This window comes from Amblyomma mixtum, chromosome 5 (assembly GCF_055824585.1).
Source record: "Amblyomma mixtum isolate Tamu chromosome 5, ASM5582458v1, whole genome shotgun sequence".
Lineage (NCBI taxonomy): Eukaryota > Metazoa > Arthropoda > Arachnida > Ixodida > Ixodidae > Amblyomma > Amblyomma mixtum.
This window is the reverse complement of record NC_143016.1, coordinates 116,539,854-116,675,415: the sequence shown is the minus strand read 5'-3', so window position 1 is coordinate 116,675,415 and position 135,562 is coordinate 116,539,854. Positions and strand designations below refer to the sequence as shown.

The following is a 135,562-nucleotide window of genomic DNA, read 5'->3' as shown; positions in this document are numbered from 1 at the left end:
GTGGTCGTTAGGAGGAGGACGCGGGGGCGCACACACACAAAAGCAATATGGGGACACAACACTTCCTTCCCCCTTAGAAAGTTGCCTGGTATCGTGCAGGGGGTCGGCGCTCACGCGTGGAGGCGCGCTGGCTTTGTGCGCTCGGGGGAGAAACACTTGTAGGCTGGCTGTTGTTCGCTGTGTCTCCTAGGTCTGTCCTGGGCGAAGTCTCTTCTTCCGGGAAGAGGTGCCAGGCTATGTGGGAAGATGGTGCACGTGTTCTCTCCGCTGGCGGACAGCTCTCAGACGGCGTCGTAAATCTGCGCAGCTGGTTGAGATGTCGGCGTGCTACTGTGCCATGTATGTTGACGAGCCAAGAGCGCAGGCCTATGCGTCTGACAATTGTAGCTTCCTCCCAGCGTGGCTTTTTCAGAAACTGTCGGGCGAGGACGCGCTGCCCCTCATTAAGCGTGCCGCAGCGCGGAATTGCTTTTTCTTCCCGGAACGTCTCTGCCTTTGGCTCGGGGAGGATGGCTGTGAGCTGGGTTCGCATTTCACGCTCGAACATCATTTTCGAGGGGGTCTCGCCTGTTGTGCTCTGAACCGTCGTGTGCTGCTTGAAGAGAAAGCGCGCAAGGCGGCGCTGCAGCGAGCCTGTCTGGTCTCTTTCAAGGGCGCGTTTTAGCTCGGCTACGTAGCGCTCGGCTTGTCCGTTTGTCGCTGGGTGGTAGGGGGCCGATGTAACTGATGAGATCCCGTTGTCGCGATAAAACTTGAGAATCTCCGCAGACACAAACGGTGTTCCGTTGTCCGACACTACCTTGCGCGGCAGGCCGAACGTTGCAAATAGTGATCGGAGGTTGTCAATGACTGCTGCCGAAGTCGTCTGTCCCATTTGCCTTATCTCAAGCCACTTTGTGTCGGCATCTACGACCACAAGGAAAGTGCAGCCCTCAATTGGTCCTGCAAAATCAATGTGCAGTGTGTGCCATGGTGTGTCTGGCTTTTCCCATTCTGGGACAGGAGCTTTCGGCGGGGCGCTCCGGCTGCTCTGGCAAGGCTTGCATTCTCGCACCACTGTTTCGATGTCGTTGTCAATGCCAGGCCACCACATGTAGCTTCTGGCACACTTTTTCATTGCAACGATGCCCCGATGTCCGGCGTGGATGAGAGACATAGCTTGTGCGCGTAGTTCTCTCGGCATCACAACTCGGGACCCAAATATGATGCAGCCGCGATGGGTGCTCAACTCTGTAGCTCGCCTGCGGTAAGCGTCGAAGTTGTCCCCTTTGAGTTTATGCACGTTGCCTTGTTGAACAGCTGTGTAAACTAGCCGGAGAGCTGCGCACTTCTGCGTAGATGCTGCAACTGTGCCTGCTGTAAGCGGAGGTTCTGGCAGTGCTTCGAACATCAGAACGTCTCCTGGTGGAAATGGTTCGTCAACAGTTGCGTCTAGTGGCAGACGGCTTAGCGCATCGGCGTTTTGATGTTTACTCCATTTCATCACGCCTAGTGGAGAAAACCAATTTCTCCCTAGAAGGCTTGATCCTGTGCCCTTCACAACAAGCAGAGGTAGCGTATGGGTCTGGCCGTTGTAGTTAACCTGCACGTTGGCAGAGCCCAATAGTGGCAGATTCTGTCCTGACCACGTTCGCAGGTGCGTGTCGTCTTGTTGCAGGGCGGGTGCGTCAGATGGCCATGAAGTTCGGAACGTGTCCTCACTGATCAGAGTACAGGCTGCGCCGGAGTCCACCTCGAACTTAATCAGCTGGTGATGTACGCTTACTTCTGTAAAAATCTTCGGTCGCGTGCCGAGATTCATGGTGTTCAGGTCGTACAACACAGATGGTGTTGCTGATGTTGTTCCATGGAGATCAGATAGCGGCGTATTCTCTGAGGCGTTGACGCTGTGATTAGGCTGGGAAGGTGACTTTATCTTGGCAAGTCTCCGTTTCGTAATGCATGCTCTTTCGATTGCCCTCGCTTGTGGCAAAAATTACACGTGGCTGACTGGAATCGACATCCCTGGGGGTTGTGTTGGTCGTCACACCGCCAGCAGCGTTGTGCCTTTTTGACCGATTTTACAACAATAGAAGGCTTGCGCACCTGGTTTCTTGTCTGGTGTACCGGCTCGGTGTTCCGGCGAATCCCTCTCTGCTGGTGACCGGCGCTCTCCGCTCGAACGGCGATGTCGTAAGCTTTGCTGAATGTGAGGTCCTTCTCAGCGAACAGGCGCTGCTGCAGTGACTCGTCACTCAGTCCGCACACAAATCTGTCGCGTAACATCACGTCCAAGGGAAGCATGGTGGTGTTAGCAGAAGAAGCTGCGTCTCCCTCCTGCCCGGTAGCTGTTGTCGACAGCGTTCCAAAATTGCAGTCGGCAGCGAGCTTCTTGAGCGCGGCTACGTAGGCGCTCACAGTTTCTCCTCCCAGTTGATCTCGTCGTTGGAAGCGAGCCCGGCTGTAGACCTCGGATGGCCTTGGGTCGTAGTGCTTTTGCAGCGCTTTTACGATGTCGTCGTAAGACACTGCCGCTGGTGTGCTTGGCTGAATAAGGGCGCAGACAGTATCGTAGGTCTGCTCCCCGCACAGCGTCAGCAGGTTGGCCCTCTTCAAGGCTGGGTCTGTGATGTTGTTAGCTTCAAAGTAGAACTGAAGGCGTCCAACCCACGATGACCACGATGAGCCGTTGAATTCTGGTATTTGATTGGGAAACCCTCGCGTAGCCATGGCTTGTCAATAGCGTTGCGTAGCGCAGGTCGAATCCACTTTCTCGTCGCCACTGTCGTGTCCGGTCGCTGTGTTGAATGCAGCGAAAGACGCACACGGTACTTTTAGACTTCGTTTATTTAAAGCTGAAGAGGGTGCGACCAGCGTCGACCGAGGCAGGAGCCGAACTGGCCGCCCGAAGAAAGGAGGGAGCTGAGAAGCGTCCACGGGAGGGAGTGGCTTCCCAGAACAGGAGGAGGGTGCGGGGACGCACCGTGGGGGGGCATCTGGTGACAGCGTGCGACGAGGGGCAAGTGTCGTTAGGAGGAGGATTGAGTGGTCGTTAGGAGGAGGATCGAGTGGTCGTTAGGAGGAGGACGCGGGGGCGCACACACACAAAAGCAATATGGGGACACAACAATTTATATCTGGCCTGCTGCTCTGAGCTGAGGAAGGGGAGGAGGAGAAGTAAGATGGTCGTGATGAGTGACGAATATCGTAAGAAGAGGTATGAGAGTATGTGCACGCACATTTGATGGCGTCAAAACCGCGAGCCGAGGCCCGGGTCACTCAAAAGAACGTGAAAACGCCCGCATTGCCGGGGTGCTTGCCAGCTCTGTGGCCAAGTGCCTAGCAGTAAGTCCTCCGAGAGTGGCCTGCTGTCCAAAAGCTTCATTGAAGCCGCCTTGGTAGTCTGGAGTGCATATACCGGACAAACCACAAGCACCACAGTCTCAGCCGGAACAGTCCGGGGTGTCCGTTCGTCCAATTAAATGTAAGTACTTTCGCAACAAACTCTATATATCGAGCATGCATGAGGCAGCGGAATTCCACGCGGTACCCGAAATTTCATACCTGGATCTACTATTTTCAGGCAGATGTGCCGAGTGTCTGGCTGGGCCCAATATCTCGCCTCGCACTCTTCGTAAAGTCTGTGAGAAGGCAAGTGGTGTCCGGTCTAGAGAAAGGCGCAAGGGATGCCATCAATGGCTGAGAGTACTCTTTGCTTCAGCATCGGCCCTCTGATTTCAATCGAGCCCGCAGTGTCCAGGGATCCATTGACATACTATTCGGTGACCTTTTTCTTGAGCAGATGAAAGGAGCTCAGTGATCTCTATTGCCAGAGACCGGTAGGCGGTGTGGCGTAGAAACCGTCCTAAAATTCTTAGTCCAGGTTTGGGGTCCGTGAATATACACCACCTTTAAGTTTGTTCCCCGCAGATGTGCTGAATCACTTCCCTAAGAGCCACAAGCTATGCAGTGCTCAATGTTGAAATATGTCCTAGAACGAATTTGAGAGTTATCTGCCGAGCGGGTATCACCACAGCTGATGTTGATGCCATTGGTGATGGGAGGGGCCCAGATCACAAACAACACAAACTTGTGCGCACAAACACACCACTGCACTTAGGGCCACGCCCCCGTCACATGTGGAGTCTGAGGGAAAGAAGGTTGTCGTCGAGGTAGCGTTGACTGCGGTAGGTGATGGCCTCCGGCCAGTCGAAGGTTTCTGCGGGTCACCGACATCTGCTGATAATCAAAGACACCCGCCGCTCGAGGCCGGAAAGCGAGGTCACGAAAAGGCCGAAAGTGGTTCCCCGTGCCTGGAGACGTTCGCGAGGGTCGGAGATGATGCCCGCCAGCTTGTCGCGGTGCTTGGCACGCCAAAGAGCAACAGAAAACGAGACCCTTTGTTCCCTGGCACGGTCACGGAAAATGGGGAAGATAAGGTTCGTCTCCCCGAGGCGGCGGCGGCGGCGTTCTACACGTGCAGACCTTTCGGAAAGGGGGTCTGGTTTTGGTCCTGTACTCCAACCGGGCAAACTCCGTAATTGAAGTCAGCTGGAACCTGGGTCCTCTCCGTGCGTGCGGTCCATGGCGGCAGGCCCGAAAGCAATCACACTCAAGTTGCTCGCAGCCATACACAGAAGCAGGCGTGCTGGCGGCCACCCGGCGAGACTTGTTGACGTCGATCTTAATAAGCCCTTTTGTTTGGAATACGCTGCTTGTCATTCCATTCCACACAGCTTCATTTATCAGCTTCTTTTGCGCGTGCGTACGTGCGCGTGCGCGTGCGCGCGCATTGTGAAAGAAAGCCCGTATTAACGTGCTAGCAGCATTTCTTTCTATAGTACTCCGGATTGCATAAACGGGTATAAACGATAAAACATTTAAATACGTTTATAAGGCTTCCAGGAAAATGATGTGGCCGTCAGTGTCAGCCGTTATATGCAAAGTTCCCAACGTGACGTGGGGCAAAGCAGATACGTTGACGGAACAAAACTGTCGCAGCGTGATTGGTGGTCGCCCAGGAGAAACAGTTACGTGTTCGATGTTGATGCCACTTTGAATATTCAGTTCAAATACATATTCAGTTTTTATGTTGCCGAGAATGCGCGGAAATTTTGAATTGAAAAGCTTATTCTTGATTGGGAATATTAGTTCTTTTGTTTTCGTTGCGTTTGATTCCAGAACGTTTTCAGTAAGCCGCCCGTGAAGTCCATACTTGCGAGTCTTATTACTGGGTGTTTCCAGACAAGCTAACTGTGAGGCCTGGTGAGAGGACCGCAGTGTGTTGTCCACAGCGTAGGTGATATATTTGGTGTTGAAGTCTACATAAATAATGTCAGTAACATATGTTAATAATACTATAAACACTAAAATGCAGGTGCATGCTCCCCTGTGAAACTCGCAAGAAACGTTAAAATTTGTACATTGATGAAGTAGTTCTAATTCATTCAAGCGCAATGCCACCAAATTTCACAGCTAACTTTTTTCCTTCGGTCAAAATTCATGATAAAAAGAGCGACACCGAATTGTTGGTTGCGTGTTTTTTTCTTTGCAATGGTGCGTAAGATATGAGAGATGACCATGTGGAATTCGCTGGAACCTATAGTAACTAATTTACAAAGTTGAAGTTTTATCATATAGGTTCGATTTCAACAGCCGAACAGTGTCTAAGACGTCAAAGCTAAGTTCAGGTCATGTGAGGCCTAAAACTCGAGCCTTATTTCCCTAAGAGCCAGAACGACGGCAAATGAACAACTGAGGTATCGCAGTTTCTTTCATGTCTCACGTGACCTGAAGTCACCTCTGCACGTCATATATCCACTGTTCGGCCCTTGAAATAAATGGCGGATTTATTAAAAGCATGGGGACGGTGGGCAATGTGAGAAATTTTGCTTACCGAAACCACGCTGAACCCTGTTTTTTTTTTTTCAAAAGAAATAAGTCGAAGATAATAAATTGTTGAAATAAGAGCGCCACTGCCCCCCCCCCCCCCTTCCCTCAAGAGTGACCAATAAATTCTCTCCTGGTTGAACCGTAACTGAAATAGCATGAAAGAAAAAACTGAATATTATGCGAAGCATACTAAAATAGCCCAACCCAGCTCCTCGAGCGCGGCGGTGTCGTTACCATTGACCTTTCGTGACCTCCATGTCATACCACGTGATGCGTGACGTCACAGCAGATGAAAAACGGGGGCCCAGCTCGCGCCGTCGCGCGAGGCGTCGCGACCAAGGAGGACCACGTGATGCGTGACGTAACGACATAGGAGAAACGGGGCCCCAGCTCGCGCCGTCGCGCGAGGCATCGCGACCAATGTGTTTCCTGCTTCTGCCGCTAGGTGCGCTGTAGTGAACACGTGATGCTGGAGCGGCGGTATACAAGGGGGTGAGCCTGCCTCTGCTAGGCGTACACGGGATAGAGATGCCTCCTGGAGACAGGGCTGCTCGTTGGAATGAGAAGCAAAAGTTGCGGCGTGCTACAGAGACTGATGAAGAGCGTGAAGAACGTATAGCCAAGCGGCGTGCTCGATATGCAACTCGGCGACAATATGCTTCGCATCTGACTAGGCTTAACCTAAGCTAAGCCTCAGCCATTTTTTAATATGCTTCTCTGGAGCAGACGAATTCCACGCAGTAGTTTGTCTACTGTCTTGGGCATCATTGCAAAGAATACTCGAGCAAAATTTCCTGTTTGTCATGGAGTTAATACACTGGCCTTACAGAGAAAGCGGCGGCAGCATTACCATACTCAGCCTCTCCAAATTCTTGCTAACCGCGATGGAAGCCATTTTGGTAACGCCTCCTTATCAAACCGTTACTCTCCGGATAGAATACAGGGCGTACAAATCTGGCCGCCGAAATATCCACCGATCACGTGATTGTAACCAGTATCGTATGATGGCTGCTATATGTAGCATGTGTTCAACAGTGCGGAAATTTGAGTTCTTGTTGAAGCCGTATGTCGCTGACTGCGTGGCTTTCTTTGGAAGCATTCCTGGCAACACACCATGACCAGGCATGGAAAGTAGAGCACTGCACGGGCCTCAATCTGAGGCCCAAGCCCGGCCCAGGCCCGCGGCTTCAAGCCCGGGCCCGGCCCAGGCCCGCTAAATTATCGCTCTAGCGAGCCCGGCCCGGCCCGTGAATCCCGGAGTGAAGCCCAGCCCGGGCTCTGCCCGGCCCGTTTCACAGTAACGCTTGAGATATACTGCTCACTCTGAGCAAGTAGACTAGACCGATAAGAAACTGGCCGACAAAGGTTCTGAAACCACAGTTTGGCTTGCAGAAAGTTGGTTCTTTTTAACCCGGAAGGAAGCGATTAAGAGTAGTGCTCGCCAGGCCCGTCTTGTGGACAGTGATCTCGTGTAGGTGCGCAGAGAAAAACTCGGAAGTTCCAAGATCCAAATAAAACCGGCTGCATACGCGCGTAATAGACTACTTTGCATTGCCCCATGATTTTATTCAGTTATATTTTGCCGACCGGAAATATAAACATTACAGCTGCCTAGCAAGCAGTGGGATGACATTTTTTTAGTGAACGTGATCTCACAGGTTGAACTCACAGCCGAACTACTCGCCTTTCAGCAGAAACGAAAAGCTAAAGGGCTTGAGTATTTCACGGTGAGTGTTTTGAAGACTATAAGCGTCCTAAACTAATATGTTCTTCCCGAATGCATTTCTAATAGTGTATACGTATGTTTCGGGATGACGAACGATCAAAGGCCAATTAAGGCCGGTTGAATTTTACTCTTACTGGTGGAGCAGAAGATAACGCGTGAACCACGTGATAACTTACAGGGCAAAACACTTGTCATGACAACCAGGCTGAAGAAGCGAGGAAGGATAGATGTGGTCATGAGATGAGAGTTACAAACTCTCGCGAGCTTTTGTGGAAATTTCATTTACGAGATGTTCCGGTCACCTGATGAAAAAGAAAATCAAACGCGCTTTAGTTTGTGAAGTTTCTAACATGAGAAAAATATAGCTATAAAATAAAGGCTGTGGCTGGAGTTCCGTCCAGAGGGAACTACAATTTGCGCTAGAGTTCCTTCTAGACGGAACTACAATTTGCGCTAAAGTTCCGTCCAGACGGAACTGCATGTAGCGATGGGGTTCCGTCTAGACGGAACTGTATCTAACACCATACAGTTCCGTCCAGCATTATACCTGCCACAAGAGTTATGTCAAGACGGAAATAAAGCTGGCGTTAGGGATTGGGAAACGAGTTTGCTTGCAGACTTTTGCATGTCCATTTAAAAAAGTGGCAATCCTGTTCCGCCTAATGTGTGGCAGGATATTCTGCTTCATCATTTTATTTTCCAAGCAGTCAGTGAGATATGGCAATAGAACGAGTTTTCACTTGGGTTTGTTGGTGCGTTTGCATAATGCTTGTTGACGGTTTGTGCACGTCTTAGTCTTTTTCGCGCTACGTCATCTTGCAGCACAAACAGCGACAGGGCTTCACATCACTTCGCGAAGAGTTTCTGCACTTTGCTTCCAACAGTGTCATTTTCCCCATCCTGCATGCATGCACGGAAGTTATACCTTCGAGGATGTAACTAAACGCAGTACTCGGACAGATATTTTGGTGCCGTATACATGCGCAGAGCGAACATTTGGATTCAGCTTTGTCAACTGGTCATTCCAGAGGAAGAGAAATGCTTTATGTGGGTAGAAACCACCCATTTTGTATAGTATGGACAGTACGGACATTAGACACGCAGTTTTAGTTTTACGTACATAGAACCTTGACCACGGAGGAAGAAAAAACTAGGAGGGAGCATGATGTCACAATCTTGAACCCAAGTCATAAAAAATATAGTGGAAAGCATCATGGGAAAAGGGCCCTCACGTGACAAGGCAGCGGTAGCTCTTAGCCGGATTTCGATTTCGCTCTCTCGCAACTGCGCGACCATCTGCTTGTGTTCACTGACGGCTCCGTGGTAGTGTGCTCACTCCGCGCCGGCGCAATGGGGGAGCGGTGGCCCAGCGAATGTCGACAGGCTTCTGTTTCGCGGCGCCGACACGAGGTGGCGCCACAGCAGACTTCACGGTAGAATTTGCCGTCGCTGTCAGTGCGCCGTGTGTATTTGTGGCATGGAGGAAAAAAAACTAAGGAGGGAGCATGACGTCACGCGGCCAGCGTTCGCAAGCCGAGTGTTTTGGAGTCGTTTTCTCCCTCAGTTTTTCGCTCTCCGAGCCGGTCCTGTCCTGTTGTGTGTGTTGTCTTCGTTTTTTAGCGCCAGTACGCCTTTTGCGTAAACATGTCGGTCCTTTATGTTTTGATTCCGGTATGTTTTAGTGCGCGCGTATGCGCGACCCGCGGCGCGGGCGTCTACAGCAAGGAAGTTGATCTACAGTTAGTCTGCCGCGCTAATCGGCGCATGCGCGCGCGCAGCGGGGCTAGACTTTACCGCACGCTATCACGTGATGCGATCACGGGGGGACACACTCTCTTTTTTTTGCTATATCTTTACTTGATAAGACTAGGCTTCAAGGTTGTCGCCGGACGCTCCCTCCTCAGTTTTTTTTCCTCCATGATTTGTGGGCTCGTTGTTGTACTGTTGTGCGGTTTTGCGCTAGTTTGAGCGCTTGTCGGGGGGTCATTTCACGTTTTTATCCACGTATGGTGCCAGTGCTTGTTCAAGCTTGCCCAGATAAGCGGCCTTCAAATGCAGTGCCCTCTAGATTCAAACTTCGGTGTCTGCGCATGACCACGATGAACACGTAGCTAGAAGTGCCTGTAGACTTGTTTTCTACATAATAGGGTATGTTGCACGGAAGTGTGTACTGAAGACAAATTTCCAAATGTGCATTACCTTGCTTACAATGCAGTCTCCCGATGAAAACTGTTTCCGTGCGAGGCTGACAAAATACGGCGACCACGGAGGACTGCTGTACCCATCGGCGCAGCTTTATGGATTTGTGTTGAAGTTTTAAAACCTCTCCACAGAAAACCTCACAGAACCAACTTCTTTCTGCAGTCTACTTCTAACCACTTCCAACACATCAAGAATGCTTTCGGAATGTAATTCATTGCAGCGCATAAAAACGCGAACGGGCGAAGCACCTTAAACTGAGCCGTTGCTAACGCTGCTCTGAAGTGTTAGAATAACTTGAAGGAAAAGGAGGCGAAGTGGTTTGGTTTACGGGGTTTTAACGTCTCTGAGCGACTCAGGCTATGCGGGATGCTACGTGAAGGGCTCCGGAAATTTCCACCACATGGGTACAAGTCACTGCCTGGGGTTCTTTAACGTGCACTGACATCACACAGCACATGGGCCTCTAGAATTTTGCCTCCATCGAAATTCAGCCGCCGTGGCCGGGTTCGAACCCGTGTCTTTCGGATCAGCAGCCGAGATGCCATAACCAAGCCACCGCTGCCAGAGGTGAAATGAGCGAGAATAAATGCATGCACTGATGACAAATCTGCCTCATTCTTTTTTTTTTTCTAATAACAATGGATGCTGCATGGCTGTCCAAAAAAATGTGAAGTCAATTACTGTTGTGTCGAAATGGTTTCGGTACGCGCGCCTCGTGTTCAGCGCAAAACGCTAATAGTAAATAATGTATATCCCCCCCCCCTCTCCTTGTACTTTGTCTCACTTACGTGCCTCCCTTCTACCTATCGTCTCCCTGCCCCTCTGTTTTCTGTATGCTGCAGCTTGGCTCCCTGCGAATAGAAATAACTTGCCGCAGACACACTCTCCATTCCGCGTTTGTCCCTGGCACGAATAAAATTCCGCCACATATACTATTGACTTTAAGTATTAAAAGAAAAAGCTGTATGACCCCTCGGTATGCAGTGTATTATAACTACAGGGAAACATTGCAGGCACGAGTTACAATACGTGATCATCCCTGCGCGCCAAGCGTATACTGATAAAAGTTGCTCATCTAACCCCTCATGCAATGTCCCTTGTGGATCTTTGAGAAATCAATGAACATGTGCACATGCCAGAAATTAAGTTCCATTCAAGATCTGCCTAGCCATTTCGATGACACTCACGCGAATGTTTCGACAATAATTCAATTTGTCGGCGCGGCTACCAATTAAGGCTACTGCGATGCCAGCCGAATGCGCCACTCGTTTTCACCCGTGAAGGCGCGTGCAGCGCCACCACGCGCCACCGCGCCCTGTCGACACCGGCGGGGTCACCCCGAGCGGGCCTGTGAGCACACTATTCTACTTCACTGTAGCTCCGTGGTGAGCACTTACTGCTCACGGCCTACAGGGCGCCGGGAATCATCCCGCAGCCTCGAAGCGCTCCTGTGGCCGCGCGGCAGTGCGCGCACCCGTGACAGAACAATGGTGAGCCTCTGTGCGTTCATCGAGCAGGCGGGCTTGACTTCCCGCTTGCTCTTCGCCAGGTAGTGCACGCGTGACACGAACGCTCCGTGGGTGCTACCTCCGACGGTATACGCGGCCGGGCGCCCCACCTCGGCCGCTAGTGCAGTGCCGCTCGCGCGATTAGTCTGAGACAGGACGCTGCGCGCGGCTATGTAAATACAGTTTACTTCTTTTTGTAAGTGATTGTGCGCAGTGGCCGGGAGACCGCGCGCAGGGGCAGACGTAAAGCCGCCGGCACTCTCTATCGACAGCGACAGGAACCGCGTATGTGCGCGAGCGTATTCGGCGCGACTTGTGCCTCGAGAATAGCAGGTGGTGGTGAAAAACATTTATAGTGCAATAAATATTTACAGAGAGGTGATTGGGGTAGGCCCTATTGGCCCTTTCCCCTAACAATACTAGGTGGAGCCCCTATTCCGGGGCCCCATTGGCAAGCAACGCCGCCCGCGTCCGGTGAACCTTTTGGGTCTTTAGGTCCTGACAGCCGAGCAGGGCCGCCTCCCAGTCCTCTCTGGTGGGGTTGGGGTTGGGGGGGATAGATGGGTTGGATTGACACGCCCAAACCATGTGGAAGGTGTCAGCCACCTCCCCACAGAACTGGCACGTGCCATCAAAGGATTCGTTGAAAAGTACCGCCGGGCACAGTACAGTGTTAGTAAGAATTTTGATGAGGAGGCGCTCGTCAGCGCGATCCAGTCCCTTACAAGGGGCCGGGTAGCGCCGGTGCTCCTCCTTGTAGTAATAGGTGATGTGTTTGAATGTAAGGGCAGAGAACGGCGGGCCGATGGGCGGGCCGAAGTCCGCCCGCCCGAGAAATAGAATCTTGCGCAACGCGCCGGAGCGCTCGTTAAACACGTCCGTCCGCCGTGAGCGCTCTGGAAGCCACTGCGCCCCTTTTTTAGAGGCTCATTTTCTTCGCCTACTGTCGAGTTCTCCGCTTATAGCATGCGCTGAAATAAACGCTCCGTATGTGTGTATAACGACGAAAGGAATTCCTCTCCATTCTCTTTATGAACCACAGTTGAACAGTGACGAGGTCGCAGCCGCACCATTTGATGAAAAGTTTACCTGCAGTTTTCTACAGTGCACCCAAAAACTCAAGAGTGTAATCAACAGAAGTGTTGAGGCACGGAACCTTCAGACAATCTCGAGCTCGGTACGCATTCCGGCAAAGCTGCAACACAGGCGCTGCGCTTCTGCGCTACATCGGAGCACGGACGTTCACTAAAAAGCACCTCTGGTTGGAAGTCTGGTAACTGTGGAGGGCTTATTTCCCAAGAGTCAGTGCGCAAAAGGGCCCTCGGCAGCGGCGTCAGAGGAGGATGGCTTGCAGAGGCTGAGCGCACTCTCTAGTTTTCTTTCCTCCATGCCCGCGTAGCGGAGGAGTCGGCGGTGGCCCCAGCGCCGCAGCTGAGCGCCGTTTGACGTCACTCCTCCTGGAGAATGCACTGCTGGAGCAGCGACGACGGCATCTCTGAGCCACTCGCTCAGCGGAGGAGTCGGCGGCGGCTCCGCGCTGCTCTGACGTCACTCGCTCCTCGCGCATGCGCAGTTGTGGCTCTCTGGGGCTCCGCGAAATCGCTCACACCTAGCGTAGTGTTGCTTCCGCAACGAAACAATGATTTCACACATTAATTCGTGCTAAGCAATGCAACTCCTCCTCTCTTCCCTAATCCATGGTTCGTAGCGGTGTTGTTGGGTCTGGGGCATCCCACCGCTGCCACCACTGTTGGGTCTTTGGCATCCCACCGCTGCCACCACTGTTGGGACTGGGAGTCCGAGCCAGGAAACGGTCGAGGCGACGGTGAGTAAAAGGACGTTTATGTACAGTATGTACAAGGGCTTTTACATGATACAAGGCTCAAGAGCACCACGGGCAAGCACACAGAAGGGCGGCCCCGGCGGCGAGCGTAGCTCCGGCGTGATGGCTCTTCTGCTGCCCGTCTGCTGCTCGGGTTCAGCGCGGCTCCGTTTTTATAGCCGCTGGTAACGGTTACGGCAGCCAGCCGTTCAAATCCTCCAATGGTCGAGAGGCGACTACCTCCGACGCGTCGGAGGAGCCCGCACCGACGGAGAGGAGGAAGGGTCCGTGTCGGCGCCGGCCTGGCTGGATGAGTCACGCTGCACGTCGCGACATGCCCGAGAGAGTCTGGGCCTGCTTTGAGCGACGGCGGGCGCGCAGCGCTTGGTTCCAGAGAGGCCAGCCAGCGAAATGTGGGCTCTGGCACTACAGTGTGCACTTCGCGACGACCGGTGTTTCCCGCTGGTGCGGACACCACCGCACACCATCGCCGTTTACAGCGCGCAGTTCTTCCGTTTAAGACCAGGTGGCGCCACAGGCGCGCTCTGAACACGGCGCCATTACGATGAAGAAGTCGCCGGCGTGTACGCAGCGACGAAGCAGTGGAAATATCGTGGGTGCACATGCTGCCGAATGTGTTCTGTCGGCGAAGATGTGGAAAGGCAGAGGAAGTACGTGCTGTGTTGTGGATCGCAAGAATTACGACAGACTTTAAGCTAGCTTCACGGAACCGAACTGCACATGGGACCTATAGTTCCTGTTCGCGCCCGTTCGCCATGCACAAGCTTTTCCGAACGGGCAAATGCAACAAACACGTCCGCCAGCGATAGATAGCCAATCTAGAAAGAACGGTTTCTCTTGGAAAGTCTACTAGGGTAGGTGCACAACATATATCCGCATAAACAAGCTGTTCCGCCGCCGAAACTGTGACGGCGTGCTATCAGCTGGTGACAATCTGCATGTGCAGCGAGACCCCATAGCTCATAAGCTATAAGTAAATTGCGTGCCCGAGGCCGAATTAGGTACTCAAAAAGAAGGAATATTTACGCTCCTACATACCGCTACTGTAGATTATGTGCCGTTTACCGCCAGTCCGTGTATTACATGCCGTCTTGGTTCTATACTGTGGAACTTCGCTCCGATCGAGAAGTGCGGTTTTCGTGGACCATATTCGAAATAAAGCATTTGCGTTACGGCTGCTGTGCTGGCTGGTTGTCCCTTTCTCGCGGTTCAAGCGAGACAGTCACTAAAAGTGACCTACCAGGCCAGCGCTCACCTCGAGCACTTTCATGTCCGCATATCGAGCGTGGAGCGTACCTCAATTTTAGGTGTGAGGCTGACATAATTGTGAACTTCGTGTAGCATGAACGCGTTGCATTGCGCGCGTTGTAACAATTATATCGGGGAACAGTTCGAAACGGCTGCACGCCCGCTCGTGAAGGCTGCTTGATGCATGCATGGTACTGCTACAATATGATAGTTAGCATTTGTGCATATATTTACTTTTGTCGCCTTTCTCTCTTTAACAAAGCAGAAGAAAATATTCTAGGCTTGTTGTTGTTGCTGCGACTGACAGAATGAAAAGGAAAGTGCACGGGCCAGCCAACTGGCTCGAGCCGAGCCACCACCGCTGCCACGTGCAGATAGAGGAGAGTTAAAAGATGAGAGGAAAGAGAAAAAGGAAAGAAAAGACGCGCGTCGCAGCGACAACAGCGTCCGCCGAAGCGGACGCTGACTGAAAAAAACAAATAAGCGGCCGTAGCCGCGTTTCTGAAACACCGCTAACAGGTTGTAAACAAATGCGTACGATGCGCATGTAAACTTTTTAGAGCGGTGTCTGCGTGCATATATACACAATGCGACAACGACCTGTGCTGCCGCAGGAGCATTAAACCTCTCCGTTTTAGATAGTATTACTAAAAAAAATTAGCTGTGGCTAATTAGCTCTGGTTAAGCCTGAGTGATTGCGAAAGAGTCCATGAAACTACTCTCGCTCACTGAACTTGTAGAACGCCGCCGGGCTCGCCAGTCTGCGGCATAGGCGCGTTGCTTAGCCAACCGCTCTTGCCTTTCTTCATCTGTCTCCTTGGCACGCCGCCGGCGTTTGCGCGCAGCGTGTCGCTCCAGCGACGCCTTGTACAACTCCTCAGACATGACTAAGTGGAGCGCGCCAGTGGTGCCCCGTTTATCCTCTCCTAGCGAGCGCCCTCACGCGGCGGGCCAAGGAGGCCGTCATGTGGTAGCCGCCGCGCCGAGCGAAGGAACGACTACGGCCGAAGAGACGAGTTGGGGCCCCTGCTCTCCTCTGGTCGTGACGTCACGCTGCCACGTGGTCGTGCGCCGCAGCTGCGCCGGAGCGAAGGAACGACCTCCACAGACGGCAGAAAAAGCCTTCAACGGAAGCAAAGACGCCTTCAGGCGATTCATTCGGTTCGAAGAGTCGGAGAGCTCAGCGGCTCTCCGCGACATGAAGCCCGGTCAGGTTTCCATGCCTCAAGTGAACAGATTAGGGTGCTCACATGTCCTTTGAAGCTTTGGCAGTGTCGTTTTCCCACTCCTTTACAACCGTATCCGCCAAAACACTGACTGTCGGAACCGAACCATTAAGCAGGGAACACATGTCCGGCAACGCGTCCGGCGCGCCGCTCCGGTCGCCGCTTCCGAACTGCCGCACCACAGCAAGCAGGGACACACAAGGAGCGGTGAGCATCGCTGCGCCGCTCAACCCAAGCTCCGCCCACAACCGGCGTCGCACTTCGCCGCCGCGCAGCGGTGCCTGAGCGCTGCTTGGCTTGGTGTACAAATATTGCAAGCAAAGACGGCATCGCCTTGTTATCAGAAAGACTGCATGCTATACTCGAGCGGCGACAAAGCATGCCTGCTTATGTTGCGAGCTTTCGGCAACGGCACCGCTCGCGGGCGCTCCGGGCGACGAGCTCTGCTGCTGCCTGTCTGCCGTGGTCGTCGCTAGGCCTATAGCCTGCTCCGCATCGAAGCGGCAGGGGCCGGCGCTTCGGAAGTCGCCTGCCCTATAATTCAAGGCCTATTCTTCACTCCGCTTCGCTGTCAACAGCATCATCACACAATAAAATAATAGTATGGTCATTTTCCGTGGCGCCTTCAGCAGCGGCTAGCGGGGGCCAGTCGAGCCGGACCCCAGCGTCGGGCCAGCTAGCGGCAGCTGCGAGGCGGTTCTCGCAACTAATTCGCTCGTACCACAGTTGTTACTTTTACCAGCAACTCGGTATTGGCCAATGAACCAGAAAAATGATATAATTTTCTCATTTCCCTATCCCAGGGTTTATTATTTACGTCAAGAACACTCATTAGCTCGTTTTTATGACGCCAGCAGACGCGATCCAGGCTGGTCGACCGGCAGGCTCGGCTTACTTCACGTTCGCACAAGAAAATACAGAACAGCCATGCTACCAGAAAGGATGCTTCCTAGATTCGAGCAACGACAGCATGGGCGTCCGGAGGGGGGGGGGGGGCAAGGGGGGGCGGCTGCACCCCCCTGGAAAATCACTCACTCGAACCGTGAGTGATGGCCGCACGCCAGGGGCGGTGGTGCGCTCAGCCAAAAGGGTAAAAGCAGCCCCGCTTCCACGCTTTGGGTCACATCTGCGAAATGCCGCGTCCGGGCGCGCGTCTTTACGCCGTTTTCAAACCACACCATCGTTAGCTCTGTTGAAGGGCGACCTGTTGCAGACATACAGCCGCACCGGCGAGCATGTGTTTCGAGCCGCCTTGAGATGGGTGTCTGTTTCTTTGATCTCTAGACAGATAGCGACACGGTGGCAGACAGTGCACAGGGCATCTTGTTTTTGCCTTCGTTACGCCGGCCACCGATGACCTCTTCAGGAGGGAAGGACAAATCAGCCGTGTCCACCCCGCTTTGTCGGGCTGCTCAGGGGCAAGCGGGCGATGAGTTGGCGCCGCCGCTCGCTGTCTCCTCCGATCCACGGGAGAGCGCAGTTCGGTAGAAGCGCCGCTTTCAGAATCTTCGGCAAAGGGGATTAGCTGCTTTTGTTCACGGCGACGCAGTCTCTAGAGGCGCCCCCACACCAGCGTTCCTTGCGTCTTCTCCGAAAACCAGCGCCTTTGGTCAACGCAGCCCGATGGCGCCTGCCTGGCTCGCCTGTCACCTCTGGCTGGGTCTCAAATCACAACAGCGCCCATGTACTTTGCGATGTCAGTGCATGGTAAAGAGACCCAGGTGGTCGACATTATCCGGAACTCTGTACTACTCCGTCCCTCATAGCCTGAGTCGTTTTGGGGCTCTGAACCCCATAAAAACACACAAAACAATTTTTCCGACCGGAGTGGAGAGTGTCCCTTCCCCTCGGAAGTCGCGCGGAAGTAAGCCCTTGCACGTGTGCGCGCCGCTGTGTTTGTGCTTCGGTGTTTTTAGTGGCCGGTTGTCAACGAAGCTGAAAACAACCGAGACAGCGGACGAGAAAACGACGAGCGGCGAGCAGTGTGTGTGTGCGGTTGCTCGACTGTGCGGATGCGCGAGCAAGATGGAGCGAGGTGTATGAAGCTGCGAGCGTGCACTTTTCTTGTAAATAAGTTTTCGTTGTATATATAGTCATCTTTTGTTTTCAACGTACGCGTTCAACCGTTTTTCCAATCAATGTGTATGATGAGTGTGCACCGAGAGCGTGTAATGAAGCACAGAAATGAATTTATCACCCGCGTAATCACGCAATTCGCCCAGAAAAATCCGAGGCGCCTACAGTTGCTGTTCAAGGAAGACTGACTGAGTGACTGTAGTTGCGTGTTTGTGACCATATTGTGCTGTGTGCTGGTCATCAATCCGGGTGAGTCGAGAACCCGTATGCAGCAAGACTGAGCACTCTTCTCCACGAAGTGACAGTATCTTTTTGCATTTTTTATTAATTTTGATTGTTTCTTCGTTGATAAACTCCAATGTATCTCTCCTAGCCACGCTTTAATTTTGTAATTTTTCTTTCATGTGTGTATTTAACTTATTTTTTATTTATATATAAATAAATAAATTTACTCCGCAAATAGTGCCTTTTTGCTACGAACATACCCCCCCCCCCCCCCTCCGGCGCCAACAACCAATGGGCCCCCCCCTGCAAAAAATTCCGCGGACGCCCTTGAACGACAGCATGCCTGTGCTAGAGTGGAGCTTTCGGCAACGACATCGCCTGCGGCAACGCCGGGCGACGAACTGCGCGCTAGTCCCCGACTGCCCTAGTCGTCGCTAGGCCTAGTGGTTTCGTATCGACGCCGCAGCCGCGGGCTCTTCGGGACTGGCCAGCGCTCAAAAAAGGTGCTACACTCGGCACCCCTTGTTCGTTCTCCCAAATCCGGGACTGTTTGAACGAAGACATGGTGTTCGGTGAAAACAGCGCTGTCAAACTAACCCGATTTCACAAGCAGTTGCGCTACGCCACCGCCGCCGCGATGCACTCTGGGAGTTGTGGTACTCCGGCCGGCGGCCGCGTCAGCGCGGTGCGTGGCGCACGCGCGAGAAGCAGCCCTGTTTGCGTCGCCACATGGTGTTTCTCTGCGTGAATGCTGTATTTGCGGGACAAGTGCATTCACCTGAGGAGTGTCGTGAGCTCCGACAACTCCCGGATTTTCCGTTTTCTAGAAGAGAAAAAGTTGCCAAGACATTGCGTAGAAGCTGTTCACGAGAGGCAGCTGAAGAAGTGCTGTTCAGTACATTTAGCCGTACTGTCCCTGTTGATCAGTGGACAAACACAAATGGGAAATTTTCAAGTTCTGAACTGTATTAAAGGCAGCCCTTTGAGGCATTCCTTGAGCTTTGAGGCAGTCCCTTAAATTGTTAAAAAGAAGGCAATCGGATTTGCCTTCGTGCTGCGTCGTCAAGCCTTCTTTGCAGCGATTTATGCCCGGTGCAAGGTTGTAAGGGAACAAGTGTGCTAAGATTTATTGTTATATTCAGGAATCCACAATGTTAGCTTGATGCACGTATTCACTCCTGATGTCTCGAGCGATACTAGCGATAATGTTTTCTCTATTTCACGGAATGAGAAAGCGAGGCTATAAAACTGTCGAAATGTGGAATAATTTCCAACGTTTTGTTGCTCACTGGTCGTTGAGTATACATGGTATTCCAGTAACAGCCACATGCCATTTATGCCGGGATATCACCCACATTTTGTCCGTATGTTTGGATAAAAAAGGCCATCTAGTGTTTACCAATCAGTCAACCTGTTCAGACTCGTACTACGAAAATAGCGAAAGTGAGTCGTAAGGGAGACGCCCTGGCAGAAGATTATATTAACCTAAATAAAAAAGCAATTAGTTTATCAATAATCAAAATAAAACTATTCGTCACGAAATTAAAATCCCCTAAACCCTAATTAGGCGTACTCAAAAGCTCCCCGATTGGCTTCTCCTTTTCTCATTTTGTACTGAACACAAGCATTTGTCACATCTCCATTTAGAAAAAGGGCATAGCTCGCTCGAATCGCTCACCTTTTCTGCTGGTGACCCGCCGAGCACGTCGTGAATAAATGTATGTGTTTACGTGAATAAGAAAAAAACAATCGCATGGCCGGTTTTAATCAAGGGATATGATGAAGAAATAAAGGCAACAAACGCTGTGTGACACGTCTATAGCGAATGCCTAGATGAATACAGCGAATACTGAAACAGCAAAATGAGGTGGCAAGGAATGTAAATACTGTCTGAAGACGTTAATTAAATCGCGTGCATCGCTATGCGTTCAAATGTTATGCTGACAAAATTAACGAAAGCGGCGGTCAAGCGCGTTTTTATCGCCACTTGCAGCATTTTCCAAAGCAAGGTTCGAGGAACACACGCAGCGTCGCCACCGCGGCCACTCCACTTCATGCGGCAACTGACCACCCTCTCTGCGCTGCTCCTACCGCAATTAGCATTGCACCCCTCGAAACTCCGCTGTGGAGCCTCTGTTTCCTTTATAGAGCTCAACACAATAAACGAAACGGCGCAAAGCTACTGCGGCCGGGTATAATGCCAGTCAAGGCGCAAAGTAATGTAGGCCTCGTGCAGACGACGCCACGAAGGACTACAGCCAAGATGGCGGCTGGCTACTTCCGGTAAACGCGCGCATGCGCAGTAGGCTTTGTGAAATCGGTCTAACACACCGCTCACCACGGTACCTCTGTCGTGCTCACCTGTGACGTCGCAAACTCGACGTCATCGTGACGTTGACGCTCTGCGCGCTCGCATTGGCTGCCGCTGCCCGCCGGAGCGGCGTGCCGGACATTCGCCGGACGCGGTGCACCGGATATATCTACGCGGTTTGACGCGTCCGGCGGTCGCCGGCTGGCCGGAGCGGCGCCGCCGGACGCGGCGAGCCGGACCGGATTCGGAGCGCCCGCCTGATATGTGTCCCCGCCTTCAGACGCAGCAGCCGTCAAGGCAGGCGCCGTGCAGTCAGAAGGCGTGTAATGGCGGCGTGATCACGTGATCAAAGGCGGCCCCCATGATGCGGCGCTACGTCTCCTCTTTCCCCTCTCTCCGGTTCTCTGAGGTGCGCCCTCTCATTGGCTGTTTCCAGGGAGCGCGCCCGCTTTTCCTCTCGTTCCCCCTTTTTGTCTTCATCTGTAGATTTTGCACCCGCCGCTGTGGCTCACTGGTAACGGCGCCCCGCTACCGAGTTGTAGTAGTCAGCTAGTTCGAATACCGCGGCAGCCACGTTTCTATGGTGTCCACCGAGAATGCCATTTGCTTTCCTCAAAAACCAATTTACCAATTTCACCTGTGAAAATTGGTTTCTGAGGAAGAGAAATGACGCAGTCTGTCTCACATATCTCTGTGGACATGCGAACCTAAGGGAAGCAATAAAGTAGGGAGTGAAAGGAGAAAGGTTGGTTTGGTTTAAGGGGTTCACCATCCAAAAGCGACTCAAGGAGAGGTGCTGAAGTGGAGGGCTCCACGCCTGGAGTCCTCCAGAACAATTTCGACCACCTGGGGATCTTTAACATACACTGAACTGCACAACACACGGGGTGCCTATTGCGTGTGCTGTGTAGTGTTAGAGTACGTCAAGGATCTCCAGGTGGTCGAAATATCAGGAGGGAGCCCTGAGAGAGCCCTCCACTACGGCACAGAGTGAGGCAGTTTCTGCGTCTCTGCTACCCTGGAAACCAATTTGTTTACTTGCCAGAACCTCACGAGCTGAGGTAATTTAAGCGACAGCTATTAAGCCCATTCTGGCGACACAGATGGCAGGCATCCAGGCAGACGAGAGCCAGCCAGAGGAAAATCCTGAGGGCATACCGTGTCATGGTGCCGTTCATGCCGTCTGCAATCTTCCAGAGTGTGGCCGTGAGCAGCTGCGATTAGTATACCGCAATCAGCGCTGGATTAAGGGGGGGTCTAAGGGGGCTGCAGCCCATGGCCTCACCTCCGACAGCAGAAGGGGCCCCTTTATTCTGACTTGCTTAGTATACGGAACCATGGGCAATGGAACTTTGAGCGACATGTATGAAGCGAGAAGACCAGAACGAGGAGATGGGCCCCCACCTTATGTAACTTCGTTTAGCCTAATCAGTTGGGGAGAGCTTGTCGAGCTGCAAAAACAGGAATACCCCGCCACCCCGGAGGGGGCCCCCTTTCTTACGAAGAGATATATGCGTTTGCTTACGAATTATGGAAAGCTTTTCGTGTTTTTCTGTCAATCCCCCCCGTCCAGTGGCTTCTGAAGGTGTAGTGTCAGCATCCTGGCGTCGGCATAACATCCGTTTTTACAGAGCGGTGAGGAGGGACTCCCGCCTCGCCGCCAAGCATTCTTCTGGAACTGCTTTCATAATCCGGTAAAAATCAACGAATTGAATTTTTAAAACCCCACATATATCCGCTAATATGCCGTGCGGTGCTAGATGTAAAAAATAGTTGCTTTGCGCCCTCTGCATGACTAAGGAAATGCAACGCTTAATTGTCACGAATACGGTTGGAGCAGGGTAGACAAAACCAAACCAGAATGTGCAGCGGAATTCGAAGCGCCGTCTACTTTTGCGATTATCATATACAGACTGTTGACAAAATAAACGCGCGCATCAGGATGCTTCTCTCAGCTACGCGGGTGGATTGTTCGAGTTCGAATTTCGCACAGATATGACATTTGGTCGTCAGAATTATTTTACACAACATCGGATTTTCTTCTTTAGGTGTACGAAATTGAAAAAACAAATCCGCCTCTTCTAGCTTCTTGGAAGTCCAACAGTTTCACTTTGTGCTCCGGCGGCCACTAGGAAAGTGAAACACTCGTTTATGGGTTTATGTTTAGTATAATGGGCTTTAACGTCCCAAATCAAGTCTGGCTATGTGGGACGCCGTAGTGGAAGGCTCCGGATAATTTCGACCGCCTCAAGTGCACTGATGTTGCATAGTGCACGGGCCTCTAGCATTTCGCCTCCAGCGAAATGCGACCGCCACGGCCGGGGCAATTCATTTTGTTCGTTCTTTTTTTTTTTTTTTTGGGGGGGGGGGGGGATTGGTTTTGTAGAGCCAGGTGAAATTTAATTTTCGAGGAAAAAAAGGCGCAGTAACTGGCTCACCTCTAGGTGGACACCTTAACAGTGTCTTGAGGGGAGGGAAGAAGGTGTGAATGGAAGGAGAGAAAGAGGCGCCGTTGGTTTATTGGTTTATCGGGGTTTAATGTCCCAAAGCGACTCAGGTTATGAGGGACGCCGTAGTGAGGGGCTCCGGAAATTTTGACCACCTGGGGTTCTTTAATGTGCACTGACATCGCACAGTACACGGGCCTCTAGAAATTCGCCTCCATCGAAATTCAACTGCCGTGCCGGGATCGAACCCACATCATTCGGGTCAGCAGCCGATCACCATAACCCCTGATTCACAGCGGCGGGAAAAAAAAGAGGTGCCGTTGTGGAGGGCTCAGGAATATTGAAGCGAAGGCTCCAATACGGGACCTCGTGCTTCGATCGCCGGGTGCCTAGTTTTCACCTTCAAATGACCTTGAGCTTCGAAAGTAAACGAAAGGTACATAACTGGCCCTTTGGGGCAGTGAACACCTTAGTCGCGATTCAAACTACGAAACCAATGGAGCGGGAGCTTGGAAGCAAAGGAAAAGCGCATAACTGCCCTCTTGGGACACTGGACACTTCAGTCTTGCTTTAAGCTATGTGGCGGTAGAAACAGATATGGGCTGCATGCGTTGGCATTGACTGCGTTGTGCCAGAAACGCGGCACTGAAGCCATAGGCCGTCGGCGTTTATTGTGTTCATTGCCATTGGCGTTTTACGCTCCGATGATTTTAAGGAAAGGAAGTGCGCATAACTGGCTCCCTGGGTCAGTGGACGCCTGAATCGCGATTATAGGTGCGTGGGGTGATCAGAGAGAGATGTGGCCTGCATGCGTTAGCGCTGACAGCATTGTGGCAGACACGTGGCACTGCTGCAATAGGCCGCAGCGTTCATTGGGTGAGCAAACTCTCGCGATCAGCCATCAACTAACTGCCACCTGGCAGGGTGGGTGCGCTGCCTATCCAGTGTCCGAAACATACTCAACGTTACAGACACCAAGCCGCTTATAGTTGCCGGATACGCCATAGCTTTCGCTCTATAACGAGGTTCAGAAGTAGTTGAACCGCAGCTAATTTTTTTTTTTTTGACCACCTGGGGATTTTTAATGTGCTCTGAAATCGCACAGCACACAGGCGCCTCTTTGCATTTCGCCTCCATCAAAACGTAGCCGCTGTGCGGCTGGGTTTGAACCCAGGTACTCGGCTCAGCGCCGAGCACGCTCACCACTGACCAGGACTTAAATTCTTCTATTGAAATGTGTCCCACGAGGGCAGTAGTAAACGTTCATCGTGTAATCAAATTGATATTAATAACTTTTAATAATACCCTCCCTATCGGCACTAATTAACGAGTGTTTCTATTTCCCAGTCGCTGCCGGAGCACCCAGCTCAACTTTAGGAATCTAGCTCAGCCTGCTTGCTTTTCTTTAATGCGTTGGCAATAAGTGCTGCGAGCAAAAACCCGTCTGTCGGCTTGTGTATGGTGTCATTGAAAGAGGAGAGGAGGCGGCGCGCACAGAGCGCTGAAATGCAGTCCTGCATGTTGTCGGTCGACTCAAGTGGCTCTTCCATGGCTTTCGGCGTTTGGCCACGGACGAACACTTGTTGCGCGTTCCAAGAGTCACGTTGTGTTCTGTGCGCTGTAAAACTAATGTTACTGCGTTACTGTTGCATGAATCCCATTGACCGCACTTCGTTCTTTGTAATTAGGTGGAATTTCAATGAAACATGGGATATATTCCAGTAGTGTAGCAGGGGGCGGGGGAGTCAGTGGAGGGAAAGGGGGCCTACATGTGCATGAGCCCAGGGCCCCAATTTTTCTTAATCCGGCCCTGACATTCTCATTACTAGGTTTCACAAAATCGGTATGTAGAGAGATTATCCTGGTGCTGCAGCAATAATCAAGATACTGCATCAGCGCAAAAAGAACGGGGATGTTGCATTTTTCTGCGTTACATGTTACCACTGCAATTCATTTCATCCATGCCAAATCCTTTACAGAGCTTTTGAGGTACACATTATCATTTGTTCACTGGCAGTCTGCTGGTAGGTACCTGGCCGAGAGGCACCAGCATTTAAGGTCAAGTAAGGTCGACCGATGGTGTTGAAAAAACATCAATGTGCTGCCATATGTCCCACGCTGGCCAAGACCAACTTGAACAAGATGAGAGACAACTACAAGCAACATCGCCACGTCTTTATTTTTCCTCTCAAGTATGCTATGTCAATAGACATTTCTCCGGTGCCACGAAAAATAGGCAGTCTCCGTTTCTCTCCGTCACTGTCCAGACCTGCGATGAGTATTTTTAAAAAGACGCCTCGGGTAATGGCGGCGACTGTAGTTCTCAGCTGCACCTCAAGTTCGTGAAGTTAATGTTACTAAAAAAAAAAAAATGTCTCTGGGTAGAATCACACCTTCATATACAAATGAAAACCTTAAAAATATCCTTTTTATACAATATATATATATATATGTATAGATATATACACTCTGTACACCGATAAATTTGCAAGGGACAACAACTTAACAGTTATATTATACCACACAATATGTACACATTTGTTATTTACACACGATTAGCTTGGTCTGTACACAATATGGCGCAGTGATCAATCATTAGCACACGACAAGCTTGCCAGACTGAATTTGCACAATGGGCAAATCGTACCATGTAATAGCAAGGCTGGGAAATGGAACTGCACGATGACCAAACACACAAAAGCTATGAAACTTGCACGCCACAGTTAAAATGGCAAATTGCCCTTTACCTCCAAGTTGTGCGCATCACTAACTAAAATAGGGCAAGAATTAAAAACGTTTTCAAAACACAAAAGCCACAATTCACCGTTGTCTCCCGCGTGACTAACAAAAGGTATTACCACAATTCGTGCCTGGGTTACGACCGACCAGGTGCGACTAGTGCTCCTGCCTGGTCAGACACTATGTTTAGCTTTGTCGACACGTCTGGTAAAACAAATAATTCGTCCCAAAAAAATGTCTCTAAAAAGTCGTGACAAATATTTGAAACTCTGAGCACCAAGCACGCAACAGTAAATCACTCACCCAAGCAGTTTTGCAGCTGTGTTTTGGCAATATAATATTACAACAGTAGCCACAACAAAAATGGCGATAACAAATAAAAAAGAGCCAACAAATGTCAAAAGTAGCGTGTGCTGTGGCAAAAAAAATATGCCGCACATACGAGTGACAAATAAAAACAGTCGCTGATAGCGTACACAATGTACAGTGTGCGTGATTCGAATGAAAGCAGCCTGAAAATCAGTTGATTTTCAAGCGGCAAAAAAACAAACAAACAAAAAGGGATGCGGGGCAGGTAGAGGGGGTGGGGAGGCCAATAGAGCCAGCAGTGTGCGAAACCCCCGTATGTACACGTGACTGCACTGCACTCCTTCCGTGTGGGGTCCCGTATGTACAGCATGCTCGTAAGTAGAAGGCGGAGAAGTGCTTCTGGTTGAGAGCGTTCCGCATGCGAGCAGCCCTTCACGGCGTCGTGTGCCGAACGACACGGCTGCCGCTCCGCATCATCGCTGAACACTTGGGTGTGCGCTTGTGCTTGTGTGTCTGTTACAAACTTGTGCTTGTGTGTCTACTACAGACAGCCAGATCACTCTCAGCTGGGCTTTGACCTCTTTGGCGAAGACAGCAAGTGGCTCTGCAGAGGAAAGAAAAAAGGGGAAGTTGGATGGCTTGCGTAACATGGAAGCTGAAAGATCACCGGAAGACTAAGCTGCACCACGCCAGCTACTAAGCCATGGTGCAATAAACACGCCTTGCTTCGCTACAGCATCACATGTTACTAACAACAGGTTGTGTGACTTGAAATAAACGAAAATGCCCCACTTAACGCATGCCACATCAATTCGGCTCTTGCTGAGTTGTTTCAATAACATGTAACACGAGACCTTATCTCTTTAAAGGTGCACTGAAGAGGAATCTGAACTTGTCTTTTTGCCGCGGGAACTCGATCTACACGTTCCGAGCTTTCTTAGAAACTTTGATTTATTGCCCTGTGTGGCCGATTTCCCTAATTAAATCGAATTAACGTCCGGCTCCCGCCTTTTTTTTTTTTAATTCTCCCTCGTACGGTGGGCGGAGTCGATCAACACGTGGAGCGCCTTTCACCCAGTCCCGTGGCGGCTTGCCGCTCTGCCATCGGCGGAGTAATACGTAGTAGTCCGTAGTAGAGATGTAAAATTTCAAGAAATTTTTAACGGCGTGAAAAAAACCATTTTTTTCGGGTTTTTTTCCTGAAAAATTGGAAATTTTGCAAAACGTATCAAAAACAGATTTATTTGCAACAGCACAACAATCAATAATAATTCTCCGAAGTTCAGTCGAATATGCAGTTATAGATGTCATATTGTGAAACGAACTTCTTGTTCTATTGCACCAAGAAAGGGAACATGAAAACTGATCTACAAGTCACTCCATATCGGACTCAGGGTCAGTGTCACTGGATGCGGCACTACGCGCAGCAGCATGGCCTGAAGTTGTGTCCACAGCTAGGTTCGACTGCACATACACAAGCTTTCGAACGCGTTCCCCTGAAAGCCTGTTGTGAATCCTTGTTGGCACGTTTCCAAAACGTGACCAGTTTCGTTCGCAGCTGGCGGTTGATTGTGGTATCTGCAGCAGTCGGCAAGCCAGACGAGTTAGCGGCTGGTTAGTGCAAAGGCCTTGCCACCAGGTAGATGGGGCCACGTGCATCGCTGAGTCCCAGACCCCTGTCCTGGACCAAATTCCTGCGAATGTCCTCTACTCTGCTACGTTGGAAATCAAGAAGCTAGGCTCGTATTTGGCTAAAACCGCTCACGCGCACAGCAGCCTATGTTATTTATGCCGTGTGTGCCGCGCTGTAGAATTTGAAGCCATTTTGTTCTACTTGAGCCGTGAGTTCGAGTATTAGTGTGTTTTTAAGTCAAGCCTGGATCTTATATGTGACCTGGCCTTCAAACCGCGTTCTCGCAGCACGAACATTTTAAAAGCCCTACCTGGCACCGGCGATGACGACTGCTCTGCAATAGTTCAACTATGCACACTGTAATTGTTTTCAAAGCAAAATCAAAAGCTTAAACTAAAAGCAAGCAATTAAAAACCTTGAAATTGCATTGTGAAATTTTCGATGTTTCTTTCCATTTTTCCTCGTCTGAAAAAAACGAAAAAAACCATTTTTTTTCCAAAATTGCAGTGTTTTTTTCAGGCCTTCACATCTCTAGTCCGTAGTAGCAAATAGTCTGCGCGTATTTTTAGTTCTTCGGGCTTATTTTGTGGCTATATTATCTGCGAATGAAACTATTTATTCCTGGAAACCTAAAAAACAAAATAAAGCAATAGCAAAGCCTCCACGGGACTGGGTGAAAGGCGCTCCACGCGTTGGTCGACTCCGCCCACCGTACGAGGCAGAATTTAAAAAAAAAGGCAGGAGCCGGACGTTAATTCGATTTAATTGGGGAAATCGGCCACACAGGGCAATAAGTCACTGTTTCTAAGAATGCTAGGAACGTGTAGATCGAGTTCCCGCGGCAAAAAGAGAAGTTCAGAATCCTCTTCAGTGCACCTTTAAGTAAGGCTTTTTGACGGGCTAGTTGGTACATATTCATATTTGATAGGCTGTGCTTTTAATGTGCTTGTTTTTTTATTTGTCGCCCTGTACACAGTTTTTATCCCCATCTTTCACTTGTTTCTTTTCTTTGTCATAAATTTCGTCATGTTGTTAGGCACATTTTTATGGTGTTATGCCCTTCTTTTCCAGTGTCTTTCATACAGCTCTGTTTTGTCATGTTGTTATGCATTGTTGTCAGCCGATACGAATGCCCCTTTTTTTACCATACCTTGGTACGTGTTCGATATGTTCACATTCTTGGGTTTGTTATATTCTCACTTGGATATGCCTTTTTGCTCTTCCTTTTGTTTCGTTGTTGGGTTCGCGCTCCGTCAAACAGCTCATCTCTGGTTATCAGCGGATATATAAGTGCGCCTGGCTTCTTTTGCCGTCATTAAAGTTGAAAGTTGCGCTTCTTTCCTGTCGTCTATCCTTTTCCTGAGAACGTCTTTTTAGCGCACAGCCTATCAAATATGTCTTTAAGTGTGTACAGGAGCAGGATTTCAATCCTACTGTTTCAAGCTGGAAAAATCACTACTGGAAACGCAACACCACTCTTCATTATGCACTGAGCACTGTGTGAATCAGTGGGCAGTGGCCGTGAATGGGCTTTGGAATGAAAAAAAAGGGCAGTCCAAAGTGAATCCTCAGGCTGCCTTTTTAAATTTTGTGATCTTTCCTTTTTTTTTGCAGACTGAAGTCCTTTCATTTTTCTCTACACATTAGCAGTATTGTTGCAGCAGTATGATTCAAACAGAGTAACGTTATCATTTATAGATGATTGCCCTCGCATGTGTCTATACCACTTAGCAGCCAGTCATGTCATTATCTGTGGAAAAAAATTACTGATTTACCCAGAACAGGAAGAGTCATAGATTAGAATACCAAACGAACCCTGACAACAAAAAGTTAAAAAAGAATGAACCAAGAGCAGTTAATAAAAAAGATACCAAACGAACCCTGACAACAAACAGTTAAAAAAGAATGAACCAAGAGCAGTTAATAAAAAAAATACCAAACGAACCCTGACAACAAACAGTTAAAAAAGAATGAACCAAGAGCAGTTAATACAAAAAATACCAAACGAACCTTGACAACAAACAGTTAAAGAATGAACCAAGAGCAGTTAATACAAAAAATACCAAACGAACCTTGACAACAAACAGTTAAAAAAGAATGAACCAAGAGCAGTTAATAAAAAAGATACCAAACGAACCCTGACAACAAACAGTTAAAAAAGAATGAACCAAGAGCAGCTAATAAAAAAATACCAAACGAACCCTGACAACAAACAGTTAAAAAAGAATGAATCAAGAGCAGTTAATACAAAAAATACCAAACGAACCCTGACAACAAACAGTTAAAAAAGAATGAACCAAGAGCAGTTAATAAAAAGGATACCAAACGAACCCTGACAACAAACAGTTAAAAAAGAATGAACCAAGAGCAGTTAATAAAAAAATACCAAACGAACCCTGACAACAAACAGTTAAAAAAGAATGAATCAAGAGCAGTTAATAAATAAACGGTCAGCAGAGAAAAGGTAGTGAGATCGGACAAAAAATTCATTGAGCGAGCCAGTACCACTTAAAAGCAAAGCAGCATGAACCGACAGCACTTTGACGGTACGACTAGCATAAGAATACTTCACCGTTGTGACAGCATCATAGGTAGCTAGTGTTCTGTTCTCTGTATTAAGGTGGCACTGACTTTCTAACCATTACTCTGCAATCACTCCTCACCTTATCACAAGGACACAGATTAGTGCATGCAAGTCATTTCAAGCTTTTGATTTGTACACAACAAGCTTCTTTAATAAGGGAAGGCAGCAACCGTTATAAAGCTCAAGCAAAACTCAGGGATTGGTCACACAAACAACTCAAGATTTTTCAAATCATGATAGGTACTCAAGGTTGTGCTGCACTTAAAAGAGCTCACACTGTTGTTCTGGCAAAGAGAAGAAAATCAACTTCATAATGCTTACGAAAGAAGCCAACAGCTACTGAAATCAAGGAGAGCAAAAGGTAAAGGTGCCGATTAGGGTGATTGGGGCATCAAATAGCATGAACAAAGAATAGGTTGGGGCAACCAAAAAGGAAGTAAAAATAATATGCCCCTGCCTGCACCACGTACACAGAACAGGCTTAATAGCGTGAACAGGGTGACGCATATGTATCGCCTCAACAATACAGCGCTGGCACCAACGCGCAGCATAGTTTCTATTACTCGCATGCCACGTACTGCGCCGGACTAGTTGATACACAATCCATCACGCTGGACTGGCCAAATGAACCTTGCATTGCACTTTTCTCACCGCCCTTTTCACGCACGCACCTAGCGGCACCACTCCAATAACCCAATGTACCGTAAAAACCGGAATATAGGTCGGACCGGAATATAGGTCGACCCCCCCAATTAACCAATTCTAAAAATGAAAAAAAAACATCTTTTTCAACAGCAAAAGTACCGAAAGACAACCTATTTTGAAACAAATGCGACTCAACCGGCTGCACTATGGTGACAGTATTTATTTTCATTTAGATGCTGCTCGTATGTACACCCGGCCAGTTCTTTAACACTATTGCGCGACCATCAACCCGTGTGGCACTGAGTGGTGAAGGCGCTGAGTGGCGAAATAAGAGAGATACACCTGTGTACACATGCGCTTAACTCTCGCTTCTTTCGCCACTCCGTGATAAGGTGCTGACAAACACGTGAGGCAATGGTTGTGCGATACTGTTAAAGAATTGGCTGGGTGTGCAGTACACAGAAGGGCACGAAGCGCGCAAGCGTTGCACCGAGTCATCAAAATCGTCCGAACTCGAGTCGGATGACAATTGCTTCTCGCTGCCCACGTCCCATAGAGCATCATCCTCTGTGCCGTCTAGCGCATTGCTTATGCTGCATTTTCTGAAAGACTTGCATACCATCTCTGAAGGGAGAGATTTCCATGTCGACAACACCCAGCCACAAACCAACATAACTTTGTGACAACGGAAACGCAAATTGGCCGTGGCACAACATAAAACATACCGCGCTGCTGCTGATGGCGATGGCGTTGGAGGCTGTTGACTTCAGCTGCCCACTGTTGCAAGACTTCCGTAGTTTTTCCACCAATGACCGGTATAAAAGACGGGGGTCGACATTTTACCATGGTTTTTTGAAAAAAAGTTTGACCTGTATTCCGGTTTTTACGGTACCCAACTTTGGCCACAGCACTTCTGCATGCCAAAAACCTTATCAGTAGGGGTGTGCGAATATTCGAAATTTTCGAATATAATTCGAATATTATATTTTTAGTATTCGTGTTCGATTCGAAATCCAGGTATTCGTGTTGTTTCGAATACTCGACACGACGCAAATATTCGTATCTAGCCGAATATTCTGTTGCGAGCACCAGCGTTCATTTCGGTCCGCAAGTCCTATCGACAGAGACATAACAACATGGCGGCGCCCAGAGAAATGCGTAACGTTGGGCCATGCAGTAGCTGACTGCGATGGTGAACTTCTTTGTGGCTATACCTGCGAAGCTGGTATAGTCAGAGCTGTGCACGAAATACCTCGCAATACGTGTCAGTTCAGTGCCAATTGAGAGGGCATTTTCTTTGGCTGGAGAAGTCGTTTCAGCTAGAAGGGAACTACTTCTGCCTGATCATGTGGAGCAGCCGGTTTTTCCTTCTAGACAACCTTTTATGTTCATCCCAGCAACGCGCTTTTGTGCTTATGGCAAGCTAGCCTTGATCAATGCTGTGTACTAGCCATCTTCTCTGATATTTCCACTATTTTCACTCTTCTAAGAACAATGTTCGAGACTTTGATACTTTTTGTGCAGCCACACACACCTTTCGTGCTCATTTCATCACTGACAGTTGAACTGTGATGTTCTTGGGTGCTGAAATAAATGTTTTGTAGTGGTTAAATGCGTCTGCCCTTGATTATTTGATATTCGATTCGATATTCGGAACCAAGTATTCGTATTCGATTCGTATTCGAAAAATTTGATATTTGCACACCCCTACTTATCAGTAATAGAGTTACATCAAGAGAGAAGCATGACTACGTTCTACTCATGTCGAAGCAACTTAAAGCAGCCAACAGTGACATTGCAACCATGAGTCCATATGAGCTACTGCTGCAAGAGAAGTTAATTGTCAAATAGCAACTGTAGTTTCATTCAGTGCAGAGGTAGCAGCTGCAAAGTGCTGTAAGCAGTTGAACAGCATTTTGGATAATTCGAGAGCCCACTTAATTCGAATATTTTGCGCAGTCCAACAGGCCTTGAATTTACGAGGTTCTACTGTAGTTAGGCCAAGCATGAGAAGCTGGGCAGGTGAGCAGAATCTAGCTCTGCAACAACAAACTTTGCCTCAAGCTCCCAAAGCCACGCCTCCTCATGACTAAGATGTACAACAGGTTGTTCCCCCGCTGACTACTGCTCTGATGCCACCCCTCGAAAGCTTGCTCAGCTTTGCTTTAACAGTGTTGAATGCCACAGGGAGCAAGAAGTTCACTCAGGTTGTGTAGATTTGCTGCCCAGATTTAACAATCCACAGAAAATCACCCCTAGCACTTCACACTTCGAAACTAAGGGGGCTGGGGCATGCGATGTGCAGGTACGGCGAGGCAGAAGGGTTGCACTCAGGAGCCACTCTCCCTTACCTTCTGCCACTTCTCGACCAATCGATTGTACTCCTGCAGGTAGAAGGCAAACACTTCCTCACAGTCCTGCCACGCCTCGTGGTCAGGAGGGTTGTACGTCTGGCAGTTGCGTTTCACCAACATCATGTCCTCGTGGAAGTCCGTTATGTCCCGGTACTGGCCGCTCTGCACACGCGAAGCCACACAGCACAAAGGCTGAAGCATCGGGGCTTGCACACTTGTACTGAACAATGAAATGATAACTCTGAACTAGCCTGACAGGCCAACAAGCAAAATACCTCAGTGCACTAAAAATGACCATGCATTAACCAAATGTTTAGGGGAATCCCCCAAGGTGGAGTAGATTTGTAATAAGGGAGTAATTACTCATTGACGTCCACCCGAGCGCAGCCATACGGCTACAAAGGAAAGCTATACAGCTTTCTCAGAAACTTCGTAGTTAAAGAAAAATTCGTCCTGGTCCGGGGATCGAACCCGGGACCACCGCTTCACCGGAGCAGTCGCTCTACCAATTGAGCTAACCGGGACGGCAAGCTTATGGTAGGGCGAGAGCGAATTGATCAATAACTCGGGTGGACGGATGGCTGCGCTCGGGTGGACGTCAATGAGTAATTACTCCCTTATTACAAATCTACTCCACCTTGGGGGATTCCCCTAAACATTTGGTCAACACTGTTCCCACTTCGAGTTATTGATCAATTCGCTCTCGCCCTACCATAAGCTTGCAGTCCCGGTTAGCTCAATTGGTAGAGCGACTGCTCCGGTGAAGCGGTGGTCCCGGGTTCGATCTCCGGACCAGGATGAATTTTTCTTTAACTACGAAGTTTCTGAGAAAGCTGTATAGCTTTCCTTTGTAGCGGCATGGCTGCGCTCGGGTGGACGTCAATGAGTAATTGCTCCCTTATTACCATGCATTAAAATGCAACGAAAACAAGAACAGCAGCAAGGAAGTAAAACTTCCTTATACTCGGTGACAAGTTTTCCTGGCAATGAAGCAGAAGTTACGGAGTTCCAACAAGCCTTCTATAGGACCCCTATAGTCCCCCTTTATAGTTATTTTTCTCTTAAGGGGGGGGGGGGGGGGGGGGGGGGGGACGGGGTTTTGAGGCCCGAAAATTGTGAAAAAAAAAATTTCAAAATGGTATTTTCGAAAACTATGGCCCATCTTCTACATATCTATGAATTTATTTGTTCCCTGGGTCAGTATTTTCTCTTTAATTCCACTTTGTAAGGCACTAAGGAGCTCATCTCTGTTTGTTTTTCCTTGTTTTCTCAAAACACAAATTTTTGACGGTTTGCTAGTTTACAAGGAGGATATCTTTGCATCTGAAGTAGATAAAGGAATAATTTTTATTACAGCATGCTGCTAAATGATTGAAGTGCGCAATGTTGGGGACTCACTTCTCGATTTGTGCTTGCTAACTTTTTTTCTGCAGTCTATTCTAAACTGCCTGTCAACCAGTCCTCTCTACATTGAACTTCAGTTTAAAAAAAAACAACATTGGCTTAATCAAAAAAGTATTTCCTGCATTCTATTGCTTGTACTGTATACTATCTAGCCACATATTAATAACAGTTTTCTTATTAGTGTTTTTTTTCTTTTGTTTTTGCAAACAAAGGAGTGAAAAATGTCTGATATCTTGCAAACTAATTGGCGTGTCTGAAAAGTGTCACATATTTTAAATCGGCATAAAGAACTTATTGAGACTTCATTTTCATTGCATTAAGTCCTAAAATAAAGAAAAAGTTCCCAGACCCCTGTCCACCCGTTAAAACGTAGTGTACTGTCAATATTCACTATTCGAGGCATATTTCTAATGCAACTGCCAACTTTCAACTTTGAAAGTCAAGGGGAAAAAAAAAAATTAGGCGTGGTTTAGCTCTGGCCAAGCCTGGTCAGTTGCGTTAGCTGCGACGCTTTTCGAGTCATGCAGCGCGTTCTTCTGCTGTCTCCCGAGCGCGTCGTCTCTTTCTAGCTTGCCGTTGCTTCTCTTTAGCGCTCTACATAACGACAAGATTCCACCGAGGCGAAGCGCACGTACGCCCCCGCGAAGCGCCACCTCCTCACCCTCTACCTCGGCGGAGAGCACGCATCTGGCGGGAGCGAGCAACTACGCGCGCGGCAGCGGCGCCGATGACAGCGACGCCACCTGGCGGAGCTCAGCTGAAACGGTCGCTAGGCAACGGCTGTTCAAGGCCATTCGTGCCTACCAGCCACTGGCTACGCAACGAGGCGAAAACCTGGCATAGTGTTGCTAATGCAACAAAACACTCTTCTTGACTACAACAATCTTTCTGTGAACATCTAGTTAGGCTTCCATAATGCCAGCAATGGAGTGAATGTACCGAGGAGGGAGCAATGTGCCTGGTGCCAAGGTGAACCACCTTGCGGCCGAACTATTTGACGGAATGACACTGCGGAATGACGACTGCTTCGGTGCAGCAGTGGTCCCAGGTTCGATCCCCGGAACAGGACGAATTTTTCTTTAACTGCGATCGGACGAGAACCGAGAAAGCTGTATAGCTTTCCTTTGTAGCCGTATGGCTGCGCTTGGGTGGATGTCAATGAGTAATTACTCCCTTATTACAAATCTACTCCACCTTGGGGGATTCCCCTAAACATTAGACCAACGCTGTTCCCACTTCGAGTTATTGATCAATTCGCTCTCGCCCTACCATAAGCTTGGCGTCCCGGTTAGCTCAATTGGTAGAGCGACTGCTCCGGTGAAGCGGTGGTCCCGGGTTCGATCCCCGGACCAGGACGAATTTTTCTTTAACTGCGAAGTTTCTGAGAAAGCTGTATAGCTTTCCTTTGTAGGCGTATGGCTGCGCTTGGGTGGATGTGAATGAGTAATTACTCCCTTAATGACACTGCTACGGATGTTCCGCCCCTGAAGCCTTCTCTTCATTGCCAAGGAAAGCTGTCGCCGAGTGTAGAAAGCTAATGTAAAATTTGGTTTCCACGCAAATTCAAACACCAGCCTCTTGAAAAAAAAAACAAACAAAAAAAAACAATAGCCACATCACACAAATGTGTCCACGCACATGGTTCATGCAGCTCAACAAACAAGATCCATGATTCACCATTGCACAATTTAGGCAATCACCAATGGAAGCATACTGAACAGAACCTCGGCACTCAGCACAGACCATACATATTTCAAAGCTGCTTATGAACACTGTTCAGGCACGGCCCTTATAAGAGGTGTAAAACATCCTTCAGAATCGAGAAATCTGGGAGAACGCACCTACAAAGCGCTACATGCGTTATGCTACACAAATGCCAGTGAAACGTTTATTCTGAGTTCTTCTCAAAAAATTCCTCTTCTCAGTGAACTTATGGCACCAAGCCATTGGAAGCATGCAGAAATAATCTTAAAGATTTCTCTCCTTACTCACGATTACCAGGTTCATTTTCTAACATTCCTGGCAATTTATTTCATGCAGACACATAGCCAATTTTGTATTTCCATTGCACTTCTCAGTGAGCCCTGTCAGGATAAGCACAGAGTCTGCAGTATGTCACAAAATTAGGGGTGTGCGAATATTCGAAATTTTTGAATATGTTTCGAATATTATATTTTTAGTATTCGTATTTGATTCGAAATCCAAGTATTCGTGTTCTTTCGAATATTCGACCCGACGCGAATATTCGTATCTAGCCGAATATTCATTGTGAGCACCGGCGTTCATTTCAATCCGCAAGCCCTATCAACAGAGACATCATAACATGGCGGCGCCCAGAGCAATGCACATGAATGAAGGAAAATTTTTCCTTCCTCCAAGGGCCATGCCGTAGCTGACTGCTCTGGTGAGCTTTTTTGTGGCTATACCTGCGAAGCTACTATAGTCAGAGCAGTACATGAAGTACCTCGCAATACGTGCCATGTCAGCGCCAAGTGACAGGGCATTTTCTGTGGCTGGAGGGGTCGTTTCAGCTAGAAGGGAAATACTTCTGCCTGACCAAGTGGAGCAGCTCGTTTTCCTTCACGACAACATTTTATGTTCATCCCAGCAACGCTCTTTTCTGCTGATGGCAAACTAGCCTTAATCAATGCTGTGTACTAGCCATCCTCTCTGATATTTCCACTCTTCTAAGAATAATGTTCGACACTTTTATACTTTTTGTGCAGCCACACACACCTTTTGTGTTCATTTAATCATCGATAGTTGAACTTAGATGTTCTTGGGTGCTCAAATAAATGTTTTGTAGTGGTTAAATGCGTCTGTCCTTGATCATTCGATATTCGATTCAATATTCAGAATCAAGTATTCGTATTCGATTCGTATTCGAAAAATTTGATATTCGCACACCCCTACTCAAAATAGCAACATGTCGCACAGCGACTCCATTTGTAACAAACTCGGCAGAATTTCTTAGGTTAGGTAGTGCTGTATATTGACATGTAGTGGTGACTGCAGTCCGGCGAACAGGAAAACAACGAGAATCGCTTCTAAATGAAACTCCTTATTTAGGCTGACTTGCGCCCGCAAAGAACTGAATCACTCGGCGGCGGTGTAGCAACAAGCGTGCTCGGCGGTCGTTGAACAGAATGCCCAGCGCTCTCGGCCGTGCTCTTTTTAAAGCTGACAGCGAACTTTCGAGATAAAGCTTGGAAAGTTACTAGAACACTCCGGAACAACGTAGAGTCGGCTCCGCCTAGGTGTGATCAATCGAGATAAATCTAGGCACGTCTTGCATCACAAACAAAGCGATAAAGCGGCGTGCCGGCAGCTTTGAAGAATGAACAAACAATCACTACAAACATTTGCTGCAATATTGCATTGCACAAGATCTGTAGTCAGTACTAACCTCCAACTTTTTCCTAATTGTTGAGAAATCCATCGGCTGCTCGATTACGTCGTAGTACCCAGGGGCATCTTCAGGATCGACTGCAGACATCAGAAACAAGACAGGGGTACCGGAAAACATCCAGCTTCAACACTGCTGCCATACAAGAACAGGAATAAATAGACCCCATCTTTCTACCACCCTTAAAAGTGCTATGAGGCTAAAATATCAAAAAAAAATTCCGATTACACCCTAAGCATGACACAATATGAACTCAAGTTGATTTCTGTAAGTCACCCACCTGCCACAGTTTACACCAAAACCATTCCACAAGGCCACGGCTAGAGTTATTTGTGCGGTTTACAGAGAAAGCTGATTCTGTTCAGGTTAGAACCATGAACTGCAAAGAGGAATTGTGGCAACAGCACAGTGGAAATACATGTCTATTCATACATGGAATAACACACTGAGACAAACTGCAAATTATTAAGCGTATCGAAAGTTAGTGCCATGGTCATTAACCACTTGCCTTGTCTTACACATGATTGTTCAAAAAAGTTGCAACATTTTCTTCAACATTTCTAAAAAAGATCTCGACAAATCTATGCTTGCGTTTTGACAATGGCATTTTTTCGCACTTATCCTCACTTGCAAGAAGGCTGTAAAAATTAACACAAAGTATCCTCGAAATACTGAAAGAGGATCCAATAGCCAGCAAGAGAACAGCACAGCAGAATTAGGCTCTCAAAACTGGAACAGTCAGAACAGTTTCCAAACTTCTTTCAGGCACAAACGCCAGAAATGCGGATCCTTCTACAGTGTCTACATGCAATTTTCAATTCCTAAACGCATCACGACTGCACACTGGAACACAGTAAGAACATTAACACTAACATTAGCACTTCAAGTGGCTACTGTAGCCTCTGCAATAGGCTGCCCTTGTTTTGAACACAGCTGCAGCTGCTGATAGGTTCATTTACCAGTGGTAATGCAATACTTATCCATAGCCTGCCACACATTCTGCCATCTGGGCACACAACAAAGGCTGTATTTTGACTGTGGCAACGGGAAGACCGGCCCTTGGCAACGGGAAGACCGGCGTAGCACTAGAAATGGTTGCAGCAGTCGGCAGCAATGCAAAGCCTCATTAGACCAGTCGTCAAGGCTGATACATGACTGACCTGAAAACTATACTACCAGCTGCATAGCCTCCAAAACTGCAGAAAGAATAGGCGTCAAAATCTCAAAGGCACGCCACTATGGAAAGAACTATCTGTTCACTGAAACACCAACTAAGGCCCCTGGACACCACAGTAACTATGTAAGAGGTTGCCTAAGTGCGCTGACAAATGGCAATAATTCTGTAAACATATCTAATCAAAGGGACATCAACATCATCATCATCATCAGCCTGACTACGCCCACTGCAGGGCAAAGGCCTCTCCCATGTCTCTTCAATTAACCCTGTCCTTCGCCAGTTGCGGCCCCCTATCCCCGCAAACTTCTTAATCTCATCCGCCCACCTAACTTTCTGTCGACCCCTGCTAGGCTTGCCTTCTCTTGGAATCCACTCCGTTACCCTTAAAGACCAGCGGTTACCTTGCCTTTGCATTACATGCCCTGCCCAAGCCTATTTCTTCCTCTTGATTTCAACTATAGGATATCATTAACGCGCGTTTGTTCTCTCACCCACTCCACCCGCTTCCGATCTCTTAACGTTACACCTATCATTTTTCTTTTCATAGCTCGCTGCGTTGTCCTTAACTTAAGCTGAACCCTCTTTGTTAGCCTCCACGTTAACAGGTTTGTTCATAGAAGGTTGAGGCCACGTACTACACCAGGGTGGCCAAATCCTGTTCTGGTGTTCAAAGGAGCCCTGGTGGCAATTGTGTTCTCAATAAAAATTGATTCTACGGCTCTTTCTGGGTTCATTGATGCTTGCCCGGCAAAAAAGATTCATTTATTGCGGAAATAACTACACTTATAAATTTTCCCGCTGGTTGATTCACACTCATGACATCTACATCGAAAAAACTCCACCCTTACCATTTTGATGTGAATGACAGTGCAGCCTAACGTCTGGAATCTATGCCCAAAAAACTGTGTTGATACACCACAGTAACCTCCCAAAATCTGCCGGCGATGACACCTATTTATTCATTTTCTAGTCTTTTCTACTGCGCTTACAGAAGCTCCACTTTTAGTGAAGGTACTGCACCATCGTTAGAATGCGGTATTCTATCAATATGAATCAATTTCAATTTTCTCTCAGCATGCGTTCAACATATCATCTTATTTCACAGTGCGGTATGTCCCAAATTTGAAAAAAAAAAAAGAGAGAAAAGCAACATAAGTTAAACAAGCCGCCAGGCTTTCTGCTGCAAGGGCAAACAACGGAAGCACACAAAGTAAAGCTAGAGGTCGATAGTCTTGTGTAATGAAGTCAGGTAAAAGGCTCCAGGAATTTCTTTTTTTAATGAAACATGGTACCAATCAATGCCTCTTTGAGACAGCAATATCTTATGTAAAAAAAAAAAAAAAGCAGCAAAGCAGAGATGGAGATTTAACAAAAACAAGCTAACAAAACCACATGCAGTGAACCTACGCACTGCAGGCCAGACCCAAGATCTTACCTGGCTCCAGAAACCAGTGCGCCGGCAAAAGCATGCCTTTGGACCTGTTGACACCCCTGAATTTGCACACCCGGTCTAGGAGTCCTGACGCAACACGCGCCCAGCCCGACACATGTCCTGACGCACACAAGGACTCGTCAATCAGGGTGTTGACGCGTCGTTTCCTCTTCAGCAAAAGCTGCGGCCCTGTTGTACCCCTTGACGTGCTGGGCTGGGACAGGGACACGGGGGTCGACGACGCAGACGAGGTCACCGTCCTCTCCACCAGCTCTGTCGCCACCTCAACGGTCACTACATTGCTGGCCACTTCGTCCACTTCTGGACCGGCCGAGCTCAGCACCGAGTCGTCGTCACAGTTCGCGTGAAATCTTGACGTCGATGCAGCTCCGTCCTGAACTCCATTTGCCAGACCACCGTAGCCGTGTGGTGCTGCCGATGAACTGACTGTGCGTGAATTGCTCGGAGCATCTTCCAGAGCCACGTTGCTGCCGCTGTCGTCGTCGCAGTTGTCCGACGAGACGGTCAGGTTGGATGCCACTTCCGCTGCCGCACAGACCACAATCTCGGAGGAGGTCTCCACATCGTGCATTCCCCCGACGAGAATGACGTCACCGATGGATGAAGATGTCGAGGCGGCTCCGTTCTCAAATGTCTCAGAGTCGTCAACGTTCCTGGGCGTTGCGGGGTCTGAGCCGGTGCCATTGCTGCTACTGCCGCCTCCGCTGCTGCTACCTCCGTTCCCGTTATTGCCATTCTGCTCACTGTCCATTTGCAACTGCTGGCTTTCACCACAAGTGCTCCCCAGCACGCCATTCAAGGCAGCAGCAGCAGCAGCAGCATTGTCACGCGACGATGGGCCAGCAGAGGAGTCGGCCACGATGGGCTGTGCACCCGACGAGGAGGAAGAGGAAGAAGAGGTTGATGATGATGAAGAGGTGTCGAAATGCGCCGCGTCATCAGTTCTGTGGTAGGTGAGCGTCAGTGAAGCGACGTCCACTGCTGGAGGTGAGCATGACGATGTGCTGGGGCCAGATGATGAGCATGAAGGGAGGGAAACCAGGTGGTACGTGGACGGAGATGGGTTGGTGCCTCGCTGCGCCCCAAACACGGTGCTCGACACCGAGTCCACCATGACTGACGTGATGCCTTCGCTGGCCTCTGCAAAGTGAAACAAACAAGCACTGCTATGCCCGCCACTTTTCACAATTTATCCACTTAACCTGACAAGTACTACTGCTCAGAAACAAGGCCAGTTAATCACGTCGTGCACTGAACAGTGCCAGAGCAACAAGTGAGTCAGCCACAATGGGCTGACTCATTTGGCACATGAGTAAAAGGAATGAATCCCTGCATCTGTGTACAGCTCACATTTCCAAGTGCATCACCAAAGCGCATTCCCAAAGCCTATTTAAAAAGGCTTACACATTCCACAAGCCCCTAAGAGATGCTGCAGTTCACAAATGAGTAGCAAACCAATTCGGTGCCATGGTCCCTGGAAGTCTCTCCACAGCACCACATTCCTTATCTCCACACTGCCTTAGGAGACATGCGGGTGGAAAAACGGCGATTTTATAGAAAAGCTGCATTATTGGTTTTCGGTGCGAAAGCACTAATTCGGAGGTTCAGAGCCTAGTAAAATCGTCCAGCACTTGTCTGTTCGAACGCAACCTGGGTCGCATAAATTCCACTGGTGGCAGCACCTGTCATCGCAGGGCAGTGGCACATTGGAGTGGTATGAGGACTCCCAGGGATCGATAAATGCTCAGTAGGGAAAGACCAATTCGGCATATATGGATACGCCGTGCTTTCGCACTGTATACAAATCCTGCAAACATTCTCTCTCATTCTTTTTTGCTTGTTTTATTATGTGCAAGCCGTTCTCTTTCATGTCCAACAATACCAGCGTCCACTATAAATGTGAAATTGCTAAAACCTGCGATGTAAACACGCAAAGCGACCGGAAAACAAACACAATTGCTCTACTTTCATGGCGGTAACAAATTTAATTGGTGTCATTTCCCACCACTGCGGAGCTGCACACAGGTAAAGGGAGGAAGCCTTCTTGTCCCAAGACGCATCCTCTGGCAGTTTCGTAGCTCAAAACACTGTCATCAACACTTCATCAACACAGCCTCTTTAAATCACTTTGGACGCAGTTTTCTTCATCTATCATTTTGATGCAACCTCAGTGCTTGTGCATGACATTATTGCAATTGCTCTCATCCCATCACAACGAAATTTGGTATGGATATGCTTTACTGTATACAGAAGGCAGCTATACCATTTGTATTGCAATTTATGGTATTACAATCATTGCAGTCCTGTCATAAAGAGACATTCCTAAGAGTATAAATTTTTGAAAATTTCAGAAATGATAATGTTATAGTACATGGCAATTATTTTTCTCACTGCACAAAAGAAATCATAGCGAGCAAAATGAGATATTTCTCAGAATTGTCGCATGTATGCACTGGCAACAAATAGCAGATGCATAAAAACATCCCTATATTTCAAATGCCTGACTTCCGAAAACTGAACCAATCAAGACAGGCAAAAACTGACAACATTTTTAAAAAGAATTAACAAATATCTCTGAACTGCAAAATTTTTAGTCAGTTGGCACAAATATTACAAATATATTAACAAAAAAGCTTTGTTCTGGAGCATGTCCCCTTAACTGGAAGGAATGCAGCTGCTACCAGATAATGTATTCCTGAAACAATGTGGGCCTTCATCGTTCTTTATCCCTCTTATGTATTGGTTTGGTTTGGTTTATGGGGTTTAACGTCCCAAAGCGACTAAGGCTATGAGAGACGCTGTAGTGTAGGGCTCCGGAAATTTCGACCACCTGGGATTCTTTAACGTGCACTGACATCGCACAGTACACGGGCCTCTAGAATTTCTTCTCCAAAGAAATTCTAGCCGCTGCGGCCAGGATCGAACCCGCGTCTTTCGGGTCAGCAGCCGAGCACCGTAACCCCTGAGCCACCTCAGCGGCTCCTCTTATGTATGCACCATCATTATGTCCAAGGCCCCTTAGTTTTCCACCATTTTACAATTCCACGAAAAATTGCAAATTTGAGAATTTTCCAAACATTATATTATAAACAGCCACTTCCTTTTTCTTTTCATGTCATTTTTGTTGCAGACATCAGTAGGAACGGCAGGTTGATGGGAATGTACATAATTTACCGTATTTCCACAAGTCTAATGCGAGGGGAGGAGGAAGAGCTAAGATGAAAATGAAAAAATTCAAGGGGCACTTTGGTTCTCTAAAGTGCTGCAAGGCGAAAAAGCCTTCCCTGGCGCACTGTTTCGCATTGACTGCGAGACTGTTTGTGCCGTACTAGTGCTTTACTTCACTACACACTTTGACTGCTTCTTTAGCACGACTCTCTCTCTGCTTCGATGAGTTCGGTTGTATCCATGGCTCTGTTTGCAGTGATAAGGTATGCAATGTGGTCACCCACGGAGTCTTACGCCGCCTGTCGGAGCGGACGACAACTGTTTTTTATTAGTTGTCGTCTGCTCCAAAAGGGGGCGTCAGGCATCCGGGGGTGACCTCATTACTCCGAATCCGCACACTCTGACGTCGTAACCATTTCGACCAGCCGAAAAGCGTGACACCTCTGCTGACAACCTTCTGTCAATAACGATGAGGCATTAAAGGCTTTCACCTTAAAAAAAATAATATTACGACCATATAACACAACCTCAAAATGCTCACGGGGACCATGGCTAAGAGCTAAGCGTGAATATGGCATCGTCTTCCGTGTCATCAACGCTGTTCTAGAGGCAACACTTTAGAAGCGCACGCAACAAAATGAGCGCCGCAAAGCCCGCCAAGCTTTGATGCACACACAGTGTTAAGAGCCAACATGAGAACAAATGCACACTGTACAGGCCAGTGGAAAGCCATTAGATGGCCTCAGCTCCTCCAGCATTAACAGAAAATGTTGACATCTACAGTGCTGGCAACATTGCGCAGCAGCAGCCATGTGCCTTTCGAAATTGGTGGTGCATGGAAGAGGAATGAAGTGCACTGAAAACTCTTCCAGTGACTTCAGGTGTACCAAAGATCACTGAAATTTTTTTCGGAGTACCATGACTTTTTTCTTTATGGCTTTGCCTCAGAAAAAAACATGGCCGCCTCTGCGTAATGTTCCAAGTGCAAGCACCTTTGCGCCATTCTACCACTCTGCCTTTATGGCACCATCATTTCAACGATGAACTTTAAAGGCTTGCATCACTGACAAAATCAATTTCAGTGCTAACATCTGTCAACATTCGTGTGAAAACAAATAATAATTACTGCAACAGGTCTAAACAGCCCCTTGCGCGTCTATGCATGTTCCGAAGAAGAGCAAGCAAAGAACCATTCTAAGTTTGCTCCTGCAATGAAATTCAGTAGAAATGCTGATACTCAATGCACTGGCAACACGGGGAGGTAAGACATACCTCTGAAAAGACTAGCAGTGCATGGAAGAGGAATGCGTTACGGTTAACCCTTTTTTCAACAACTCCAGGTGCGTCTGGATTAGAAGCAACTGCCTATTGGTCTTAATGGCTCTTGAATGACAGGCTCGCATCAGGAAATTAAATGCTATGCAGAGAGACAGGCTCAGATGTTTGGAACTGCCAGCCCCTTACTGCCCAGCCCACTATTGCCACGCCCATAAAATCAATCAACCAAACAACTCCAAACATGCACTCAATACGAATGCTACAAAATAGGACCCACACTGGATAACAACAAAAAACCGTGAACTGCGGGGATATTGTAGGGAGGCACATCGGTTATGAGAGAAGCCACAGTGGAGGGCAGCGGATTAATTTATGCCACTTGGGGTTCTTTAACGATCACTGATATCGCAGAGCACATGGGCGTTTCTGTATTTCACCTCCATCAAAATATATGGCTGCTGTGGCCCAGACCAAATCCGTGACCTTGGGACCAGCAGCCGAACGCCAACGTCCCTGAGTGACCACAACAGGTAATAAACAACAACAGGAAAACCAAAACTTGCACTGTCATGAATAGCAGCTATAACAGACAAAGCCAAATAAAAGAACAAAAGATACAAGGCAGAGCCAGAAAACGAACACTTACCAGAGTCACAGATCAGTAGTTCGTAGACTTCTTCAGCGTCGTTGCCCGATTGCACGACACGTTCTGCTACAGACGCCGCAAGAAATTCACTGCCCGTTTCAGACTGGCTCGGCTGATCAGACGTGCCATTCCGGTTCTCTCGGTCTTCTACGACAGCGGGGGCACTGTCACAGGCTGTGGACACCGCATGCGATGACTCAACGCCTGAATGCGAATCCGAGGATGCTTCATCTGGAGCTGGTGGCACTGTTCCAGCTGCTGCTTCCGCTGCGGAAGCTGCTGACACCGTTGCCACTGCTGCTGCTGCTCCACCTCGGCTGCTGCAGCTGCTGCTTGTGCCCACATCGCTGAATGCCTGAACATCGGGAACATCTTCATGCGAGTCAACTTCCACGGACCCTGCGCAGAGCATGGAAACCAGGCGTAGTAATGGTTTGGTTTATGGGGTTTAACATCCCAAAGCGACTCAGGTTATGAGAGACGTTGTAGTGGAGAGCTCCGGAAATTTCGACCACCTGGGGTTCTTTAACGTGCACTGACATCGCACAGTACACGGGCCTCTAGAATTTCTCCTCCAAAGAAATTCAACCGCCGCGGCCGGGATCGAACCCGCGTCTTTCGGGTCAGCAGCCGAGCACCATAACCACTGAGCCACCGCGGCGGCTAAGGCGTAGTAATGAGTCTGAGAGAAACCGTCTAGGATTTCCTCGGGGCTGGTTCGTGGCAACACTTACTGTGATTTGTTACTTGAAAATTCTCCCCGTGGTTCGGGATTTTGGTGCCCACTGATGCCGGCGGCATGCAGTTGGCTGTGATTTGGTGGCAACATCGAGGCTAGCAAACGACGAGGACTGCACTCAACCATTCGTTTTGAAAGCTGCTCTTGAACTGCCTGGACTGGCGCTGCACACTGGCGGCCCCGCTACGGAACTTCGCAGAACTAGTGCAGCATACGCTACCAAATCGAAGACCTATCGTTCGTCTCAAAGCCCTTTTGATGCAATAGCATTTAGAAAATGGATTAAGGTGGATTAGTGGGTTGGATTAGTATAACCCTATACAATAATCCAATAGAAGGTACTTGAACATTCTAGAATGTGATGACTCAAGCATACAATGGAACCTGTTCGAACCGGAGTTTAGGCAGGAAAATCACAACATCATTAGACACACATTGTAAACACCACAGCAACCAACCTAAATGCCATCATTTACTTCTTTAAGAATGTGGTGGCCCCGCAAGTGTCTTTTTTTCCTTTGTCTCCAGGATTTTTTCAGCCTCTGCACTAAAATTTGCAAGCACATTTTGGCAGCTAGAGGAGCTGGGTTAGCGCAGTACATGCAGCGCACACAATCTTCAGCCAATATAAATAAGTTCCTACACGCAACTCTTGTCGCTCACAATTTCACAAGTTTCATGGCATTGTCGGTGTCCGCAAGAGACCATCTGCTGTGCCAGCTGTCGCATCCCCGCCACAGAAACCAGAAAGACGAAAGAAGGTGAAAGAAGACGAAAGAGAAAGAATATTCGGACACACTCAAAGGCAAGTGTGGCGGCCGCATTGCGTGTCCCAGTACACAGCCCTGGCCCTCCTCCCCTGGCAACCTTAGCAACACTGCAAGCAGCAGCAGAATGTTCTAGTAAGATCAGAAAAACCCGGGCAGAGACACGCACTCCCTCTCTCCCCACGGCTGCAGCAATGCCACCAGGTTTAAGTCGTTTCGCCTTTCCGTGCACCAGGATGACTCAATTCTCTCCTGCCCCCAGGATGGCTAGGAGGAGAAGGATAACACCTATGCATACCTATAAAAGTGTGTGTTGCAATTCCCCCCCCCCCCCCCCCCCCACCCCATGCCAGCTAGCGCATAACCATCCTATGAATTTTGAATACATTACAATCGTATGTGCATCCTTCTTTCTGGGTGAGAGAAATGACCAAAGATAGAATTTTAAGTCACCCAATATGAATCATGTTTGGCCCCCAGAATTACACAGAACAATACGAGACCCAAACAGCGGTCAAAGCCAAAATACTGCTTCGCCAGCCCTTAACGCACGTACTGCAAGGCAAGCAAAGGCTAGAGTTTTGCAGAGAGGCAGACATCCCTGAACAGATGTCTGAACAGATACGCAGATTATGAACTGGTAATAAAATGTGGGCAGATCAAAATATGTGCAAGTGCATGGTGCATGCAAGTTTCATCGTATGCTTGCCGAGGAATCAGATCTACACAGAACTGCCTTCAATAGACTGCAAAAACAAGCATTCCTGAGAATGGCACTTGCCTCCCAAGTATTCTGCCTCTTCAGTGCTGGACACAGACAGGGGCCGCGTGTCAAGGTGAAACGCACTACCAGATGCTGTTGGCGCGCTAGCCGCATCAACGGTCGAACAGGTAATCTCCGCCATGCTATCGGAATGCACCAGCACTGCCTCAGCAGTGCTCACTTCCTCTTCACTGTTGACCACGAGCTCACTCACCAGCGGCCCAGCCTCATTGCCATCAACACCATCATCATCATCCTCGAAATTCGGGCACGACACCGCCGACGTCACTTCGTTGCCCGCCACAGATGACAGGCCACTGCCATTCTCCGCCGACGTCACTTCCTCACGCTGAGCAGGCAGCGAGGAAGATGTCCCAGGCTGCTGTTCCATGACCGCCGAACTCACTTCCGCCGGTCCTTCCTGCTGCGACGACTCGACGGCACTGCTGTCTCGCTCTTCACTGCCAGCCACACTGCTTCCCTCGCCACTCGAGTTGTTGGCCAGGAGCAGCTCTTGGGCGTCGGGCGTTGGCGAAGAGACCACGGCGATTTCCAGCTCGGCTGACGTGACGTTGGAGCTGCTGCCCCCGGCGCCACCGCCCTCGACAAAGCAGGAAGGCAGCTGGAAATGGCCTGCCACAGAACTGCCCTCGCTGGTCTGGTCAGGAGAGTTCTGCTCGGGGACTGACGGCATTGAACTGGCGGCCGGGAGCCGGTGTTCCCCAAAAACTGCTGAGGAGGTGGAAGGCATGGGCACCACCAGGCATGGGGACGCGGACACCGATGTCGAACTGCTCACGTCACATCCGCGCTTTGCTTTGTGCATGTCCCTCCGGCCGTGGTCGTTGGACGAGGAACTGATGATGGCCGACTGCTCTTCATTGGGATTGCGGCGGTAGACCACTGCGGCAGACGAGGAACTTGATATGGAGTCCTGGAGGTCCGTCGGTCCCACGGAGTCCTCCTCATTGAGCGCACCGCCCTCGTTGGGGCTGCCACGGGAGCTGTCATTGGTGCTGTCATCGGAGTTCCCCTCGGAGTTCCCCATGACATTTTCGACGGAGTTTTCTGCTGAATCCTCGGCTGAATTTTCTGTAGAGCTCCGACTTGGCACCCTATTAGAAGTCACACTTGGCTGCTTGCTTGCATCCCCACTGCTCAGAACATCACTCAGGTCAGCATTTGAGTTTTCGTTCAGGCTCTCTATTGCAAGGGCACTCAGCGACTCCCTTGGAAGTCCGTTGGATGTCGAAGGTGTCGCACTACCACTGGCAGGTGTTTCTGCTGGAAAGCAGGCGGTAGATAGCCGCGGACCGTTGAGCTGTGGCCCACTAGCCGAACTTGCTGCAGGAGGCAGCGTCTTTGCACCGTGCTTCCACATGGAGCCTGGCGTGAACACGTTACTAGGGCCGGGAACGGCTAGATCAGAATCATCTGGTCGCCCGGGTGGCCTGCTCACTTCTTCAGCAGACTGTGAGGGGACAAGTTTGGTGGGCTGGGCCGCGACTATTGCTGGTGAGTTGGCAGGTTTTGGAGCTTGGGCTGTTATGGTTGCTTGAGTTGTGCTGGTAGAAGCTGTAGTGGCAATGGTGCCCGACACCTGCAAGGATTGAAAACCACATGAGCGCATGAACAGAAAAAAAGAAACACTATACAGGAAAAAAACCAAGAGAGAAATGAATAATGCTTCTGTAGGTGCAAACTTTACAAAGACACTGGACATGTGCCATGTTCTGTGTCTTGCTTCTGCATTTTGTAAACATCACAACAGCCTTCAACCTGCTCAGCTTTCTATTCTGTACCAATGAATAGACCCTGATGTGTGTGTTCCACACTGGGTTCAGTACTATCTGTTGGTAATGCATTCATAGAATCTGTTACTGTAGTACAGTAGAACCTGCTACACTGAAAGAGTTTACAGTAAAGTAAAACTGCTGCCCCATTTCGCCTTACATTTTACTGTACATTTTTTTTCATTTATAGTAAAGAAATCTTTAGTAAAGCGGGGCACTTAAGAAACTTACGCGCGAGTAATGCAAAAACACTGCGATTCTATTTCAAACTATTCCAATTCAATTTCAATCCTACTGACATTCTACTCTAAATCTATTCTATTCCTTAATAGCTGGTGCAGTTGCAAAATACTAGTCCTGACTACTACTAGTTAACATTTCGCATTTTCCCGTCTCTGATGATGTCACATTGTTTCGACCGATCGCAGTTTTGTAACGCCGCCATTTTTGGGTGATGCCAGGTTTTCGTGTCAAAAGAATCATCTAAGCTTTTGCACACAGCTCTGCTGCATGACTGTGCTGAGTGGTTACGAGGACAAAACAAGACGACTGGACACGGCATCTTGCTAAGCTTTTGCATTAAAAGAAATGGTTACGGTAAAGAGTGTTGGACCACTTATCGCAGAATAATGAGAATGTGGCACGCACACAGTCTAGGCCATATAAGAGCCACAGACACGTAACGGCATAATCATGAGGCCAACATGTGGAGGCAAATGGTTACTAAAGACGATAAAAAAATGGCACTCTTTGAGATGGCTTAGCCACCAGGCTCCCGAGCTGCGAGGAGAAGCCCAACTTATCGAAAGCCTTGGGGCCGTAAGGCAGGCACGAGGGGGGTGAGGGGGAAGGAAGCAACAATGGCTGCAAGCGAAGAAGGAAATGTAATCGATCAAAATTTTTGTATGGGCTAGTTGGTGGTTCATCTTAAGGAAGGTAACAGCAGCACAAAAAGACGGGGACACAAGAGACACACAACCAACAGGACTGGCGCTGAACTAACGACTGAAATTTTATTGAAAACGGCAGAGCTTTAAATACGAACAGGCCATCACAATTTCAAGAAGATAATGACTCGCCAAAAGATTATACAATGCCAGCATCAAAACCACTCAAATGGATATCACACCACCCGATAATCACTACAAGGCATGTGCAACTACTTAAAAAACCGGATGAATCATGAAAAAACAACAGGACAGGATGTAATCTCATGTCAAAGACTGATACACGGAAGTCAGTAGCATGGCAAACGCGGAGTCAAATGCGTGAAAGTAGAATAACGAAATAACACCCCAGGGGCCCCCGGCAACAACAGGAGTGAAACCTTAAAAGAAAAAAAATAAGAAAAAAAAAACGTAGTGAAAACAGCGACAAGGAAGTGAGAGAAAGCAGTAAGGAAAAACAAGGTACCCTGCGAAGAGAAAACCTAAAAGCACAAAGGCGGCTAACCAATGCTACCGTCCAGAAACCTGATTTCTTTCTTCTATAAGGCAATCGATGGCTTGCTCACGCACCAGTCACCTCCTATGGATATTATTGCCTTATCGAAGAAAGAAATCAGGTTTCTGGACGGTAGCATTGGTTAGCCGCCTTTGTGCTTTTAGGTTTTCTCTTCGCAGGGTACCTTGTTTTTCCTTACTGCTTTCTCTCACTTCCTTGTCGCTGTTTTCACTAAGTTTTTTTTTCTTTTAAGGTTTCACTTCTGTTGTTGCCGGGGGCCCCTGGGGTGTTATTTCGTTATTTTACTTTCACGCGTTTGACTCGGCGTTTGCCACGCTACTGACTTCCGTGTATCAGTCTTTGACACGAGATTACATCCTGTTCTGTTGTTTTTCGTGATTCATCCGGTTTTTTAACTAGTTGCACATGCCTTGTAGTGATTATCGGGTGGTGTGATATCCATTTGAGTGGTTTTGATGCTTGCATTATATAATCTTTTGGCGAGTCATTTCTTCTTGGAATTGTGATGGCCTGTTCGTATTTAAAGCTCTGCCGTTTTCAAAAAAATTTCAGTCGTTAGTTCAGCGCCAGTCCTGTTGGTTGTGTGTCTCTTGTGTCCCCGTCTTTTTGCGCTGCTGTTACCTTCCTTAAGATGAAGGAGAGGTGGCGTGGGCTGTTGAAAACGGAGAAGACAAAAGGGCAAACGTATGCAACACTGAGCAGTGTGAAGAACGCGGCAGCCACAGCAAGAAGTGCAGGCGCAACGGAACTGCACGGCGGTTTTGCCTTACTTGACTGTGCCGCACACTTTTCTTAACCACTGCCTCTGAAATGACACTGACGCCGCAGAAGATGACGCCGTGTTCATGCAAAGCTTTGGCATTCACATGGAATCAAACTTGCGTTGTAATCTTGTAAATGGGGTACTTTCGCAAGATGCAAACAAAATGGAAATCACGGCATGAAATGTGATGACTGAAAATAAATAACTGTCGCATAAAGGGAGGATAAGAGCAGGATGCAAGTTGTTTCTTAGTGTTTCTTTTATAAACCAACATTACGTGTTTGGCAAGAAGCCAGTTAATTAACGGACAGCATCCTCATAGCCAAGCTAACCCCAACAACTGACACAGTAAAGACACTGGTATTGCAAAGATTTTTGTTGGTTCGAGTGACTTTGATGCAGAGGGGTTCTCTTTACCTGCAATGCTAGTGTGCAATATTTGAGAGCAGATACACCGTATGGTGTCAACTCTTGATAACTCAAATTCAAAGGAGACTGAAAATTTGCTTGCATTACGTGGATATTGAACTAAGGGGTGGCATTTTAATATATCTGAAGCTGATGGGGCAAAAGCATCAGTTCAAATAAGCAGTACGCTCGAATTAACGTGAGCCAATTGTGCTACCGCTAAGTGTCCATTCTCTCTGAACTTGACTACAGATAGAAAAGAGACATGTTTGCTATGCTTTTCTGCAGTGACAATGGTGCTCTATGTGCTCTCAACGGTCACCAAATTTTGTGGTGGAGACCAGAGTTTTTTTTTTTTTTTTTTTACATGCATTACACACCCAGCAAAAAAAAATGTCACCTTAAGAGTCACGCTATTTGCTCTTCCATCCATTTCAGTGGCACTCTTGTAATCACAAAACATGTGCTGGGTTTGCGGAACAATATACAAAGGGGAGCTCTGTTATGCAAAACTAACGCTCAGACAGGCTAAGAGCTCTGCAATAGACAAGCACAATGGAGAGCACATCACGACAGTGGCCCCGAGACCACAATCTATTTTGAAGTTTAACAACACCCTCTACAATTTCCAAAAGGAAGTGGGCGCCTGTGTCCGAAGCGCTTTTTTGAGAATTCGATGAGAGTCAAGGGCATCACCATTTCAAATGCTAGCGCAGAACGATTTTGCGCACGTCCCACGCAAGTTGCACACATTGGACCCCTTTAAGCTCATTGAATTCCGAAACCTCTCCAGTTGGCTTTTATGCCAACTGAAGAGGTTCTGAAGAGGCAGAAACGAGGAGGCTAACAAAGAGGGTTCAGCTTAAGTTGAGGACAACACAGCGAGCTATGGAAAGAAAAATGATAGGTGTAACGTTAAGAGATCGGAAGTGGGCGGAGTGGGTGAGGGAACACACGCACGTTATTGACATCCTAGTCGAAATCAAGAGGAAGAAGTGGGCTTGGGCAGGGCATGTAATGCGAAGGCAAGATAACCGCTGGTCCTTAAGGGTAACGGAGTGGATTCCAAGAGAAGGCAAACGTAGCAGGGGACGGCAGAAAGTTAGGTGGGCGGATGAGATTAACAAGCCTGCGGGGATACGGTGGCCGCAACTGGCACATGACAGGGTTAAATGTAGAGACATGGGAGAGGTCTTTGTCCTGCAATGGGCGTAGATATAAGAGATGGTAATGAAGGCATTAAACAAACGAGAACAGGGAAAGGCATGACACCTGTGTAGAGAATGCATACAACAAGACACAGTCATCACGGTTAGGTCTCCACAACACCAGCAAAACAGACATCAAGACGAGCAAAAAACAGTGGCACACCGTCAGTCCTAGCCTTTCGGCAATCCCGCTCGCCACAATGCCGTTGCTGGCACCAGGAACATCCTTCCTATCATCATCATCATCTGCAAGGATAAAAATAAACAAACAACAGCTTTTCAATCATTTTTCTCTACACTTTTCTTTTTCTTTCTAAGTATTCCATGTTTAGAAAAACACAATAGAGAGGCACAAAACAAAGTCCTACTGATGATCTACATTCAACTCTCCCCAGTCAGAGAAACGTTCACATCTCTGTCCGACTAAATGAACAAGGAAGCATTACCAAATTCGCTGTGGCTTAGCTTGGTTAAGCCCGGTAATTGCGAAAGCAATATCCGTACCTACGCCATGGTACAGCTGGTAGTGTAGCTGGTGGTGGTGCTTGTGGTTAGACTTGTGGTGATGCATAGGTTATACAATCCAATCCAAACCAATCCAATGCAGTCCAATCCAATCCAATGTAATCTAATCTAAACGAATCCAATCCAATCCAGTCCAATCTAATCTAATCCAATCTAATGCAATCAAGGTCAAATGAAGGTCAATGGTGGTCACCGGCCGCAGCACGGCAAAGGCGTGAAAGTGCAAGTAGTATTGCTTTCGCAATAAAAGATGCGAGCTCGATGCTTTCATTCCTGCTAAACGGTACAGTTTTTCTAAATTTCAGAGCAACTTACCTTTGGGATTGCGCGGTCGTCTCCTGCCTGGGCTGTGAGGCTGGTCAGAACTGTTTCCAGGCGCTGAAGGCGGCAGTCTACCGCCACCATCTCCACCTTTTAGTCTGGTTGTTTGTCTGGTTGCAGAAGTGGTGCCTGGGAAAAGGAATACCTCACTGTGCTGTCAAAAGCAACAGAGAACACCACTGTGCAACTCAAATAATTCAAAAACGAAACCAATTAAAAACTAAAACCAAATTAAAGAAAACAAAAGTAAAAAAAGAATAGGAAAGCCTGGCTGAAAAGATGAATACGGCTGACGACCACCGAATTTCAATGGCTGTGGTGTCCCAGCTCACCATGTACACAGCGTGACAGGTGGTAATGTCATGTAAATGCTCTCATTTTGCTACACCGGCTTCTACAAAAACAGACAAGTAACACTCCACGTCTGAGTGAACCAAAAGCAAAATTAACGAAACTCATGGGCAGTACAACACAGTTAACATAATTTCAGCATTTTTTCTTGTTATACGCATTTATACTACATACAATTCCTGCCACGATTGCAAGGTAAACTACAGTCTAGCCCGGTTGTAGCGCAGTCGGTGGGAATCACCGCTTTGCTATATCCACTATTTCGTTATGTGCTGACTACGAAAGAAAAAATACAGATATCGGCAAATTTATTTATTGCCGCTGGAAGAACTGGTTCAGTGTTCCCAGAACACGTTTCACGAGTGCGGAGTTCAGGACCACGGCCTCCATGCTATCCAACTGCGGACCGAAATTCTGGTCGAACTCCGAACTCCCAAGGAACATGCACAGAGTGTCAACTGCTGTGACGGTCGCTGCAGAGGTCACTGGCTTATGGGCAGAACCAGCATCCATCGCAATCGCCGTCGAAGGCGCTGTCCGCCGTGGTCCCGTCCATGATGCTTCCGGCAACTTCGTCAGTCGTCAAGTCCTCGAGATAGCAACAAGGTCGGTGGCGGCGGAAAACGAAGTCCATGTAGCTCAGACCCGAACGCACAAGGTCCTACCCTCTAGCAGACTCCCAGGGCTGCTCCAAGGAGGCAGCACCATCTGCGGTTGCAGCTATGTCAAATGTGGCAGCTTCAGCCCCGGCGGGCGCTGCACCCGTGCTGCTACTTCGGGAAAAGCCGGCTTTCTCCGAGCAGCGGGCTATGGTCACATACTTCATGTCCTTCCAGACTCCGCTTGCCAACAAAATCGCCTTCACCAAAGGGACTTTCACGTTGGTCACATTGTCGGCAGTGCGAGCATCAGTGAGGAGGCGCTCAATCACTCGGCGCTGGCAGTGGACCTTGAAGGTGGCAATAACCCCCTGATCCATGAGCTGCACCTTGGCGGTAGTGTTTGGGAGAGGGAACAAAACCACAACAGCACTCGAGTGTGCGCTGATGTAATGCGCACTGCAGTTGTCAAGCAACAGAGGCGCCTTGCGCTTCCTTCGGACCGCCTCTTTGTTGAGGTCGGCAAGCCACCTGCCGAAAATGTCTCGCGTCATCCATGCCTTCTTATTGCTTATGTACGTCACTGGCATAGACAGCATCTTGGAGAAGCCGCGTAGTTTCTTGGATCTGCCAACGACCAACAAGTCTCTCTTGTCCAAACCGTCCATGTTTGTGCAGATCAGCATAGTGATCCACTTTTTCCTGTGCTTTCTGCCCGCGCATTTGTCCGCCTTCGTCGCGAGAGTCTTCGTTGGCAGCAGTTGTTGGAAAAACAGACCGGTTTCATCTGCGTCGTAGACATCCTTGTCGGAATACGCACGAATCCGATCGCGGTGCTCGGCCGTCCACTGCTGGAGCGAACCCTCATCAACAGATGCAGCCTTTCCGGCAATGTTTCTACACGTGATGCCGTGCCTCTCCTTGAACCGCTGGAGCCGGCCATCTCCTGGCTGGCAGCCTTCGCGACCGACAGCGAATCCCAAGTCCTTGGCTTTCACCAGCATGATCGGTCCACCGAGCGGAATGTTCTCTCATCTCATATCCAGGTGCCACTTGTAAAGCGTGGCTTCTACGCCGCTGTACATGGCATACTGGATCCTCTTTCGGCTCCCCCTGCCAATGTCGTCCTCGAGAACGGCGTCGATCTTGCTACCATCCTTCATTATTGTTGAAAGTGTGGACTCCGCGATTTCACACTTCCGTGCGATGTCACTCTTCTTGACGTTTCGGCGCTTTTCGTCCAGAATGGCGCGATTCTTCTCCAAAGACAACACCTTTCCCTTTCCCATTGAGATTCCAGGGATTGCGAGACTCGACATTGCCCGAGAAACCGAGTTGGTCCCGACAAAGGCGACAACTCAGTAGGCCCGTTGCCTTAACCAGAGAAGCCGGCGGTCGCATAACGGAAAAGAAGCGGGACAAGGCAGGAAGGCAAGCTACTCAAAGTGCATACAAAGACCATGAAAGCGGCGTAAAGAAGCGCGGCCAACACGCATAGCTCTCTGATCCCTGTTTTGAGAGCCGAGAACCCACTGGAGAAATTCAAGAAGCGTGATCGGCCCAGTCAGTCGCTCTCGGTGATGTTACCAATGGCCTGCCTCTTTTATTATTTTTTTTTACTTTCTTTTTTTCCATGCAGACAGCACGCCGGAGAGGGGTCAAGCCAAGTGATGCAGTGAAGCCACTTTTCATTTCGCGGGAGAGCAGACACCACTGCAAAGGTCGCCGTCAGGAGAGTTCTGCAGTTATTTTCGCCCAAAAATTTGCCTTGAAGGCATAAGAACGTTCCGACTGATAATTCCTAGGTTGGCACGAAATATCTTCGCTATATCCGCTGAGACGCTTTTATTGACTTGTTAAAACCGGACCAAAATTACATTGAAAACGTAAATATAGCAATGGGAAATTGAAATCTCTTCGTTATAACCGCTATTTCACTGTAAGTGGCTTCACTATAATCGGCCTAGTATAATTATATACAAATGCGTCATACGGCTTGGCCAAAAGGTAAATTTTTTCCACACAGAAGCTATCGTCTCGAGCACTTCACAGCAGGAGAGAAATGCACCGCAGGCACTTGCACAACGAACACACCTTTTTCCTCACAAGAAATGCACAAAAAACTTTGCGGGAGTGCACTCACAAAAAAAAAGGGAAACATATTGAACTCTGGTGTTGAAATGAACTCAAACAAAAAAGGAAGAGAGACGTTTCAGAAAGCAGACCTCTCCATATCACTGCACTCACTGGACATGTCCTTATGTGCTGCTGGTTCCTCTTCAGTTGAAAGTCGGCCATTCTGAGAACTCTGAGCACCCTTGACTTCAGAGGTGGGCGATGTTGACGCAACCTAGAAGCAGGCCAAGGTGGGACGGGGGGGACACCGTCATGCGATGGAGCATGTAGCAAGGCAAAAACACTGCATGCCTGGAGAAAGCAAATGAAACAATGCCCAAAACAAGGCAAAACGCAACACAAGACGATACTTTCTTTATATTATCCCTGCAGTACAAAGCTGCCAGCACACCAGTAGTCACACCTTGCAGCCCCTCACTGGCCTCAGACAAACATACCGTATTTACTCGCATAATAGGAGCACTTTTTTTCCACAAAATCCGGCTCAAAGTTCGGGGTGCGCCTGTTACGCGGGGTAAAATTTCCGAAAATTTTTCTACTCGCAAAATTCAACATACCGCACAAACGCACTCGTGTACGGGGCGCACCCCGTTTTCCCGAAGGAAATATTAAAATAAAAAAGATCCGTGTAAGGGCCGCACTGAATTTCCACGACCCACGCGGGAATAGCCTTCGAAATGCACGCGCCGAGGCCTTCGCGATCAGCTCACGCTGCGCACAACGGGCACTTGATCGCGGAGGTCACACACGCACACAGGAGCTTCCAGACGCCGCCCACGGAGGGCGTTCGAGGCCAAGCTCATCATCATCATCAACGTTTTCCTCCGCCGCGAGCTTTCGCTATCCATATCGCCATCAACATCACCAGCTCCAGTTTTTTTTTTATGTTGCTGTCAACTGCCGGGATCTGCGGTAGCGGTAGCGCGTTAGTTCATCGTGGTTTGTGGCTTTGTCGCCGAGCGTTGCTGTTTTAGCACGATGGGCAAGCACCTTAACAGCCACACGGCTGGGAGTTTGCTCTCGAACACGGCAAGCGTGCGGCAGGTCGGAAATTCGACGTGGCCAAGAAGTGCGGCAGTTACGACTGCGGCGTGCCTAAATTTTCGTACGCGACTCCAAGCGCCGAGGTTTTCGCGGGCCTAAGTCGGGAACATTTCCGGCTGGAGATGAAGCTTTCCAAAAAGACGTTTAAAGTGAGCATCCCTGAAAACTCTGTGCGGCTGTTCTACGCGATGTCGTTGTACGTGCTGTGGGTCCGCAGCAGCTGCGATGGCAGCAGCACTAGTGAGGACCAGTAATCAGTTCAGCAAAAACTTTGTTAAAATAAAGATTGGGGGGCGGGGGGGCGGCGAGGCGTTGGCTTGCAATCGTGTAAATACAGTACTGATCACAGTGCCAAGTTCGGGGTGCGCCTATTATGCGCGGAAATAAAAAAATCTGATTTTTCGCGACCAAACTAGGGCTGCGCCTATTATGCGAGTGCGCCTATTATGCGAGTAAATACGGTAGTTTTGACAGCTAGAACAGCGGCTGTGTTTATTATGCAAATGCATCACATGTGCCACGTTTCCGATTACACGGCACCCGGATTACCGTATTTACTCGCGTAATAGGCGCACTCGCATAATAGGCGCACCCCTAGTTAGGGCGCGAAAAATCAGATTTTTTTATTTCCGCGCATAATAGGCGCACCCCGAACTTGGCACTGTGATCAATACTGTATTTACACGATTGCAAGCCGACGCCTCGCAACCCCCCGCTTCCCAATCTTTATTTTAACAAAGTTTTTGCTGAACTGACTACTAGTCCCTACTAGTGCTGCTGCCGTCGCAGCTGCTGCGGACCCACAGCACGTACAACGACATCGCGTAGAACAGGCGCACACAGTTTTCAGGGATGCTCACTTTAAACGTCTGTTTGGAAAGCTTCATCTCCAGCCGGAAACGTTCCCGACTTAGGCCCGCGAAAACCTCGGTGCTTGGAGTCGCGTACGAAAATTTAGGGACGCCGCAGTCGCAACTGCCGCACTTCTCGGCCACGTCGTATTTTCCGACCTGCCGCACGCTTGACGCGCTTGCTGCCGCGTTCGAGAGCAAACTCCCAGCCATATAGCTGTTAAAAAACAGCAACGCTCCGAGGCAAAGCCATAAACCACGATAACTATCGCGCTACCGCAAATCCCGGCACTTGACAGCAACAACAACAACAACAAAAAAACGAGCTGGAGATGCTGATGGCGATATAGATAGCGAAAGCTCGCGGCGGAGGAAAACGATGATGATGATGATGAGCTTGGCCTTGGGCGGCGTCTGGAAGCTCCTGTGCGCGTGTGTGGCCTCCGCGATCAAGCGCCCGTTGCGCACAGCCGGAGCCGATCGCGGAGGCCTCGGCGCGTGCATTCCGAAAGTTTCGGTGCGGCCCTTACACGGACCTTTTTTTTTTTTTTTTAACATTTTCTTCGCGAAAACGGGGTGCGGCCCGTACATGAGTGCGTTTACGCGGTGTGTTCAATTTTGCGAGTCGAAAAATTTCCGGAAATTTTACCCCGCGTAATAGGCGCACCCCGAACTTTGAGCCGGATTTACTGGAAAAAAAGTGCGCCTATTATGCGAGTAAATACGGTATAAAGCGGTTCCACCCAGTGCCCTGAAAGTTGTGTAACCGACCTTCCAGTGTACTGCTTTTTCGCATGATTAAAAATCAGCTGGAAATAAGCGCAATGTGCACCAAACTTCCTCTCTTCTCATCTTCATGAGCGCATTTTCATCCCTGAAATATTGAGCCATCTTTTCCGAAACTCTTTTGCAAATCTAGGGCCATTTTCAATGCCCTCAGTGATTCTGGCCCACAGCCCTGACGGCAATGACTGACCTTGAAAATGCGTTGGTAAAGAAGAAAGGTGTAGAAGTCTTTTTGGCGCTTCCTTTCAGTTCCTGGGTAACCCACAAAAAATTTTAATATTTCAAATATGATTCGGACTCAACTTCTTATGCCACTATTCGGCACAGTTTGATCCAGGCCAAAATTTCACCTGCGCGCCGTTTAATGTAAACACCGCACACACACTCATCACCCTAACCACAATGCAAAAAATTTTATTGGATGCTTCAGTCTAATCATGTGAAAGCGTCATTGCCGGGCAACAGCAGTTCTTTATGTATGTCTTCTTCGCCCTGAAAAGTCTACTATGAGTCCAAATATCGAGACCAATATCGAGATCCCACTAATGAGACCAATATCGTTGCACCTATTGTGTACGACTGCTGCATCACCATTTCCCGGGCAGCAAATATGGCACCCCCACCCCAAAGAATGACAAAACTCTGCCACAGCCTTCATTTGTACCCTGACGGGGGACGAGGGTCTTAAAAAGGACCTTTTTATTTGCGGCTACAATGTGATGAAATTTTGCACAAAGATGTGCTTTTCTCTTCTGATTTCAAAAATGTAGTCATAATTGAGCTGGTGGTCATAGATCAAAAGTTACCTTAAATTCTAGGATGTAATTACGTGATTTCTTACATAGCTTTAATAAACTTTCTCATTGCATTTTGTTGCTTTTAATTACATGAACTGATAGCCAACGAATTCCCATACCCGATGACATCCTTACTTTTTTTGTTTAGGCCACATATAAATAGCAATTTACAATTAGCTTAACGAGTTGCAGTGTAAAATACTGCAACCTTTTGCTCTCGACATAGTATATCAGGATGAGATGCCTTTAGAGAAAAACGAAGAATGTCATTGGGTATGGGAACTCTCTGGCTATCAATTCATGTAAATAAAAGCAACAAAATGCAATGAGAAAGTTCATTAAAGCTGCGTAAGAAATTCCCTAATTACATTCTACACTTCATAAGATCTAAGACCACCAGCTCAATTATGATTACATATTTGGAATCGGAAGAGAAAAACGCACGTGTGTGCAAAATTTCGTGAGATTCTAGCCACAAATAAAAAAGTTAATTCTAAGACCCTCGTCCCCCCTTAATTCTACAAACCAGAGCGCCCACACTGTGGAGAAATAGCGACAGCCTTTCACATGGTGTGGGCATGCCGATTCAATCCTGCCATAGACAGACTTCCGACTCCCAATTTGGAGCAGTGGGAGGCCATTCTGCACAGCGAGGACTCCGACCAGCAACGAGGACTGGTTCGCAGGGCCCACGCTGTGGCGCAGTAAAGTGGGCTGCCGGAATAGGCGGACCACCCTAGGCTCCAGTAATTGCCATTGTTTGAAATAAGAGTTTTCAATCAATCAGCCGGCCTCCTCACCTCGAGCTGGGGGCCAGGCTGGGTGACCAGCTCCACCTGGTGGCAGACGATGTGGCCCTGGAGCAGGCAGGGGGACTCCTCCACCACCACACCCTGCTGTTGGGCCTCCTCCATTGCACCCTCTTCTTCTCCCTCACTGTCCACCACTAGAGGGGGGAGGGGGAGAGGTAGAGTTCAAACTCCTCACAAACAACCGTTTCCACAACAAGAGTACACTGAGTGCAGTACCACCTCTCTACTTTATTTTTTATGCGAAGCATATTACTAGAGCTACACTACAGCCCGTCGAGCGCGGCGGTGGAGCTACCATTGACCTTGAGCGTGACCACGTGACACCACGTGACAACATGACGTCACAGCAGAGGAGAGATGGGCTGCCGGCTCGCGCGGTCGGCCGCGGCGGTGGAGGCTCCACATCAGAGGCGCTGCAGCTGACCACATGACGCTACAGCAGCGGTATAAAGCTGAGCTTGCCTCACTCTCCGGGCACTTACGAGGCGGCCAGGTGTTGGGATGCCGCCTAGAAGCAGGGCTGATTTGAACGAGAAGCGAAAGCTTCAGCGTGCCACAGAGACCGATGAAGAGCGGGATGAAGGTCAACCAAGGAAAGCCATTCATAATTAAATTCAAAGGCGCCAAACCATACGCACACACACACACAGGAGAAGAAAGACGAGACAGAGCGCCACTCACAACTGATTTAATGTGCAGAAAAAAACGTACATATATGTCACTGTCGGCGTATGCGCAAGGAAGACATTCAGCTTCGTGAAGATAAGCAGCGATCAAAAAACGCTTTTTCAGCCTTATACAGGTTTATCGACGTTTCACTGACGCACAAGTTGCCCCTCTTTTCGATATGGAATGCTTCTATCAGTTCCCTGGCTTTTGTCACACTACTCTTTGCCAAAATCCGCACATCAGAAAAGCATGGTTCACAAGTACGCGACGGGCAGGTTCTGATGTGCATGGGTAAATGGGGGCCATCTTTATTCTGTTCTACATTTCTTTGGTGTTCTCTGATCCGCTCATTGACACATCGCCCGGTTTGTCCGATGTAGGAACTGCCGCAGGAGAGGGGAACTTCGTACACAACCCCTACCGCACATTTCGTGAACGGTCGCCCATGCCTGGTACCGCAGCCACTTTCTTTTACTTTTTCTTTTCTTTTGGCTATTCGAGAGCAAAGGCTTCCGAGCTTTTGGGGGGCGGTAAAAACGAGTGGCACCCCATGCCTACTCGCAACCTTCTTCAGGTTGTGGGCCAACTTGTGCACATACGGCACAGCCACAGGTCTCACCTCTTCTCGAGGGACCTCCTCCCCTACTCCTACTACCTTCTTCAACTCCCGTAGGAGGCTTTCGGCAACCTGTGTCACGACCGAACCAGGGAAACAGCTGAAGCCAGCCTAACCAATTGATTATCAAAACTCTGTCGCATCTTGTGAACACATGACTTCCCTAGAGCAGACTCAAGGCAAAGTGAAGCAATTCCTCTTTTAACTAGTTTTGAATGCGAAGAGTCGAATGGCAGAAGCCCCTTTTTTGCACGTGGTGCATATGCCCAACACACCTGATCCATACAGAACTCAATGTTTAAATCTAAAAACTGTAAAAGATTGTTTTCAGGCAGTTCATAAGTAAAATCCAAGCCTTTTCCATGTTGTCTAAAAAGGGATAAAACACTGTTTACTGTACCAGCGAAGTTAGAGCTGCCGTCCTTAGTTAAAACAATCAAGAAATCGTCAATGTATCTAAAAACTTTAAAAACATGGTTAGTTGGCAAAACCTGCAGAAGCTTTTTGTCAATTTGTGACAGAAAAATGTTGCATAAAACCGGGGCGACACACGAACCAATGCAGATACCGGCCTTCTGCAGAAAGAAGCCTTGGTCAAAAGAAATAAAAGCCGACTCTAAATAAAACTTTAACATACTTAAAAAATTATCAGTAGAAATACCGGCTGAGTTCTGAAATGAAACAGGATCATTTCTTTCAATACAGTCCCGAACAGAAGTAAATAGGGCATCATGGGGCACGGAATAAAATAAATCAACAACATCGACTGAAAAGGCACGCCCAATCCCAGTCTGAGATTTCAAGAAATCACAAACATGTTCAGAATTCTTGGTAAAAAACGGTTCTTGTAAATCTAGCTTGCTCAAGTGCTTCAACAAGTAGAGACTAATATGCTTCTGCCACGTCCCTGGTTCGGTCGTGACACAGGTTGCCGAAAGCCTCCTACGGAAGTTGAAGAAGGTAGTAGGAGTAGGGGAGGAGGTCCCTCGAGAAGAGGTGAGACCTGTGGCTGTGCCGTATGTGCACAAGTTGGCCCACAACCTGAAGAAGGTTGCGAGTAGGCATGGGGTGCCACTCGTTTTTACCGCCCCCCAAAAGCTCGGAAGCCTTTGCTCTCGAATAGCCAAAAGAAAAGAAAAAGTAAAAGAAAGTGGCTGCGGTACCAGGCATGGGCGACCGTTCACGAAATGTGCGGTAGGGGTTGTGTACGAAGTTCCCCTCTCCTGCGGCAGTTCCTACATCGGACAAACCGGGCGATGTGTCAATGAGCGGATCAGAGAAAACCAAAGAAATGTAGAACAGAATAAAGATGGCCCCCATTTACCCATGCACATCAGAACCTGCCCGTCGCGTACTTGTGAACCATGCTTTTCTGATGTGCGGATTTTGGCAAAGAGTAGTGTGACAAAAGCCAGGGAACTGATAGCATTCCATATCGAAAAGAGGGGCAACTTGTGCGTCAGTGAAACGTCGATAAACCTGTATAAGGCTGAAAAAGCGTTTTTTGATCGCTGCTTATCTTCACGAAGCTGAATGTCTTCCTTGCGCATGCGCCGACAGTGACATATATGTACGTTTTTTTCTGCACATTAAATCAGTTGTGAGTGGCGCTCTGTCTCGTCTTTCTTCTCCTGTGTGTGTGCGTATGGTTTGGCGCCTTTGAATTTAATTATGAATAACTACCAACTAGCCCAACAACAAGTTCTTCAAAGGAAAGCCATGTATTACCAAGCCTAGCCATCAATTTGCTTCGCATCTGACTAGGCCTAACCTTAGCTAAGCCTCAGCCATTTTTATTAAGGGGGTGGGAAATTGGATTGAAAACCGGTTTTTCAGGAAAGGAAATGGTGGGGTAAGAGCAAGAGGAGGGTGGGACTGAAAGAAGAAAGAGAGAAAGAGGTTCAGGCTCCAGAATAAATTTGAACACTTGGGGATCTTTAACATGCACCGACTCGCCCATCAAAACGCAGCTGCCGCGGCCGGGTTTGAACCTGGGAGCTGCGACTCAGCAGCCGAGCACACTAACCACTGAGCCACCACGGTGGGGTTAAAGGGGGGTGGGAATGAGGCAAATGTGTTCACAAGATGTCAGGAGGCACTTAAACTTGTGACAGTTCTATCAAAGCGCAAAAATAAAAGCTGCATTCGTGCAGCTCATTCACGTTTTAACAGTTCCTGTCATGGTCACTGTGCGCCCCCTCTCTCCTTCAACCCTTTCTGAAAAATCAGACAAGGATATGTACAGTCAAACCTACTCATAACAATACCGGTTACAACAATAGTCAGTCACAGCACTGTCAGCTTTACTATGTATTCTGGGGTAAAAAAAACCACTTATAGCAATGCCGTCAGAGCATATTATATCAGTTACGAGCGAGAAACACCTTAAAAGAAACAACAACATGGAAACGCTACAACCACACCAACCAAAGCACGCCTCGTTACGACACAAAAAACGCACGCATGTGGAGCCGACCAATGGACCGAGCCGGTTCCAGCGATGCAGCGAAAGTGAAAGAACCCGTGAACACGCACGCGGAGACACTGGGCGCACCGAAAATGCTTGCGTGTTGCGGTGACGCAGGGAGGAGAACTCATGGATGCAAACCCCTGATGCATCATGCAGGTTGGCCCCCAACATCAGGAAACAGCAAAAGAAATGAAAAAAAAAAGTTAGAATGCCGGATTGGTCGAGAAATGGAAGCTTCGAGCACCAAATACTTAACTGCAGCGACGGTTCAATAAGCACGACTCACTGCGTTGCAGTGTGATTGGGAGAAGTTTAGTCTGTAGGATGACACATCAGAAGCACACAGTAAATGTGATGGTGTGGCGGGAATCCATGCTTATCCACACACCAATCTTATCTGATTACAGTCGACGACCGAAAATTCGGACGCCTGATTTTTCGGACATGCTTGATTATTCGGACTTTTTCGCGGCACCGCGACATGGCCCATAGAGCCAATGTGTAAGAGCGCTTGAAATTTCGGACGCACCGCAACTGACCACTCGATTTTTCGGACCTCGTTCGCACTCGCCGCCAGTACCCAAGCTGCCATATAATGTGTACAGTGGAACCTCATTAATTCAGACTGCAGGAGATATCGAAAACTTGATCAAACAAAACGAAATTCAAGCTTAAGGGGGGACATGGGTCTTAGATCATTTTCTTTATTTACAGACCAAATGCAATGAAACTGCACAGACTTATTCACCTTTTTCTGCTGATTTCAAATAAGCAATTAGTTTATTTCTAGGCCAATTAGTTCCTTAGATATTATATATATCATGCCACTGTCTGCTGAAACAATAGAAAAGAAATGGGCCGCCAGAAATTTAATTTTAATGTGTGGGTAGATACTACAATGTGTGAGGAATGCAACGCTGGAAGCAGTTTTCAGTTTTTTGTCTGTGTGGACAAATGGGCTCAAAGTTAGTTTCATGTGTGTCATGTGTTTTCTGGCACTGTATGTCTGGTTAACTCACTTGAAAACTAACTATTAAGCCCATTTGTCCACACGGACAAAAAACTGAAAACTGCTTCCAGCGTTGCATTCCTCACACATTGTAGTATCTACCCATACATTACAATTAAATTTCTGGTGGCCCATTTCTTTTCTATTGTTTCAGCAGACAGTGGCATGATATATATTAATATCTCAGGAACTAATTGGTCTAGAACTAAACAAATTGTATATTTGAAATCAGCAGAACAAACTGAATAAGTCTGTGCAGTTTCATTGCATTTGGTCTGTAAATAAAAAAAAATGCTCTAAGACCCATGTCCCCCCTTAAAGGGAGCCTCTTGCGACGCTGAAATTCTGCGCGAGTCGGCACATTGCGCACGCGTGTTTTCGAATTCGTACTGTCCTTGAATGTCTTCCGCCGCACGAACTTGAACCGTAGTCTGAGTTCACGGAACTCATCTGTGCCGAGTCTTTAGTCCCGAACACGGAACGCGAATACGATCGTGGAGCGCTTGATCGCGGAGGCTATGCGCACGCCGTGGACTCCGCGATCGAAGCGCGCTTCGGGCGCGCCGCCGGATCTTATCGCGGCCGCGATCTGTCCGGCGCTGCGCCGTTCGCTGAGGCCACGCGCGCGCACCGGAGCTTCCAAGTGCCATCTACGGATGGCGCCGTGATCATTATCAACATTTTTCTCGGTCGCGATTTTCCGCTGTTCACATCGGCATCAGTATCGCCAGCTCCAGCCTTTCGTGGCGTGTCAGCATGCGTGTTAGCGCGTTCGCCGTGATAGTGGCTTTCGCGTGCTGCCGCCGAGCTTCACAGTTTTAGCGCGATGGGCAAGCACCTTAAGCTACACGGCTGGGAGTTAGCTCTCGAACACGGTCGGTAAGCGTGCGGCGGGCGGGAAATTCGACGTGGCCGAGAAGTGCGTCCGATGATGGTGCAACCAAAAGAGAAACACAAGCTGCAAAAAGCGTGCTTTCCGAGTCAAGCCGTGCGAGTTTCCTGAACTGGAAGAAGAGCTGCTCCTCTATGTGATGGAATTTCGGAACAATGGCTACGCGTTGACAGCGGACATTCTGCGCGGCTTCTTTTGGGATGAGCGTGCACCAGGGCGCAGCACCAGCTCAGGAGTCTAAATACTTCGCGAGTGACGATTGAACGTAGAATAAATGTCGCTCATTCCCTGGTTGGTGTGTTTTTACTTAAAATTTTTTTTTTTTTGCATATCGCGTGTATGGGCCGCACCCCGAAAATTGGCCCTCGAACCTGGAAAAAAAAAGTGCGGCCCTTATACGCGTTTATACGGTATTTCGCGCGGCGAAATATACGGTATTTCGCGCGGCGAAATATAGTCATGAGGAGCTTTAGAATGTGTGCAATACAATTGGCCGCTTTCTCTGGCATAGTGGTAATAAGTTCGTGATTTTTTCGGTGAAATTTGATTTTCCGGACTGCCCGATTTTTCGGTCGTTTTCGCGGTCCCTAGAGAGTCCGAAAAATCGGTCGTCGACTGTAATCTTTTCCGCAGCTTTCTTGAAAAAGAAGAGATGCTTGAAACCTTCCCACGATAATGGTAACAGCAGCTGTCGTACTACTGTGCTAAGGCTCAAAAGCAGCCTCCCTATGGAAACAAGGCAAAGGGAAGTAACTTTTTGGGCACTTTTGTTTGTAAACCTCTACCCTAGCTTTCCGTATGCTGGAACCTCGTTCCCTGCGTCACAGTTGTGTGCTTTTTTCTCTGTCCACACTACATTCATGACAATATCACATTTGGGTAAATATGATATTTTTTCTACTCTTTCAGCAGGTTCTAGAATAAGCCTGATCTTCCAGTGACACTGTCACTTAAGTGTTCTCCTTGGCCTCAGACAAAAGCTGACCACAACAAGCCTCACACCAAGAGTGCTACGTCCATCCGCCGTCTTCCCCTGCCAACACGCAGAGAATTTAACCCCAATTCAGTACTCGAGGTGAACTTGAATAAAAAAAAATAGTAAAAATCAATGTGCCCAAAGGATGTTATGTGCAAAGCAAAAACTAGCTGGCAAACATACTTTGCAGCACACTCTGCTATCATCGCAAGAGATGATGCATAGCCAACCCCTCATTACATGCCACCAAACATCTCGGCTTACTCTGCGGCCATTATCATGCAGGTCAGAGAAAATGTAGCAGATGCCACGCTGTACGAACAGACCAAAAGTGATAGGGACAACTTGTTTAACGGGGGATGTGGGGATCACATCGCAAAAATCGCGAAAAAAGCCGATTTTTCAAAAGTACACTTTTTGGCATCTCCAACACTTTTCTATGTTGTACTGAAATATTTCACCCAAAAATAAACTTTAAGCGCTCCAAATAAATATATTTGTTGCCATCTACACATAGACAGTGTGTGTTAGCTTAGAACTTTCTGGCTTGTTTTCTCGAAAGTTTGTTTTGAGCTTAATACCTTGCTCGAGGAAAGCGTAGCACAGCAATGGGTGCATGGATTTTTACCCCTTTTGTTTTGTTGTGATCACTGAAATGTGGTCTGTGTCAAGACAGTCTCAGATTTACCATTTAGGCTCACATGTTTTTATTACACGCTAATTAGAGTGTGATACATTCGAGACATAAAAGAAGGTGCATATTGTGTCCTTTAAAAAAAAGAACAGAGAAATTTTAAAAAAAGTTAAGAAAGTCTTTACTTACACCACACTTCTTAGTATATATTAAAAGCATTTACAGGCCTGTAGACTGTTTTTTTTGTTATGCCAGGCTTTCCACAAGCAAGCAACATGAGGACAACATATAAACAATGATAAAAGGGAGCCTACTGAAGCTGTCAGTGTGAAACTTTATATCCGATTCTTTGATGCTGTTTTAAGCCAGTCTGCCAAATTTCATCACTCTAAGTCGAAAAATAGAAAAGTTGCCTTCGATCCCCTCATCCCCCCTTAAGCACTGAAAAGTGAAAACACCTAGCATTTCGCACGAAGCACAAAGGCGAGCGTGCGGAGCACGAAAAGCAGCCTGCACACTCACACACGTGGCCCTCGTCGAGCAGCACGGCGTTGTCGTCCAGGGGCACGGTGTCAATGGCCACCTCCACCTCTGCGGGTGGCACGGCATCTTCGCCGACCACCAGCAGAGTAGGAGGAGGTGGTGGCTGGCCGCTCTCAGCCTCCTCCTGGAGGATGCCGGCCGCCTGCATCAGCTCGGCCAGGATGCTGCTGCCAGCTCCCCCCCTGGCAGTGGCGCTGCTGTGGCCACCTCCACTGCCGGAGGCATCCGACGACAGCTCCGTGGAGGGCTGAAACCGCAGACACGAACGTCGTCACTGATCGGTACACTGTGCAAGAATCGCAACTCCAATTCCTGGTCTCCCCCTCACCCAAGTGCCAGTCAAGAACACAAGGCCACGCACCAAAGCTGCGCCGCTGTACACAGTCTGAAGGAGTCTGCATAGCACCACTGCCCGAGAGGGTCAGTGGGCAAGACTCGATTGAAATGTTGGTCGCCATACACAGCCCCAAGCGTGGAGAATGAAAGTGGACTGATAATGGTTTGGTTTGGTTTATGGGGTTTAACGTCCCAAAGCGACTAAGGCTATGAGAGACGCCGTAGTGGAGGGCTCTGGAAATTTCGACCACCTGGGGTTCTTTAACGTGCACTGACGTCGCACAGTACACGGGCCTCTAGAATTTCTCCTCCAAAGAAATTCTAGCCGCCGCGGCCGGGATCGAACCCGCGTCTTTCGGGTCAGCAGCCGAGCACCATAACCACTCGGCCACCGCGGCGGCAGACTGATAATGGTACCAGTGAAGGAATGAAACAGTATCAGCACTGACTCGCAATTACTGGATACGACAGAGGGGGGCAGTTGACTCCGCTCATGTCAGGTGACTCTTTACACGGCACTAAAAGCCACTTCCCAGCACACTCAAGAGATAAGGGGATGCGAATTTTAAAAAGATCGTAACAAAAAGTAGCAAGAACAAGAAACCAACCTAGCAGCGTAGTAAAAACTACCGTACTTAATCAGTACTTACTCGTGTAATGAACCCGTTCGCATAATAAGCCCACTCCTAACTTTTGTCATTGAGAATTTACTTTCGTTTTTAAGACCCCTATCTTTTCTTAGTGAAGTTTTGTGCTGTCCACAGTGCAGACTTTGGCAGTGCGCCACGATGCTGCACACCAATAACATCACGGCATGCTTATCTTTCGACAGGAGCTCCAGCGGAGGTGGTGCACTAAGCGAACTTGGCAGAGTGCCAAGACGCTATGCACCCTTGACGGAGCGCTGGCAGCGGTGGCTTGCTCGGTGTGCTACTGAGCTGACACACTTGGGCCCCTCACACCATTCCACAGGTGTACACTAATGTAAAATGGTGGTTTTTCAACTGTCAGGTGAGAGGAGGGGTCCGGAGCTGCGAGGAGAATTAAGCAATGCCAGAAACAAATTTGCCGCAGCGGTGGCTTGCTCGGCGTGCTACTGAGCGCCCGGCTGCGCCAGTGTATGTAGAAAGCTGGCGAGCGCTCAAGCGTCGGAGAGGAGCATAGCAGTTTAAACCAGAGCACTATATTACATCCTCTACATTCGCTATTGAGGAGGCAGGACCTTCAGACCCCTAAGCGATTTGGCAAGTTCGAGATCAGGAGTGAAAATGCCTAACCTCTCCATAGCACAGCTAATGCTTAAACAGCTACGTTACACATTCATAACCGTCCTGCGAGTTTTCTTGAAGTCGTGTCAAAAACGCGCACCTGACCTTCAAGGCTGGTGCTCGGTCTGTTCGCTTTATCTCGCAGAGATTTGGCCAGCGCTGTCGACTATCACAAAATCGTCGGATTGCGCCGTGATACAGCAAAAGCCTTTTGACGCAAACTATGCTAAACGTCGCTGACATGAACGCGAGTGACATGGGGACACAACTAGTGGACCGTGAGCTTGTGCTGATAATGGGCAGCTGATAATGGATGGGATATTCTAGCTGCAGCTGGTCGAGCCCTCTCCTGATGCCGCATGCACCCTCACTGAATTCTAGCACAGCCAAGGCTGCTGCAGTCTCCACTGCTCTCAAGGATGCAAATCCAGCCTTCTGGCACCCGTTCCACACCAGCACATTGAATGACTTGTTTGCATTCTGTGTCTGCATCCTTGAACATTGTGCACGAAGCTCTGGCAGAGAAGACGACGACAACACAACACATCTGCTTAAAACAAGCGCTCAACACTAGTGCTGTCGCCTTCTTCTCTGCCTGCCATCTTCACCTTTTTTTTTGCACTCATTACCACGAATACGCACCAACTAGCCCAACTTCTCATGTTAATAGCTCTGGCTTACTAAGCCAGTTGCAGAGAGACACAAGCTCTTTGGCGTTTTCGCTTCCCGAAGCTTCTCTGCACGGTCAGCACCTACATCATGTGCATACCTTCATCAGCAGTAGCACCAGGGTGGAAATTTGGGCAAGTCGGTATTGATCCATAACATAAGAGTAGCGCAAAACCAGGACGACGGACAAAAGGGGAGAGAACACACAGCAACAACACAGGCGCTGTGTAGCGCCTGTGTTGTTGGTGTGTGTTCTCTCCCCTTTTGTCCGTCGCCCTGGTTTTGCGCTACTCTTTTGTTATGCAGCAGTAGCAGTACTGACTTTCTCCCAGCACTAGGACCGAAACTGGTCCAGAAGGTCGCAGCACTTCTTCTGCTGCAAACGGTCAAGTCACCTCACCTTTCTTGCAGCTGTGGGATGGGGCAGAGTCTTGATGGTGGTCTCCTTCACCACCCGCACAAGGGGCGTGGCGCACTGCTGAGAAGAGGGAAGAGGCGTCTTGACAACTGTCACGGTAGTGCCGGAGCCACCTGCACCAATGCTGGCCTTGGGCCGGTCTTGCCTCTGAAGGAACGTGATTGACTCCTGCACACCACATCAGAGTGCTCGCAGTCACTGCACTGCTCGTACAGGACAACCGCAAAACCAAGAAATAAAAATATGGCACTGGTTTAGCTCTGGTTAAACCTGGTTGTGTTGCAAACAACGGCTGCCTGGCTACGCTTAGGATTCGCTTGTAGTTAGGCGTGGTAAGGCTGGCGAAGTGAGCGCCGGCGACGGCAGCGCCATCTGGCGAAGCAAGCGGCGGGGGCAGCTGCTGCAGTTGCTAGGCGACGGCTCAAGGTCATTCGCGAAGTCACCGCCACGGCGGAAGTGCGGCCGCGCTGAAGAGGCGAAACGGTGGGCGTAGTGTTGCTTTCCCAACAAAATCAAGCAACACAGAGCACCCTGTGTATTCTGATCACCCTTCAGAAATGAACGAGCATCGAGGACCTGTCATATAACTTCTGCCTGCCTGTACCTGCCAGCAAAGACTCAGGCTATGTCCAGTGCACACCTCATTTCAGCCCCTCACTTTCCTCACTTCCCCCAATTGCCTGACAATCCTGGCTGGTTGGCCTCAAAGCCACTGACAGCTGAGCATTTAAGTATTGTGCGGACAATAAACTAAGATTCCCTCTCATCTCCCACCTCATTTAGATGTGGCTCAGATGTAGTTCAAAGCATGTATATTACTGTGTTAGCAGTATAGTCCCCTTCCGGCGAAAAAGCCGTACTTGTTTGCGTGCGTGCGTGAAGCCTGAAACCCAACAACCCTCGCAGATGAACGCACCTGCCGGGTACCTGCCAGACCACCCACAAGTGGATGCGCCTTCAGCTAACCCCCGTAAAAATGCATCTCCCACCTACGAGCCCCCACCTAACTAACCACCTGCCTCCAACCACCTCAGCCCTCCAGATATCTTCCCTCATCTGAAGCACATGTTCGTAACATCCCAATTTTTGCCTATTGCACACAATGCACTCTGGCCAGGGCATTTTATCAATTCGTATCATCCCGAAATTTGCGTCAGCCAGGATCCTATCATCGAGACTCTACTGTACAGTCCCACTGCATCGTATCATCTCCTGTGCATTTTTTTCTGTGTCATGAGGAGGTGCCAGCATTGTGAAAGCCAGAGGGGCTGAATTCTCAGAAATGCTCACACATTAGAATAGCTTATGACTGAATGGTGTTTAGGTTTGGTTTGGTTTATTAGGGTTTAGCGTCCAAAACGACTCAGGCTATGAGGGACGCCGTAGTGAAGGTAGGTGTTTAGATCACTTTCTACTGAGGCTGGTTTGGTTTGGTTTATGGGGGTTCAACGTCCCAAAGCTCAGGCTACGAGGGACGTCGTAGTGGAGGGCTCCGGAAATGTCGACCACCTGGGGTTCTTTAACGTGCACTGACATCGCACAGTACACGGGCCTCTAGAATTTCGCCTCCATTGAAATTTGACCACCGCGGCCGGGATCGAGCCCGCGTCTTCCGGGTCAGCAGCCGAGCGCCGTAACCACTGAGCCACCGCGGCGGCTTTCTACTGAGGCATCATGGTTGCACTTATCACTGGGCGCTGTTACCTGCAAACATATTCAAAAATTCAGTTCCAGATCTGCTGGTGCCAGCTATGGTTTCCACCATGCTGCACAGTTTTAAGGAGAGAAACCACTGTAAACTATACTTGACTGGGCCGCTTCTCACAGTGCATCTGATTAGCGCCATTTAGTAACTGACAGCCATGCCTGGAATGGGTAAGTTCAAACTAACCAGTGCACATGGTCAACACATGGTAAACCTTTGTCAAAAGCATAGTACTTGATTTTCTCAGCACATGACGGAGCAGTGCCAAGCAACACGCCAAGCTCCAGTGATGGTGCTTGCCCTCTGCATTCCATTCTCTGTTCATTAAAAGGTCATCCTCCTTACAACAGGTTTTTCCGCATCACAAGCACAAACGCATGAGTAATGCCTCTAACTGTCTGCAGCAGAAAACTTAAAATTCCGTGAACTGAGCACAAAGAATCCTAAAAAATTCTGCAAGGAAGATCAAATAATGCTTCAGAGTGCCCCTTGCATTATATTACAGTGTGAATATGTTTGAATAGTGTGAATATGTTCCTTTTTTTTTATTTTTCAAGGTAGCTGAAGCTACCTTCGCCACCGTGCTTGAGAGCCGCAGGAGAAGCCAGCTTTTTACTAACGTAGGGTCAAAGGATGCAGTGTGGGCCGTTGAGAAAGAGAAGGCACTGAAGGAGTTGAGCGGAGCAGGGAGAGCAAAGAATGGCAAATGGTCTCAGGACTGGGCAGCTCAAAACACCGAGTAGCAGCGGCACAGCGGTGACGGTGGCTGCTGAGGCGTGGGCGGGTGTGTGCATTAAAGTATCGGAAGCTTGGCTTAGCACAATTGTGCCGCGCACATCTGAGGCGCTGCCTCTTGACTTTTCCACGATCACATGCAATTGCAAGATACTGAGATTGTCTCTAAAGTTAGTCTCCAAATAAGCTTAACATATTTTTTCTGCAAATTAAATGAGCATAAATAAAACTGAAGAACAAACACGCTCACTGCTTCAATTCGAGGCTTTGTCTGCAGCAGAACTTCTCACCAAAGTCATATGATTAGAGTACTTGTCAGGCAGACATGATGCTTTGACGACTCCGCCCACTGGCTGCAGTTTAGACAACTCTATACAAAGTCGGTACAGTCTACATGGCAACCTACAGTGATGACGCATCTGCCGCGGAAAAACTAGAAAAGAGGTATGATCATGCCAGCGAAAAGCAACAAAAGCGCCCCACAGAAGCCGCAACCAACAACACTTTCAGGACACGTGCGTACACCGTGTCACACACCGTAGATTTGTTGAGGTGAGAGATGGTTGAGGACGAAGATGTGGCACTGCCAGCCTGGGCAACCTGGGGCCACACCTGAGCCTTGTGCACCACTATCACATTGGGCTTGGCACCGCCGTGGTGCAGCCCGGTGCCCAGGGTGGGCCGCAGCCCCACCGGACTGGGGCGCTGGTTCAGACCCGACGTGCTGGGAGTCACCGTCCTGCTCAGGGTCCGGACAATGCCCGGTTGTGATGCGGTGATCACGTTCACCACCCGAGGCTGGTTGCCTGCAGGTTGACAATGGACAAGCGTTGCATGGGCTGTCACGTGCGTCATGAGCGGCTCTGTGTTGCTGTGGACTCTTGTTAATTGAAACTTGTTTAATCTGAACCACTCATTTATTCAGGAACAATTTTCTGTTGCCTACGAGTTCGAATTATTAAGAGTTGACTGCACCAGCACTTTCTGCTATAGCTATGCAAGTAAACAGCAGACTATATGATAGACAATGTATGCAACAGAAGTTATTGAACTCTAACATAATAGTGCTGTTGCCCTTTAAGGCGCACATTCTTTAGGAAAGTTGGCCTACAATAAACTCTGACATGCACTTCTAGCCACACAAAAGACAGCAGGACATTATCCAACTCTCACGGTGCTAACCACAATGACAGCATTCAGTTTGCCGACAAAATTTGGCTGTGTAATGTCACCTCAATCCTAGAGCAGTCATAAGCGTCCTCTTTATTTAAAGCAACAGTTTAGCGTAGCTACTCAGGACAGCCAATTTAATTTTATCACTTGCTGCACATATGAGCTCATTGATGGCATATGGTCAAGGTAACTTTGAGGCACGGAAACAAATGTCATTACCTCTTTCGTGTGAGGGAAGGGTTATCACACACAATCAAACTCTGCACATCAACAGCATTCCAAACACTGGAGCTCATGAAGAGCATTACAATCACCAGTTCTTTTCATAGAAGTAAATATTACCATAACAATTTCCATAAAAGGCATGCTGGCGGTCACAAAAAGACTAACGTTTGGTAATGTCCAACAATAAATGGTCACGCTGACAGCCACACGCACTACAGTGACATTACATAGAACAAGATCTGCACCCCACACTTCCAAGAGAAGCCGTCTAGACGAGGACTTCTCAAATCAAGGAACCCCAACAGCCCTCAACGTCTGCCAAGGAGCCTCCCCCCCGTCACAATCTGGCGTCGTCACAAGCATCACATTCGATCGGTGCTGCATGTGAAGACACACTTCGTGCTTTTTTTGTTATTTTGTTCACTTTTGTAAGCATGTTTTTGTGCTTTCAGCAATCTTTTTTCGATGCCCATCTCTCACTCATGCTCAGACCTCTCTCTAACCCCAGGAGAAGAATGCAGAAAACTAGTCACAGGACAAACGTTCCCCACATTCGTGCACTCAACTGGGTGGGCTGCACGCACAGTCAAGTGATGCCTCGTCTGGCTTTCATTAGCTACCTGCTGCTCCTGGCTCTGGCATCAGCGTGGTGACAGCAATTTTTTTGTTTAAGTCTCAATAGACACTGGCTTTCCGCTGCAAATGGGCTCACCAGCGGAAAAATTTCACCCAGGCAGCGCTAGAGATGTGAAGGCCTGAAAAAAACACTGCAATTTTGGAAAAAAACTTTTTTTTTTCGTTTTTTTCAGACGAGGAAAAATGGAAAGAAACATTGAAATTTTCAAGATGCAATTTCAAGGTTTAACGATTGCTTGCTTTTAGTTTAGGTTTTTGTTTTTTCTTTGAAAACCATTACAGCATGCATCGTTGAACAATTGGAGAGCAGTCGTCATCGCCGGTGCCAGGTAGTGCTTTTTAAAACGTTCGCGCTACGAATATGCGGGTTGAAGGGCAGGTCACATATAAGATCCAGGCATGGCTTAAAAACACACTAATACTCGAACTTACAGCTGAAGTAGAACAAAATGGCTGCAAATTCTACAGCGCTACACACACGGCATAAATAACATAGGCTGCTGTGCACGTAAGCGGTTTTAGCCAAATACAAGCCTAGCTTCTTGATTTCCAACGTAGCAGAATACAGGACATCCGCAGGAATTTGGTCCAGGACAGGGGTCTTCAGCGAATTACGTGGCCCCATCTACCTCGTGACAAGGCCTTTGCACCAACCAGCCGCTACCTCGTCTGGCTTGCCGACTGCTGCAGATACCACCATCATCCGCCAGCTGCGAACGAAACTGGTCACGTTTCGGAAACGTCCATACAAGGATTCGCAACAGGCTTTCAGGGGAACGTGTTCGAAAGCTTGTGTATGTGCAGTCGAACCTAGCTGTGGGCACAGCTTCAATCCATGCTGCTGCGCGTAGTGCCTCATCCAGCGACAGTGACCCTGAGTCCGATATGGAGTGACTTATAGATCAGTTTTCATGCTCTCTTTCTCGGCACAATAGAACAAGATGTTCGTTCCACAAATTTTATATTTATACCTCCATGTTCGCCTGAAGTGCAAATCATTATTTATCTTCTCGGTGCAATAGAACAAGAAGTTCGTTTCACAATATGACATCTATAACTGCATATTCGACTGAACTTCGGAGCATTATTATTGATTGTTGTGCTATTGCAAATAAATCTGTTTTTGTCACGTTTTGAAAAATTTCCAATTTTTCATGAAAAAACACCCTGAAAAAAAAAAAAACATTTTTTTTCATGCCATTCAAAATTTCTTGAAATTTTACATCTCTAGGCACCGCTGACGCCGTTGAATCACCCGGAAGAACGCCAATGAGACATTCTTTTTTTGTCTTGGATGAGTGGCCCACATGTCAGTCTTTCAGTCACCATATGCACAAATGTACGCAACGTGCAACACCTCTAGTACCGTGACCCTTCCACATCATCTTGCCGGCGTTCTAAACATACGTGCACTGGCGCAGATGGGTGCAGCAATGTCTCTGCACGCTGCCCAAATCACAGGGCGAGCTACAGCCGCCGGCACTCCTGTCAGAACATAAACACAAACACGCCGGTGCCATTACTCGCATGTAGCATCTTGGCGTGCTGCCAAGGTTTGTGCTGTGGACGGCACCGACACCAACGGCATGAAACTAAGGTACGAGCTAAGAGGTAACGCTGCTTCACGCACGCACGCCTGAAGTGCCTCAAGCTTTAGGTGACTCATACTGTCTCAGAAAACAACAAAAATTGACCCATAACCACAACCAGTCAGGAAGGGCAACATGCATTGAAGAAATCAATGGCAAGAATCAAAGCCAGGTATAACACTACTACTAGTTAACCCTTTGAAGGTTTTTGCCATATATGTACGGCGGTGGTTTTCTGTCCCGCAAGGTCTTTGCCGTACGGGTACGGTTTCGATCTTCCGTTTGAAATTTTGCGCCAAAAGAACAATGCGTGCTCACTGGGGGGTGCTGCCACCTCTTAGGACTTACAAGAAGTGTTTGAATTTTGTGCTGCCTTCTTACGGAGATAAGCAGAACTTATGTCTAGCTTTAGCGCGGCGGCACAGACTGCAGCAACACCCCTTTTGTAGTTTTGGTTTCGCCGCGTGATCGCAACGGAGTCGCGCGAAATTTGAGTTTTCTTTATGTCAGCACTATCTTGCAGGGGCTGCCGAAGTTGATTTCTATCTTTATTGGCGCTGCTCTTAGCTTGCTTATCACCGTTGCTCGCGAGGTATTCTCGCTCTCTGCGGCAAAGCGCCTACTCGGTTTTGATTCCGCCGCGGGATCGCAACGGAGTCGCGCAAAACGTGTTTTCTCTTTATGGGCACTCTCTTGCAGAGGCGGCGGAAGTTGATTTCTATCTTTATTGGTGCTGCTCTTAGCTTGTTTACCACCGTCGCTCGTGAAATTCTATTGAACATTTTCCAGTTGTGAGTGATGCTGTCACCAAAGTACTGTTCCTAATTTTTTTTTTACTATTCATTCTTGATTATATACATTTTGTAGATTAAAGATCCGCAATAAACTAATTTGACCACCTGGGAAAGTTTTCTTCAAAATAATTCGACCCTCAGAGGGTTAACGAAGCTGACGCAAAAGACGTGCGATAAATGCAGAGCTGCCGGGCGTACTTGTAATGGAGACGGTGGACACTCGAGGTGTGATGCTGAGGGAGCTGGAAGAAGAAGCAGTGGCGACTGCAGAGCCGGGGGCTGCCTTGGTCACAAGCTTGGTGCTTGAGATGGGCAACTGGCTTTGAGCAATTATCTTCACTGCTGCACCAGGAGAAAACGAGGAGTACGGTCAGGAGAGCAGGGCCACACACAGACCGCTGCAATCCTGTTGAGTGCACACACGAACTGATATCTGAAGCGCGTGGGAGGCCTCACACAGACGGCGAGCACGGGAGGAAACGGTGGTGCATTTCAGAGCAAGGTCAGCGTGCCCACAGCAAAATGCACCGCAACCCAACCCTTCTGTTGTTAAAACTGTACACAACTGGTGTTTTGCTGACAGGAAAAACGCCTCATTTTATGCAAGCCACCGCAGAGTGCACATCGCCGGATACGATGTCAATTTTGGTTCTAGTCGCTAGGCCTAAAGGCGAAGGCCAACGCTGACGGAGCGCTTGCTTCAGCCGTTTCTCGGTTCTTATTGTTTCGCCATCTTCACGTTCTCGTTCCAGGCCCATCGTACTGCGGGCGCAGCAGCGTGTTCGCTTTCCCGTTTAGACTTTGTTCCAACTCGTGCGTTCATCAGCGACATGCTGAGGGTAGCACAGCCAGGCCGAGCTTGTGAAAGTGGTCGCCGCTTGTCATCCATGCACATGTCATGTCGTGCGGCGAAATACAGTCGTGAGGAGCTTTAGAATCTGTGCAATGCAACTGGCCGCTTCCTCCGGCATGTTGGTAATAAGTTCGTGATTTTTTTCGGTGAAATTTTATTTTCCGGACTGGCCGATTTTTCGGTCGTTTTCGCGGTCCCTAGACAGTCCGAAAAATCAGTCGTCGACCGTATTGCTCTTAGTGTGAAATTCTCTCGGAACATCCGCATTGTGCCATTTTCTGAGGTTTCTGCGACGACCTCCAAATGGCTGGTGCATGCGCTTCAAGTGCAATTTTCTCAACTTCACGTTTTTTACGAATATGACTAATGTTACAAAAGTTTTCGTTATGTTTTTATGGCGCAATTTCAATTATTCTTATATCGTTGAATTCAGAAAGAACTGAACTATGGAACTATGGTATGAACAATAATGGCATCTAATTATATTTCATAATTATGGTGCTCCGACATTTTTATATAATGATGTATTTCAATAACAATACAACCAGCATAGCTCCATATGGCAGGTCTTTGTTACAGCTCCATCTTAATCGCAACCAAAAAAATATTGAATGAAGTGTCTTAATTACCTTAAAAAATTACCTAATTGGGCTTCAGTTGTTTTCTCACAACACAGGAACCAACCGAGACATATTGAAACTAATCATATTTTTCAAAACAGGAGGAAGAAATACATACACAGACCTATAATTTCATTATGACATCTCTAAAAATAAAAATCAGCATTTTAAGACCAGCGCCTCCCCTTAAACTATGTTTTTACTGCTGACTGTACATGGTTAAAAAAACTGGTCAGGCATTCCCATCAAATCACAGGCTTGAGCATCATCACGTAAACTGTGTTCATCACTTCCAGCTCTACCTACTTGCGTTTCACGTCAGCTGAGAAGCATGAATAATTTTCCAGCACTCACTGCCCTCTTGGCGGTACTGCATGATGGCGCCTTTGGGCACCGAGATGGTGGCCTTGCCGTACGAGGGCGATGGGCAGGGCAGCTGGGGTCCACTGGCCCCACCGAGCGAGGGGGTGGTCACGGTGACACCCCGGGGTAGCCGCACAGGCATGCGCGGGTTCACCGTCACCGCACGCGGCCTCAGGCGCACTACACCAGGCTCGTTCGCTGCCGACATGGACACCGATGGCACTGCACCAGAGGACGATGACACCACACGACGAATTTATAACGAACAATGGAATACTGAAAGAACCCCGATGTTACTGCATAAACACGTGACAAATGTTATACGCTGCAAACATTAAGTGTAACCAGCACAAGTAATATGCCTGCCACACAAGCACTTTCCGTGCTCACTAAACCAATGACCAGTCAAAACTGTGCTGATCAGGCACTAATGCAAGGCCCCATTCAATTGAAATCAGCCACAGCTGCCTGACTGGGTGAGGACTCCTGAATCCCAATTCAGGAACTCGAAACTGTTATCACCAAACGACACAGGGCCTGGATATATATGCTCCATCTCCCAAGATGTTTGCAGCACTACGAAAGGTAGAGCGCTCTCATCCAATCAGAATGGCGCGCACTACATTAGTGTGCTCCTACGCACCTGTCGCCCCACCAATTACTGGCAAGTGGCTCCATCCATGTTAAAGAAGGCGTACTAGTGGTTAGCTTCTTTCTACTTCTAGCTGGTGGCGCTTGATGTCTTTTTATTCTATCTGTTTTTGGATAGGTGGACGCCCGTTCCAAAGAGACTGGCCGCACTTTTTCTTTTTGTCGCCGCGCGTTCGTATCAGTTCCTGTGTTGTCACGTGACAGTTACTATATAAATTTATTTATTCCAGCGTGATCACTACACTATTAAGCTGGGTCGAACGCAGGCCGGGGCAGCCGAATGTCGATGGTGGCGAAATGCAAAACAGGCCCATGCGCTGCGCGAAAGTCAATGCACAAGCGGCCAAAATTAATCCGGAGCCCTCCACTACGGCGTCTGCCATATCTCATGAGAGACGATGCCGTTCTCATTGTGCTGGTGCTGGTTTACACCTTGCTGCACGTAATTCTTCCATTTCTCAGCAGTCACTTGCATGATGCCTTGCCAAATCAGAGGCGCCACGTCTTGGAGCTTAGACATCTTGTTTTGACTGGCCACGAAACCCTTGACATCACTCCAAACAAGCTCTGTCGGGTTCAGTTGGCAGTGGTAGGGTGGCAGGCACACAACGAGACGGCCAGCAGCTTCGGTGATGCAGTCCACACGGCGTCGGTCCCCACCTGTGTTTACGTTGTTGAGAAGGTTCATGAGCTCGGCCTTCACCACATCGCTGCTCCACGCGACACCTTTTCCAGAGAGCCAAGTCTGTATGTCCTTTTTTGAGGCTACTCATCCACCGCACTTTATCCTGCTTCACAGAATGATATGGTGCGTTGTCCATCACTGTAACACTGCCGGCTTCATCGGAGACAACATTCGGCCCGCCTTCAACATCTGCGTTGTCCACTGGTAAAGCGTTCGCTCACTCACCTGGGTGCGCTCTTGGTGAGCGCATTCGTATTTGAACTGACCCCACTCTCGACGCAAAGCACTTCAAGAAGCCAACTGCGATCGCCTGCTTGGGAAAACAGCGCACTCTCAGTGTACGGCACACAGGTGACACAACCGACTCCGCAGACGCCATATTGGAAAATGGCGACGCATCACTACCTCGCAGCTGGCCTCCACAGAGCTGTGTCCATGCAGGCTTTGTATGTTAATTTCATCAGTGCTTGAAGCACTCTCTACCATCCAAATCTACCAGTCTAAACTATGTTTTCAATTGCTGTGCTTATTGTTTGATTAATAGTCCTAGACAGTTCAAATATTCCAGGGACTATTTTTTGTGTTCCTGCAGCCTTGACTGGATGAGGGAGCTCTGCCTTCCGTAGTGCTGCAAACAACTTGTGAGCCGAAGTATAGGCTGGTTTATTGGGGTTTGGTTTATGGGGTTTAACGTCCCAAAGCGACAGAGGCTATGAGAGATGCCGTAGTGGAGGGCTCCGGAAATTTCGACCACCTGGGGTTCTTTAACGTGCACTGACATCGCACAGCACACGGGCCTCTAGAATTTCGCCTTCATCGAAATTCAGCCGCCGCGGCCGGGATCGAACCCGCGTCTTTCGGGTCAGCAGCCGAGCGCCGTAACCACTGAGCCACCGCGGCGGGGCCCGAGGTATAGGTGTCCCTGTTGTAGTTTCCTTTTGTTCAATATGCTCACTTCAATACCCACATGCACAAACTATAGTTTCTAATTAATTCTAATTAAAAGTGGACAACCCAGGACTCCAATGTGTTCAGCGTGTGTAACGGTACTTGGGAATCTCAGGCGTGCAATCTGCATGAGCACTCAATGTACCTACTGATGAAGAACACTTGATACTGTGCTAAAACAGCAACATCACTTGTATGCCAGCCTGGCTAATGTTCTTAAGCTCTGGAGGGATGCCAACCCATGCAGTTTGCTGCAATGAGGCCCTTTGAGCATTTCTCAGGGAAACATCACCAGTCTGCTCTCTGTTAAATTGGTTTGGTTAAACTGGTTTTTTGAGGAAAGGGAACGGAGGAAGGTGGGAGTGAAAGAAGAAAGAGGTGCCATAGTGGACATCTCACAGCACATGGGCGCCTCTTGCGTTTCGCCTCCATCGAAATGCAGCCGCCGCGGTTGGGTTACTCCGGCTCGGTAGACGAGCGCCTTACCACTGAGCCACCGTGGCTCTCTGTGAAAACCATTTACTGTACGTGTGCTGGTATGAATGAACTCCTCTGTGAGTGAGCATCGCAAGTGAACATCAAATTAAGACGGAACATTAAAAAACTGACGCGCGATCATAAAATGTGACATGACAGATCTCCATTAGCAGTACTGGTTTTACATTTTGCTTTTACACTGTCCCTTTTTGCAATGTTCAACTTTCCACTGTACCTTTGAATTTGATTTCACCACTTTTTTTTTTTTGTTGTACTGCTCTGTGGACATCTGGTGGGTGGGGATTTCAGGAGGGTGAAGGTGGGCAGAGGGCGTGGGTTGGTCGGTGGTTGATGAGTGGAGGCTTTGGACACACAGACAGTGGCATTTTCACCAAATGAGGGCTACACTGCTAATGTAGTAAACAGTGTATGCAGTCACTTGCATTAAAAAGAACAAAAGTACAAACCATCAACCAGAAGAGCTCTGTTGTTGGACCCAACTCATTGCCACTGTCTGGAGGAACAGCCCCGATAAGTGTAGTTCTTCACCAGTTTAAACACAAGACAAAACTACCTTGCAAGTCTGCACACTGCAGCAGTGTGACGTGGCTGCAATTGTACAGTACAGTGCAGTCCACTTATAACGATATCGAAAAATCCGGAAAAAACGATCGTTATAACCGATCATCGCTATATCTGGACTGCCATAAAAATGGCTGCCAAACTTACCTCTGTAGCTCCTGACTCAAGTTTTACACTTGCGCTGAAGAACAGTAATTGCAGAACGTACGATTTGTGAAACAACGCGTTTATTCGTCACGTTTAACAAGTGCCTCAAGCGTTAGGTGCGCTAAAGTAATTTGATATGGGCACTTGCTTGCGTGGCAGTTTCACTACTGCAGTGTGCATAGCATCCAGCTGCTGCGCGTACACTGGCGGCAACCCTTTCGCGTGCATAAAGTCGATCAGTGATTCTATCTTGCACAGCGCACTTTGCGTAGTCATCGGTGTCGAAGGTGGGCCAGTGTCAATTTCATCGTCGCTGTCGCTGCTGCCGCCGCACTCTGCCGTGACAACACATTCTCGGTGACCTCCTCGCAGAACGTAGCAGCACTATCTGCACTTAGGAACTCCTCCATGGACGTACCATTCATTTCGTCGACATTTGCGGCGTGCTCCCAGAGCTCAGTAATGTCCGCAGCTTCCACCGTATCAGTTTCCACGTCAGTGGGGGTTTCGTCCTGGCGCACAAAGCCCGCCTTCTTGAAGCAGTTTGATCTTCAAGTCCGCGGTCTGCTCAGACGTGCCAGAAACACGATCGGTTGCTAAAATTAGCCATTCCAGCACGCGTCGCCGATACAATGCTTTGAAATAGGTGATCACGCCGGCATCCAACGGCTGCAGGCACTTCGCTTGTTCTCCTCTCTTACAGGCGCGCGAAGGGGCGAAGGGCGCCCCCGCTTCTCTTTTTTTTTTCCCCTCTCTCTCTCTCTCTTCCATCGGCTGCAGGCACTGCGCTTGTTCTCCTCTCTTACAGGCGCGCGAAGGGGCGAAGGGCGCCCCCGCTTCGTTTTTTTTTTTCCCTCTCTCTTTCCCATCGTCTTCCGTAGCCTAGGCGATGCGGCCGACGCGCGGAGCAACTCGCGCCATCTTGCGGCGCTTACGCCAACTCGTGATGCTCGCTTGTGGCCGCCGCGATCTCCTCCGGCGGCGGCGCGGGCCACGATCATGGAGGCCACGGCTCGCTCTCCGTGGCTTTCGCAATCGGCGCGCACGGAAAAAATGGCGGCAGGCACGGCGAACTCGCGTATCCGAAGTTTTCGCCCGATCTCGGCATCGTTCAAGGGAACTTTGCACCGCGAATGTCACGCTCAGCATGGAAAACGATGTCCAGAAGAAAAAATTCTTATCGTTGTATCCGATATTCGGTCACGGACATATCGTTATATATGGTTTTTTTTTCCATAGCCTCAATGCATAAGTTGATACTCTTAAGTCAACTTATCGTTATAACCGATATATCGTTATATGTGGTATCGTTATAAGTGGACTGCACTGTAGCCGACCGTCGCGCACCTGATTGGAACGTGCACATTTTCACGACCGATATTTCGGACTTTGAGGAGTCTAAAAGTTCAAATTTTTGGACTTAAAATAGACGCCAACAATATTGTGGTGATCGTTTTTCAACCGAAAGTTTGTTATTTCGACCTAATTTACACGCGCACGGACATCGCTGTCACTACCAACGCGTTTGCTGCAACTGTGAAAGGCGCCATCTTGGATTTAAACGGAATCGGCTCGGCGGGCGCAATCGGACTGGCTTGGATAATCTTGGCTATTTGTTCTCCATCACTGACATTCGAGACAATGAGATGCTCTCCATTGCCATCGAGATGGTCAACAAAGGGCGTGCGATTGCATTGAAAACGGTACAGTGGGACAGCTGCAGTGTCCGCCGCGGCTTGGATGACGCACCCTGCGGTGCGGGGCAGCAAACACGGTAGACGGGGGAGGGGGGACTGCATTCGGAGGCATACGCTTCCGCTCACGTCTTCCCGTGGGTTACCTCTCGGTCTTTGTGAACGTCACTGCCCCATGCAAACCGACTGCTCTTGCTTCGTGCAGCAAGTGCATTCATCCGCGGCATGACCGTGGCCGCGTCGCACTATCTGGTATCATGATGCGATAGGGTGCAGGCATGAGGAAAGCATGGCTATGGCTCTGAGTCTAATATTATCGCTTGCAGGCGGAACATGGGGAGCGGCGATTTTCACGGTTTTGAAAGCCGGTTTTTCGCAGAAAAGTGTACTTTTTTAAGTTCACAGATTTTTCGGACTGTTCAATTACTGTATTTACTTGAATAATAGGTGCACCCCCAGTTTGGTCGCGAAAAATCAGATTTTTTTATTTCCGCACATAATAGGCGCACCCCGAACTTGGCACTGTGATCAATACTGTATTTACACGATTGCAAGCCGAGGCCTCGCCGACGCCTTGCCGCCCCCCTCGGCCACGTCAAATTTCCGACCTGCCGCGCGCTTGCCGTGTTCGAGAGCAAACTCCCAGCTGTGTAGCTATTAAGGTGCTTGCCCGTCGAGCTAAAACAGCAATGCTTAATGGCAAAGCCACAACTGCGATGAACTAACGTGCTATCGCAGATCCCGGCACCTGACAGCTACAAAAAAACTGGAACTGGTGATGCTGATGGCGATATGGATAGCGAAAGCTCGCGGCGGAGGAAACATTGATGATGATGATGAGCTTGGCCTCGGGCGCCCTCCCTGGGCGGCGTCTGGAAGCTCCTGTGCGCGCGTGTGGCCTCCGCGATTAAGCGCGCGTTGCGCGCAGCTGGAGCTGACCGAAGAGGCCTCGGCGCGTGCATTTCGAAGGCTATACCCGCGTGGGTCGTGGAAAGTTTCTGTGCGGCCCTTACATGGATCTTTTTTTTTTTTAAATATTTCTTTCGGGAAAACGAGGTGCGGCCCGTACACGAGTGCGTTTATGCGGTATGTTCAATTTTGCGAGTCGAAAAATTTCCGGAAATTTTACCCCGCGTAATAGGCGCACCCCGAACTTTGAGCCGGATTTTCTGTAAAAAAAAGTGCGCCTATTATGCGAGTAAATACGGTATCTGGACCATCTTTTGAATCCCGCCGAGTCCGAAAAATCGGTCGGCGACTGTAACGGCCACATGCCGTGTGCTCACCTGGAGCAGTGACAGTGGATGTGATGCTTGTCAGGGCTGGTGCTGCCACCGGGGAAGGTGACGTAGAGGAGGAGGAAGATGGGCTGGCCGAGGAGGAGACCTGCAGGCCCATGACCGTGGGCGGTGCCTTGCCCTGGTGCACGAGCGGCACCGCGCCTGGTGCCGACACTGTCTTCACCACGGGCACACTCAGTGCAGGCTGAGGAGGGTGTGAACAGGGCAGTGGGCTGGGGGCCGCTGTCGTTGACACAAGGATGACCTGCAGCAGCCAACGCCAACAAAGGTCAAAGGCCAAACGCCATCAACAACGAAAGGCAAATACGAGCTCATTCCCCAAAGCACTTTCTTCACAATTCTCCCTTTTCACAAGATTTTACAGAGAGGCACATCGCGCTGCAACAAAATGCACAGGACAAGCACCTAAGCAGAGATATGTTGTTGTTGTGAAATCAGCTCAGAACAGTGACAGGCTGGACATAAAAGCGCGAAACACATAGGCTATGTACAGGTGACAGGCTGCATTACATAGTGCATGAAATAGCTATGTTTGATTCCAAAAATCTGTGAGCCTTGGCTGCTGAAGCCGTCGCAACATGTGTCTCAACATGAGTGCCACAGCATAATTCTCACACTGTTTTGCAGCTTCAAACGCAACTTCACGGTCACAAGCACACAGTTTTTTAGAACAAGATTTCAAGAGCTTTTTATGATCTTTCAGACTTCTTCAGCATGAAACAAACTTCGCAACGCATTCAGTCTGGTGACGGCAAGGTCAAAAGTAACCAAGACCTCTTGAGAGTTGCTGCTCCCGAATGCTTCGCCCTGTCATACTAATGCACTGTGATGAAGCTGGCCTGGCAGCTAGTCTTAAGTACTAAGTGCTCTTTGCTAGTGCCATGTGATCCTTGGCCTCTCGTAAGGCCTAACCTCAAAAGCCTCTCGTAAGTTAGCACACATTCAGATTGTCGCTGAACGTATCATACGATCAGAATTTGCCGGGATATGGTACCTTCCGGGAATGCATCCCAAAAGAAAAACAACAGTGTTTCCCATTCGGACATTTTCACTGCTGACAATTCTGAGCGTGTGAACCAGTACGTATCAAACAGATCGCTTGCATTATGCACTGATCACGCTTTGACCCATGAGGGATCTCGGCAAAGCTCTCAAAAGCAGCTCATGTGATGGGATAAATTCTCTCATTCCATTTTACTTTGAAAAAGCATTTTTCAAGCAGGGTTTGATTGTACTACTTGCAGCATCGAGCACACAAGGCCACAGGCCAAGGCACTGCACACCAAGGCCCAACCCACAATGACAACACAAAAGTAAACTACTGAACATAAACAGCACCAAAGACTACAGACAAGAGAGACAAGGCAGCAGACATAAACTGAAGCAGATGCTGAAAACAAACCCTCTTCTCCCCAATTCATCGCCGCCAACCACCGACATTGGCACTAAAAACCATTGACCCACCTTTTGTGAGCACACTGGCACAGTGGTGGTCTTGTGAGCCGCCGATCCCAGGGACACCCTGACTGGTGCAGCAGACACAGTTGGAAGACTGACCACCTTGGTTGACACCACGGGCGAGGCTGCCATGGTGACAGCTGCTGTGACACTCATAGCTGGCGCTGGGACCACCACCTTGGTCACGATGGGACCATTGCTGGTAGTCGCTCGCGAAAATGACACAGTGGAGGCAGTGGTGGCAGCAGCGGCAGCACGAGCAGGAGCAGGAGCAGGAACAGGAACCGGAGCAGGAGCAGGAGCAGGAGCAGCAGGAGCAGCAGGAGCAGGAGCAGCGACAGGGGTGGCGGGGGCAGTGGTACAAACGGGTGTGGAGGCAACGGTCGCAGGAAGGGCTGCACTGCCAGTTGTGGGCACAGAAGGCAGCGAGTCCAGGCTCAAAGAGCGCTTCCTCTTTCGCATGGTAACATCGTCTCCTCCCTCCACTGCGTCTGGGACTGCAGGAACAGAGGGGGGAAAATGCGTGGGTGGCAGAACAGAAATTTTAAAACCCAGACAGCCTTGTTTTCTTTTTCAGGGATAGTAGGTACAAGTGAGAAATTTTTTGCAACCGACAGCTCATCACCACCCCCCGCTGCAAAAGAAAAATGGCCAGTTCGTTTCCATAGACTCCTACAAGGTAGCCCGCAGCTGTGTCCCAGCACTATTTAAAAGCCTGCAATACTGGATTTATAAAACACTGCAGCCCAGTGATTCAACACCACTGCTTCAGATCTACATAGTTACAAGTTTCACAGCCACTTGGCTTCAAGGGTTAGTGTCAGAAAACAGAGCAGCTAAAAGCTATCCACACGTTCTCCGCTCTCCCACGCCAATCTACCATGTTCTAGCTATGCTGTCAAACAGGGTGTAAAAGACTGTCGTGCATTTAAGATGACATGAATTGAAGGAGGGAAAACAAAAGTACAGTGGTGAAGCAATAGCTGGTTTCAGGGAACAGCCCATGTATAGCACCTTCAAGTTCACCACTCGAGGCATTTATCTCACAAACACTTTGAAGCCAACAGTTCGTTAGATGTCGTTAAAAACACGACAGAAAAACAGTGCTCCCAAAGCGATATTCAGCCACATATTTTCAGCGCATTCGACACTCGGTTGTGCTCACGCACAGGAGCGCCACCTTTTCCAAAGGCAACATGGCAGTGTGGTTTGTTTCAGCGATGTAGTGAAGCACTGAAGGCAACCTATAAGCTCTATATATGCGTAGGGTAAGGAGTAACCTTGTCGTAATCTTTAGAGACCTTTTTGGTCTTTAGGGGTGCTGTAAAGGCTCCACTATTTGAAAAGTAGACCGTGCCGCTTGGTTACCTTTGGCAAAGAGGGCACTTTCAGCAGTTAAGCATAACATCGATGTACTAAAACGAAACACGAGAGCCTAGCAACTTTAAAAAGAAAAGTCACCGCGATGGCTCGGTGGTTATGGCTGACCCAAAACACGCGGGTTCCATTCTGGTCGCGTCGGTCGCATTTCGATGGAGGCAAACTGCTAGAGGCCCACATACTGTGCGATGTCAGTGCGCGTTAAAAGATCCTAGGTTGTCGAAATTATCTCCAGCCCTCCACTATGGTGTCCCTCGTAACTACCGTATAATGCGGAATATAGGTCGACCCCCTTACCGTGAAGCAAAAAAGTCAACATAAAAATTATGAGGCCCAAAACTTCGTTTTATTCACTGGTGCCACCAGACTCGTAGCCTCCTCATTCGTCCGAGCTGTCTGAGCTCTCGTCCGAAGATGACTGCTTCGCGCTGGCTGCGTCCCACAGCATGTCGTCCTCGGTACCGTCCCACGAGTTGCTAATGCAACATTTCTCGAATGCCCGCACCACCATATCGTCGGGCAGCGAGCGCCAAGCCTGAGCCACCCAGGTAGCCACAGTGGCGAGAGGCGGCCTGCGCAGCCAGCCAGTGGGAGGGTTGTTGCCCGCCATCCACTGATTGTAGAGTTTACGCACGCGGTCTTTGAAGGGCTTATTCAGCATGACGTCCAGTGGCTGCAGTGTTGAAGTCATGACCCCGGAATGACAACGAGCTCCGTCCTCCCATCGCGGAGCACCTGCTTCACACCGGCGGTCAAGTGTCCGCGAAAGGCATCCAACACGAGCAGGAGGACACCGCAGGAGTGTGCCGGGTCGTCGATTCCAGACGGTGTTAATCCAGTTGACCATGAGGGCCTCGTCCATATAGCTCTTTTCGCTCACTCGAACGATAACGTCCTGCGGGAAAGCTTCTTTCGGCAGCGTCTTCCGCTTGAAGATTATATATGGGGGCAGCTTTCTGCCATCTGCAATGCACGCGAGCATTACCGTGAAGCGTGAACGCTCGTTCCCTGTCGAAAGAAGCTTAACTTCCTTCGCGCCACGTTCGCACACTGTGGTGGACGACGGCATGTCGAACCCCACCGGCGTCTCATCGGCGTTGCCGATCTGTCCCAGCAAGTAGCCATGCTGCTGCCGAAGACGGATAACATACCGCTGGAATTCGACCAGCTTGTCCTCGTATGCCTCTGGAAGCTTCTGGCAGATTGATATGCTCCGGCGAAGTGCAAATCCTTTGCATCGCATGAAGCGACGAACCCCGTAAATGGAGCCCTTGAATTGCTCCTGGGACAGTCCGGATTCACGGGCGAGCTCGATAGCTTTGATGCGGATAAGCTCTGCTGTCACTGGCAAGGATCTGGCACGATGCTCGCGGACGAAATCTGCCACCTTGTCTTCGAGGTCAGGGTGCACCGCGCGACACTCGCGAAAGGACGTCTTCCGCGCGTTGCAGGCAGACAGCTCGATTTTCTGCGCTCGCCAGTACCGGACGCTCTTCTCTGAGACGCCAAAATGTCGCTGGGCGGACATGTTCCCATACTCTTCGGCGAATTCGATAACTTTTTTTTTAAATGCCGCGGTGAACTGACGTCGAGTACCGGTACTCATTTTGTGGGCTGTCGTGAAATTAATACGTTGCAACGCCAAGAACGATTACCGCCGTCAACGTTTAGCCGCGTCGGTTGACAAAGAGGAAGGAAAGAATCGTCAACATGAAAGCGATAACGATGCGGATGCCAAAATGTCCGCGGCTCGCACCTGTTGCCAGACGACTATTCAGTTTGTGCCAAAGGCCGGTGTATAGGCCTTATGCAAAATTGCTGCCATCTATCGGAAGAAAGAAGAACCAGTGGAAAACCGCCATGTTGAAGGATGACTGAAGTTCGTTCCGCCTCTGCTCTCTGAATTTAGACGTGCTCTGCGATAGCTTCCTTACTGCTGTGCTGGCTCGAAAACCTCATTTCCTGTCAGTTGAGGCTGTAAACGTGACTGAATGGTCAGTCGACCTGTTTCTGCTGTCCAAGTTTCCATGTGGCTTCGCAGACACTTATTACGCGTCCAAAACACTTTCCGAACGCCACCGGGTACGGAGCTACAAGTTTTTCACGGAGCCCTACGTCACTTTGCCGACGCTGAACACCAAGAAATGTACGAAGCAAGTGTAATTTTCGTTTACGGCTAAAAATGTGCGCATTTCGGTCTAGTTTAAGTCAGCTCTTATTTAGTTCGATACTTTTTGCGAACGGGCGTGCCGCTTGAATTGCTGTTGTTGTGGTAGCGTTTTCTGTGGGTCGCGTTGCTGTCGAAAGCAAACGATAGTAAACCTCACGCTCATGTTGTAATGTCGAAAAAAGTGGCCTCTCAACATGCGACGCTTTCCATTTTCCTTGAAAAGTTCATGCCGCATTTGTTTGTTTGCCCTAGTGCGCTAGAGCCCCTAGTTCGCCCTAGTGCCCTAGACAGAGAGAGAAAACACTTTATTATTATTACCGGGCACATACAGCCCTAGGTCCCCGCATGACCCCACTACACAAGCGTTTACCATTCTTGGACAATCGCCGTTAAAAACAGGCAGCCCGTGAATGCAGCAGTGGCTATGGTTCTACCACGACGAGCAAGCAGTTAAGCACTGAGATTTTTGGAGGATTCTACACGGGTTATGCATTTCCGCTACTAGTTGGAACTATGCTACGGCTTGAGCGGCTTCTCTCACGGACTTTTTTTTTTTTTTACACAGCACACGGCTTCGTGGAAACCGGCCGGTTAAATGAACTCGCTACATTCATGCAAGCCGTCGCTCCACAAAATAGGCACCTTTCCCTTGTCAAACAGATATGATTGACTGACTTGCAGACCGCAAACGTTCTGTGCCACGGGCACTTGACCCTTGCTATCGAAACAAATATTCGCCCTAAAAACTAACGCGTGTAACCGCTGCGGCGGATAACGCTCGGAGCGACGGTTCTCACAAAGCGCGACCCGTACCACTGAACAGCTTGATCACGATTACTCTCTTGCGAGGCCGATAATCGCAGCACTTCACGCGCAATCGCAGGAGAAAAACAGCTTTTATGTGATATTTTCGTCGTGCCTACAAAGCTTATTTCTAATTTCATTTGCTACATGGCGATAACGAAATGTGTTGCGCGATGTCTCGACATGTAGCGACGGTTCTGCAACATTTGTGCCACGGATATCGGGGATCGCAGTCCAAAAATAGAAATGCGCTCAAATCAAGCCCTCTTGCCTTTTTTCCCTGGGCGTCTTTGTGACCCTTCTGCGTACAGCAAGGCACTGAGCAATGTGTGGGCATATTGGGGATGGTGAAACTCGAGTGCGTGCGACGAGCGTGCACCAGTACGTGCTGTGAATCCGGCGGCTAACCTCCAACATGGCGGATCGCGCGCGTCGACCGCTAGATGGCAGTGCATTTCGCATAAGGTCTATAAGTCGAGGGGTGACCTTTTGGTAACATTTTTCGGAAAAAACCTCGACCTATATTCCGCACTATACGGTAAAGTCGCTTTGGGAAGTTTGACCCCATAAAACCTTTAAAAAGAAAAGGCCTATATATAAGATATTCTCGATGTTTTTAATCTCACAGGAACCCCAATATGATCCTTTCACAGCAATTTATTCCACTCTACCACAGCGGTCTGCAGAGCACACCAGGATATTGAGGAGCCCTGCCTATCTCGACATCCAAACTCCAAGAACTCCAAAAACAAAACAACTCCAACAAAAAAAGAACTCCAAGGAACTCATGGTTTCCATGGCACCTTGTATCATAACACTTGTACTGCACCATAAGAGGATAACAATCACATATCAATTAATGACCAGTGAAGGGGTGTCAACCTCATCTTGTCACGCATGCTGCACTGACAAAACTTTGTCCTCCACAGGTAAAGAGCCAGAAAAGGGACAGTTGTTAAAAAGGATGCGGACCTTTCACGCCGCTCATGACCACATACTACTACAATTCTGCTGCTTTGTACACAGTCAACTACCGTATTTACAAGTACGTAACACGAGGGGGGAGCTTGACGAATCACGAAATTGAAGAAAGAAAAGAAGTATTATGATTGTAACTCGATCTAAGCCTTTTTAAGCAAACTATAGCTGAGGGTTCAGAGAAAACACAGGTGCAAAAATACAAAAACAATGGTTACGTTGATATTATATGAAAGGCAAAGCCTCCGACACTGACACATTAACACACACTCTCCTAAACTCTTTCGGTTCCATCTCACTGCAGCCTTCTTGCCAAGTTCATAGCCATCCTCTCCATTGCCCGCGAGGGCCCCAAGGCTGTCACAAAGTTGACTTCTCCTAAATGCTTGCGAGTCTGGTGGTGAAGCTATCTGTTGCTATTTGAGGAGTAGAGAGAAAAAAAATCGCGTTATATTCGTACCTTGGTACCGCATATAATGCGAAATACGCTCTGAAATCAGTGAGCTGAGGAAAAAAACTCGCGTTATATCCGTGTAATTATGGTATGTCCTCACTGTGTGGTATGTACTCACTGGGCAGGGGCTCTGTCTTCACCACAGTGGGCCCAGGAAGCTTGGCTGGTGGGGCACTAGCCGACAGAGGAGGTGTCCGCGCTGCACTTGGAGGTGCAACTACAGTGGCCTGCGCCGTCCGAGACGGTACCGTGGGACCATTGAGACCGGAACACGATGGCACAGCTGTGCTCGGGCCATTTCCCGCAACTAGGAGAGAAAAAGAAAAAAAGCGTGTGCACAAAATTTAACACGTCAACAAGACTGCAACATTCAGACAACCAAATATGGGCAGGTAGCAATTGTCGAAAGGGCCATGAAACACGCACCTACATTTGCTTAACCTAAGAACCCGCTTGTAGATACTCAAGTGCAGTCCTGGATATGAACTTGCCCCCATAAACTCTGCAGAACATTAAAACTAGGCTCAAGGTGGTCGGCAGTTGGGCTAGTTGGTGATATGAGAATATGAGAAAAAAGGAACCCATACAAACAGGACAAGGTAGAAGCAACTGCTGCATCATCTCTTCCTTGTCCTGTTTCTACGTGTTTTTTTTTTTCCTCGTGTTCTAGACTTCACAGCTGTGTATTCCACACACGGTCCATGTTAGGCCTAGGAGCCCTTCAGAAGCCATGGAGGCTTAGCATGGCCCCTGGGATCGTTGCCCTGACATCGGGGTCAGCTGATGCAATTCACTTGTTGAATCAGCTAGTGATGACGACACCTTCATTTCGTTTTTTTGGCTTTTTCTACCTTACAAAACCTCCGTTTTTGGTGAGAGTGGGCTCTTTGTGATTATAACGCGGTAGCTTATTGGTACAGGCCAACTTCAATTTGTCCTCAGTGAATAATTAAAGCCAGACAAGTGATTATCAGAGCGGGTTACGTAAGCAAGCAAAAAATTTTGAGAAGCCATCAGATAAGGTTATGAATATACGAGAATTAAAAACTGGCTGCAACCGTGAAGTTTCATCACCTCTGACAGTCAATTTCACACTGATGTCATACATGCCAGCTATGGGTCATATGGCGTGAAGCTTTGCATCCAAGCTGCTGCAGACATCAGAGAACACAATCAGTTTGAATTCCAGGTACGGATACAATCCACATGAGCTTTCCCTTGAAGGATTTTGGACTCTGGTTTTAAGCCCAGTTCATCTAGAGGAACCAAAGGAAGCTGGACTTTCATATTTTGGTTCTCACGCAAATTGGCTAGCATCCTGCCCATTCACCTTGCACCACTGGGCTGGTCAAGAACTGCAATTAGTGCAACAAACCAAACTGCACAGCTCAGAATCCCTGCGAGCGCTCACCGTGAAGCAGCTCCTTGTTGAAAACACCGGCGACATCTGCCACAGTGGCACCCTTGGTCGCGTTGGCCACGTTGTTGGCCACATTGTTGGCCAGGGCACTGAAGGCAGTCTGGGGCACCAGGCGAGGCATCAGCGGCACCAGACGTCGGCCCTCGATAGCCCAGTCAGAGGACGTGTTGGGACCCACAATGCTGCAGGAAATCGACAAACATTTCCGCGCTTTCACACCCGACAAACACTTCCTGCTCTCCTTGATGAGAACGCTGAATGGTGTTCAAGTATGGAAAAAAAAAAAGCTCCACACTACCAAGTCTTCACACCAAAAAAATTATGCAAGGTTTACACTGTGCTGTGCAAATTTTGAAGCTCAGCCAGTGTTTAGCACCAGTGGTATCTACCCTAATGCAACCAAAATTCACTCGCCAACGCATCTGTTTGCCCCACCTATTCAAACCAGTGACGTCAAGTCTGCGCACTACCAGCACACATACTCACTGGCCTGTACGACAAAGGTGCACAATGATGCTTTGCATCACCGCCGATATAGCAGGAAGCTTCGACAATACGAGCGAAGTTCCCCCCAGGGTATCATAGTCCGGGTGCAAGAAAAAGGTTGGATGTCCGGCAAATTGGTCGTAGCCTGGCTGAACACAGCGTGGCAGAACCGACCAGAGGCCTTCTAAGCCACAAAGCCCTTCTTGTGCTGAACAGCTTTGGAGGGCACCTGACAGACCGAGTGAAGACTCAGCTGGCAGACTGCCGAACGGACTTGGCCGTAATTCCTAGTGGCCTGACAAGCGTGCTGCAGCCGCTCGATGTTTGCGTTCACCGGCCATTCAAGACGGAATTTTGGCGGTGCTACACCGAGTGGATGGCTGCGAGCAACCACAGAACAACTCCGACAGCGCGGCTGAAACGAGAGGCCCTCCAGCAAGTGTACGCTTGGACTCTGCACGCGTGGCGTTTGCTGTCAGCGGACACCATCTCAAAGAGTTTGAGAGTCACGGGGCTCTCAAACACCATGGACGGCACAGAGGACAACCAGCTTTGGGAGCACGCCAATGAGGCGAGCTCGTCTGACAGCGATGAGAGTGCCGATGAGCTGAGCTCGTCCAACGGCGATTAGCACGAAAGTGGAGATGAATGGTGAAATAAAATGCTCGTATCTGTCGTCAGCTTTTTAACTATGTGACCCAGTAGTCAGAGTGGCACCACAGTGTGTTAATGTGTAGCTATCGGCCTGATTCGTGCACTACCTGCACCTGGAAAAAGTTGTTGAAAAAAAAGTGCAGCTTGTACACGAGTATATACATATGGTATTCCAAAATGCACTGCTGACCTGGCTCGGTGCACAAAAAGTGATTGCGAGAGTGCCGTTAGGAGAAGTGTCACTTGCATCGGCATGCAGTGCGGTTCGATTTGCGAAGTGTTCCGCTGAACAGGCGTACGATAAACGCAAACAATAGCGCTATACTACTGCATGGGATTTTCAAGGGTATGTTTTGACTGCGCGATAAAAGCATTAATTCGATATATCAGGGTTCGATATATATCCTGGATCGACTGTACTACTTCATTTTCTGGTCTTTTCTAAAAGCACCATTTGCCGTGAAAGTAGTCTTTCTGGAATCGGAACGTGGTAACCTTCGAATGCCAACTAACTTCAATTTCTCCCCAGGGTCCCATTGAAGTCCCCTTCGGTGAGCACCTCATCAAACACATGTACAAGCAGAAAAAAAAAAAAGAGAGAGAAAAAGGGGGAAAACAAGAAACAGGAAGCTTACCGCTCTGCAATGGTGTTTAGCCGCTCATCATTCACAGCCCTGCGTATCTCCGCACGGTGCCGTTCCAGAGATATACTGCGGATGATTAGGAGAGCACACATAGGTGTCAGCTGCAACTCCACCACCAAGAAAACTCTACTGACAACACTGCCATGCTTGCATGAAGGCATTCAGTTTACTTTGATTTGATAAGCATCATATAAAGGCAATGCTATATTTTTGAATAACAATGAGTAAGAAAGCTGTACAATGGGTAACACTCCATGGTCATGTGGCACTTAGTCAAGCAATCAGTAATGACACTTTTTCACTAAGGTTGAATACTTTTTGTTCACTACTGTTGTTCACAGCCAAGAGCAAAATGACGGGAACACGGCACTAAGCATACTGTACTAACCTTAAAATTGTGTTATTGGGCTGGCTTTCCAACAGGTCATCACTAAGACAACATAAAAACAGTGATGTTCCAACTCATGTTCCTACTGAATGACAATTAAAATGATGCCAGTTAGTCAAAGTATTTTCATTTGTCCTCATTTAAGACTGCTTTGCATGGTGCCCTACATACACATTCACGAGGCTTTTTCACTGTCGATGTAATCCTTATGACACCTCAATGACATGATGCGATGCCCTCCCACTAGAGGGCACGAGTTCAAGAAAACCTGTCACAGTGCTGATTTCGAAGCGCACTATTCAAACCTCACTCAACACAAATTGCCGCTGCCTCACCAGAGAATACTGCTCAGTTCCTGCAGTGTCTTCTTCTTGTCCTTGGTCAGCTCCCCTTGTGCCCGGAACGCCGACACCACGGCAGCATATGCCTCCAGTTCTGTTTTCAAGTATCCCATGAACAGAAAAACACGTCAACATTAACTGAGTGATGGCTGAGCAAGCAACCAATGATATCAATTGTTTCGCTTTGTTGTTTCGCTGCACCTCATTGTTCAGCTCGCCTGGATCATGCGCATAAGGTACGTCCCATTTTCACCCGCACACTAAAATATCAGAAGTCACCGCTGGTTTTGTCAATAAATGAATGGAACTCATTGCCGTCCAGCATTGTTGGCCATACTGAATTATCATCTTTTCAAACAGCTTTCGTAACATTTCTGAACACGGAAAATGCGTCATAGAGTGCTAGATGATTTACCGTGTCCGTGACTTTTTGGCGGTCCTTTTTTGCTTTGCCATTTCTTGTGTGCTGAACAGCTCCGGAGCCTCTTTTGTGTGCCATTGTATTTGTAGTTACTTATTTTGCCCTAATTATTACTCACTTGTTTGAACGTGTTGAATTTTGCGGTTTCAATATGTTATACTGCACTTAACCAAATGTTACCCAAACTCTGCCTTCTGTATAATTACCATCATTTGTTATGATTTGATTTGTTATGTGTGCTTTCTTTTAATCATTCCCCCCCCCCTATGTAATGCCCTCTTCTGGGTCTTTAGGGTAAATAAATAAATGTCGGAAGATTTTACCAAGAATTTTTTTATTAGTGGATGCAACCTTTTTATGTATCTCAATTCCGGAAATAGCAGCTGCATGCCAACAAAAGCGGCAAATCAAAACCTAATATAGCCCCAGCCACCAGACAGCAATTAGACTGCTTCAGTACAACAGGCGGCCCATATGAATTTCCACACCTTCAGCTGTTATGGCACAGTGACGTATGCTTCATTGAAAACAGTTTTAGTAGGCCATGGTTGCCAGTTCAACTAAAAACCAAAATGCCAAACACTGTGGCGCCATCTAGTAACAAAAGCTCAAAGTGTGCCATCAGTGATGCGAAGGGAGCACTGCTTTTCATTGGGGGCCACACTGGAGAGAGCGTAATAATTACAAAATATAATGAACACTTCTGAAAAAAAAAAGAAAACAAACACCATGCGTTAAACATACAATCAATATTTTGCCGAGGTGCGGTCAAGTGGTGGGATACATCAATCACGGCATATGCTGCAGGATGGTGCTTCAGCTACCTGTATGCAATTTTGAATGCCAAAATTAAAATTATAAACCATATTCTGTATTTCTATATAAACTATATTCCGTATATTATCATCCTACCCCTATCCTTTCTTACCATCACTCCCCAGTGACTTTCTTTCCGTCTCCCTGTCCTTTTTCTCATGCTAGCCACAGCTGAGGTGCTTCAGGTTTCCCGGCAGATGGCGCCGCTAGCAACGCCTTTTTCTTCCATTGTTTTCTTTATTAATAAATGCCCATTAACAACATTAAATCCTCGTTTCTTTCATATTGTAGTGCTCAATGCTTACAATATGAGGCAAAGTCTTTCCATTTCCACCATAACCCCACGACACGCTCCAGTCAGTTGTCGGTCCCTTTGACAATGCTGACACCAATAGTGACCGTCATAACAAACATGGAGTTATAGTAACAAGAATGAACATAAAACATGATGCTCAAAGCCCCTGTCAATGCTACATACCAACTCATTTCTTACAATCGAACTTTCAATAATTCAAACTCGAAGAGGGCCGAAAAATTACTCAAATTATGGGGACTTCGAATAAAAAGGAACCTTTTCAAAACATATGATGTTGATGGGACCCAAATTTAGGTTCAAAATAAGCGGGTTCAAATTCAGAACATCCCAGTGAATTTCAGTAAGCTGCCTATGATGTTATTCTGCACTTGATAAAATTCGAGCATCGCTATCAGCCCACATCCAAGAATTGTTGAAGTGTCACCCTACACCAGCAGTAGCAAGTTTCCACACTCTATTGCTAACAATACAACACTTTGTATAACTAATCACCTCAACTCGCAGCTCGATCAGACCCAAATTTCAATACAGCTGGCACTAAGAAGTGCTAAATGAACCGCATTACCTTACTACACCAAAGCTATTTTTTTAAATCAAACTTGGCCTCTCCACACACTGCATGCGTAAAGACAGCGCAAGAAGCATGAAAATCAAATTCACGGTGAGAAATCCAATCCCCTATGCAGACATGGCGAGCGGAACTTGTCTTCAACATCGAGCTGCAACAAACCCAGCAGCGCCAGCTGTCGAATGCCTCCAACAAATACTGTACATACAAAGCCTAGCAAAACTTGCATTTATTTATTTTATTTATTTATTTTACCCTCAGGGCCTTGCAGGCATTACAGAGGGGAGTGGGCAGAAAATATAGAACAAAACAATGGAGAAAAAGGAAACGGGTACATCAAAGATTAATCCTGTGTATACAATGTTAGCTAGACAAAATACATTAGTGCAGAACAAAATCGTCAGAGCTTACACAACACCAGCCAAAGCTTTGCGAAAGTTATTTGCGTCAGTAATAGATACAATTTAACCAGGAAGATCGCTCCATTCCTTAGAAGTACGCGGGAGAAATGAGTGTAAGAAAGAAACTGTTTTACATAATGGGATGGCAACTTTGTGGGGATGATCAATGCGGCTAGATAAGTAGTAAGGTCTATGAAATAAATTATTGTGTAGGCTGGGGTGATAATACAACTTGTGAAATAGGGTTAGCCGGCAAATTTTTCGTCGTGAAGCCAATGACTGAAGACTAAGGTTAGCTTTCATTTCCGTTATGCTAGCTCCTCGGTTATAGTTAGAAAGAATGAAGCGAGCGGAGTTATTTTGAACACGTTCAAGTGAAGTAATTAAGTAGTCAAGGCTAGGATCCCACAGATGAACACAGCTCAGTTGAGATATTTACACAGTCTCCAGACTGTTACAACTAAACGCTAAACGGCAGCAACAGCTAGACCAGGAGAAGTTGTTCGGTACAGTTTACAGGCTCCACACTGAAGTGCACACCTGAAAGGACCAAGCCTCCCAGCCAGGAAACGGATGTTAGGTTTTGCGAGAAATAGAAACAGGAGGAAAATAAAAAAAAAAGAACGGCAACAGACTCCTTTGAGCAGCTTCATGCCGCACTCCGCCATGAATGAACAGGAGTGGCTCTGCCAACATACACATGGCACCTGTGACCCTTTTTGCATGAGGAGCGAATGTACAGGTGGGCACATAAGGGATGCGCACAGGTGGCCCCGACTAGGGCTCCTGTACTCTCCTAACCCAGTTGGCAACGGTCTGGCCGGCGCTATTCATGGAGGCACTTTAAAGGTGCACTGAAGAGGATTCTGAACTTGTCTTTTTGCCGCAAAAACTCGATCTACACGTTCCAAGCATTCTTAGAAACTGCAACTTATTGCCCTGTATGGCCGATTTCCCTAATTAAATCGAATTAACGTCCGGCTCCCGCCCCTTTTTTTTGAATTCTGCCTCGTACGATGGGCGGAGTCGACCAACGCGTGGAGTTCCTTTCAGCCAGCTCCATGGAGGCTTTGCTTTCGCTTTATTTTCTTTTTAGGTTTCCATGAATAAATAGTTTCATTCGCAGATAATATAGCCGCAAAATAACCCCGCAGAAATAAAAATACGCGCGGACTATTTGCTGCTACGGACTACTACGTATTACTCCGCCGATGGCAGAGCGGCTAGCCGCCACGGGACTGGGTGAAAGGCACTCCACGCTTTGGTCGACTCCGCCCACCGTAGGAGGCAGAATTCAAAAAAAAGGGCGGGAGCCGGCCGTTAATTCGATTTAATTTGGGAAATCGGCCACACAGGGCAATAAGTCGCAGTTTCTAAGAATGCTAGGAACATGTAGATCGAGTTCCCGCGGCAAAAAGACAAGTTCAGATTCCTCTTCAGTGCACCTTTAAGCACAGCACGCCAAAATATGCTGCACTGTAACAGGCTTAGTGGTGCTTAACTCTTTCCCTACCGCGCCCATTGAGCATCGTTAGCCCGCTAACGATAATTTCATGCCCCGATTTCAAAACCTTCTACAATGCTAATGACCACGCTGCAGATGTAGTTTGTAGGCCAGGAACCAATGTTTTGTTTCCGATGTAGTTTTCTTTTGTCTCGCGAGGGGGCACTTTTTAACGCGCTGCGAAGAAATGAAGACACGGACCTGCGCTCATTGCCCGCCATGTTGCCCGCAGATGACGCCTTCGCCGCTCGACTTCGGAGCCTTCCGCGTTGCTTACAGGCACGATGCGCGTCTGGCTTATAGCCGGAGAACTGAAGTTTTGTTTCCGATGTAGTTTTTTTTGCCCCTACAAAACGGCATTTTTTGAAACCACTTCGAAGATACGGTACCATCGAAGTCGCTTGGTAGCCTCCGCATGCGCGGCACGCGCTCTAAGACATAGCAAATCTCAGGACTCCGTTTCGTCTGCGAGTGATTTAATCGACGTCCTGTGCAACAATGAGCCTGAAAATGTTGCAAGGTGCTGGAGATGATTCAGTTTTCACATCGGTGATGATGGAAACCAAGCTGAAACACAGGCGGCCACACTCCGATGCACAACGATAGGGTTTCCAGTTATTCTTTTGTGGCAACAATACTATTCAAGATAGAAATGATTTTTTTTTGCAGAGAGTGGCCAATAGACAAACAAACATTTTGCATATTTCAGGAAATTTTTAACATTTTTTTCCTTTAATATACAAGCGTGTTTTTGCAAGTTTTGTTGAATTTTTTTCTAAAGTCTTGTTTTTAGCAAATAAAATTTTTTGTTGCAACATGCAATTTGTTGTTTAAACGTATATTAATTGAAAGCACCTTTATTCAGCTCTGTATTTAGGTATTGCAATCAATACTGAATGCAGTAGTTTTTACAGAAAAAAAAATGTACTGAAACCTTCAGAAAATGGTCATTTTCCCCATGGTAGGGGAAAATGACCAAAGAATTCTGTCACCACTAAGGTCCTAAAATAAATAAGCCCAGCTACCTTCAGCAAAACCCAGAACGCCTAAACGAATTAGTGAATGTGAACACCAGTAAAGCTAGGCAGTCAAGTCGAAAAATGCCCATCCAGGAGCACATCTTGCTGCCGGCGAAAGACTTACCCAGTTTACGAAGCATTCTTTGGCATTCATCTTTTGTGTAGTCCAAGACCATTGGCCACATGACTGGTGACTTCTGCGAGACAGGGAGACGCAATGGGAATGAGTTCCTTTGCCCACACAAGATGACACTGTAGCCAGTGGTGACCACTGACCACAGAACAAAAGATGGCTACTGCTCAGCATGATACCATTTCTGCACGTCTCTAATGAACCTAAGAAGGTAAAAACAGCAGGCCACCGTCTGCATTTACTTCATTTGCATGCTAGCGCTGGCCACATGCCGAGCATGTTACTTTTTATTATTATCTCGCCCTTTCCCTGTAGTTTTCAAATCCATTTAGCTCCCTATACTTTTCCTACATGTGTGCACAGACTAAAAGTATACTAACATTTATACACAAACTAATCACTAGCATACTGAGGGCAGGGGTCTCATCACGTCTTTTTATTTCCTTCTAAACGGATACCTCAGACTGTCACTCAAGATGCTGAACAATTTACACTGAATGGTCATGCGAACTATTACACCATTCTCCAAGCACATTTCAGCAAGCTGTTCAGTTTCCATCCTCGGTGGAGGCCTTAGTTTGAGAAATCGCAACATGGACCGCTTCCAGTGAGTTGCATTGCTTGGTGCAAAATTTCCGGAGCCGAAGGCAAACATGATGCACAAGAATAAATTGTGCAAAATCAGTACCACGCGGCCACAGCTTAAGTTCAAAGAGGTGTGCATGACATCAATGAATCAATTACATTGATGTGATGGCATCAGAACCACCAAAGCAGGCCAGAAATAAAAGCGGACATACGGCGAACCCTGTTAATCTCAACTCTTATGATTAGAGCTTCTGATTAAACAGACACTATCAACACCTAGTGTGTTGACAGAAAAAAATTATTTATTTATTTATTTATTTATTTATTTATTTATTTATCATCAGACCCACAGCGCCATTGTCTGGCATTGCAGTGGGGGGGTTGAAGAAAAAGTACACAAATGCCACTGCGTGTAGGTGGTTACAAAAAAAAAAGATAACAATGAGATAGAAAGAACACGGAATTATTATACATAAAAAATGTCACAGCATGGAAGAAAATGAATCATTTGATAATATGGACACTACTTCCTCAGGCAGCTTGTTCCATTCCGAAACCGTTTTGGGGAAAAAAGACATTTTAAAAAGGTCAGTCCGGCACCTGTATTCTTTAACTTTAAGTGAATGATCTCTTCGTAAAGGCACGTAATCAGGGTTGGCTATATATTTGGTTCTGTCTATTCCAGTTCTAGAATGAAATATATTATGAAATAATTTTAAACGCAGTACTTTCCTACGTTTTTGAAGTGAGTCCCAACCCAAAGATTTTTTCGCGTGCGTTACACTAAAATATCGCCCATAGTTATTGAAAACAAAACGAACGGCCAAATTCTGAACTCTTTCTAGCTTTTCAACGTCAAGAAAGGATTTCGGATCCCAGACTGTGCAAGCATACTCAAGTATGCTTCGAACATTTGTATTATACAGCAGTTCTTTAGTCTGTAAAGGAAAAAGTTTAGCGTTACGTCGCAGCAATCTATTGCAAGGAAAAGTCTCCTCTTAAAGGATGTTGAGCACATCACCAATTTTTGCTCTCAATAAAAATCGACCGTGTTTGTCTTTGTGCCACAGTTGGTGTCTCTAGTCGAGCAAAGTATATATGTACACAGTATGGATGTTAAAACTAAAGTTGAAAGTGGAACATTTTTTCTGCCACTCGATTCAAACTCATGATGGTGAAAAGGACTCAGCATTCATTGACTGGAAGTGGATAGCAGTGTGTTCTGGCTTCAGAGACCAGCGACCAAAAAAGTGTTGATGCAATTACAGTTAGTTGGAGAAAATAATGTATGCCGGCAGTATATATGGGTTAATATCTTGGTCTTTTATAGCCTTATAAAGGTACCATTTTTCGTGGGCCCAAGCGAAGGCTATGCCAATAGAAAATGGCCATTGCTTACATTTTATTAAGTATATGGGCACACATTAAATTATATATAGTGGTTGAACTCTTTCGTTTAAACCACAAAAAACCGACAACGGTACGCCGAATTAATATTTTGGGGTTCGGTGTCAACAGAAAAAAATCAGTATCCTTGCAAACTATGATAGAGGTTGCTGTCTGTTAAGTGCGACTTGTAGTCAGTCTTAAGAGAAAATTAAACTACAGGAACCAGGAGTGTGGTCGAACAGTAGGATCATTGGATTAAAGGGACACTGAGGAGAAATTGAAGTTGGCTTGTATCGACAGAATACCAGCTCCTGATTACAAAAACGCCACTCATACTGTCAACAAAGCTCTTGTAACGTAGAAAAGAGCAAGAACCAAAATACAGGTATCGCCGCCACAGGCCAAACTTGCAAGTACAAGCGTGATGACGTCATAGGACAAAGCAGTGTTGCTAGAACCAATTGTTCTAGCAATTCTAGGACCCGAGAAGCCACGAATCACTGAGGCACAGCCAATGCATGCGCAAATGTCCTTGACGTCGCCAGATGTCGCCAGATGTCGCCACGTGCCCGGCAGCTACGCACGCTCCTGAAGCATCGGGACCAATCAGCGACTGTTTTCCGGCGGTAGGCGGGCTCCCGGTATTCCGCTAGCGGTAACAAGGTACACGGTATGCTAAAGGTGTCTATTTTCGAGAGCTTCGTTGGCGACTTCGAGAACGAGATCCATCGTAACGCTGGCAAAACGCCAGTGCAAATGTAATCGAAGCGACTGTAGCGACGGCCGCAATAGCCGATAGATGCCTTCAACGTGCGGCCGGCGGTAGTTTTCTTTTCGGCTGCTGCTAGGCCGCACTGCTGGCCGTCAGAAATTACGGAGTCTGCGGTACGTCATGCGCACGTCATGTTTCACGTCACTTAGTCCTGTGTCGTCATAGGAGAATCCCAAGTTTGAATCAGAGCGGCGGGAAAAACTTTTTCAACTTCGAATCCAAATTTCTCAGAAATAAATGCATCTTTCGCTGCCGGCCAAGTGGCAACAAAGCCATGACATGCCGAACTATCGGATTTTACTATTAAAAAAATATTAGTAGTGCTCTCCTCAGTGTCCCTTTAAGTAGTGCTGCTGTACATTTTAAAGGATTGCTCTGTGATCTTAATGGCATAGACTGGGAGGTTTCATCTCCGCATCGTGTTTCGTCTGCATCGTGTGCTGTCTGTTAGAGCTGTTATTTTATTAAGGAGGTTTTTCCACTGCATGCAATTATGGCGGGAATGTCTGTAACCATAACACGCCACCATCAATTTGAAGCCATGAAAAAATGTCCCAAAGACTGCTCTGGCATGTACTGGCTTCTGAAACAGTACAGTCCTTCAGTCATGATGCAGATCATATGATATGCAGCCCTCTGGCTGCTTCTGAATTTCTGATAGGCTAACTTTTTCCTTCTCTTTTTTTTACGAAGGGCTTTCTCCTTTCACAGTTTTTTTTTCATGAACGAAGCAGTAAGCAATGAGTAACAAGAAAAAAATCGGCACGAATTTATCAGAATACAATCGAGTGATTCTGACATGAAGTTGACTGAGTTTTTTTTCATAAACGAAGCATTAAGCAATGAGTAACAAGAAAGAAATCGGCACGAATTTATCAGAATCCGATCGAGTGATCCTGACATGAAGGCGAGTGCAGACAAAAAGTCTCGTTCCATGTGCCCTGAGCATGGTAAGCATACACATGTGCATGCTTTGCTGTTTGCTTTCTGTGTACTGCATTTTCTGGTCTATAACTCATACCCCCATGCAAATGGCAGTTTTTGCCATAAAAAATCACACATAAGTGTCACCGGTGTATAATACGCACCTGTCCAACGGATTCATCACAGCTCCTTGACTAAGACAAATATATTACCACGTTATTAAAGTGTGCCAAGCAACAGCTTTAAAGTAAGGAAAACCTCCGCGACGACTGCTTCTGTACATCATGGCACACAGGCCTCTGCTGAAAATTTACCATCTTTTAGGCAGCTCGTGCAGAGCATAACAAATGATGAGTCAGAAAATTGGAAACTAGTGAAAAAAGGAACACACTGGGACCAACCAGTTGCTGAGGCCTGAATGCATGTCAAACCGGTGCACAACTTCTCATGGAAACCAGGCATGTATCACAGAAAAAAAAAAAAAAAGGACTGCTCGGAACTCCGTAGGCATGCTTTCAAGACACGACCTTCATGACCTTTCCAAACACACCCACTGTACTGAAACTATGGAGGTGCAACATATAAAAATGCCCATATACCACAAATTTGCTGCACACTGTAAAAAATCCTAGGCAAGTGAAATTAACCCATTGCTTTCACACTACACTACTGGCGGCAAAAATATTTCTGCTCTTCCTAATTATTAATATGTAGGCATTACGTTTTCTAGTTCTCTGTTGGATCTTACCTGCTCAGGCTAGCCACAACCTTAAAGGGACAGTGAGGAGAGCTCTATTAATATTTTTTTTAAAGAAAAATCCGATAGTTCGGCATTTCATGGCTTTGTTGCCACTTGGACGGCAGCGAAAGATGCATTTATTTCTAAAAAATTTGGATTCGAAGTTGAAAAAGTTTTTCCCGCCACTCTGATTCAAACTTGGGACTCTCTTATGACGACACAGGACTAAGTGACGTGAAACATGACGTGCACAAGACGTAACGCAGACTCCGTGGTTTCTGGCGGCCAGCAGTGCGGCCCAGCAGCAGCCGAAAAGAAAGGTTTGGTTTTGTGGGGTTTAACGTCCCAAAGCGACTAAGGCTATGAGAGACGCCGTAGTGAAGGGCTCCGGAAATTTCGACCACCTGGGGTTCTTTAACGTGCACTGACATCGCACAGCACACGGGCCTCTAGAATTTCTCCTCCAAAGAAATTCTAGCCGCCGCGGCCGGGATCGAACCCGCGTCTTTTGGGCCAGCAGCCGAGCACCATAGCCACTAAGCCACCGCGGCGGCCCGAAAAGAAAGCTACCGCTGGCCGCACGTCAAGGGCATCTATCGGCTATTGCGGCCGTCGCTACCGTTGCTTCGTTTACGCTTACACCGGCGTTTTGCCAGCGTTACGATAGATGCCGTTCTCGAAGTCATCGACGAAGTTCTCGCAAATAGATACCTTTAGCATACCGTGTACCTTGTTACCGTTAGTGGAATACCGGGAGCCCGCCTACCGCCGGTGAGCAGGCGCTGATTTGTCCCAATGCTGCAGGTGCACGCGTAGCTGCCGGGTACGTGGCGCCATCTGGCGACGTCAAGGAGATTTGCGCATGCATTGGCTGCGCCTCAGTGATTCGTGGCTCCTCGTGTCCCAGTGTTTTCAGAGCCATTCGTTCTGGCAACACTGTTTTGTCCTATGACGTCATCACGCTTGTACTTGCGAGTTTGGCCTGTGGCGGCGATGTCTGTATTTTGGTTCTTGCTCTTTTCTACGTTACAAGAGCTTTGTTGTCAGTATGAGTGGCGTTTTTGTAATCAGGAGCTGGTGTTCTGTCGATACAAGCCAACTTCAATTTCTCCTCAGTGTCCCTTTAATTGTCTCTGTCGAAATTCAAAGCACGCACTGACGTCACTTTAAGAGCGTTATAGGAGACCAACATTCAACTTATCTCAAAATATACATTTGCTGCCTAGGACATGCACACCAAGGTCTGCTCTGATGAGCCAGAGCACGTCCAAGAATGTGCAGCCCGGTTCCTATCTGGCCATTTTAATTTCACAGACAGCTCCTCCACAGCTCAAGCAAAGTGGGCATGACCCATGCTTGCAAAACAAAGCGAATATTTTATATCATGGCAGAGATGGCTTTCATGAAAAGTTATACATGAAAAATTGCAGCCTGCCTCGTTGTCGAGAGAACATGCAAGCATGAAATGCACTGCAGGAAACAGCACATTCTACGATGGCTCGTAGATCGGGGTAGATGTAGGCCAGGGCCTTCAAGTGGTGCACGTGCCGCTGCATTTACCCGCCTTTTCGCTGACGATTGTGTACTTTATCGTTGCATCACTAATACATCTGACCAGTTGCTCCTGCAGAAAGACCTCAAACACAATAGAAACCTGGTGCGCCACCTGGCTGATGAAACTGAATGTGCCCAAGTGTAAGAGCATGCAAGTCTCCCGAAAACGCTCCAACCTTGATTATTCATACTCATTGAACTCCATGATCATTTCACGTGTAGAATCATACCGATATCTGGGAGTTATTATCACAGACAAACTTAACTGGTCTGAGCATATCACAAAACTTGTGGCGGACACATCTAAAACACTTGGCTTCATCAGGCGTTCTCTCTCTTTATCCCCCAGTAACATTCGTAAGCTCGCATATGAAGTATACATTAGACCTAAACTTGAATATGCCTGCGCAATATGGAGCCCTCATCAACAATACTTAATTGACTTACTAGAAAGCATCCAGAATCGTGCAGCTCGCTTCATCTGCTCAAAATATGATACACGGATCAGCGTTAGTGCCATCAAATCATCCATTGATCTCAACTCGTTAACTCATCGAAGGAAGACATTACGGCTGAGTTTATTTCATAATCTATATTACAACCGCCCTGACCTGCGAACCTCCCTTCTGGTACCACCTGTATGAACGTCCCGTCGGCTCTTCAATTCCCTGAGCGTGCAGTGTATTACTGGTTCCACAAATGCATTCAATAAGTCATTCTTGCCCTTGGCTATTGATGAATGGAATTCACTTCCCGAAACTATTGTCCATGAGCGTGACAACTCAAAATTCAGGCAGTTAACATCCGCTCATTTTTCTAAATAAACTGATGAGCAGCAATAGGATTTCATTTTTCTTTTGCTTTACTTTTCTCTAATACACTGCATTTTTTTGTTCAGTACCCGATTGCTTTTCCTTTTTGTGTGTGAATATACTGTTTTGTTGTTTGTTAAAAGTACGCAGACCATAACTGCCTGTGTAATTTTCGTCCGTTTGTTTTCCCTATATTTCAAAATGCACGGATCATAGAAATGCACGTACATCACCATGCCTCGTTGTGTTTTTCTTGTCTGTATAAATATGACCATGGCCATACTTTCTTGTCCCCCCCCCCCCCCTTATGTAATGCCCAAACCAGGGCCCTTAAGGGATAATAAATGATGATGATGAGGATATGTTCTTTGTGCTAGGCTGCGAGCATGGTCTCGTCCGTCACCAGGCACTTTTCTCAACTGGACAGTGTGCTCGAGTTCCTGCACCACTTTTGATGCTTTGCGTACTGTCTTGACCAGTGTGCTCAATGTCTGTCGCCGCTTTCGCTGTCTGACGTGCCATAGCGCTCACCGACTCTTCGTCAGCCTTAACAATGCTTGGCCAGCCGTTCAGCTCCATGTGCAGCTTTGGAGCTACGTACAGCTGCCATTGGCACCGCATTCAAGCATTCTTATCTCTTGACTCCATCGGTTCAATTGTAAAGCCATGAAAGCCATAACGCAGCACATCTCTGCTTATTTCACGTTCTTCCACAACTTTCCAGAAGCCAACCAATTAATTCCACGTGTGCATCGCATTTCCTGCCATAACCACCCGAACGCTGTTTACCCCGAACGTGCACATACCAATACATTCCAGCAATCATTTTTCTTAAAGACTGCCCGTAACTGGAATGACCTCTCTGCTGAAGTGGCCACCATCATGAATCATCGACTGTTCAGGGCCACTATCGAGGAAGCTTATTCATCAACATAATTTTTGTCCATTTTCTTATTAATGTATATGTTGTGTCCCCTTATTGCTTTGTGTGTGTGCGCACCCGCATCCTCCTCCTAACGACCACTCGCATCCTCCTCCTAACGACTACTTGCCCCTCGTCGCATGCTGTCGCCGGATGCCCCCCCACGGTGCGCCCCCGCACCCTCCTCCTGTTCTGGGAAGCCACTCCCTGCCGTGGACGCTTCTCCACTCCCTCCTTTCTTCGGGCGGCCAGTTCGGCTCCTGCCTCGGTCGACGCTGGTCGCACCCTCATCGGCTTTAAATAAACGAAGTCTAAAAGTACCGTGTGCGTCTTTCGCTGCATTCAACACAGCGACCGGACACGACAGTGGCGACGAGAAAGTGGATTCGACCCGCGCTACGCAACGCTATTGACAAGCCATGGCTACGCGAGGGTTTCCCAATCAGATACCAGAGTTCAACGGCTCATCGTGGTCATCGTGGGTTGGACGCCTTCAGTTCTACTTTGAAGCTAACAACATCACAGACCCAGCCTTGAAGAGGGCCAACCTGCTGACGCTGTGCGGGGAGCAGACCTACGATACTGTCTGCGCCCTTATTCAGCCAAGCACACCAGCGGCAGTGTCTTACGACGACATCGTAAAAGCGCTGCAAAAGCACTACGACCCAAGGCCATCCGAGGTCTACAGCCGGGCTCGCTTCCAACGACGAGATCAACTGGGAGGAGAAACTGTGAGCGCCTACGTAGCCGCGCTCAAGAAGCTCGCTGCCGACTGCAATTTTGGAACGCTGTCGACAACAGCTACCGGGCAGGAGGGAGACGCAGCTTCTTCTGCTAACACCACCATGCTTCCCTTGGACGTGATGTTACGCGACAGATTTGTGTGCGGACTGAGTGACGAGTCACTGCAGCAGCGCCTGTTCGCTGAGAAGGACCTCACATTCAGCAAAGCTTACGACATCGCCGTTCGAGCGGAGAGCGCCGGTCACCAGCAGAGAGGGATTCGCCGGAACACCGAGCCGGTACACCAGACAAGCAACCAGGTGCGCAAGCCTTCTGTTGTTGTAAAATCGGTCAAAAAGGCACAACGCTGCTGGCGGTGTGACGACCAACACAACCCCCAGGGATGTCGATTCCAGTCAGCCACGTGTAATTTTTGCCACAAGCGAGGGCATATCGAAAGAGCATGCATTACGAAACGGAGACTTGCCAAGATAAAGTCACCTTCCCAGCCTAATCACAGCGTCAACGCCTCAGAGAATACGCCGCTATCTGATCTCCATGGAACAACATCAGCAACACCATCTGTGTTGTACGACCTGAACACCATGAATCTCGGCACGCGACCGAAGATTTTTACAGAAGTAAGCGTACATCACCAGCTGATTAAGTTCGAGGTGGACTCCGGCGCAGCCTGTACTCTGATCAGTGAGGACACGTTCCGAACTTCATGGCCATCTGACGCACCCGCCCTGCAACAAGACGACACGCACCTGCGAACGTGGTCAGGACAGAATCTGCCACTATTGGGCTCTGCCAACGTGCAGGTTAACTACAACGGCCAGACCCATACGCTACCTCTGCTTGTTGTGAAGGGCACAGGATCAAGCCTTCTAGGGAGAAATTGGTTTTCTCCACTAGGCGTGATGAAATGGAGTAAACATCAAAACGCCGATGCGCTAAGCCGTCTGCCACTAGACGCAACTGTTGACGAACCATTTCCACCAGGAGACGTTCTGATGTTCGAAGCACTGCCAGAACCTCCGCTTACAGCAGGCACAGTTGCAGCATCTACGCAGAAGTGCGCAGCTCTCCGGCTAGTTTACACAGCTGTTCAACAAGGCAACGTGCATAAACTCAAAGGGGACAACTTCGACGCTTACCGCAGGCGAGCTACAGAGTTTAGCACCCATCGCGGCTGCATCATATTTGGGTCCCGAGTTGTGATGCCGAGAGAACTACGCGCACAAGCTATGTCTCTCATCCACGCCGGACATCGGGGCATCGTTGCAATGAAAAAGTGTGCCAGAAGCTACATGTGGTGGCCTGGCATTGACAACGACATCGAAACAGTGGTGCGAGAATGCAAGCCTTGCCAGAGCAGCCGGAGCGCCCCGCCGAAAGCTCCTGTCCCAGAATGGGAAAAGCCAGACACACCATGGCACACACTGCACATTGATTTTGCAGGACCAATTGAGGGCTGCACTTTCCTTGTGGTCGTAGATGCCTACACAAAGGGGCTTGAGATAAGGCAAATGGGACAGACGACTTCGGCAGCAGTCATTGACAACCTCCGATCACTATTTGCAACGTTCGGCCTGCCGCGCAAGGTAGTGTCGGACAACGGAACACCGTTTGTGTCTGCGGAGATCCTCAAGTTTTATCGCGACAACGGGATCTCATCAGTTACATCGGCCCCCTACCACCCAGCGACAAACGGACAAGCCGAGCGCTACGTAGCCGAGCTAAAACGCGCCCTTGAAAGAGATCAGACAGGCTCGCTGCAGCGCCGCCTTGCGCGCTTTCTCTTCAAGCAGCACACGACGGTTCAGAGCACAACAGGCGAGACCCCCTCGAAAATGATGTTCGAGCGTGAAATGCGAACCCAGCTCACAGCCATCCTCCCCGAGCCAAAGGCAGAGACGTTCCGGGAAGAAAAAGCAATTCCGCGCTGCGGCACGCTTAATGAGGGGCAGCGCGTCCTCGCCCGACAGTTTCTGAAAAAGCCACGCTGCGAGGAAGCTACAATTGTCAGACGCATAGGCCTGCGCTCTTGGCTCGTCAACATACATGGCACAGTAGCACGCCGACATCTCAACCAGCTGCGTAGATTTACGACGCCGTCTGAGAGCTGTCCGCCAGCGGAGAGAACACGTGCACCATCTTCCCACATAGCCTGGCACCTGTTCCCGGAAGAAGAGACTTCGCCCAGGACAGACCTAGGAGACACAGCGAACAACAGCCAGCCTACAAGTGTTTCTCCCCCGAGCGCACAAAGCCAGCGCGCCTCCACGCGTGAGCGCCGACCCCCTGCACGATACCAGGCAACTTTCTAAGGGGGAAGGAAGTGTTGTGTCCCCTTATTGCTTTGTGTGTGTGCGCACCCGCATCCTCCTCCTAACGACCACTCGCATCCTCCTCCTAACGACTACTTGCCCCTCGTCGCACGCTGTCGCCGGATGCCCCCCCACGGTGCGCCCCCGCACCCTCCTCCTGTTCTGGGAAGCCACTCCCTGCCGTGGACGCTTCTCCACTCCCTCCTTTCTTCGGGCGGCCAGTTCGGCTCCTGCCTCGGTCGACGCTGGTCGCACCCTCATCGGCTTTAAATAAACGAAGTCTTAAAGTACCGTGTGCGTCTTTCGCTGCATTCAACACAGCGACCGGACACGACAGTATAATATTTTCTTGCTGTGTTATCCCCACCCCTCATGTAATGTCCCGAAAGGGACCTTTGATGAATAATAAATAAATAAACAAATAAATAAATAAAGCAACGCTATAGGCTTCAAGCATCCGAAGCACGAGTGGACAGCACAAGTGGATGAAACATTAGCAAGACGACAATTTACAACAAGTAATGTGTGAGGCTGCCTGTTACAAAATAACGCGCAAGATAGTGTGGCAATGACCAAGTGATCTTGAGCATCAGAAAACATGCTCCGTTGGCGCCAGAACTGGTTGAAGCTTTTGAAGCTTTTCTGCTGGCTAACCTGCCACGGTGGCTCAGTGGTTAAGGCGCTCGGCTAGCTACTGAGCTGGAGTTCCTGGGTTCAAACCCAGCCGCGGCAGCCACGTTACGATGAAGGCAAAACGCAAAGGCACCCGTGTGCTGTGCGATGTCAGAGCAAGATCCCCAGGTGGTCGAAATTATTCCTGAGTACTCCACTACGGCACCTCTTTCTCTCTTTCTTCCTTCACTCCCACCTTCCTCCCTGCCTTAGGGGGGGGGGGGTTTGGTGTTCACCGAGATGTGAGACAATTACTGTGTCATTTCCTTTCCTCAAAAACCAATTTTCAATTTTTTTCTGCTAGCTACCATTCAGACGGAACAGTTCAGAATTTTTCGGATAAGTTTGGCTTCCTGTTTGGTGTCAGGTTTGCCACGGTTCCCAGATGACGTTTGCCTGAATTAGCCGAATATGGAAACTAAACGCATTTCATGCTTAAAAGACTCTTATAACACTTCTCCACCCCCCCACCATACACACAGACAATTCATTAAAGTTCGGGAGTACAATTCCAGAGACGATTTCTTTACATTTACCTCTCCCAAGCAGCATAAAGAATGGAATAACTGGCCTGCCAGCAATGTTACTGTATCATCTGTGTCTTTACTCTCTGCCTTATGGGATTTTTTTGTTGCCATATTGCCACGTATCATTGAAGTGTCCGTTCGTTCGCACTCAAGGCCACAGAAAAGGGGTGTTATCATTTTTGTTCATGACGTGAGAAGCGACCGGACTAATCTCGATTGATCACAGCCATGAAGAGCAGCGTCTACGTTTTTCCAGATTACTGTAGATGATCTTGACCTGTTATCTTCAAGTTTCCCTGCCGGCTTTAAATTGAGCGATGCCACGAGCACCAGGCATTCGTAGTTCGACGACTGACGAGCACATTTGTTGCTTATGCCACCGCCGAGTGATTCAGTTCTTTTGCGGGCGCAAGTCAGCCTAAATAAAGAGCTTTGTTTGCAAGTCTTGTTGCTGTCTTCCTGACCGCTGGACTGCCATCACTACAACGTGACAATATTTTCATTATTATTTGTTTTAGTTTGGGCTCTAGATAGCAAATTTCTTACTGAAAAAGTTTTTTCAGTTGGTTTTGGTCTTCTTGCTATGTTACATCACTGTGTTAAGGTCCATACCTTCTGCACTGTTTGCTTTAAACATTTCTACCGATGTTTTTTTTTTTTTCTCTCATATATCTCCCCCTTCATAAACTGAATGCCGTAGGTACTAAAATAAATAAATCTGGTGCTGAGTGCACGAAAACTGAGACAAAGCCGAACAAAGCACAAGGTATGTGCTGATGCAAGCAAGCCATCTGTTGACTCTTCCTGAAGGAACAAGGCTGTGAATCTTATTACCTGAACAAGTTATACAAGCTACGCACATGATGCATTCAGCTGTGAACTACCTTGGGTCGCAAGAATGCATTTCGCGTGAACACAACAGCATCTCCCATATTTTTTTTCTTACCACTAATGCTAAAATCAGCTTCTCAACGATGCATCTTATAATGCTGAATTAGCCTCCTGACTGGCATATTTTACAGTAAAATAGGTGTGCAGACACCGTCCTAGTCACTGCACAAGCTCCGTGACCCAAATTCAGAACTAATAGCAACAGTTTCCAGCGACACAGCTGCTGCCCACGGCAACGCACCGAAGACCTACAAAGACAGAGAACAATGGAGCTGTGCGTCTTTACAATGGCTCTATGGCAAACGAAGCGCGCTCTTTAGCATGACACAATCTTTACGAGACACCTGCAAAGGAAAGTTGTGCCAACATAAATGCCTGCACTGTGAGAAGAAAAGCAAATCCACATGCTCTTTACTACAATTTTACTTTACTGCAATGTAAATTACTGCCCTTTCTTGCTTGCATGAGGTCAAAAAGGGAGAGTAGAGAGAGAGGAACTAGTGTGATATCCAGCATCCAGAAGAGATACCTAGGATATTTTAATCTCCTACCTTCACACGCTAGGCCCCTAAATGTTCAGAAGCTGGTTGCCAAACCATGAATGGCAGCTTCAGGTCTCCGAAGTTCCGTGCAGTGCTATTCCCCCATAAGAAGCGAATCCAGCACAGTTGTCGTAATGGACGTTGTGCAGCTCGGAACATTGTTCGCGGGGCTTTCAAAAGCGCCGCACGCAGACTGGGGCCACACAGCCATGCTGCTTTCCCGGAGAACAAGGGTTTCCGCCGAAAGACGAGGAAGCCCGCCACTTCGCGGGTCTCTGCCTCACGTCGGGCCGACCACCTGCGGAGCTCTCCGGAGGCGAAAATCACGACCCGGAGGCAAACGCCGCGCGCACCCACGAAGAGACATCCTGCCCGTCGGCGCATCCGACCAGCATCGAGGCGCTAGCGACTGTTCGGCAAGAACAACGGGACTCCCAGCGTCGTATCACAGCGTGGTGCAAAATCCGGGAAAACGCGTCTGGAAGCTCCCAATCTGACGCTTCAGGCGACTTCTGGGGTCGTCAGCGTCCCTGGCCGTGCCTCGAAGCAAAGACAGCTCACTGCCGAGCGATCATTTCGGAAGCAAACAACGAGCAGTAATTATCGCGGTCAACTGCGCTCAGGCGCCCGCTGCAGCGAAGCTCCGGCAAATTCGAAAGGAAAAAAGCGAGTTAGCCCCTCCGCTTCTGGCTAGACGCGCAGCGCTGCGAGCGAAGACGGCACGGAAAGCGCGGGGACGCGCTGCGGACCCTTTTAAAGCGCGAAAAACGAGAAAGTAAGCGACAAACACAGTGAACGAACTTGAACAAGCCCTACGGTCACGGGAAGAAGAGAGGATTTGCTCGCCTACGGCGCTCGCCAGAGTGACGCTCTTAGCGTGTGGAAGAAGCCACTTGATCTGAGAATTTTACGGGGAAATTGCTCGCTCACCCGATGTTCCGTTGTCTCCTAATCCCAAGCGCATTTACTCTCCATTTCACTTTCTGGCTAGTTTGACGTGCGCCATGTTTGACATGCATAGAAGGAAGTTGCCAGGCAAAAGCAACCGCTCAACCGGTGCCCTACATACAAAAAGTAATATTATTCGCTTGTGTTTGAAATTAGCATTAGTTAGATTAACGTGCAAATTACTTTGCTCGTATTTTCAAAAGAAATTGTCAGATCTTTGTTGTGCTTATTGCATAGTCGTGCACGGCACACTTCCGCTCATAGGTTGCGCTACCATCGTTTGTTGATGCTACAATCGTCTGCTTTGCGACCGCTGGTCCATGTTCACCGCGAAGTAATTTAGCGAACGTTGGTGCTGCAAAAACTACCTCTTTGAGCGCCCACTTGGCTCAAAGACACTTAATTGTTGCGGCGCACTGATCCGTGTTCCCCAACAGTGTTTTTATTCGTCTTATTTGCAAGCTGGCTCGGCCGCACCTTGGTCGGCAGGTATCAACGTGTTCTCATGCTCGTGTGTACTTAACGTCCAAATATCCTTCGATATTTTATTTTGAGGAGCATGTCAGCGTCTGGCATCACGATTAAGAGGATCGGCGTGCGACTAAACAGTCCTGCCGTCGTTATCGTGTACCAAATGGACAGCGGTACCCTTCACAAGAGAACGATGCCCGTGAGAGGCCTCTTCAAAAATTCGGACGTCAAGAGCGTCGCAGAAGCGTTGCGCGATCGGCATTCGGCGGTTCTGAACGACGCACCGCTTATTCAAGTGGAGAAGATGCTGCGCATTCTACAGGAAAACATGAAGGGGCACACCTTGGAAGAGTGCGTGGCAGAAGTGAACAAGGAGTTCACAGTGAACCCCGACGAAGACCTCAACAAGCTCGACGACGAGACTCTGCAGAGGAAGAAAGACCTGATGAACTTATCGTTCGAAAAAAGTCGCAAGAAGCCCGGTGACCCTGATTTTCAGTACGATGTCGAAGAAGATTTCGAAGTCGAAGGCGCGATCGAGACATCTGGCTGGGATTCTGAAAAGAGCGGCGATTTCGACTTCTAAGTCGCAGAATTTTCCACCTTTTGTGTCCTATCCTGCTCATCCCGCGCTGTATACACAAAGGAACCCTAGTCAGCACTTCTTTTTTAATTTTATTTCTGCTCACTTTTTATTTTTATCTTCTTAAAATTGTGAGGCGTCTGTGATCTCTGGCATTGCCGGCGCGAGTGATATTCATCAGTGGCAACTGCTACAGCGATTCTTTCGCGAAGAAACGCGGTATCTCGAAAACTTTTCCCGCTGACTCTGGGAGAGACCGGTCACTTGTGGCCTGGTGGTGCCTTACGCGGGTACAATTTGTCGCACACGAGGACCAAATAAGGAGGACGAAGCAGGGACAGAACGAGTCTTCGTCAGATTTGACAGATTTCGGCTTGGACGCAGGAAAAAGTCACCGCTGTGTTCATAGCGGCTGGACATGTGGCGCCATCTAGAAGGACGGAGGCAAAGTGCATGCAGTGATGTCTTTATTTGTCGAAAAACGTAACTACTTCGGTGCTTCTTTTTCAGTTTTTGTATGGTTCCTAGAATATCTTTTTCTTAGGCTTGATATCATTGAGGTCAGAGACGTTAGGCGCCAAGCGCAAATGTTTCTGATATGATGGCCTTTGTACTCAGTTTGCTATCGCGCCAATAGATGGCGGCTGCTTCGATAAACCGGCGGTCATTCACACTTGCCGCACGTCCTTGGTCCTACGGACTGCGGTGACCGTGGTATTTTCCGCTGTCGTTCATGTTCGCGCGGGAAGAGCTGCATACGGATAGAGGGCCTTTATTAATGGAATTTAAGCACCCCGCCTAGCTGGTTTCCAACAGTAACAATGCCTTTCATGTTGCCCCATTGTGAACCTGAGAACTTAGTTTGGCCAAGCTAAGTTTTCTGTGACCATTAAGAAACCAGTTGAAAGAGTGTCTTCAAACCTCCCGAGTTCCCCTCCTTTGCTGAATCTTCACCACCAACACGCGAGATGGCGCCACCGGTGCGATCGCTGACAAAGCGGCTTAATTTCCTTCGTCGTCGCCGCAGACGATGTGAATATCCGACTTATTCTGTTCGAATCAGGTAAGTACCCCAAGGAAACGTGGTATAAAACAATTCTGCCGACCAAATGCCACTTCTCTGCGAAATTTCAGCTCGAACAATGCGCCCGTTTAGCTGGGAGAAGCATTCTATCGCGCGCGCCGCCCCCTAACCCCATCCCTCGCTCGTTACTACGCCATCGGTCATATAATGCAGAAATCAAATTAGCCATGGTCTGTTAGTGTAACGTACTAGTGGAATCCAAGAAAGGGTAACCCCGGCATGCAGAGGAAATCAGGTGGGAAGGTGAGTTTGGAAGTTTGCGCGGGCAGGATGCCGTAGAACAGGGAGTTCAGTGGGAGGGGCAGTGCACTTTCAATTCAAACCGGATTCCGGAGGTCGATCCTTGAATCACAGAATGGTCTTGGCCATTCAAAATCTGCCATGAAGAAAATCCCGAACCCACAATCTGAGCAGTGGGAGGCCTTGCTGTCCAGCTCAAGCTTAACGGGCGCAGCGAACAGCTAATGCCGTAGGAGCTCTGGACTAAGTGCTGCTCTCAGTTCGGAGGGCGCAAAGTTTTTTGTTGAATAAAATGCCTGCCACTACCACCACATTAAGACCACCTGTGATGCGCCTCTGTCTGCGCTAAATGCGGTTATAGTAGTTGGTTTCCACGGGCTCGCCGCATCACAAGCAAAACGTTTGATCCTGAGTAGTGATACGTGTCCACAGTTGGTCCGCTGCTGAGCAGAGATGGCGAGCAAATCTTCATTCTCAGTGCAGCCCCATATGACACGCTGCTGTATGTTAAACGTACATCACGCAATGAGTGGCGCTTGTTGATGCGGCATCTTCGAGCGCGTGGTAACTAAAATGGTCGCTAGCGTAAGAGCTATGGCAGCGATAAGACGAGTGAGTGTTGGGTGATAGAGGCATTTGGCCCGCAGCCGAAGTCATTGGGAGCTCTTATCCACAGCATCCACGTAGACTTTTAACTAAGGGAATAGAGACACTAGGGCAGCGAAGCGCGAAGACGAGGGTCCCTTCGATGTCGTCGTGGTCAGGGCTGGGCATGATACCTCGAAAAAGTGTCTTCAAAGTCGATACCCGACTATAGTCCTCAACAAAGTATCTCAGTTACCGATATCGTGAAAAATTGCATTTTCAATACCGATACAAGATGCCTTTAGGGAACTGATTTTCGCAACATATGCTTGATACTGCATCCTCGATACTTCGATACATTATTGAAATCAATAGTATGGTGATTAGCCTAGTTAATTTTTCTATGGTTTCTAAAATCTTTAGTGCGTACAATACTGAAAAATATTTTAAAGGGCTTAAACTGGCCCGGCCACACGAGTTTAATTAAGCTACAATTACTTCAAGGTGCACCGCCGGTACCGCTGATTTCGTTTTAAGCATTGGACTGACGCCATATTTCATTAAGCAGACAAAGGAAGGAAATTTAAAGGGACAGTGAGGAGAGCTCTATTAATATTTTTTTAAAGCATAATCTGATAGTTCGGCATTTCATGGCTTTGTTGCCACTTGGCCGGCAGCGAAAGATACATTTATTTCTAAGAAATTTGGATTCGAAGTTGAAAAAGTTTTTCCCGCTGCTCTGATTCAAACTTGGGATTCTCTTATGACGACAAAGGACTAAGTGACGTGAAACATGACGTGCACATGACGTAACGCAGACTCCGTGATTACTGGCGGCCAGCAGTGCGGGCTAGGAGCAGCCGAAAAGAAAGCTACCGCCGGCCGCACGTTGAAGGCATCTATCGGCTATTGCGGCCGTCGCTACCGTCGCTTCGTTTACGTTTGCACCTGCGTATTGCTAGCGTTACGATGGATCCCGCTCTAGAAGTCGTCAACGAAGTTCTCGCAAATAGCCACCTTTAGCATACCGTGTACCTTGTTACCGTTAGCGGAATACCGGGAGAATGCCTACCGCCGGTGAGCAGGCGCTGATTGGTCCCGATGCTGCAGGCATGCGCGTAGCTGCCGGGTACGTGGCGCCATCTGGCGACGACAAGGAGATTTGCGCATGCATTGGCTGCGCCTCAGTGATTCATGGCTTCTCGTGTCCTAGTGTTGCTAGAGCCATTGGTTACACTGTTTTGTCCTATGACGTCATCACGCTTGTACTTGCGAGTTTGGCCAGTGGCGGCGATACCTGTATTTTGGTTCTTGCTCTTTTCTGCGTTACGAGAGCTTTGTTGTCAGTACGAGTGGCGTTTTTGTAAACAGGAGTTGGTATTCTGTCGATACAAGCAACCTTCAATTTCTCCTCAGTGTCCCTTTAAGGACCACATTTAGTAGACTAAGCAAACAAGGGAAGGGGATGAGGGGCTCATTATAAATATGACAGAAGCCAACAGCCACAGAAACCAAGGGGCACAGGGGATTTTTTTTTAAGTCATTTATTTTGTGGTGTTGATCAATTTAGAATATTACTGAATATGTTATCGTTTAAAGATAACTGATAAGAAAAGCAGAAGAAAAAACAACCACCTGCCGCCGGTGGGATCCGAACCCACGACCTCCGAATTACGCGTCCGGTGCTCTACCTCTGAGCTACGGCGACGGCTGTCAATTCTTCTGCTTTCGGGGGTATTTATGTTTACAAGTAACCTAACCTTGAGAGTGTTCATCAGCGCCACTCACGTTCATAAGCGGCGGACGTAGAACGTCCTGAGTTACCGCAGGTGTGACGTAGAACGTCATCGAACGGAGAGGGTGGAAGCTGCGTGAGAACCCTCTTATGCTTCCTAAGGCGTCAAGGCTGCTAGAATCGAGGCCCTCGCTAAGCAATTAAGCAAACAAGGGAAGGGGATGAGGGGCTCGTTATAAATATGACAGAAGCCAACAGCCACAGAAACCAAGGGGCACAGGAGATTTTTTTTTAAGTTATTTATTTTGTGGTGTTGATCAATTTAGAATATTAGTGAATATGTTATAGCAATTTATTATATATGTTATATATAATAAATATATATATGTTATATATATATATGTTAATTTATATATGTTATACAATTTATTAGGCTAAGCTGCTGATAGCTCTTATTGTAAGTACCATATTAGTTCTACCTTTTTCGTCAAACATGCAAACATTCATTGGATAAATTGGGTGCAGTTCGGCGGACCAATTGGATGCAATGAGTAAGACCAATTGGGCTCACCAATTGGAAACCCAAATGGTCCAATTGGATAGCCCATTGGAAATCCAATTGGTTCCAATGGTTTTTTTTTTACTGGGTGTTGGTAGCCGTCGCAACTTGAAATAGGGATGAAGAACAGCAGCAGCCGTTGCATTGTTTGCACTAGGTTTGAGCAGCAACAGATGGTCGAACATGCGGGTAAAGCCGTCCGTAATTGCCTCCAAAAGTGGCCTTTCGTAGATGTGGTCTGCTTCAGCCTTTTCGTTAAGCTTTGATTTTATTGATAGCAGAGTTGGCAGCAGTTCCCCGTAAAATAGCTTGCAGTCGAGACAATGCACACGCTATCGGTTGCACGACGTCGCAGTACTCGAGAATGAAGACAAAGTCCCCTTCTTGGAACACTTGCAGTTTCGGTGCAGTGCATATAGATGTCGCAGTTTGTCTTTCGAGCGAAGAAGGTCCTGCACGCTATCCAATAACGAATTCCGGTCAATCCACTGCGTCACACACGGCGTGGGAAGAGAATGTCCTAAAATAGTCACAATCGTTTCCGACAACATGGGTCATGTAAGCAGCAGTTGTCGACAGAAATGTCACGCTTTTCAGTTGGTCCAAACGGTCGTGACGTCACAGTGCGCCAATTTCAAACGGGGCAAATTGTACTTTGGCTAGTAACCATGCAACCAATTGAAGGGATCATATAGTGATGCTCCAAGTAAGTGGGACTGACCTTAGTTAAGTGCTTAATTACCCAATTAGCCTAATTAACTTTTCTAGTCATGCCATATAAATAAATAAAACCGAGTAGGAAATTGGTCAAGCTCGGGAATCGAACCCCGGTCTTCGGAGTGCGAGACGAGCATGCTATCCACTCCGCCATGCCAGCTTTTTTTCTTTATTGCCTGGCTTTTGCAAAGAAAATTGGACAAAACAAACAATCAACAAAACACAATAAACGCTATGTACATACGACTCGTGGTCAGCCAGCATGAATCTGGCTTCGTCTAATTAAAATTCAGGCAATGTACAGAGCGGCTCTAGTTTTGAGAGCCACTCCGGAGGGTCCGCAGCGGCCCTCTGAATGGCCAGAAACATGTCCATATTTTCGCGAAAGTAAACCCTGGCAGGTCTTGCGTCTCGGTCACAATGGTAGCCTGCCATTCTGGAGCGCCATATACAGTGGAGGCCTGTCAGCATTATTAAGTCGAAAGGCACCCCATCCTCATTTTCAACAGATAAGTACCGAATGCCGTACGGGTCTAGCGGAAATTCTTTCTTTAAGGTTCGCTGCAACACATCCCAAAAATAAATCCCTTCCCAACAGTGTAAAAAAAAACATGGTCTATTGTTTCCGGCTTCCTGCAAATCAAACAGTGAGATCCCCAGGGTAAAAAGAATTCCTTTCCCTCTAAATTTTTTTTAACCGGTAAGGTTCCGGTGTGCAGCTTAAAAAAGAAGGTTTTTGTTCCTGGCGGCACCTGCATTTTTTCCCTCTCTTTAAAACATCTTTGCCTGGGCCTCCATTGTACAAGGCCCTGTACAAGGGCACGAGGAAAACTACATCGCGCAAAGCACGGTACAGTTTCTTTCGTTGCACAGTGGACAGAAAATCATTCGAAAACCGCGCGGAAAGAAACCTTACACTGGCAACGATTTCCCGGTAAAAACCGCTGACCGTACTGTAAACCTTAGCAGTTCCGACTACGTACTCCGGCAGCAGGCGCCGCAGCCTAACTTGGCATACGGTGCGCAAAAACGGGTCTGTTGTGTCCCGAAAAAACAAGAAACGATTCACCAGCTGCCGAAGAAACAAATGGCCCAGTCCCAGCCCACCTTCCTGTACCAGTCTGAACAGGTTGGTCCGGCTGCAGCGCTCCCAGTCAGACGACCAGATGAAGACGGCGAAAATTCTGTGCAGCTTCAGAGCCTGCCGATGAAGAACAGGTTGCAAACAGTGGCTCTGGCAAAAATTGACAAGGTCATTCCTTTCCACTTATCCGCTCTCTCCCGTATCTCTTTGACCTGCCCTGTCCAATACTGTTCGCTGTCACGGTACGCATCGAGCGGAACGCCCAAGTACTTATCTGGTGTCGTCGTCCAAGGCACACTGGCGAACCATTCAGGCGTAGACGCCCACCCGCCATGCCACAGCCCGAGACACTTCGACCAGTTAACCCCGCTTCCCGTAGCTTGGCTGAAATCGCGTACACATTTAACTGCCTCGCTTATGCCTCCCTCGTCCACGGCAAACACTGCAATGTCATCAGCGTACGCTAAGAGCTTAACTTCGACTGCTTGCAAACTGAATCTGTTTATACTCTTGTTTTTCAGTATCTTCAAACAAAGGGTCTCCACATAAATACAAAATAAAAGGGGGCTGAGGGGACAGCCCTGGCACACCGAACGCTGCACGCTAATGGGGGCCCCCAGACTCCTGTTAACGATCAATCTCGTCGTGCAGTTCCGGTACGCCAGGGCCACACCCTCGCGAATAACAGAGCCAACATTAACATGGTCCAATACTGCAAACAAAAGTTCGTGGGCGACACAGTCAAATGCCTTTTCTAAATCGATCTGGAGAATTGCCACCTGGCCACTAGTGTCATCACAGCATTCTAAGACACTGCGCGCAACGTGAATATTTGTAAAAATAGACCGCCCTTTAATCGCGCAGGTCTGATGCGGACCAACTAAATAATGAATCACTGTCTGCAACCTTCGCGCCAGAACCTTAATGTAAATTTTGTACTCGACGTTCGTGAGTGCTATCGGTCGGTATGCTGTTACCAATCGTAATCCGTCCATGTCGTCCGTTTTGGGAATCAGCACAGTATGGGACGACCCATAGGACGGAGGCAGTGCTTTAACTTTAAAGGCTTCATTAACGATTACCTTCAAGACCGGGGAAATTACATGTTTAAATTCTTTGTAGAATGCCGCGCTGAACCCGTCCGGTCCAGGCGACTTTCCTGGGTTTAAACTATCTATTGCTTGCTCGACTTCCACTTGTCTTATCTCCTGCTCTAATCTGTCTCTAGTTTCGTTGTCCAGACGCGGCATCTCGGCTAGAAACGCCTCCTTAAATGTGATAGCATCTGCCGGATGCGATGCGAAGAGCGCCTGGTAATGCTCGAAAAAAGCTGCTTTGATGTGGTCGATGTCCGTTTTTAAAACACCTCCCCATTCTATTTCGTTAATGTGATTTCTTTCGGCACGGGCCTTTTCTAAACCAAGCGCTCGTGTCGTTGGCGCTTCCCCTGCAGCCATGTCCTCTGACCTTGCCCTCACCAATGCTCCCCGATAACGTTCTTCTTCGATAAGCTCTAGCTTTTGTTTGGTTTTTCTTATGTCTTCTATCCAGTTACCAGGCGCTCGGCATTCCTGATTTATCATCTTCTGAAGCAGTGCCTTTAGCTCCATTTCCTGTTTTTTTTCCTCATGACGTATACAGGTGGCTCTTTCAATGGCTTTTAATTTTAAAGTTTCTTTAGTGAGCTCCCACTGCTGCCAAATCCTCATGTTGCTACTTAGTTCTATTTTTGCTATTTCTTCCCTTACAGCTCGGTTATAAAATTCGTCCTGAAGTAGCTTGTCGTTTAACTTCCACATTTACCACGAAAAACCATTCCCCTTCTTAACGATTCCTATGCGGCATTGAACCAAACAGTGGTCAGAAAAAGAAACCGGCAGTACTACATAACTATTGCATTTAGGTACAGTATCCGCGGATGCATAAATGCGGCCTAGCCGTGCGTGACTTGAGCCCTCCAATCGTGTGTAATTTACAGCACGCGCTCCTTCAAGACACTCGGCCACATCCTCGAAGTTGCAGTTAACAATCATTCGTAACAACACTTGAGTGCTCTTATCTCGGAAACATCGGGCGCTTGACCTGTCGCGCGCACTAAGGACACAGTTGTAATTGCCCATAACAATGAGCTGTCTGTCCGTGCGAAGCCGTTCTTCGACACTTTCAAAAAACGCGGCTCGGCCATCAACCGCATTAGGTGCGTATACAGGCAAACAATGCGCCAGTCAGTGTTGCACAGCGAAAAATCTATCGACACGTATCGACCCGACAAGCACGAATGATGACCGTGTACCACTAGCCCGGCAACTTCTTAACAAACAGAATACAACCAGCCGATGTGCCCACCGCATGGCTAGCAACAGCAAAAAAAAAAATGGCTGAGGCTTAGCTAAGGCTAAGCCTAGTCAGATGCGAAGCATATAGATGGCTAGGCTTGGTAATACATGGCTTTCCTTGGTTGAATACTTGGTCATTTTAATACAACCACTAGAAGTGTAGCAAGGATTGTCGTGACAGCTATATACGGGATCATCGGTGAATTAAATGCAGAGTGTACAACCGCGGCCCCAGCACCGGCTACAACAGCATTCTTGGCACCCATGGAAAGTACATTGGAAACACCCTTAGTTATTCCACCACCGCCACCATTCCCTATAGACTGTATTGATGTGGAGCCTCCACCGCCGCGGCCGACCGCGCGAGCCGGCAGCCCATCTCTCCTCTGCTGTGACGTCATGTTGTCATGCGGTCAGCCGCCGCGCCTCTGATGTGGAGCCTCCACCGCCGCGGCCGACCGCGCGAGCCGGCAGCCCATCTCTCCTCTGCTGTGACGTCATGTTGTCACGTGGTCACGCTAAAGGTCAATGGTAGCTCCACCGCCGCGCTCGACGGGCTGTAGTGTAGCTCTAGTAATATGCTTCGCATAATATCTAGACGTGAAACGTCGCACCATGCTCCCGGTCTCTTCCTCACCGTCGACTTTAGTCTCCTGCACTGCCAGTATATAAAAAAATTGGAGGGTTATCAAGGTTAAGCCCAGTGGATGCGAATCATGTTAAGCAGCTGCCTCAGTGTGGATGGAGCTAAGTAACTGAGACGTGGTTTTAGGTTAATCGTCGTACTTTATTCTTTGCAGCCCGACAAACACACTCTTAGGGTCCGTAAATGCATGACTTTTGGTTTGCACGTCACTTATTCTGTATTGTCTTTGACCATTTCTACACAACACCAAGTCTAAACTTTTTCCCCACTGAGTCGTGGACTTTGGCTGTAGTTCACACAAGCCGAGGGCATATCTTTCTTCGACGGCTTGCAGAAATGTCCTGTCTCTCACCGTGTACTTATTGAAGACACGCCCGGCGCAAAGACGCTGGCGCGGTTGCGGGCACAGAGACTGACGCGACGGCGGGCGCGCGCCGCCTCATCCCTGGCGTGACGTCACATATCACGTGATGCAGCGATGGTGGCGCCGCCGCCGCGTCGCGCGCGACGGCGCGAACCGAAGCGTGGAGGCCTCCACCGGGCGACGTCCGACGGCGCGATATGAGGTCCCATCTGCAGCCGGTGTGACGTCATCACGTGACGTCACATCATGTGATCTCACTTCAAGGTCAATGGTGGCCACCGCCGGGAGCCGACCGATGGCGCGATATGAGGCCCCATCTGCAGCCGGTGTGACTTCATCACGTGACGTCATATCACGTGACCTACTTGAAGGTCAATGGTGGCCACCGCCGGGAGGCGAGCGACGGCGCGGTATGAGGCCCCATCTGCAGCCGGTGTGACGTCATCACGTGACGTCATGTCACGTGACCTCACTTCAGGGTCAATGGTGGCCACCGCCGGGCGTCGCGCGAAGGCCCGAAACCTACGTTAATATGCTTCGCATAATATCTTGCTCCATTATAAGTCGGTACAGCTGGCTTTTTCTTTTACCTGCCAGGCCTCTGACCTTTAGGGTGGCGACTTTAAACGAAGTCGCAGAAGCCATTTTCACTTAGGAAGAAGAGACCGAAAGCATGGTGCTTACCTCCCGCGCCTAGCATGTCGCTAGACGATGCCGTCGCCGCCGGTGTCATCCGGTGCGAGCACATGCTCCTGGTCAGGAGGCGCCTTGTCGCTGCCACACTTCTCAGCCGGAACCTTTGGCCGCGGCCGCCGACTGGCCCGTCGTGCTTGCGGCGTCTTTGCAGGCGGTTCCTCGACGCTGGGCTCTGCTGCCTTTTCCCCGCCGGCCTTGGTCTCGGCGTGCGGACGCTTAGCAGGGGTAGTCACGCCGGTGTTCATGCGGGCGTGGGCCTTCTCGTCGTGGTTATCGCTGGCCGCCTTTGTTTCCGCGTCCGCGTGCGCTGGCGGGCTTGCTCGCTCCTCGGGCGTCTCCACAAGCGTCGAAGATGGGTCTGTAGTTGGCGACGCGCTCTCCTCTGTGCCAGCAGCGTCGGTGTTGCTGCTCGAAACAGCAGGCTCTACCCCCGCCATTTTGCCCGTGTCGTCGATGCCGCTGATGGTTTGGACTGAACAAAGGCGCGTCTAGTGAATACGGTGTCTTCGCTCACTGCCATCCTCCTCCCTTCCCTTCCGGCGAGGTTTAGGTGTCCACCGAGATATGAGAGACAGATACATTTCCTTTCCTCAAAAACCAATTTACCGACGAGCGAGGTGTAGAACCGAATGGGTGATGGCGTTCTATGGACTCCCTGGCAGCGTTGCAAGACGCTGTCGCGTTCCACTCTTAGAGGCGAAGCGTAACATCTTAACCACACATCAGTGACCGCACTTTAGGTCAAAAAGTGCACCCCCCGACCCCTGAATTTTGACGGGTGTCCACCGAGATATGTGAGACAGTTACTGCGTAATTTCCTTTCCTCAAATACAATTTTAATTTTCTTCATTACGAGCCATCTTTGTCTTTCTTCTTTCACTCCCACTTCCTCCCTTCCTCTACGGTGCGGCTCAGGTGTCCACCGAGATGACAGAGAATTACTGCGCCATTTCCTTTCCTCAAAAACCGTTGCGTTTAAACAGCAAGGCATCGCGCCGAACGGGTGGTGGCCTTCCGTGGACTCCCTTATCTCTTATTCGACTCCTTATCTCTACCTACGGAAACAAGAGGATGCCCTTGAGGTCATCCTTCGCAAAATTGTTAAACGTGCCCTTGACCTCCCCATCACTACTTCGAACAGCCGGCTTATGGCCCTTGGGGTGGTGAATACTTTCCGGGAGCTCCGGGAGGCGCACCTTACAAACCAGTACACGCGTTTGTCGCTAACGGAGTCGGGTCGCCGCCTTCTTGCTCGACTCCATATCCAACACACCCCTCCAATGGAAGACAGGTTTCGCATCCCGGAACTGTGGAGACGTGCCCTCCACGTGCGGCCTCTTCCAGCAAACATGTCACATGAAGACCATAATGGTCGGCGCCTGGCACTAGCGGAAGCGCTAGCCCGATATTATGGCAACAAAACAGGTGTATACTACGTGGACGCCTCCGGCCCTCACCACGGGGGATGGTACACGGTCGCGGTAGTTCACAACAGCAACACAGTTAACGGCCTCACTTTCAGAGCCCGCAGTGCAACACAAGCAGAAGAATTATGTATTCAAAATACATAATTACCGACTCGCGAGGGGCCTGTCGGAACGTCGAACAAGGCAGCACTCCCTTCCTAGCCTATCGAATATACCAAAATTGCATACGGGATACGGACCCCGCACACCGTCACCTCATATGGGCCCCTGCTCATCAGGGGTTGGCAGGAAACGAGGCAGCAAACGCAGCCGCCCGCGCGCTCTCTCACCGGGCTGTTTTCTCCTCCCCACCTGACCAGGAACGCGATTTTAATCCGGTTTATAGGTTCAAAAATATCGCAACCTACTTTCAAGATAGCCATCGCCTTTACCCTAGCCCATGTAAAGGCCTCAAGAAGGCGGATGAGCGGCTTCTTCTCCGCCTCTTCACCAATACATTGCTGTGCCCGGCAGCACTAAAACATTTTGACCCCTCCTTTAGCGGCAACTGCCCGCACTGTGGTGCGGTGTCTTCGGACACCTATCACATGGTGTGGGCCTGCCCCTCCAACCCGGCCATTCCCCCTATACCCAACCCAACCCGGGAGGACTGGGAGGCGACCCTGCTCGGCTGCCACGACTTACAGGCCCAACAAGCCTTAGTCGGGCGCGCCCGGGCGGCGGCTACCGCCACTGGGGTCCCAAACTAGGGACCTCCACCTAGTGTTTGTAAGGATCGGTCCCTTACGGGCCGATCCAAACACCTCCTGTTCTGAATAAATGTTTTCACCACCACCACCACCACCACCACCTCCCTGGCAGCGCTACAACACGCTGTCGCGTTCCACTCCTAAAGGCGAAGCTTAAGCGTCATTAATTAGCAGTTAATTAGTATTCAGGCAATAATTAGTAATTGACCATTAATTAGTGATTTGTCATCACTTAGTAATTACTACTCAATTACATGGCCACCAGTGCCACAGAGACAGTCAAAGTGGTGCGGAAAACGCTTTCGCCTCTACGCACTTTAGACAGTCAAAGTGCCCCCTGAATTTTTTATGCGAAGCATATTGCTGGAGCTACCACTCACGCCGTCGCCGTGGGACCCCAACGTGACACCGTGACGTCACACCACGTGACACCGTGACGTCACACCACGTGACATCGGATGAGAGAGCCGGCCTCCACCTCGCGCCGTCGGACCCCTAGCTGTCACGCCACGTGACGTCACACCACGTGACATCGGATGAGAGAGCCGGCCTCCACCTCGCGCCGTCGCCGTGGGACCCTAGCCGTCACACCCGCGCATTTCGAACGCGCGTTCACACTCGGTGTAGGTGAAACGCTCGCACCACCGGACAGGCAGACGCGGCTTCCGTGGCAATCCAGGGGCTCACCCAACGCGCGTCTCGGGGTTAGTCGGCGTTCCGCTGTAGCCATGCCGTTGTCTTCCCCCACGACGAAGGCTTCTAGTGGTTGTATTAAAATGACCAAGTATTCAACCAAGGAAAGCCATGTATTACCAAGCCTAGCCACTAATATGCTTCGCATTCCCCAGGCTTAGCCAAGCTGAGCGTCAGCAATTTTTTTACATGGTGGATGTACGAACGCGCTCAAAGGACGCCGTCGACAAAACAGTACGTCTTAGCAACCGAAACTGCTGCAAAACAGAGTGTAGCAAGCACATCGGATGTGTCGAGGCGATCTGAATTCAGCACCTTCATGAGGTACCGCCACCGACTCGAACGACAAAGTCATCTGTGACTTCATCGTGGAGAAAAAGGAAACGTTCATTTAAAATATTTCTCCCAACATGCACTAATATTTGATGCTTTTTAAAAAAAATGGCTGAGGCTTAGCTAAGGCTAAGCCTAGTCAGATGCGAAGCATATTGATGGCTAGGCTTGGTAATACATGGCTTTCCTTGGTTGAATACTTGGTCATGTTAATACAACCACTAGAAGTGTAGCAAGGATTGCCGTGGCAGCTCTATACGGGATCATCGGTGAATTCAATGCAGAGTGTACAACCGCTGCCCCAGCACCGGCTACAACAGCATTCTTGGCACCCATGGAAAGTACATTGGAAACACCCTTAGTTATTTCACCACCGCCACCATTCTCTATATACTGTATTGATGTGGAGCCTCCACCGCCGCGGCCGACCGCGCGAGCCGGCAGCCCATCTCTCCTCTGCTGTGACGTCATGTTGTCACGTGGTCAGCCGCCGCGCCTCTGATGTGGAGCCTCCGCCGCCGCGGCCGACCGCGCGAGCCGGCAGCCCATTTCTCCTCTGCTATGACGTCATGTTGTCACGTGGTCAGCCGCCGCGCCTCTGATGTGGAGCCTCCACCGCCGCGGCCGACCGCGCGAGCCGGCAGCCCATCTCTCCTCTGCTGTGGCGTCATGTTGTCACGTGGTCAGCCGCCGCGCCTCTGATGTGGAGCCTCCACCGCTGCGGCCGACCGCGCGAGCCGGCAGCCCATCTCTCCTCTGCTGTGACGTCATGTTGTCACGTGGTCACGCTAAAGGTCAATGGTAGCTCCACCGCCGCGCTCGACGGGAAAAGACCATGAAAGCACTGTTTAAAACAAAGTGCACTGGGGTACCAAGATTTGGTTTGACAGGATAGTGAAACAGGGCAAATAAACTAATGCATCTCCTATGTTTCCTGCGGCATTCCTGCAGCTGTTTCGACAACCATGCATGCAACAATAAGTAGTGTTGCATGGTTTATTGCTGTCTTTTAGTTAGGGCGGGAAGCCATGAAGTGCAAAAACTAGCTTTCTTGCTGCGCGAACACACTTTCCGGTAAAATAAGCTAGGCTGGACCGTTTCCCTTTCAACAGAAGGTGCCTCCTGCTTGTAGCGGACCTAGCTGACCAAGCAAGGAGCACAAGAAAAAGAACTATGCCACCGGGGCGCCTTACAAGGGGTGAGGAGATACACCTCCGCACGGGAACCGCGAAAAAAGGCGTCAGCGTGGCTTCGCGCGGCTCGGTAACAAACAAACAAACAAACAAAAAAAAGTTGGAGGCTTATCAAGGTTAAGCCCCGTGGATGCGAAGCAGCCTCCGTTTTGCATTCTTATTATTAACGTCCTTAGCGTTTGGAGGCATCTTGACCGCATACACGCCCGGCGCAAAGACGCTGGCGCGGTTGCGGGCACAGAGACTGACGCGACGGCGGGCGCGCGCCGCCTCATCCCTGGCGTGACGTCACATATCACGTGATGCAGCGATGGTGGCGCCGCCGCCGCGTCGCGCGCGACGGCGCGAACCGAAGCGTGGAGGCCACCGCCGGGCGACGTCCGACGGCGCGATATGAGGCCCCATCTGCAGCCGGTGTGACGTCATCACGTGACGTCACATCATGTGATCTCACTTCAAGGTCAATGGTGGCCACCGCCGGGCGTCGCGCGAAGGCCCGAAACCTACGTTAATATGCTTCGCATAAAACTCGACGGTGCTCTTAAGGTTCCACGAAGAATGAGGAAAGCCGCGTTTTCAGCCATCCCATATTTTATACGGAGCGTCTAGCGTTCCGTCCAGACGGAACATTTGCTGCTGCTGCAGTTCCGTCCAGCCGGAATATTTACTGCAGCTAGACGTTCCGTCCATACAAAAGACAGTTTTAGTTTCACGTACGTAGAAGCTTCACGTAAGTAGAGCGCTTACGGGTCACCAGTGCGCATGCGCAGAACGTGAAGTGTCTGCGTGGGTCGCACGGACCTAGGTGAGGTTCGGATCTTTGCGTTGCGGTCTTCACGTTGCTTGCGTACGTGGCGTTGGCAAGATGGCGGCGCCCTGCCCACCCTCTTCACAACGATACCAGCTTCGTCGCTAATCCCTCGACATGGTATCGTGCCGTAAACTGCTGTATTTGCCTTCAGTTGGTCCATTCTTGCTCTCGCATGATGTTTTAGGTGAGAACTAGCTTTTGTCTTCTAGATAGAAATCCGTTTCAGCAGCTCCTAAGCCTGACGGAGAAGCGTTTGTGGTCGTTATAATGGTCGTCATAGCAACGAGTGTGCTGAGGGTCTCGCGAGATCACGCGAAGCTCGAAACCTCGCGGGATATCACGATACCCTCTGCACAGTCAGCGGGAAAAGTAAAACGGTGGACGTTTTGGCTCCATGTACGCGGGTGACTCAGAGGTGCCGCCGCCGCTGCGATTGCCGCGCCGTTGCTTCCGCAATTCTACTCGGGATGGCCATTGGTCAAACCACAGCTTACTTTTTTTTTGCAGGCGGACACCGCCGCCATGTACCTCAAAGCGTGATTGAGGTGTCCTCTGACCCAGGAAGCGGAAGCCAGTTATGCTTCCTTCCTTTCCTAAAAAAATCAATGCTCTAAACTATCCGCTCGATTTGAGAAAAGGAAAGGCGCTTAAGTGCCTCAATTTGTTGGTGTACCCCACCCCTTACTCAGAGCTCGATTGAGGTGTCCACTGAGTCAGTTACACTTGCTACTCAGAGTCTTCACAAGCACAGACACACCGCTAAGACCAGAGAGTGCGGCTAGAAGTGCTTTTGCACTAAAAAAATATTGGGCGATCAAGTTTATTTCCATGTCCTGTATTTGTATGCAGTGTACATTGCCGCCCTACCCCTATACTTTCTTCTGTCTCTTCCCCTTTCTTTTCCTCTCCCTGTCTTATTTCCGCTAGTCGTAGCTCAGCTGCTTCAGGTTTCGATGGCAGATGTCGCGGCTAGCAACATCTTTTTCTTCCATTTTTATTTTTATTAATAAATAGCTGCTAAATATCGATCAATTTATAATTGATGCGGCAGAGTTGATGTCGACTGCGTTCGCGTGCTTCGCGGCTTGAGCGTTCCTTGGTCGAAAAATTGAAAATTGTTTTTTAAGGAAAGGAACTGACACAGTAACAGTCTCACATATCTCGGTGGACACCCGAACCGCGCCGTAAGAGATAAAGGAATGACTGAAAGAAGAAAGGGGTGCCGCAGCGGTCGTGTCCGGAATAGTTACCACCACTCGGGGATCTTTAACGTGCACTGAC

At 48.6% G+C, this 135,562-nt stretch overlaps 2 protein-coding genes across 5 annotated transcripts; one reads left to right on the top strand and one right to left on the bottom strand.

Moving 5' to 3' along the window:
* Nucleotides 1–24,837: 24,837 nt before the first annotated feature.
* LOC149343427 (uncharacterized) lies at nucleotides 24,838–129,445 on the bottom strand. Of its 4 annotated transcripts, none has more exons than XM_089545915.1 (23): nucleotides 129,064–129,445; nucleotides 103,631–103,703; nucleotides 98,456–98,555; nucleotides 97,724–97,798; nucleotides 95,940–96,130; nucleotides 94,647–94,835; nucleotides 88,749–89,239; nucleotides 87,270–87,528; nucleotides 80,791–81,021; nucleotides 79,162–79,305; nucleotides 75,084–75,352; nucleotides 72,089–72,274; nucleotides 69,395–69,662; nucleotides 61,595–61,740; nucleotides 57,428–57,530; nucleotides 54,225–54,359; nucleotides 53,548–53,630; nucleotides 47,767–49,348; nucleotides 45,480–45,878; nucleotides 40,370–41,527; nucleotides 37,758–37,837; nucleotides 32,945–33,109; nucleotides 24,838–26,335 (listed from the first exon to the last, which is right to left on the bottom strand). In XM_089545915.1, exons 2-23 carry the CDS (start codon nucleotides 103,689–103,691, stop codon nucleotides 26,294–26,296), a joined length of 6,357 nt encoding a protein of 2,118 aa, XP_089402041.1. In that variant the 5' UTR covers nucleotides 103,692–103,703; nucleotides 129,064–129,445; the 3' UTR covers nucleotides 24,838–26,293. The 4 variants fall into 4 exon arrangements, with proteins under 4 accessions (XP_089402041.1, XP_089402040.1, XP_089402039.1 ...); XM_089545914.1 differs by lacking the exon at nucleotides 129,064–129,445 and adding an exon at nucleotides 117,958–118,074; XM_089545913.1 differs by lacking the exon at nucleotides 129,064–129,445 and adding an exon at nucleotides 113,497–113,608 and having other exon boundaries at nucleotides 79,162–79,302.
* On the top strand, nucleotides 118,175–119,538 carry LOC149343428 (centrosomal protein of 19 kDa-like). Its single transcript, XM_089545916.1, has one exon. It carries the CDS (start codon nucleotides 118,535–118,537, stop codon nucleotides 119,030–119,032), a length of 498 nt encoding a protein of 165 aa, XP_089402042.1. The 5' UTR covers nucleotides 118,175–118,534; the 3' UTR covers nucleotides 119,033–119,538.
* Nucleotides 129,446–135,562: the final 6,117 nt, after the last annotated feature.

Coding starts and splice junctions, on each gene's coding strand:
- LOC149343428 (XM_089545916.1), top strand. CDS start 118,535: ATGTCAGCGTCTGGCATCACGATTAAGAGGATCGGCGTGCGACTAAAC.
- LOC149343427 (XM_089545912.1), bottom strand. Junction 54,360..57,427: donor AGCACATAAGGACATGTCCA/GTGAGTGCAGTG, acceptor TCCTTTTCCCAG/GCACCACTTCTGCAACCAGA. Junction 41,528..45,479: donor ACTACTGATCTGTGACTCTG/GTAAGTGTTCGT, acceptor TTCACTTTGCAG/AGGCCAGCGAAGGCATCACG.